Below are 144179 nucleotides of genomic sequence, written 5' to 3'. Positions count from 1 at the left end.
TATACTACATATATATACTACATATATATACATGTACTACATATATATACAAATGTTTGTTGTTTTACCATTTCCTCTCCGTATTTTAGTAAGCTTGATTGATATATCTCCGATAATTCAGACAACTGCTTGGTAAGGCAGGGATTCCTATGGTTAGGCTTCAAACGTTTAAGGAATCGTTCATAGATAGTTTTATACATGTAACATCATCAAGAAAATTCAACGCTAATTTACCTTTAACTTCAGTATTTTTTTTTTTTTTAAATTGACACAATCTCTATTATCAAGATACATGTATTGTCGGTAAATTACAAAATGTACATTACAGGAACTTTTAAGTGTAAAGCAATTCGAAATGAATTTAGATTGTCGTGTTTCTTGATAAACAGATACTTAGACGTGTCTATAGGCTTATAGTAAGTTTTATCAAAATCAAGCTAGAACGGACGACAGTATAGTAACTCCTTAACTGTTTTATGTCTTGTACATGTTGATCAGCATTAATTTTCATGAAGAAGTCTCAGTGAAATCATAGCGAGTCACTCTGCAATAAGGAACTTGAGTTCAATCTCGGCATACATTATTATAAATAATACATTAAAATACACACATGTATCATGTACTGTATTTAGAATTATTGCCGAAGTAGTTTGATAGATGATGTTCATGAAGTTGTGTACACCATAAAGTTTTTTGAACAATTAATTGTATGAAATTATAAATTGCATATAAATACTGGAAATTAATTTGCTATAGACACATCTATGTACGCATGTAATACTGCAAGTATCTATTTTTAATTACTCTTTATATGAATTGTCAAATTAATTCTCTAAATTTTAGACTAGATTTTGTAAGGGTGAGTATTGATACCTTCCGGTTTCTTAAATCATGCCATTTCAAGATGCGATCATGTAAAATTGAAAATAAAATTAGACATCTTATTTCTTTCAGAAATATGTACAATGATCATATTCACATATCATCAAAATTTCAAGAAGCCGACAGCTCTTTCTAATAACCTCTTCCAACATCTACTACAAGTTATCGTATCGCTTAATTAGGCGCGTGACTTTTCAGAACATTCAGCATCATGCACTCTCGATCTTACGAATATTTACACACTGACGCCATAGTTTCCGTGTAACTCTTCATAAATCCGTAGTATCCCAAATATAATTATTTAGCCCGCGTAAGAATCATGCAATACACATAGCCCACAAATGAATAATCAGCCCACGCAAGAATCACACAGTAGCCCACAAATGAATAAATTACGTGCAGCTAGAATTGTTACTGGTCTTCCTATTTTTGCATCTAGAGAATCCCTTTATTCAGAAACAGGCTGGCTAACTTTAAAAAGTAGACGTTATATTGCAAAAATGACTACCATGTTTAAAATTTGCAATGGTAGCGCCCCTGATTATTTAAATGAAATTATTCCACATAAACATGAAAATATATCCCTTTATAATACTAGAAACAATGATAAGTTTTACATTCCAAAATGCAGATTAGAGTTATTCAAAAAATCATTTGTATCTGACTCTGTAAAACAGTGGAATTTATTAAATGTAGAAACCAGAGAAGCCATCTCAATCAATTCATTCCGCAAAAATATAATAACAGACATTACAATACCACCATCATATTACTCTTTTGGAAAACGATATATCAACATTATTCATACAAAGCTAAGATACAACTGTATACTTAATTATGATCTTTATAAATTAAATATTACAAATTCTCCGTTTTGTACATGTGGACATACTAATGAAGATATATATCATTTCTTTTTTGCTTGTAAAAATTACTCCAGGGCTAGAAATGATCTTTTCAATCGCCTTTTCATGCTTGACTTGGTTAATATTGATACAAAATTGTTATTATGCGGTGATGTCAATTTACCTCTGCAAACTAATATAACTATTTTTTCAGTTGTTCATAAATTTATAGAAGAAACTTGTAGATTTGTTTAATCATTGTACACTATACCTGTTAATTATTACCTTGCATGACATATTGTAATATTTTAGGAGAGGGACTTGTAAGTTGTCAGAACTTGTTCCCAATCCTTTTGATTTCATCAATAAAATATGTTCAAAACAAAACAATAATCAGCCCACGCTAGAATCACACAGTAGCCCACAAATGAATAATCAGCCCACGAAGGAATCACCCTGTAGCCCATAATTGAATAATCAGCCCACGAAGGAGTCACCCTGTAGCCCACAATTGAATAATCAGCCCACGAAGGAATCACCCTGTAGCCCACAATTGAATAATCAGCCCGTCTAAAAAGCATGCAGTACACATAGCCCACACATGAATAATCAGCCCACGTAGTAACCCACAAATGATTATTTAGATAAAGATAATTGAAAAAATCCAATTCTTTTTATGTGTATTACAATTAGAATATTCCCAAAAGAATATTACCAATGTCTATTATGAAGTATATACACTTGTATATCACTCCACTCAGACTAGAAGGGGGGGGGGGTGTTGAGGAGAGATTGTTGTTTATAGCTATGTAGTAGTAGAAGACCAATAAAGAGTAAGACATGCAAATATTGTTTCTTGTAGTGTTTCATATAAATTAGTCTTACAACAGAACAAAAGAGCAATTTTACAGATATAATCTGCTAATGAGCATACAATTTACATACACGCCTTGTTCAAAAGCAGAGCTCTGCGTCTCCTAGTGCGTGTTTCAATATTTTTAAAAACAATGTTTTGAAATAAAAATAGGGAAAAGCTAGGCTAATACAGGCTTCAGCTAATTCATATAATTAGATATTGTTTGAATCAATTTAAGATATCACTTCTGTTTGTTTGTTTTCAGGAAATTTATATAAAAGATGTTAAAATTCCGGTTTCCAAGCAAAAACTTCTAGCGGATATAAATAAATGGGACAGCTTTTTAAAATCGGTTCCCAAACAGAATCACTCGATGTCGCCAGAGGAAAAGGACCAATTCCAGAGTGCAATGAATGATTTAAGTTCAGAATTAGGAGATTTCATCATTAGACGCGGAATAAACCCAAAGGCCATAATAGACTTTATAAATGTTAATGATATAGTCCATCATCCCAAAATTATCGATTTCGTCAAAAAACCGGATCACAGGTGGAGACGCCAAATATCGGGTGAGGAATTTGTTTTCTTTAATTTTGAAAAATCTTAGCATAAAATATCTTAAGATTAGATGATATTTCCAAATATTATTTGTATACATACATAGTTTTCGTGGTGTCTTTTGTATAATTTTTGTTTTTCTCTGAATTACGTGTATTAAAAAAATCAGAACAAGGTTTTTGCCAAGTGCAGCATCCCTTTGCTACATAGAATACCGCAATAACTCTTTCCTTTGACATATATTTATTTGTTTATTTGTTAACCAAAGGAGCCCTGTGGCCCATAGGTACAATACTGGCAAATGGCGGATGATTCAGAATTATTACAATATGTAAATATATATTATCAGAGAAATAAGTTTAGAAACTAGTAAATCTAAGCAACGACCAAAAAAAAAAAAAAAAAAACCTCATTAATGACAGTTAACAGATAGTGCTTCTATTTGTTTTGTAGCTTTCACTAAATACTGACAAAGCTTATCAATAGTTTTATAGCTTTCACTAAATACTGACAAAGCTTATGAATAGTTTTATAGCTTTCAATAAATACTGACAAAGCTTATGAATAGTTTTAAAGTTATATACACTGAAATGTTCTACGAGTTTGAAAAAGGAAGTTTTTTTTTATAGTAATAAGGTTTGGTATATATTTCACGTAAATCAAAAAATGCTGGGCATATCAAAACGAAATGAAATTCGTCTTCTATTTCCTGCAAGTTACAAAATGAGCATTTGCGTTCAATTCTAGGTAAATTTTTGTACCTTCCAATTTCAACATTCAAAGAATGTGCAGAAATTCGATATTTGCATTGTAATGACTTTTCCTTGTGTGATAATCGCTTCACAAGATACAGGTGTCTCTCTATGTACACGTATCAACTATTTCTTTATATAAAATACATTTCGATGAAATAAATGCATCGGCGAGACGCTGTTCCACAAGAAAAGCAATAAAGTTCTTTTCTAAAGTTCTGCATTCAACCAGTTTGTACAGTTTTCCTTGTGAGTATTGTATTCACATAACAATTGTTCATAACATGTTTTTAATATACAATTATTTGTATTAAGCAAGTTGCACCAATATTTCAAAATTCGAAGTTTCCTTTAGACATCTGCCAAATTCAAAATAAACCATTAAATTATTTGTAGATTTTTGAAGCAATATAATTTTCTTCAAAACATTTACATGTACTTGCTCAATATGTGGGCTTTATGAAATCCCCATGTTTCACATTCATAATGAAGAACAGAACTTACATATGTATAAAATAAAGTGTAGTATCATCATTTAAATTATTCTCTTTCACACTTCTCCTCAAAGAGAATGTGTACAGTCAAATTTACCGTTGTATTTAAAATCAACACCTAGATACGTAAATACGCCAACAATGTCAATCTCAACATTATTGTAAAAACACTTTTCAAAATCTCTAACTTTACCACCATTTCGAAAAACTGCCATTTTTGTTTTGCTGACGTTTACCTCTAATTTCCAGTCATCTGAGTATGACTTTAAAGTATCAAGCATTTTCTGAGAAAATAACAGTATCATCCGCAAATAAAAGTAAAAATAGATTCAAATTCTAAAGCGATAGACTTTCACAACCACTATTGAGCATTTGTCATTTGAGTTGTATTTACTTTAGTCCTAGGGCCTTTGAACATGCGGTGAAATTTTCTGGGGTTAGATCTAGTTGGTTTCCCTCGTGCCTTTGATATTTTCGTTTTAGCCGATTTTCTACGGTTTTATATTATAAACATAAAATGTATGCAAAATTTGGAATGGGGTACAAATTACACTCAGAGTTTTACATAGAAGACAATTTTGGAATTTCCCTCGCAGTGAGTTTAATTCCACATTTGACTTCGAAAACTGTATGCAATAGAAATTCAGATCTTAATGTAACGTGTATATATATAATTTCTGAAAGTTGATAAAAAAAAATAGCTGAAGAGAATTAGCATTAATCTTGTGTACATGGGATGTCTCATCGTACGACCAATGCCCTAAACGGTAACTGTTGATATTGAAAAGGAAATTAGATAGGCATGTTGTTATAATCATGGTGACTTTTTGTCACCACAGATTGCGCGTGTGTGTAGGTGACTGGTCAGTTCTATCCTCACTTTAATTTAATCTAAAAATCTGTTGCTTCGAAGACAGGGAATGTGTGAAGGGAGCCAGACTGGACGGAGGGGTTTGTCTTTTCCTTTCTCCGCTGACATTTTTGTTATTAGGTCTCAATTTGTAGTTTTTCATATTCTACTATTCGGGGTTTGGTCAGGGACCGATCGCGGTAGCTCAGTGGTAGTGCTTTCGCTTAGTAAACGGGGGGGGGGGGGGGGGGGGGGGTCGTGAGTTCGAGCCATAAACCCTGAGACGTAAACATAGGCAGTAAACATATTGCTCCTTCGCCAAACGCTTGGTATTTAGAAGTGAGAATCACGGATCTTTCGTATATGACATTAAAACGGAGGTCCTGTGACAGGCGTTGGCATGTCAAAGAACTAAGGCCTGAGCGCTAAGCATACATGTAGGTCTAAATTTGTGGTACTTCACCTACAGCTGGTGAAGTATCAGTGAAAGTGAAAAATTCTGAAAGGGACGTAAAACAAACGAAACAAACTGGATCTGGCCAGGGAGAACTGGATCTGACCAGGGGGGACGTCTTTTGCGATTACTAATAGCATCGTTGACACCAGAATGTAGAGGCGAAGTACCATTCTTGAATGTTTGAAAAATAAAAACAAACTGCCCCTTCCAGTGACATTGACAACCAGAATGGGCCATATCTTTCATACGTAAACATGATACAATTTAAAATGTAAATTACACATTGTGTTCACAGGACTTGTATATCTATCTGCAGCTCTAGAGCAAGGGAAAAAAGTGTTGAAGACTGAATTTTTGACCATATATTTCATACACAATTTTGCAGACACCCAGACGCCGACCTGTCAGTTCAGAGGAAACCAAACTGAAAGTGGTTTCATCAATTTTTGTACATCATGTGTGACTACGACAGACCTCGGGGAAGAAATATTCCCGCGTTATATCAACGAAATTGTGTGCAATGTAGAACCATGCTTAACAGTGAACCGAAATCGTAAGTAACAGAACCGTATCGTCATTCAAACAAGTGTTTCCCCGAAGTACATGTAAATTATATATTTATGACGTTCGATAGCATGGATCAAATTTTGTTTTTCAGCACACGGAGCCTGTCAGGAAAACATCTTGCATTTAACGTTCCTCCGCCGCGCCCCCAATGGATGCCTCATGGTCATCAAGGACACATCTCTTGGCCGTATCAAGGAACTAACACATTTATGGGAATCTTACACTCAGCGCATTCGGGTCGGGTGTAGCTGTAAGCTTGACAAACGATCCCGACTTAAACATACCTTCGGGTTTGGAAAATGACGACGAACCATTGTGCAATTTATTATCTCTCAATTTGGCTTGTGTTTTAAAGACTCTGATATGATTTTTTATACACCACAAGACATTTCGTACATGTACCTTTCAAAATTAAATTGTAACAGTAAGGTAAAGCTGTTTGATACCTTATGATGTTTTATTATGATGGATGTGATAAAGTATGTTAAGTTATTTCTTAGTAACTGTTAATTATTGATAGGTACGGGGTGTCTTGTGCTCCGATTCCAGCTTTAGCATTCGTCATTCTGAATATTCCCCGCTTTAGCATTCGTCATTCTGAATATTCCCCGCTTACTTTCCAGCGACTTTCTACTTTTCTAGCAACGCCAGCTCCTGTGTTGACAAAGACACTATTTTCGGCATTTTTTATTTTTTGTTACGACTGCATGAATAAAACATTGTTTACAGTCGTGGTGGGAAAATGTTGTCTTTTATCATAAATTGTCTTTTAATGACCAAGTTGATGTTTTGTTTCCTAATCTAAACGGTTTTAATGCATGGAATGCAAAAAGACTTCACTTGAATGACAGGGAGCGATCCACTCTATCTCGCGCAATATTTTCCTTAGGATTAAAGTATTTGCGTGGAGTGTTTTCACGCCCAAAGCAGGCTTAGGTGTTTAGTTTCTGATAGCACGAACATTACTTATCATTCTATAGAGATAGCGTCACAATCCTTATATATTCAACAGCTTTCAAACATTTCAAAGATGCGCAGGGTAATTGTCATTTTACAGCGGATGTCTACGTATGAAGAGCCACGGATCCTTGTATCAGATGATTAAATGACGTAACTGAGCGCTTTATTAGGGAGAAGAGATTTGTGAAATTTCTGGGGGATGGTGTAGTTATATAGGCGTGGATCCGCCGGTGGGACATCCATTTCACTTGTTACACAACATAAAGATTAAATAAATTTTCACTTACTTAGTGTTACATTGCCGAAAAGGTAACTCGATTCCATTTGATTGATTGATTGTATATTGTTTAACGTCCCTCTTGAAAATTTTTCAGTCATATGGAGACGTCACCTTTCCCGGTGAAAGGCTGCAAAATGTAGGCCAATGCTCGACGCTTACGGCCTTTGAGCAGGGAGGGGTCTTTATCATGCCACACCTGCTGTGACACAGGGCCACCGTTTTTGCGGTCTCATCCAAAGGACCGCCCCAACCCGGATCCCCGCGGGACGGACCCCATTTGAAGATTACCTATATACATATATGTAGTATAAAAACGTTGATGTGGATCGAGCTACATGTATTATTTGTAGGGCGTGCATGCGTAACATGGATAGCTTGGTTTCTGGTTCACTACTCGCTCCACACACCGAAACCCCATGGGTTGTAAAGATGAGTAACGGAAGGAAAAGCCTTAACGTGTGAAAATGCCTGTACCCGTTATACTGGAGACATTTCTTTAAAAAATAAGATCTTATAAATCATATATTTCTTATAGATTTATGAGCGTTATCACATAATGTATACAGCTTTTTTGCCATATTTGCTGGTGATAATGTAGTTTGTTTTGCTAAAACCATGAACTTTACAGTGTAAATATGAATCAACCATAGCACAGAAAATTCACACACGCATGCCCGCGCACGCACACACGTACGGTTGTACCGTTGGTTGACAGCTGTAAGTTTAAATGATGATTGTATGGTTGGCTGATGGTTTTAATTTGGATGGTGTACAGTTGGTTAACAGTTGTGCGACTGGTTGATGGGTGGTACATGTATTATAAACGTTCGCGTATGAATTTTGATTGATATAGTGCGTCTGATTTTACGACTGGCAATTCCGACAGAAATGAAAGTAGAATGTAAAGAAAAGAAATAAATTTGAGTTTTGAAAAAAACATGGGGATATAAACTTCAATGCTTCACGTGTGCATACATGTACTTTTCATAAGCGCGTAAACTTGACCATTACAGCCGTGTACAGTGGTCAAGCAGAAAATGCATGTAGTGAAGCATGTATATGCAGATATGGTTCAGATGTCAGCAATGAGTCTGCTGGAAAGAGTTTTGAAATTAAACATGGAAGTAATGAAATACTGCTTGCATCACGTGGCCATCCCTTGTGCAAATGTGTGTGTCAGTGTAGTGCATTGTGCCGCGTATCAATGATTTTAACATGACCGAAGTAGAAATGAATATTTATTTTGCATGATTTAGTAATCGTCCTAAAGTTATTAAAATGTCTGCTGCTGTGTTGAGGATATGAGAGCGATAGAACGGGAGGGGGGGGGGGTCATAACAACTAGACGTTTTTCCTATCTAGTTTCTCCTTATCGTCAATAAAAAAAAATAACAAATAATTCTAAAAGCATTTACAATTTTAATTTTACCATTTTGTCGACTCAAAATTAATGTAAGTGATCCGCAACTCGCACAATAAAAAAATGCGTACACATCATGACTGTATGTTTCTGATATAACAGAGTACACATCATGACTGTATGTTTCTGATATAACAGAGTACACATCATGACTGTATGTTTCTGATATAACAGAGTACACATCATGACTGTATGTTTCTGATATAACAGAGTACACATCATGACTGTATGTTTCTGATATAACAGAGTACACATCATGACTGTATGTTTCTGATATAACAGAGTAAACATCATGACTGTATGTTTCTGATATAACAGAGTACACATCATGACTGAATGTTTCTGATATAACAGAGTACACATCATGACTGTATGTTTCTGATATAACAGAGTACACATCATGACTGTATGTTTCTGATATAACAGAGTAAACATCATGACTGTATGTTTCTGATATAACAGAGTACACATCATGACTGTATGTTTCTGATATAACAGAGTACACATCATGACTGTATGTTTCTGATATAACAGAGTAAACATCATGACTGTATGTTTCTGATATAACAGAGTACACATCATGACTGTATGTTTCTGATATAACAGAGTACACATCATGACTGTATGTTTCTGATATAACAGAGTACACATCATGACTGTATGTTTCTGATATAACAGAGTACACATCATGACTGTATGTTTCTGATATAACAGAGTACACATCATGACTGTATGTTTCTGATATAACAGAGTACACATCATGACTGTATGTTTCTGATATAACAGAGTACACATCATGACTGTATGTTTCTGATATAACAGAGTACACATCATGACTGTATGTTTCTGATATAACAGAGTACACATCATGACTGTATGTTTCTGATATAACAGAGTAAACATCATGACTGTATGTTTCTGATATAACAGAGTACACATCATGACTGTATGTTTCTGATATAACAGAGTACACATCATGACTGTATGTTTCTGATATAACAGAGTACACATCATGACTGTATGTTTCTGATATAACAGAGTACACATCATGACTGTATGTTTCTGATATAACAGAGTAAACATCATGACTGTATGTTTCTGATATAACAGAGTACACATCATGACTGTATGTTTCTGATATAACAGAGTACACATCATGACTGTATGTTTCTGATATAACAGAGTACACATCATGACTGTATGTTTCTGATATAACAGAGTACACATCATGACTGTATGTTTCTGATATAAAAGAGTACACATCATGACTGTATGTTTCTGATATAACAGAGTACACATCATGACTGTATGTTTCTGATATAACAGAGTAAACATCATGACTGTATGTTTCTGATATAACAGAGTACACATCATGACTGTATGTTTCTGATATAACAGAGTACACATCATGACTGTATGTTTCTGATATAACAGAGTAAACATCATGACTGTATGTTTCTGATATAACAGAGTACACATCATGACTGTATGTTTCTGATATAACAGAGTACACATCATGACTGTATGTTTCTGATATAACAGAGTAAACATCATGACTGTATGTTTCTGATATAACAGAGTACACATCATGACTGTATGTTTCTGATATAACAGAGTACACATCATGACTGTATGTTTCTGATATAACAGAGTAAACATCATGACTGTATGTTTCTGATATAACAGAGTACACATCATGACTGTATGTTTCTGATATAACAGAGTACACATCATGACTGTATGTTTCTGATATAACAGAGTACACATCATGACTGTATGTTTCTGATATAACAGAGTACACATCATGACTGTATGTTTCTGATATAACAGAGTACACATCATGACTGTATGTTTCTGATATAACAGAGTAAACATCATGAAGGAATTGGTGTCGAGGTCAACAACAGCAATATTTACTCTTTTGGGTTTTATCATTCGAAAACTCTCATGGCCATTTCTACATTTTGGGGTTGAACTTCGTTAGGCCATCACGTACTGTGCGCATGAATATATTGTAAGGACTTGGCGTGGACCCCTTCGCATACTCGTTTTATTATACCCCCCGAACGAAGTTCTGGGGGGTATATAGGAATCACTCTGTCTGTCTGTCCGTCCGTCCGTCTGTCTGTCTGTGCAGATTCGTGTCCGGTCCATAACTTCTTTGTTCTTTGACTTAGGCATACCATATTTGGCACACAGGTAGATCACCATGAGACGATGTGTCAAGTACCTTCATGACCTCTATATGACCTTGACCCTTGACCTCAAGGTCAAAATTAAAGGTTTTTTTTTACAATGGATTCGTGTCCGGGCCATAACTTCTTTGTTCTTTGACATAGGCATACCATATTTGACACATGAATGTATCACCATGAGACGATGTGTCATGTACCTTCATGACCTCCATATGACCTTGACCTCAAGGTCAAAATTAAAGGTTTTATAATGGATTCGTGTCCGGGCCATAACTTCTTTGTTCTTTGACATAGGCATACCATATTTGACACATGAGTGTATCACCATGAGACGATGTGTCATGTACCTTCATGACCTCCATATGACCTTGACCTCAAGGTCAAAATTAAAGGTTTTATAATGGATTCGTGTCCGGGCCATAACTTCTTTGTTCTTTGACATAGGCATACCATATTTGACACATGAGTGTATCACCATGAGACGATGTGTCAAGTACCTTCATGACCTCTATATGACCTTGATCCTTGACCTCAAGGTCAAAATTAAAGGCTTTTTTTTTTTTACAATGGATTCGTGTCCAGGCCATAACTTCTTTGTTCTTTGACATAGGCATACCATATTTGACACATTAGTGTATCACCATGAGACGATGTGTCATGTACATTCATGACCTCCATATGACCTTGACCTTTGATCTCAAGGTCAAAATTATAGGTTTATGCCATGGATTTGTGTTCGGACTATATCTTCCATTTTCTTCTACAAATGCATACCATATTTTTACACTCAGGAAAGAGGTAATTTATACCTATTAACAACACCCTTTGGGAGATTGGGGTAAGCGGGGGGTATTCTTAGTGAGCATTGCTCACAGTACATCTTGTTAAAAATAACGTTTGTCCCAGAAAACATTCTCCAAACTTTAACCTAATCTTCAAAAGTTAAAATACAGAGATGAGCATCATATAAACCGATGTGTTCGTTTTACGAAATGATAGGAAAAGATATACAATTGTATGTGTAAACTAGCACTATACTGATAGGAAAAGATATACAATTGTATGTGTAAACTAGCACTATACTGATAGGAAAAGATATACAATTGTATGTGTAAACTAGCACTATACTGATAGGAAAAGATATACAATTGTATGTGTAAACTAGCACTATACTGATAGGAAAAGATATACAATTGTATGTGTAAACTAGCACTATACTGATAGGAAAAGATAGGCAATTGTATGTGTAAACTAGCACTATACTGATAGGAAAAGATAGACAATTGTATGTGTAAACTAGCACTATACTGGACGAGTTCATTGCTGATAAGAGGGTCTGAGGGTTAAAACATACTCCATACCATTAACATGCCCGAACGAACCAATGGGGTGAGGGGGTCTTGGTGAAAACTATGTGAATTTAGTTTTTTGTCAGACATTGAACTTTTGATCTCGCCCCTTATGCGGAATAAAATACATTATAGTATCATTTTTATAATCATAGAACATGTATATTTCAGTAAATGTACGGGGTTTTACATAAGATGAATACCGAGAGAGGCATCTTCTACGACATTGTAGGTGGGAGGGATATTCTATGACATTGTAGGTGGGAGGGATATTCTATGACATTGTAGGTGGGAGGGTATCTTCTATGACATTGTAGGTGGGAGGGATATTCTATGACATTGTAGGTGGGAGGGATATTCTGTGACATTGTAGGTGGGAGGGTATCTTCTATGACATTGTAGGTGGGAGGGTATCTTCTATGACATTGTAGGTGGGAGGGATGTTCTATGACATTGTAGGTGGGAGGGATATTCTATGACATTGTAGGTGGGAGGGATGTTCTATGACATTGTAGGTGGGAGGGATATTCTATGACATTGTAGGTGGGAGGGATATTCTATGACATTGTGGGTGGGAGGGATATTCTATGACATTGTAGGTGGGAGGGATATTCTAAGTTCCACTACATATCCTCAGTAACTGTAGATGTACACTACTTACAAAGGACACATTAAAAATGAAATGTTGAATCAAGAAACAATTTCCATTTAAAAGAGAAAAACAATCTATGATATCAGAGAAGGCGTTCAGTCAGCTGACCCTATGTTACAATTAACCAGCATATGACATCACATAAACATTTACATTATGTCTAAGAAATACTGCTAAACTGAACTCCTGAACTATCTATTCTACTACATTTAGATAGAGCAATAAACATCGACCTCCAAAGTCTGATTGTGTGTAATCTATTTAGGTAGCTGACATAGCTATATTCTTGCACCTACTTGTTTTCTTTGAGAATTAGCAAACACCAGTGCTTTTCGTACATGTATGTGTCATTAACAACGGAAGTTGCTTTCTAGACATCCCGGTGAGGAAGCCATGATTGCAAATCAAAGAACATGTCACAAGTCGGCGGTCCCTCTCATTTACACATGTCTGTTGGAATTCACATGAACACCATTTGTGTTCCCTCGTTAGCTGACCTGTTTTTATATTACTATAAAGCAGAATTTATTCAAAAACTTCTATGTGAGAAGAAAAAAATCTCTTACTTTGGCCTTCAATTCGACTTATAGATATCTCGACAACCTATTATCTATTAACAATTATAACTTTCATTCATACATGTATGTCGATTCGATATTTCCCAGTGAACTCGAAATAAAAGACATCACAGAGTCGTCCACTTCTGCTTCATACTTCGATATTTTATTGAAAGTAAACATTAACGGCAAACTAACAACTCAACTTTATGACAAACGGGATGATTTCAGCTTCTCCATCGTCAACTTCCCATAGTTTTGTAGCAATATTCCATTAGCACCTGCATATGGTGTTTATATCTTTCAACTTATTCGATACGGAAGAGCTTGTTTTGCTTATGGTCAGTTTTTAAATCGAGACAAGCTACTGACAAACAAGTTGATGGTGCAGGGATTTCAACAGTCTTGTTTATAGTCAGCATTACGCAAATTCTATGGTCGTTATAACGATCTAGTTTGCCAATACAACGCATCATTGGGTCAAATGCTGTCTGACGTGTTTCATACCGATTGTTAGGCCGGTCTTGACGTTGGTACACTGCTTTTGACTACGGATAACTCCGTTTACCTGAACAAGATATGGGGCTCACGGCAGGTATGACCGGTCGACAGGGGATGCTTACTCCTCCTAGACACCTGATCCCACCTCTGATGTGTCAGGGGTCCGTGATTGCCCAACTCTCTATTTTATATACTAATAGGAGTTATGAGGTTGATGACTGTTCGTTATCTTCACCTTTCATTTAATCATCGAGCTTGTATCTCTGCTGGTGGACATTCTGTCCCCGAGGATACTATGTTCTTTCGTGAATATAAACAATTACGATACAATACTGGCTGACACGTCGCCCAGTATAAAAAGGTGTCACTCTGTGATGTCTATAAGGGGCACAGGCTCTAACAGATTGGTTGGTGTCCCTCGGATTATCCTTCGAGATATCAAAGATTTGTTATATGTACAATCGTCAGATAGTCAGCTTTGGTACAGAAACGAAGATTCTTAAATTAAAGACTGTTATGTTCCTTTAAGAGATATTTTTTATGATTCTTTTTCAGATCCCATTTGCTTGATCTCAAAATGTTCTGTCAAAAATTGTAAAACTTGTGATATACTGATCACTAGAAATTCCTTTAGTAGAAATCTCACTGGACGTAGTTTCTGTACCAAAACTTTTGATGATTTGACCTATTATACATATGTAAGGATTCACTTATTAATAATAAAAGAATATCGGGGCACATATTTCAAATTAATAATGGTGATAACCAACTTCTTTACAATCATTTTAATTCACCAGTCCATGAAGGTCAGGATTTTGGTGAGAAAAATTACCATCACACAAATAATCCAACCCCTTTTGGTAGACAAAGAGAACATCACTGGATCAGTACTCTAGGTACTGCATTTCCACATGGATGCAATGATGATGCATAAGATGTGGGAAATTTGACTAGTCCACAAGGAAATAATGTGAATGTGATGGGACTCTTTCCTAATACTCAAAGACAGAAACGCAGTCATGGACATCGTTCATATAAAATACCAAGTATAAATGATATCACGTTTGATTCACTTTTACCTTATGTCAACAAACAATTAGGTCCACATCATATTCGCACAAAATTTACTCAGTTCCCTTGAGAGTTTTACATACGTTATTTGAAGAAGCCACAGCTAGTCTAGACTTGTTTTTTTTTAACATCTGAATATAGACTGAACTCTATGATTATGTATGTTGCCAATCACAGACTCTTTAAGCCACCACGGGTCATGGATGATACTCCTTCCGAATCATGCCGCCAGTTCCTTAAGCTCAAAGTTACAAACAAAAGAATAGATGTCGTCAACATAAGCAACATTCTTCGTAAAAAAAAAAAATGAGTTCAGTCGTGTATTCCAACTTATTTCAACTTAAAGTCTACGCCCTGTATTTCCTACAAATCGAAATTTTTAAATTATAAACAAACTTTGCAGTGCCTAGATATAAACCATCTTATACTTAATCCATCTATGTGTTCTTGTTCTTCGTCTTTTTTCAACTGGTCCAGCTGGACATGTCATTACTGGTGATGTAGATATATAGTCCAGCTGGACATGTCATTACTGGTGATGTTGATATATAGTCCAGCTGGACATGTCATTACTGGTGATGTTGATATATAGTCCAGCTGGACATGTCATTACTGGTGATGTTGACATGTCATTACTGGTGATGTTGATATAGTTGAAAATGAGAACATCAAATCATTTATTTTAAAAGGTCCTAAATACAGAGAACTTCGGTCTTTCACTTGGCGACAGAACTTCATCTCTATAATGAATTCTGTCGTAGATTATGCCAGACGATGGGCTAAATATGAAGAAAGAAAAAAAGAACTTGATACATTGTCAGAATGGATTAAAAGTATGATAGGAATATTAAAATCCCGCATTAGACACATCACAACTAAAGTACGCATAATCTATCCTTCTGTGTTTAGTAAACCAGAAGTGATAAAAGAATTAGATAGATTACATGAGCAATATGTTTTGATTCCAGGTGACAAAGCTTGTAACAACATTATCTTTGTTTGTAAGGCTCATTATTATTTTAACTGTATTTCAAACGAACTTTAATTCCACTTTTGGTAATCGTACGTATACTCTAGCTGCCCTTTCAAAAGATGAATTTTTTCAAAACCATGCTTCAGTTTTAGACACATTTAATATCCCGGTCAATGGGTCGGATGAATATGAGTTACCGTACCTATACTGGATTCCTAAACTACATAAAAACCCTTACAAAGATACATTGCTGGATCCAGTAAGTGTTCTACCAGGCCCCAATATTTGTTCCTTACGAAAATATTAAAAGCTGTGAAGGTGAAACTTGAAACTTTGAAATCGCAAAACTTTTCTGAAATCAAGAACATCGAAAGGTATGACTTTTCATCACTTTACACGACCATTCCTTACGATAAATTAAAGACTAGACTTTTTGACATCATAGAACTTGCTTCTTCAACAAAAATGGAAAACGAAAATATTCATATCTAGTGATCAGTCATTCAAAAAATTACTTTGTTAAACATCACTCTGATTCCACGCACAAGTTAAAATAAAAAATATGCTGGAGTTCCTTATTGACAAAATCTTCGTAGTCTTTGGTGATCAGCTTCCAACAGTCTATTAGAAATACCATGGACATGAATTGTGCTTTGTTAGCTGACCTGTTTTTATATTCCTATGAAGCAGAATTTATTCAAAACATTCTACGTGAGAAGAAAAAATTTCTTGCTGTGGTCTTCAATGCGTCATTTAGATGTATCGACGACGTATAATAATTTCCATTCACATGTCGATTTGATATATCCCTGTGAACCCGAAATAAAAGACACCACAGAGTCGTCTACCTAGATATTGTAACGTATTTACATTCAATTCTGGGATCGTACCTGGTCAATTCCAGGGTTTGGGGTATTCAACAATAACTAATTTAAACTAATTGGTATGATTTTAGTGGACTGCCAAAATATACAAATATGTCCTAACCTTATCTAGGTTAATTATCATCAAACAGAGAATCACTATATCAATCAGAGGCAAGCAACGATAACTGGTAGTGCTAACTTAACAAAATGTAGAGCCCAGTCGCCCTCGGATTACCCCATATACTGTAGGACGCCTTATTCAGGACGGACAGTATATGTGGTAGCCCTTCAACCACTACACTCACTGTAGGATGCCTTATTCAGGACGGACAATGAGTATAGCGGCCTGGACGACGGTCTGTTCAGCCAATGCGGACGACACCGAAGAAAACAAACTATGGCTAGCCTCTTTACTGGAGGTCAACCTCTTCGTGGCAGGCCAGACTTCTGATGGCCTTCCAAATTCACTCTCTAACTGTAAGAACAGGCGAGGAATTGTTTACCATGAATACTTTATTAGTATCCATACTCTCGTCCTCTCAACTTGGCTGGGTCTTCTATCTGAATGACACTGACGACTGCGGAGTCTCGGTATTTATACACAAATGAGATCACGTGATGTAAAGTGACTAATTGAGAACTCCGCATGGTCGTACCTCAAATATCCGGAATCATTACAATATTGTATTGAAAGTAGATATTAACGGTAATTAACAACTCATCTTTATGACAAATGGGATAATTTCAGCTTCTCCATCGTCAGTTTCGGAGACAATAGTCGTGGCTTGCGACGATGGTGATAACCGTACAATATTATTTGTTTAGACCTTCACTTCAGTGATTATAACCTCTGGTGTTTGTTTAGACCTTCACTTTCAGTGATTATAACCTCTGGTATTTGTTTAGACCTTCACTTCAGTGATTATAACCTCTGGTATTTGTTTAGACCTTCACTTCAGTGATTATAACCTCTGGTGTTTGTTTAGACCTTCACTTCAGTGATTATAACCTCTGGTGTTTGTTTAGACCTTCACTTCAGTGATTATAACCTCTGGTGTTTGTTTAGACCTTCACTTCAGTGATTATAACCTCTGGTGTTTCCAGGGAACGTCTTTGCCATACACTTACGTTTGTATTTTCCGTAGGATATATAAGATCGATGGCTGTTCGTTATCTTTGCTTTTTCAGTCAGCGTACTATGTTTATCAAAAAAAAAAGGGGGGGGGGGGCTAGAGGAGAAGTCTACCTTCCACTGGTTACATCAGTAAACAAAATCATTTGAAGCTCTGCGTTTTCAGTTCGCATGGGGCTATATTGAAGGCATGTTTTTACACACAAGTGTAGTGGGAGAATATGTTAAGATTTTGATTTTATTTGATAATAGAATTTTGAACCGTTACGCAGGAAGGGATATAAGACCTTAACATGCCGCATAAATGGAAAAAAAAATGTACACAAGCGAGCTTTTCGGTCAAATGATTTACTAGAAGAAATGTTTGTATTTTTTGCGATATTTGGAAGTCCGTGATGTCTTTGACGGTAGTGTTAGGAGATAATGGCAAGCCTGTAGGCCTACATGTATTGATAAGCGAATTCATATACAATCAGAGATTTTTAAAGATTCATTTTAGATCCGGATATCAGCCCATTTCCATCCCCAAAATTATCATTTTCCCCCCAATTTAACTTGCACTTTTCCCAATAATAAAAACTGGCGAAAACATTTTTGTTAAAAAATAAGTTTTATGTGAACATATCATATTCTAGATAATTTAGAAAGAATAGTTGAACTTAAGAGCTTAAAGAAAAGAAACTTAAAAATGTAAAATAAAGGAAGAATGATATCAATTTGTGTTTGATAACTTGTTTGATATGAAGCGGTCAGCCGGATTCCATAGCCGGTGGCTAGATAGCTCAGTTGGTAGAGCACCTGATTAAAGATTCAGGGGGCCCGGGTTCGAATCCCGGTCTGGTCCGTTGCATTTTCTCCCTTCCTGTTACATTTGGTGACGTTGACCACCCCTGGACTTGCAGGTGAAAGTCCTACCAGGGGCAAAACAAAATCTGGGTTGTCTTCGAGGGCGAAGACATTAAGGAGGGAGGAATGTAGAGGTCAGCCGGGTTCGATCACCGGTGGCCAGATAGCTCAGTTCGTAGACCACCTGACTAGAGATTCAAGGGGCCCGGGTTCGAATCCCGGTCTGGTCGGTTGCATTTTCTCCCTTCCTGTTACATTTGGTGGTGTAGACCAGCCCCTGGAACTGACCGGTGAAAATGCCTGCCAGTGGATTAAGATCTTGGGGTTGATGTTTTCAAGTGTGAAGACATTTAAGGAGGGAGGAGTTCGATCGCCGGTCGCCAGATAGCTCAGTTCGTAGACCACCTGACTAGAGATTCAGGGGGCCCGGGTTCGAATCCCGGTCTGGTCCGTTACATTTTCTCTCCAACTTTTACAGATATATATATATATATATAGCTGGGCATATATATTTAGCTTATTTACAATAATAATGGTTTTCCCCACTTTGACCAAAATGTCGACAACTTTTTCCAATTTGAAAACCACAGTACCCTTCTGAAAAATGTTGAAAAAAATCATTACCAATGTTTATGTTTGTATTTGAGCGCTCTTTACCGGAAGTTTATTAGCTGCAATAATGTAGCCCTCTCTGATTTTCTTTCTTTTTTGGGGGGGGGGGAGAGAGAGGGCTACAACTCCTTAGGATCTCCGTAATGGTGCAAATGCGGGAGTGATTCACTCCCGCAACATTTGTGCTCATTCTAAACATTTCCTGACTTTCTTTACGTAAATAAAATGATATTCTATGTTTCTTAGTCAATATATAAATTTACAACCTTCAACTTTAGATTTGTGAGGCTCTGTTCTACCGTTTTCAACAATTTCGATAAATTCCAATTTCTCGATTCATATTTGTGCGCCATGTTTGATGTACTGAAGTTTCAACTTCCGATTGTCAAGTCATTTGCATATGCCATATAAGGTAGTATTTACATCAATGGACAAGTATGGAGGCGAAAGCGATTTCGTCGGTATTGAAAAGGTTTGAATTAAATATCAAGTTAAAAACCGAACAGCAGAGTGTAAATTCTTTCTGCAACAATATGATTTTCCTTTCTTTGTCGAAGTGGCTCGAGTAACTACATTTTCGCGCTGATTGTCAATGTTTAGGCTTTCATTAGATCCACCTACGAGATCTCGCGATAACAAGCATGGCGGAGCAGACGAAGAATTTTGCATGCTGTACATTATATTTAATGAAAAACACCTTTATTAGACATGCCCGAGCACAAAGTTGGTACTCCTTTAGGTGTAAACAACATTTGGGACTAATACACAGAGTTTATTATCGGTTATTCATAAAATTATTTTGCACCATTACGGAGATCCTATGGAATTGTAGCCCTATCCCGAAACCATCAGAATTGAAAAAAAAAAATGGATAGGGCTACATTATTGCAGCTAGAAGTTTATATATACCGTCCCACACGAACGATAACTCTTACAAGCAAACATTACGAAAATGAGGCAATACCGGAGATATGACGCAACGTTGTACAATTGACGCAGTGGTGGATCTGATTGAGCGAAGGAGATTGATTTATACAAATCTAAAAAAAAAAAAAAACGCGTCTAAAAAAAATAGTAAAACCACTAGTACTCGCATCGAGTTTTCAGTTTCACCCCCTGGAAAAATTACATGGGAGGAACGGAATGCCTTGAGAACAAATTCTGGATCCTCTCGTGTAGAAGTACATCAATCTCTAACCAGAGTTATCGTTCCTTACAGTTGTATGTGTGAGTGGAAAGAACGGTAACTCTGGGTAAAGATGGGATGTACCTGAGCTCACCCTAACGGTAGCACCGTCAACATATTAGTTGATAATGGTATGTTAGAGTACACGATAGTCTTTTTTCGAGTACCAAGAAATTTGTGAGAACGAAACGGGGTGAACACAGAAATGAAGGAATTTAATGGAGATAATCACAGTGACTGATATGTACCATACAGAAAATGCTGGAGGTATTGGTGTTTACAATTAACTGTAAAATTATCAAAGGCAAATGAAATGTAAATCTAGGAGAGAGCTGTTCAACAAATTATATGTATACAATACAAATGTTAAAGTTCAAATATTGCAACGTTTGACATTCCATATCTATATATACCGTGCATGCCATTTGTGTTCATGGATATTTATGGAACTGTGCTACATCTGAGTATAATTGTGTGATAAGGGAATTCGACATGAAACCATGAAAAGAACCAGTAGTGAGTAGTAAAATATTACAAAGCACATAAATGCTACATATTTCAGCTGCACGTCCCTATCAGTTAGATTGGGACATAGAAAATTCGAGTCTGTACAAATACATGAAATAAGCCGCCCATTAATCCCAGACGTCCTTGTTTTATCTTGCAAAGTCACATCTCATTGACATGAGATTACGAACTTTGGTGGATTATCTTAATTTCATTTTTGTGATCTATTGATTGGAAATGAGTAGACTAATTTTAAAATGTTTAAGATTAACATCAAAATGATCATGATCAATCATAGGCTTTTATCTAAACGTATATATATATATATATATATATATATATTATATATATATAGATATATATATATGTGTGTGTGTGTGTGTGTGTGTGTGCGTGTGTAGTTCTCGATAGAAATGGATGGGGGTCAAACATATAAAATAAAAATAAAAACCCAGCTTGATTAATTAGAGGTTATTGAATGGATCTCATTGTGTTGTTCTCAACAACAAAACAAAAACGGGATTCTAACATATATAAAAAAAAAACTTAAATTTGAATTTATCTATAATATAATATGCTAATGCTGAAATATTCAATCAGTGTTTCAAAGATTACGATTCTGTACAATGTGATATTGTTCTAATTTACTCTGTGAAAAATATGCCAACATTACAAGGGGTTGGGTTTAATGGATACAATTTCAGGATATCACCACCATGCTTTTAAACATAAATCGTATGTGCGATATTCATTACACTAAAGAGATTTTTTCGGCTTTTCGTTTTCAATTAAACATCTTTATTCCATTGGTAGATGCTATGTCATATATGCTCGGATATGGAGGGGAACCAAGGGTCCGACTCTCTCCCTTCCTTCAAGTTTGGTAAAATATATATTATATTTGCTTTATCTTTATGTACTTCAAACTGCAAAATACTACAATCTGTAATTGGTATTCCTGAGTATATATTGGGTCCGTAGGAACAAAATAAAAAAAAAACCTAAAAGAAAAAAACCCAACAAAATGGGCTTAAATAATATTTTTTAAAAACTTCCAGCAGGGAAAACATTCTGGGTCCTTTCATGAACCGGATATATCCTAACGGTATCACAGTTAATGTATTATTCTTTAGGCACCCCCCTCCCGGTAAAATTCAGAGTATACCATCAAACTCTGGCAACTCGTTGGACACACTGTCGCCAGAATCCATGAAGAAACATATGGAAGCTTCTTTTATCGGATTTGAAATGCACAGGCTGGGAGTTTCCTTTAATGAACTGACACCATTCTATATGGTTTGTTGCTGGTAACATACGGGGACTTGTAACCATTCGTTCTCAGGGGCGGAATGAGGTTAGGTCTAAGTTTGTCCGAATGTCCCGATCGCCTGTTGTAGGCTGAAAATGTGAAAATACTCAATTATATACAACTTATCTAAAATTGTGGTATCGAAATATTAACGCATCATGCACCATGTAATGTGATATGATATATGTTTTAAGAAATGCATTAAATATTCTTTTTAATCAACGGGAACTATGCAACAGATTCAACTAATAGATAAACTAAGCGTTAATGTGTCTGAAATATCGATTTTACATCTTTTATTTCCTTGCCGCTTACCGACTACACCATTTTAATTCAAAATACATTTTAGTCAAATAAGGCGATTGAATCAATATATCCAAACCTCAGAGCTTCTTACGCGACATTTAATCTCAATTTATTTACATTTAATCTTACTTCTTTCATTTCGCCCCGTAAACATTTTAATTTTGAATGGATATTTTCATAACATTTTGATAAACAAGTTGATGAATATTTGTGGGGTCGATAAATTGTAAAACCACGACACTGGGGTAATTGCATGTAGTCTTGAAATTGGCTGCTTAATTATTGTTGTTGTCAAAAACATTGTCATTGGATAGCGTGCCAGTAATAACTGTCTTCATTTCCATTATATAGCACTCGATTTCCATGTCAAAAGGGACAACAATATACTTTTATACTTCACAATGCGTGTGTACTAGATCCTATACGTAAAAAATACCTTTGAAATTTAATAGCTTGCACAATATTGCCTTACAATACGAATATCAGCCACCCGGTAGAATTTACTCCCTTGATAACTACGTGACTTCAATTTCGGGAGTAAATCTGAATCTTAAGACAAACAATGCACGCTAAGTTTTGATTTACCTATTGCCAGAGCAGCGTTCTCCTCCTTGGCCCAGTCTCTGAGTTTATTAGGTCCAGGGATACAGTATATTTTGTAAAGTTCCTGGTAATTCTTTGGACGACTCACAAACCGAGTGTTATTGGTGGAAGTGTTTTTCTGACGAGTAGATTTGTCCTCCGTTTTTACACCGTAATATGTACTTGGGGGAAGCTGCGAGTGCTTCTGAACTCTCGGAGTTTGAGTTTTTGAAGTTTTGGTGGAGTTTGGTTTCTTTTTAGATGTGGGGTACTTGATGTCCAATAATAAATACTGAGGTAGACCATAACCGTCTCTTTCATCCTTTTCATATTCTAGAACTTTTGGCGTGACAAACTGTTGGTCAACACGTTTGTAGTTCCTCATGGCAAAATCTTTTCTCCTCTCCTTTAAATCCTTCAAAAACTTTTGTCTTTGCTCTCTGCTCTTGCGTTCTTTTTCTTTCCTGGCCTTTTCAGCGTCTCTGTCAAATTTATTGGTAATAGAAACAAATTTTTTAACAATATTATCTGCACGCATGCTTCTTTGACTGATGGTGTCATAAGCGGTCACGGACCCCTTGTGCCATTCTTGGATTCTGGAGGTACTGCTCCCTGGACGGGAAGCACGACTGGACGTCCTTGACACGGAGCTTTCCGGTCTATATGGTGTTGGAAGCCTAGGCTTAACATTGTAGATGGACCAGACGTCTTTATGGGTAGTGGTACATGGCTTAAACAATTTTGTTTTGCCGTTGGTACTTTTTGACCGTCCTGTTCTAAAGGTGTCCCCCGCAGGTTCTAAACTCCTAGGTCGCTTATGCCAACCTGGAACAGAATTTGATTTCCACATAGTTTTGTCCGTTTTCATTGTAATTGGTGGCAGACTAACAGACCTTTTCCCGTCTCTTGGAGTTTTCTCTGCCTTATTCGATAGTGGCTTTTTAACCCTCCTGGTAGTCCTTCTCATGGACTCTGACATGTCTGGCGTTAATAATTTTAAATACTTCTATCTGATCTTCTTTCAGTTGATCTTTCAGATGATCTGTAATTTTACTCACGGTATGTTTCTGTCAAATCCTTCACTACGGATTCGCCAATTACCATCCTACGCAAACAAGAAACTATGTCCGTTCCGGGCTTTAACCTCACTCAATTCATCCTACGTAGCATTTTTCCATAAATTTTTAATTGAGGACACATGCAAGTAAATGTCTCAACTGAAAGGAATATTTTCCATCAGTGATTATGCATGGTCTGTGACCATCAATACAGACCAAAATTTTAAATGCTGAAAATTTGTTCTGCTGTGAAAATTCACTTGTTATAGACATTTAAAAGTCACAATAAAGGTTTGGTGTTTTAACAAGAATTTACACTGACAAAAGGAAAGAAATGGTGCACTTCGATTTAGATCCTGATTAATAGCTTTGTGCTTATTTGATTATTTTTTTCGGTTCAATTTTCAAATTCGATTAAAAATCATAACCTTGAGTAACTTGAGTCCTTTTCGCATTAAACACGAGAGAGTTAGCCCTCCTACAGGGAATCCGATACACCCTAATTGTTTTGAATACTTCCTCACGCATCTTTTGATTTATATCAATATCATACTAGTTTCTGAAACGATTGTTATGCAAACAAATTATTTTACACGCAAAATGATATGCATATAGTAAATGTGATGTGCAATAATTGGGTAAATTATTGGAATCTTCAAGATTCACTTATGACTTTGTGAACAGCAGGAAAAATGCAGTGGTTCAGTTTAAAGACAATTTCTCATTGCCACAAAGTGAATGAGGTGTATCTACAATTTTTATATCAGGACAAAATACCGGTAAACATTTGTAAAAATAAAAAGATTATCAATGTTTGTCTGGATAAATCGTAATTCTGTAAGAAAGCGGTAATGTGGTATGAAGTCTAAATTTACCTTTTGCCAAATACGAAATGAGACGATGTTTTGAAAGACTACGGATTTAATGAAAGCGACCTCCCCTGTCTAGCAGCGTTAGGTACAAATGACTTATTAAATTTCCGGATCTTTGACGCGTGTATAAGCATAATTTTTAGCGAGGATTTGATTCTAGCATTATTAGCGAGGGTGTTGAGATCGCTAAAATTGAATATTCCATATCGTGGGTAATATTTGTTTTTCTTGGAATTATAAAATCGCTAAAATTTACTCTCGTTAAATATATATACCCATTTAATGAAAAATTCGCTAAATTTGTGTCTCCATTAAAATTCCACCTATACGGTATTTAAGAAATAAATTTCAATTTTGAAAATACATGAGGGTATGAACTGCGAAGATTAACGCGTTTCTTTTTCTTTGTTATATCAAATATTATAATTATATAAGATATCAAAGGTAAAAACATTGGAAATGTAAATATTTCGAAAAGTTTCTCGATTTCTTGGGATTATTTTTCGTAAATGATCGGGTACCTCACCTGTGTGAATTTTGAACTTTGTGATACAATGCTGATTTTTAAAAAGGTCCTTATCCTGTTTCGGAATAAACAATCTCTATACAGCAAAAGTTAGAGAAATGACTCGTTAAGCATATCATATGGAGTATGTTAAAGAAATGACTCGTTAAGTACATCATATGGAGTATGATAAAGAAATGACTCGTTAAGTACATCATATGGAGTATGATAAAGAAATGACTCGTTAAACACATCATATGGAGTATGATAAAGAAATGACTCGTTAAGCACATCATATGGAGATGATTGATTCCATCATCGAAAGAGGAACACAAGCTCTTAATTGTTTGGTGCGGTTTTTTCTGAACAAGAAAGAATGTTTGCAAAGTGTAAGATATCTTTGTGTCAACTTCTCTGTGATTTGAAGCATAATATGAATATATAATATAACATAAGACTTAAATAGAGTTTTAATATCTTACATAAAAATACTTATGAAAATCAAAAACGTTATTTGGTGATACATGTATTTTATAATTCTACAGTATGGCAATTATAAGAAAAAGATCTATTGCAAACAGACACCCCCTACACACAAAGCCACACACACCTTTACCACGAAATATAATTTTTTTAAAAACTTTATGTACCTGTTTCTGACCATTGATTTAGATAATCCCTTAACGTTTTAAAACTGATATTTCTAGATATTTTAAAAGAGATCAAATCAAAACGAATGTGTCGATCAGAGTGATGACCTGTTAAATCTAGAATTAAGTTTTACATCTCAACATATGTAATTTCCCTTTAGGATATCAGATTGCAAGTATAATGGTGTTTTCAAAACAAGAGGCCCATGGGCGCTCTTCTGATACATTGTATAACAGGCAAAAATTCTCACTAACCAAGATTCATCAATTAACAAAGTTTGATGATGTTAAGTCAAATAGTACCTGAAAATTTAAATGTAACTGTCCAAAAGTAAGTCACGGTGACCTACTTTTGGTCGACAAACTGAAGACTCAAGATGCATCAACTGACAAGTCAAATAGTATTCAAATATAGCCGTCAAATTCCAAAAGAAGGCCACAGTGACCTACTTTTTGGTCGACACACTCCAAAGACCCAAGATGCATCAACTGACAAAGTTTGATAACTGAAGTCAAATAGTATCTGAAATATTCAGATATAAACGTTAAATTCCAAAAGTAGGTCACAGTGACCTACTTTTTGGTCGACACACTCTGAAGACTCAAGACCCATCAACTGACAAAGTTTGATGATTGTAAGTCAAATAGTATCTGAAATATTCAAATATGGCCGTCAAAATTCAAAAGTAGGTCACGGTGACCTACTTTTTAGTCAACATACTCTAAAGACTCAACATGCATCAACTGACAAAGTTTGATAATTGTAAGTCAAATAGTATCTGAAATATTGAAATATAGCCGTCAAATTCCAAAAGTAGGTCACGGTGACCTACTTTTTGGTCAACAAACTATCAAGAGTCAAGATGCATCAACTGACAAAGTTTGATGATCCTAGTTTTCATAGTGTCCAAAATATGCATCTAAAATTGAAAATGTGAAATTTGAATGTCTGCAAAATTCAAAAAGTAGGCCACTGTGACCTACTTTCTTTATAAATATGTTTCAAGGCCTCTAGACGCATCAACTTACAAGGTTTGATGATTCTAAACCTCTCCGTATTTGAAATAACAACCTAAATTTAATGTATTCATAAATGATTAGTCATACAATTCAGATAGTAGGTCATGGTGACATACTTTTCAATGACGCAGTTCAAGGTCCCATGATCCATCAACTGACAACATTTGATGATCATAGTCTCAAAAGTGTCCAAGATATGCATCAAAATCCATTTAATAATAATTACCTGCGACATTCAAAAAGTAGGTCACCATGACCTACTTTTGAGACAACATGATATTAGGTCCTAAGATGCATCAACTGACAAAATTTAATGATCCTAGTCCTTATACTAAGCAAAATATCAAAGTTTTAACAAAACTAAATTTAAGGTCAACTTTGAAGTGACCTTGAGACCCACCCTATGCCCCAGGATGATGCCTTGAACAATTCTTTATCTACAACCTATCCTCATCTTTATGCATAACTTTGGTGATAATTTGCCCAGTGGTTCTTGAGAAGAAGATTTTTTTAGCAACCACTACTTTTGTTTGCATTTTCCTAATTATCTCCCCTTGTTAAAGGGTCACAACCCTAGTTTTAGTACAAATGAAAGCCCTTGGGCCAAGGATACCCTCTGACAAATTTGACAAAAATTGGCTAAGGGGTTCTTGAGATATAACCCTTTTTCCAAAAAGTTGACGCACACCGCACACCAGACTCAGAAGAGCTAATAAATAACAAGATCAAGATAATCTCATTAAGTTCACGCAGGCGTATTTGAATAATCTAGTACTTATTACAATTCATACGCACCTTGTGTACAACGCAGACTTCCGGTGTACATTATAGAAAATTTGACCTTCGTAAACAGCTCTCCAAAGTAGTGTTTTCAATGTTCATTGTAACCAGTATTACATTTTAACAAATATATTGGAACAAGAGATTAGACGTGATTTTTCTCTCTTAAATATTTTTCTCTTTGAAATATTTTCAAAAAAAATAATTTATCATCGTCATGTCAATGATCTTGAATGCCCTTTAAAGATGTATAAGTGCTATCATCAACAATTGTGAAACATTTCAAAGGGTGTGAATGACATCTTAAAACTGAAATGCTGTATCTGAATATTTTAGTGAGGGGAAAATAGAAGCACTGAGATTGAAATTTGTATTCCTTCCATCAATTTTTGCCATTTTTCTTGATGTGATTCTGGACTATCTGCCATACACAGACTTCTGAACCGCTATTAATGGACTAGGTGTATTTTCCCAATAGATAACGACGATAGTGATCAGAATTCAGATGCAAGGTGTCCATATGGAAAGATGGTGCTTCATTGTGCTATTTTACTAATTATTTATTCCTTTTATAATATTAAATTTTATTCTGGTCAAAAAACTTCTATCCAGTGGTTTGTAGGGGCGGATCCAGTGAATGCTAAAAGGTGGGAGTTTTTTTTAACCCAATTTAGTATTTGGGGGGTTGGGGGGTTGGAGACCAAAAATGGCACAAACAGTCAATTTGTGCTCAATATGTTCAAATGAGACTGTATCTCCACCCCCTCAATATCCGCCACTGGTGAGCAAGGGACAACGAACGTGAAGTTTTTTGGTATGTTATCTAACGTCCCATTCTCAAAAACTATTTAGTCAGGCATGACCAGCGTAGGTCAAATGTAGCAAATTTGAATCTCTGCACAAGAGTCTAGGGCGCAACAGTAACATGTGTAACAGTGAGGGTTCTTTGTCGTGTCAATGCATAACTCTGTTTTCTGGTCACATCCAAAAGACACTTCCTTGATTTTCACTTCTGATTTTTTATATAGAGTGCTTGACAAAGGTCACTACTACAGTCGAAGGTCAAAAGTATTCATGACGACGTGGTGGCGTTCAGATTGAAATTCGGCGTTTTATTTTCGCTGCCACTTTCAATAACAAAAGTTTTATCTCTTTGACTCCAAATCCAAGTTCACAAGATATAATATATACGTGATAGTTTGTTTATGGACATTGTCGTCTGCAAACATTTTATTTTAGTTGAGAGCTATAACGAAAAGAATGGAAAGAGAAATGACTTTCGAGGAGAAACAATTCTTCCTATCATTAACAAAAGTATGTTTATTTTTACACCAAAGTATTGGTATTATCAGAACATGTTTGTCAACAATTCACTCGTTTTTGAAAAGACATTAGACATTATGGAATATTTACAAAAATAACTTATTTCGATTTCCCTTGCCAACAACCCCGTCACCAGCTATATCAGCCGGAATTTCCACGCTACAAATTTACGCAATCATGGTGGATTATCTACGCTTAAGGAACAAAAATTCACGGCTAAACACAACCGTGGACTCGCACTACTCAATCCAAAACCATCCAACTTTGGAAACACTCCCTATCAACTAAAAACCAAACATATCTATAATAATTCTTGACATTATGCAATCGAAAGACATTGAATCCAACCCCAGGAGCAAGACAAGCGGACATTTTCCCAAGTGGTCTTTGTGGAAGGCAATCACGTGGTCAAATGAAGGTTGTTGAAGTATCTGACACCACAAATCCTGCATAGAATTGTGAACAACAGGTGATAACCTACTATAGCGATCAAATATTAAATGGATATGCTGTAAATACCACAACTTAATTTCCTCGGTTATATTTCACATGTATGAGATCGGGGACCGGCCTACTAAGAGCAAATTATAACAAACTTACTTTTCAAGGATTCATTAACATCAAACTTCAGTCCATTAAAACCCAGCATTCCAAAGTCTAGAACCACAGAAAACCAAGAATTATCAAACAAATTTCCAAAACCAAACACAGAGAAATGTATACAACATTCCAAAGAAAGGAACCGTAGAATAATGGCCGTAAACTGTAGAAGTACAAGAGAAAAAACATTAGAATTTAAAACAACAATTTCACATACCTAACCAGACATCGTCATAGAAATTGAAGCCTGATTTAAGGATATTAAATCAGGCAAATACCCAGCGAAAGATTCCATCAAATCATCAGAAATATTCCCATATAACTAAACCGCATACCGCAAAGACAGAGGCACACTAGGAGGAGTGTTCATGCTAGTAGAAAAAAGCATTGTTATCAACTGAACAACCCAAACGCATAACATCATGCGATATCGAATGGGTCAAAATTAAACTTGAAACACCAAACATCTACTCAAAGGAGCTTTCTCCATTGACGGAATGAAAATATTCTAGAAGAATTGGACAATATATTTCTGGAGGCGACTTTAATTCCCTGACCACCTCGCATTCAAACTAAACTCAGAAGTGATATAAAAATCCAGGAAACACCCATTAATATCACACTTGACCAGAACATTTCCTGATCTATGAAGAACCAAAAAGCGAAAATAACCTATTGGGCTTGGTCTTTAGAACAAACGAAACATTATTTTGGTAAACATCAACAATGTCCAAGGTATCTCAGACTACGCCATTATCATCCTGGAAATGGGTATCATAAAAGTAGATCAAGAGAAATGTACATCTGGCCCACGACCAACTCGGAGAAATTTACCAAAGACCTGGAACGCCTACCATCCGAAATCAAATACACAAAGGAGAGAAAAGGAACAATGCGACAGTATCTGGATAAAATTCAAAGGTCCAATCTTCTCTAGCTTGAAAAAAAAATGTTCAAACTAAAACAGCACGATCAAAGAACAGACTCTCATGATTCAACAGCAAAAGAAGAAAAAATGCACAGGATGCAACTGTTACATTCAGTCGACTGAACGTTCACTGAAAGGTCCGGAAAGTAGACGGAATGGCAAGTCTGTCATTCAGTCACCCTTCTGTCTACTGAATAGCATAGTTTCATCCTGTAATGATCAAAGAAACAAAACCAAAACAATGCGGGAACTACAGACCCTATCAGAAGGAATTCTAAAGACAGGTACAGTGTAATAAAGGATGAATGAAATTACATCAACTCATTTACTGTCAAAGACATGAACAACTCCAAATCCTTCTGGAAGTATGTCAAATCCGGTCAAGAAGACCACATCAGCGTAGCACAACTCAAAGAGTCAGTGATAGCACATTAAAATCAAACCAGAAATACTATTATATTGCAACAATTTTCATTAGTGCCATCAGCCAAGAGAAAATAAATTCACTCCCTGAAACACACATCAGAATGAAAAACGAAATATCGGAAATCAAAATAAGAATTGAGGGAGTAGAAAAACTACTCAAGAAACCCAATCCATCTAAAACACCTGGGCCAGAAAAAAATGACAATACAAGGAATGCGAACGTGTGTCACCATTATGTATCATATTCCATTCTTCATCAGATAAGACCAGGTTCCTTACTAAAACACTGGCGAAAACATATCCTGTATCAACACAAGAATATCATTAAAACTGATGGATGCTCCCCGAAATACATCTAACCAATAAATACTTATCATTGGGTTATCATTGGGTTAAATGCTGTCTGATATGTTTGATATGTTTCATACCGATTGTTAGGCCGTTCCTGGCACACTGATTTTGACTACGGATAACTCCGTTTACCTGATCAGGAAAAAAGGGATCACGGCGGGTGTGACCGGTCGACAGGGGATGCTTACTCCTCCTAGGCACATGATCCCACCTCTAGTGTGTCCAGGGTTCCGTGTTTGCCCAACTGTCTATTTTGTATTGCTTATAGGAATGAGATTGATCAGTTCGTTATCTTCACCTTTCATATAAGGAATGACTGTCAATAATTGTTAAAATGTTTTTTTAAATGAAGATTTTCTTTTTAATATATTACGTATATGTTGAGTAACGTTGACCTTTACACAATGACCTTGAGTGATTTTTGTCTGAAAATAGTAAAAAAAAAAAAATACATATTACGGATGAGACCAATTTTTGTGCAAAACCGTTTTCAAAAGTGTGTTATGAAATGTGAAGATAACGAACAGTGATCAATCTCATAACTCCTATAAAGGTGAAGATAACGAACAGTGATCAATCTCATAACTCCTATAAGCAATACAAAATAGAGTTGGGCAAACACGGGCCCCTGGATATACCAGAGGTAGGATCAGGTGCCTAGGAGGAGTAAGTACCCTCTGTCGACCGGTCACACCCGCCGTGAGCATTGTATCTTGATCATGTAAACATAGTTAAGTGTGATGTAATACAAGGTTTAAAGGTCATATGAAACGATTTCTAACAGTGGTATTTTACTTTAAAAACATAAAGATGGGTATGAATGAAGGTCAAATAGCGTTTAATAAAAAAAATATTGTCTTTGGATTGATAAGAAATAAAGCTGTAAACTTGCACATAGAATGAATTTGTTACCCGCTTATCGTTCTTGATTCTGTGTGTTCGTGACGTCACAACGACCCATCGAGGTGAACAACACAATGAAAATAGTGTAGGCCTACCGTTTTGTTCAACGAAATATCTCACAGCATTTAATGGATATGGACTAATTTCTGTTTTCTGACGAACTGCCCGATTTTGTGGTTCAACCATATCAGTTTAAACCAGACAGGAATGATGCACGGCAAGCAAATAACGTTCTTCAACAGAGGATGATATTGAAGAAGTTAACACTGCACAGGCACCTGAAGTATGGCCACTACTACTCCTTTTTTTCCAGGGATAATTTCTCCTCCAAAATGTTTGGATTCCTTGTCTATCCCATGCAAATTTCGATTTTTATAATCCTTTCCCACTTTTTGTAAGCTTTAGAGATTGGCCCTCTACCGGTAATAATAAAGCCGGTAGAAGGCTCATCTCTAAATCTTACATAAATGGGGAAAGGCAAACGATTGTATAAATCGAAATTGGGATGGGTTAGACAAGGAATCCACATATTTTGGAGAAATTATCGCCGCAAAAAAATATAACAAATAATAATAATCAGGGGGGGGGGGGGGGGGTTAGTACTGTCCATACATCAGATGCCTGTGGATTTCAAGACTCCATGCCATCAGATACTGATGTTTAACTATCATTTTAAAAAGATTAGTAGTCGTATGAACTTGTGTACATTTCATTTATGAAATGTAATAAAAATAGTATAAAATCTGTAATGGTAATCCCATTTTCCTTTTTATATACGATTGATTGAATGTTTTACGCCCCACCCGAGAATATTTCACTCATATGGAGACGTCCCCACTGCCGGTGAAGGGCTGCAAAAGGCCTTTGCTCGGCGCTTATGGTAATTGAGCAGGGAGGGATCTTTATCGTGCCACAACTCCTGTAACACGGGACCTCGGTTTTGCTGTCTCATCCGAAGGACCGCCTCTTTCGACAAGCAAAGGGGTACTGAGGACCTATTCTAACCCAGATCCCCACGGGATACGAATAACCACAATATTGATATAGCGCTAAAATGTTCTTGTATAGGTGTAGAGTACCCTAAATGTGGCAAATGTATCATGGATGTCATCCGTTGTACTGGCGCACGGTTCTTCATAATCGGCTAGTGTTTCCTTGTGTGTCCAAATTTAAGTATAAAATTCACAAATCGTTGTTTTTTATGGGGGAGGGTGCTTCTATATTTTTCAATTGTAAGTTATATATAAAAATTGCTTGCGCTTGGTATTTACTTTCTCACTTTACATCCCCGCTGTTCAAATATTATTTTAATGAAAAAAAATAAAATGTTTAATAAGCATGTTTAGTTATCAGTAGTGATATAGTATATGGAATATAAATTATAATTTCTGAATGATACATGTACTTCATGATTTTCTTTTTGAATTTCAGAATGAAAGGTTTATTTACAATTTTGATTCAACTGAATTTTACAATTGATAATAAAATAAAAACTACACACGTTTGAGATACGAGTAACTCGGTATATTACACGTATAGGCCTAATAAACATGAAACTATACGAATATCGTTGACTGATAGAGTTTGTAATGTAGATAAGATATGAAAAAAGAATATAATTTTATCGAGTAGATTTATTCAAAGTTCACGTTCATTGATGGAATGTGTTTTTGCGATTACAATAATAACCAACCGTTGTGTAATTTAGTAATACATACTTTCAGTATCTTCGCTTTAACTAAGCGGTTGACTTTAATTTATATTTTGATTTGTCTCAATCTTTGGAAAATAAGAAATGAATGGCACAGCGTCTGATTTTAAATTGATCTATTTGTGTCCACATTGTTTGGCTACCGACGGATGTACTGAAGTGCAATGTTCATGGCAACCAATCCATCGCGTCGGATATTTTGTATACCCATATATATTTTTTCTTCTAAATCTAGTATCCCTTGGGAAGAGCTTGGTACATATGCACCCTCTTCTACGACCTACATGTAACACATGTACAACGATTAAATACAGCACACTGTGGCATTTTCCCAATACTTAGTTATACCAGGCCTAGTTGTTTACATCACAGTGGGTCTTTTTGACGTCATCAGCAAGGGAGGTAAGCCGCGATCATCAAAAATCATTATCGTGATCGAGTACATTTGATCAGCTGTTATGACGTTATAGTGCATTAAATAAAAATAAAAATGAATTATTGTTCAATAAACCTTGATTAATGAATTTCAATGCATAACTCAATTTCTTCAGGATATCGTTTCATATGACCTTTAAATCAAATAGTCTTTTGTCTTATATCAAAAGCTATCACTCAGCCTTTACAGTTCTACATGCATTCACACATGACTTGTTACCGACCTAATACTGTACCATAGTTCAGTAAATCAATGAGATCAAAATATCTATCTAATAAGACTGGGCATTCGTTTTGTATTTTATGTCCAATTTACCGTCCACTTGATGAGCTATTTTCATTTCACAACGTCAACAATCACGATTCTCGGGACATGTTTGTGACATTACTCTAAGCTATGAATGATCTCAAAACATAGCGATTATAGCAATGGATGGATAATGAACACACTATCCGTTTAAAAATTGTACTGAGCATCTACCTATAGTCTCAAGGGGCACAGCAACAATTCTGTTCGTGGTGGAATAATGATACACGTAAAGAGCATTGAAAATCGTATTGATTGTCTTTTGTGTTCGATCAAACTTTCATGGGACTTAATAATTTAAGATGATGAAAATTGCTGTTTTAATTTTTCAGATGTTCAATAACGTCTTGGTAACATGTGTATACTGTGTTTAAATCTGAATATGCCCATGATCTTCCATGAATGATATTTACTACTATCAATATATATATATATGTTGAAGTGTTTGACTATATATACATAAATCTTTTCCTTGGTTAACATTTGGATGCTCAATCTCATCAAACTTTATCTAAAATAAAAAGTTATGTTTATTGACGAGTTCAGGCATAAAGATGAGGAAATAGTTTGCTTTTATCATCAGCGAATACTTGATTAAGGCATTCTCACGGAGTTCTACATAAATGACATATCGTTGTAACTTTTCATCCTGTGAAATCCCATTGGATCACAATATTTCGATGTATACGGAATTCTATTTCACTAACTGCTGTATTCAAATAATTATCAAAATTCCCTTAATTGATTTACTAATATAAAGAAATCGAATTATTGAGATATTTAATTAAATTTCCTATCGCCATTAAACATTTAAATCTGCCATATATTTATATCAAATGAAAAACAAATCAATGATCTGTTTTATATCAACAATTTGATATCAATATTTCAATGGAAAGAATGTTTTCTCAATAACAACAATCCGGAATATTCTTTTTGATGTCCATAATTAACCATCGATGCCATGGGTTCTATAGTGAAATGATTCTTTTTGTTGATATATAAGGGTGAAGATAATGAACAGTGATCAATCTCATTAACTCCTAAATAGAATACAATATTAAGAGTAGGGAAAACACAGACAACTGGACACACGACAGGTGATATCAGATGCCTAAAAGGAGTAAGCATCCCCTGTTGACCGGTCACACATGTTGTGAGCCTTTTATCTTAATAAGATAAATGGAGTAATCCGAAGTCAAAATAGTGTGTAAAGAACAGCCTAACAAGCTGTATGAAACACGTCGGACAGCTCTTGACAGGTTGTAATGGTAAATTAGATCGTTATAACGACCATAGAATTCGCAAAATGCTGACTTCAAAACGAGAAACCCCTGTAATATCAGCTTACTTGTCAGTACCTCGCCTCGATTTACAAAGTGATCATACGCAGAACAAACTCTTGCGTATCGAATCAGCTAAGAGACATAAACACCACATGCAGTTGATAATGGAATATTGCTACATAAATATGAGAAGTTTACGATGGAAAAGTTGAAGTCACCCCGGTTATCACAAAGTTGAGTTGTTAGTGTGCCGTTAACATCTATGTTCAATAAAAAATAAATATCTAATATGAAACATATGATATGAAGACTATGGTGTCTTTTATTTCAAGTTCATAGAGATACAGTACACGACACAAGTTTTATACACCCCACCATGGAAAGACCACGGTGGAGAATCTACGGAGATCCTCCATGTTCCACAGTGTGTGTTATTTTGCCAATACACACAGCTTCTGGGGGCTTCGCTATGGCTATCGCCGCCTTGTGTGAAAATGTGCCACAGGCTAAATAATCATCACAAAGGAGGGATTTTTAAAAAAAAGATATATATGTATGTATATATGAAAAGTGAAGATAACGAACAGTGGATCAATCTTATAACTCCTATAAGCAATACAAAATAGATAGTTGGACAAACACGGACCCCTGGACACACCAGAGTACATGTATGTATGTATATGAATGTATGTATGTGTGTGTATATGTATGTATTTATGTATGTGTGTATGTATATATGTAATTACATTTTCAAAACTATTGTTTGTTTAATTCCTTTATTTCTAAAATCAACATTTCAATTTATAATAGCTATCCAAACCAAGGATTAATACCAAGGGATTCTTGATATTTGATCAATTTATTGATGTGGGAAAAAAATCCATTTTTTATAAAGGAACCTCTCGCTATTTCATGATAGCAATTATATGATTTTTTTCATAATTTCAATAAATGATATTCAATGAAGATTTTGATAATAATGAGGGTTTATGATACATACAAAACGGCAAACCCCACATGTTTCTCTGCGACTATCAGTTATCAAAATACCGAATATGAAGTCTGCAAGTAATTATTTATTTATCAAATTACATTTTCTTTCAAAGTCATTATTTCATTTTTATGAGTTGGCGTTTTAAATCTGAGGACGACCGTCATCAGGAAATTATGATTTAGTCCGTACTAATACCACTATTTCCTATGATTTAGTCGGTACTAATATTTTCAATTCCTATGATTTAGTCAGTACTAACACAACCATGTCCTATGACTCCAACTCTTGCCATGAGGCGATTTCTTCAATGCAAGGTGAAGATAACGAACAGTGATCAATCTCATAACTCCTATAAGCAATACAAAATAGATAGTTGGGCAAACACGAACCTCCGGACACACCAGAGGTGGGATCAGGTGCATAGGAGGAGTAAGCATCCCCTGTCGACCGGTCACACCCGCCGTGAGCCCTATATCCTGATCAGGTAAACGGAGTTATCCGCAGTCAAAATCAGTGTGCCAAGAACGGCTTAATAATCGGTATGAAACACGTCGGACAACATTTGACCCAATGCAATGTTGTCCCTAAATCCTGATGTTCTATACCAACAACAAAACAGTGATATATCCAATTCCATGCATTGTGATTTTCTAACCCTCTGAATTCTTTATGTAGAGAGGCTGGGCCTACGGGTATATAACATGAGAGGGCGAGTCGATAGATATATGTTACACAAACAAAATCTTATAGATAGTGAGTAGAGGACCGGGCTTGGATGATCAGCCCAACCACACTGGACACTACTGGGTTTCTTACATGATAAACAGGCCGTGTGTCATTGATATCACGAGGGAATTCTCCAGATAAACTTAAGTCGAAACTTAAAAGTCCTTAAATTTACTGAAATTTTGACTGCTCAAATAAAAGAAAACTCAAACTTGAGCTTAATATATTTTTTGGAGAAATCCAAGAGAGAACAGATAGGGTTTGTGAGTGTTAAGAAACTGAGTAATCAATACATCAGATTTCAAATGTCTTTCTCTGAACACTATCCATTGATACTGAATTAACCTGTAGAGCCTTGAGGCACTATCATCATCATATGTTTTTGGATGATCCAGGTATCAAAAGAAGAATTGGGTAGAAAACTGCATCAATGCGCCTAGTGCTTTGATATTTTCTACGTGCAATTTCTCGGTCAATATTTCGACCAACTGAAAAAGGTATGTTAGACAAATCTAGTAACATATACTAGTAATCTCTACAGTTTATTTTTAAAACCATATATGATACTATATTTTGATGAAAACATTTTAAAAACATCATCCTGTGGTTTGGCGTTATATGTACAAATTTCAAAATGTTTCAATCAATCGCGTTAAGTCATCATACTTATTTTCATTTAAAACAGACATCAACACAGAATTTCAAACATTCAAAATCTCTGTATCATTATTAATCTCACGAATATTGGCAAATGTCTCCATACATGTAAAATGCAAACTCGACAACAATCCACTCATATGATGTAAGATTCATTTTACTTAGAGGGGATGAAAGGCAGACGCCTAAACAATTTGGATTCTCTCAATACTTTTGGGAGGGGAATGTCATAAATTGTGATGTCATCATCGTATTTTTCTCCGTCGTCTGCTTTCTCGTCAATCATATTATGCCATGCTTCTATTCCCCTTTCTTTCAAAGTACCTACGGAAAAAGTTTATTCTTAACATTAATATATGTATATTATAATGTGAAGCAAATGATAGGACGAAGATTCGCAAAACAGTAACTACCTTCAAATCAACTGATGCTGAATAAAGAATTCGTTGTATTCTATCCCATAACCTTACCTCTAACTGTGTTGTCTAGGAAACAGGCCACAACACCCCCGCATAAGTTGGGATTGACCAGCAACATTTTAATCACGCCATCACTGGTTGTCGATCCTGTAAACACGTCATTTAACATTTCATTTTAGAAAAAGAGAAAAGAGGTTCTAGTTTCTCTACATAGGTAACAATGATATTTGTGTGGTGCTTCGTTATAAAAGTGAAGGCATAATTTTGTTTATAAGGACACAGTACCACAGCATTTGAAAACCATTTTTACCTGTTTGAATCGCATCGGTATGAGTCTCCAAATAGTGTGGAATCATGAGACCAAACAAAATGGCCGTTCCCATAATGGCGAGGTTTCTTGACGAATTAAGGGAGACAAATTGTAGATTTGACAGGACGACACCGTTAAACATGCCAAACATCACAATGAGGGCCCCGCCAAGGACGGGGTAAGGGATTGTCAGAAAAACCGCCGACACTTTTCCAATGATCCCGAACACAAAGTAAATTACACCCACAGTAATGAATACATCCCGGCTACCAACCTGTTATAAATTCAGAACCAACATTCACATCAGCAAGTGGTAGTTGTATCAATGCCATTTGTTGTTAGAAATTATAATCAAGTATATTCAGAAAATTTGATAAGAAAAATCTTTAGAGTACATGTATAATCAACTGGAATATTTACACTCTTTGTTATTTTCGTCAGAATGTATTGGAAAACAAGATATGATTATAATCTGCCGGTTATAATGTCTTCCAAACAAAGTTCTAGATGTATAAAAGTGGGCTTTTTCTGAGTACTACTATCCTTCCACATTAAATACTCCCTTGCACAAAATGCATGCCAATTTTGATTATACATGTATGTTAGACAAAATCTAGATCACAAAGACCTTGATTTTGAAAATTTTCAAAAAATCCCTGTTTCCTTAGGTAAAACTGTCCCAACGTCCTCTCATCATTTCTGAAAAGTCCATGTCTCTATCAGCCGTTAAACAAGTTTATATTATCAAGGTCAAAGGTCAGGGTTATTGGAGTCACGTGTCCTTGTTACTGGTTTGTAGGTTCAATCATCGTTTCTGATGATCCCAGATCCCTATCAGACCTGTTCCTGAAGTTATATAAAACAGTGCGACATTTAACTCTGGACACGACAAAAGTCCGGAGTTTCGCCAACCCTTTTATTAAGGATACAAATAAACCCTTTACAAAAAAAGATGGGATTTTATGTTCACAAGACATGCACCAACATTTACACTTGTACCTATTGTAGTTTTTAAGATATTTCACCTGAAATCAAAAAATCCCATGGGATTTTGGAGGGAATTTTAATCCCACTTGGGGGATTTTCACTCCCACCAAAAATCCTATGGGAGAAAAAATATAATTTCTCCCATAGGATTTTAACTCCCATATTTAAACTTAATATGGGATACAATGTCCCATAGGAGGAAATGTCCCATAATGAACATGAAATGGCAGTAAATATCCTATTTGAGCATGAATGGGAATAGATATCCCAAATAAAACACAGGATGGGATTTTTATTCCATGAATATAACAATAAAACAGAAAATTGTATCTTAAAAAAGTGTTGTTTGTCATGATTCTTAAAATGTACTTAAAAGCCAAGGCATGACATTAATTTTTAAATATATATAGTAATTATAAACTCTTATGTGTAGGCCTATGTGTTTGTGAATAAATGTCTAAAAAACATGAGAAATAATATAGGATATTAGAGCTCTGCATTACTAAACTTTTCCCCATGCAATTTTAATTGTATACATATAACCCTTGCACAAAAATATCCATATAAAATTGGACGGGACTATATTATTGCAACAAGCAGACAAGAATACTATGAAATACTCATTCACACACGGGCACTGTAAGTTAATGTAAATATATAGTATGTGCATGTATAAATATATATACATGCACATACTACATGTATCTATTTACATCAACTTCCATTGCCCGTGCATTCACATGCAGTTGCTCACATTCACTATTCACAACCCTTCATATGTCGTCAGGTGTTAAAATATGTTCACAGGAACCGGTAATTTTGTCAGTGTATTAATAATAGTGTGGGTATATACCATATACCGTACCATTCCCTAATCAGCTGCTATGGGGGGGGGGGGGGGGGGGGGGACCTACAAGGGCTGATACTTCACTCAAAACTTCGTTTCAAAATAGTTCTTAAAATTATCGTCACCCACCATCCTTGTGGTTTTATAAAGGGTAGCAGTATTATTACTACATATTAAATTACCAGTTCCTGTGGTATGTTGTTGAATTACGGAATAGGCCTAGCTTACAACTTGTTTACATATTCTAAAATTAGTGTTAAGTGCTTACGGTGAAAGATGAACTCTGCTAGGTGATGCTAAGTTGTTTAGTGAACCGAATCAGACATCTCAAATAAGATTCTCGATTATTTAACAACACAAGAATCGTTTTACAAAATGCATGCTTCGGTCCATCTTTCCCTCCCTTCTACAATCGTATTCATTCTCAAGTCAAAGTACTTTCTCCGATTGCTATCATTACCTTCAGCGTCGAAAAGACTTTGACAGGCGTGTCCGAATAAACGGTTAACAGACGTCTCGACTCTAGGGAAGTTCGGCTTTAAGTGTTCTAAACATCTCGAGCGATTTTATAGTGATAAACTTCTATGATTTTCGACATTTGTGTATCAATGTTTTATGAGTATTGTAGACTTTTTTTACTCATAAAGCAAAGCAATGTTATCGCAAATTTTTAGGTCTACTTACAAATGTATTAACCCCGAGATCCGCCACTAATTAGTTACACAAGTTGTGTGGTTACAACAGTCTTCACTTATCATTTTAATTTCATTGGATGATAAAATAGATGACGTTAATATTTTGAATACCTTGTATACGCAAAAGAATTTAACTATACGATGTTTATTTTTCAAATTATAACTTCAGTGGCGAATGGGCGGATCCCCCGTCCCATTCCCATCCCTCACGCATAGTACTAATTATTTCCCCAGCCACTTAATGACCAGATATACACGACTATTGAATGTAAAGCACTGTTCAGTCATTGTGTACTCCCAATTAATTAACAATCTACTCTCGTAAATCATAATCGTTACGCTTCGTTGGACATGAAACCTTAAATCAATCCATTGACACTACTTAGTCAACGATTTTGTATTGTGATACATTTCTATGATTTCGGACATTTATATATCAGGATTATCTGATTTATTTATTAGTGTTCAAAAAGCAAAGTACATGTACCGTTACAACGATTTTATACCTACTTCTTATAATACCCCCCTGGATCCGCTACTAGCTAAATTAATTCTGGTGATGCCTATAACAGCGGTACATGTACTCACCTATCATTCTTATTGAAAGTTAAAATAAATGTAGATATAATGTAAACATTTTGAACATACATTTATATATATATATAAATATATATATATAAAGGCATGCCTTCATCATATGATGTTATGATGTTTATTAACTTTAGTGGTGGATAACCTAGAACGACACCCCATCCCTACTTCGCACAATTCAATTTCTAATATTGACAAGCGGCCCATTTTGACCAGATAGACATTACCCTTGAACGTAAAACACTGGTCAGTCATTGTGTATTTCTAATAAACAAACTTCATCATTGAATACAGACCGTTATGTTGCCACTGACACTACTTAATCGTGAGTTGAATTTGTACGGGATAAATTCCTATGATCTTTACTCGTATGTTTCATTGCTTATTTGGAGTTTTTATTTGTTTGGTTTTCCCCCCTCCTTCTTCTTTTTCAAGAGCAAAGTATTGATATTGCAGTTTAACCCCCTGGAACCGCCAGTTATTAGGTAGACGTATTGTGTTGATCTACTAATTAGGTAAATGAAGTCAATGGATATCTGCGGTAATATTTAGCGTTATTCACTTAATATTAGCTTCCTAACTATATTGAAAATTGAAATAAACAACGTTAACATTTCGAATACTTTAAATATCTAGGATACATAATCATACGAGGATTATTTTTTAATATTTTGAAATTAAAAACAACTTTAGAGGCGGAGGAGCGGAAGCACTTTCAAACGGAAAATATTGGTCAGTCATTGTGTACTTCCAATTAAAAAAACTACTCCCATTGTAACTCTACTTAGTCCCTGGTATTCTACAATGTACAATTTGAATATTTCATATCTGTATGGTATAAACAGTCACACGATGTTTAGTTCGGAAATAAAAAAAAAAAATGTAGTGGGGACACTGGTCAGTCATTGTGTATTACCAATTAACAAACTACCCTTTTAAATCCTACTCGTTACGGTTCGTCAGACATGACAACATATCCGAACTAGTCTTGTATGTATGGATGTACTTGTTTATTGTAATTAAGGTCTGCTTCGCAATGAAAACCTGTTATCATTGACAATTAATTGTTATTCCACTTAGTCATCGATTTTTTATGTGATACATTTCTATGATCACGGACATTTATATATATATCAGGGTTGTCTTGTCAGGGTTTATTTATCATTATTCCAAAAGTAAAGTACTGTTATCACGATTTTATGCCTACTTCTTACTCCTCTGGATCCGCCACTAGCTAGATAATTTTGGTGATGCCTATAACAGCGGTACTCATCTATCATTGTAACATTATTGGAAGTTAAAATACAAGTAGATATAATGTTAAAATTTTGAATACTTTACATATATACATGTTAAGGAATTCATCATATGATGTTTATTAACTTTAGTGGTGGATGACCGAGAGCGAACATCCCCCTCTCTCTCGCACAATTCAATTTCTAGAATTGACAAGTGGTCCATTTTTACCCTTGAACGTAAAGCACTGGTCAGTCATTGTGTAATTCCAATTAACGAACTTCACCATTGAGTCCTGACCGTTACGCTTCGTCAGACACTAACCCACTAATACTACCTAGATACTGATTTTGTACTGATAAATTCCTGTGATCTTTACTAGTATGTTTCATTGTTTATTTGGAGTTTCTATCTGTTTGGGTTTTCTATTTTTTTCTTCTTCAAAAGTAAAGTATTCATATTGCAATTTAACCCCCTGGATCCGCCACTTTTTTTAAGTAAACGTATAAATATAATTGTGTTGATCTATACTAATTAGGTAAATGAAGGCAATGGATATCTGCGGTAATATTCAGCGTTATTCACTTAGCTTCCTAACTATATTAAGTTTTTTTGTTTAATGTAAGAGGCCAAGAACACTGGAGTCACTTGACCTTGGTACTAACATGTAGGTCACACCATCCTTTTACAATTTCTGAAAATGTTTTTATCAGTCCCGGTTATAAAGAAATACGAATTTTCAAAGGCTTTGTAAGTAATATCAATCTCTTTTCTGAAAATCCCATGTCGCTATCAGTCCAGGTTTAAAAGTTGTATTAGTTTTTGTTCATGGTCAGAGGTCAAGGTCAATGGAATCCCTAGACCCTGATACTAGTTTGTAGGCACTGACATTCTCTTCTCATTTCCGAAGACTCCCAGGATTCTATCTATCATATTTGTTTTGAATTTTGTAATTAATTTCCCCCATCGGTAGGTCCTCAATACCCCTTGCTTGTCGTAAGAGGCGAGAAGCAAAGGGTACTGAGGACCTAATCTAACCCGGATCCCCATGGGATTATTTTGTTTTGAAAAAATTTAGCAATATCATTCTAAAATAGTCTCAGATATTATGGAACGCCTGTTCAGTATTATTTACCCTGATTTAGACAGAAAAAAACAAGTAGAAAATATAGTACCAGATCCTTTCAAATGACATGAAAACTGAGATTTCTATAAAGTACATCCATTTGGCATTTTCAAATCAAAAGCTGCAATGCCGAAGAATCAAATCTGAGGCGCATTACATTTATTCAGGTAAAATTGCCTCTCGAGCATAAACCATACCTTAGTAACACCGACATGCATAAACCATACCTTAGTAACACCGATTGCACCAATATTTCCTCCGTAAGTCGTGGTGGCGTGCCCACATCCCATGAACCCCGCTATTAGGCTACAAAACCCCTCTATGGCGATTCCGCGGTTAACACTATGTACAGGTGGGGGAGGAACGTTAACCATTTTAGCGCATGCGTAGTAGTCACCAATTGAATCAATAACTGAAGTAACAGTGCCTATTAGGAATCCCGCAAAAACGCTCGTGCTGAATGAAATGGAACCAAACTGACCTGTAATATATTTTCAAAAAGAAAGTTATTAGAGACATTACTTGTCGAAATGCGCATCTGGTGCATCAAAATTGGTACCGTATAAGTTTTACATTAAGACCCCTGGGTCGAGGCCTCTGCTGGTGGACTGTTAGTCCCCGAGGGTCTCTACAGCCCAGTAGCTAAGTACTTCGTTACTAGCTTGAAAATACGGATGTATATTTAATTGCTGTTATAAAATTTAGAAATTCATTTCAAAATTAAGGATTATCTCTCTCATGCATAGCTCTTATCCTTGGACGAATTTGGCTCCACATTTTTTGCACGCTGTTTTTGGCTATATTTAGCTCTAACACTTCATAGTTATTTCGGATTTCAAACATTTCGGTTGAGCATCACTGAAGAGACATTATTTGTCGAAATGCGCATCTGGTGCATCAAAATTGGTACCGTATAAGTTTTACATTATTTCTTGGAACTACAGGTGATTTACAAGCCATCGTCATGGAGAATATTGTTTTTTGGTGTTTTTTTTAAAGGTATTTCAAAATTACTTTATAAATACAAAGACATTTCTACGAAATAATGAAGTGATTTTAATCAGGTGATAAGACAAATAATTAATGAAATTTGGAAGCGGTCTCCTTGCTGGAAGAGCAATAAATAGTTTCTTTCTAGGAGAAATAGATTCCGAAGTAATTTTAAATATGAACTGTGGTAAAATTTATTTTGTGTTTCGTTCTTTCCATTCATTCATTCATTTATTTATCTCTTTATTTTTTAAAATTCTTTTGTTGTTTTTCTATATTGTAGTATAGCTTATACCTCTCCAATGATTATCACAAGGCCGCCCGACTCAAACACAATATTGGTCAAGGCTTTAAGAGTCTTATGAAAACTAAACATAACAAGAGGTACTGTGAGCAATGCTCACTAAGAATACCCCCCGCCTACCCCAATCTCCCAAAGGGTGTTGTTAATAGGTATAAATTACCTCTTTCCTGAGTGTAAAAACATGGTATGCCTTTGTAGAAGAAAATGGAAGATATAGTCCGAACACAAATCCATGGCATAAACCTATAATTTTTACCTTGAGATCAAAGGTCAAGGTCATAAAGAGGTCATGAATGTACATGACACATAGTCTCATGGTGATACACCCATATCTTATGGTATTACTATGTCAAAACCCTTTAATCAATTTTGACCTTGAGGTCAAAGTTGAAGGTCATATAGAGGTCATGAAGGTACTCGACACATCGTCTCATGGTGATACACGCATGTGTCAAATATGGTACATGTATGTCTATGTCAAAGAACAAAGAAGTCATGGCCCCGACACGAATCCATTGTAAAAACCTTTAATTTTGACCTTGAGGTCAAGGTCATATGGAGGTCATGAAGGTACATGACACATCGTCTCATGGTGATACACTCATGTGTCAAATATGGTATGCCTATGTCAAAGAACAAAGAAGTTATGGCCCGGACACGAATCCATTGTAAAACAAAAACTTTAATTTTGACCTTGAGGTCTAGGGTCAAGGTCATATAGAGGTCATGAAGGTATTCGACACATCGTCGCATGGTGATCCACCTGTGTGCCAAATATGGTATGGCTAAGTCAAAGAACAAAGAAGTTATGGCCCGGACACGAATCTGCACAGACAGACGGACGAACGGACAGACAGAGTGATTCCTATATACCCCCCAGAACTTTGTTCAGGGGGTATAACTACATCTTACCCAGTCGATCGGTCGCGAGGACTGGGTGGTTTGAACAGTCGCTTCATGACCTCCCGGAGGTCATTAATTTGAGATATGATCATAAAATCGTAAAATAGATATTAAATGCTCCTTCACCAAATGTTTGAGATTCAGAAGCGAGTCTTTCAAATGAAACCCTTCAAAAAGCGGATTCCCATGTTGCGACAGGTAGTGGCACGTTAATGAACCCCAAATGTTAATATGCAAGGCCGTGGGCGCCATGCACGAGTCTAAATGTATGACTCCTCGCCTACAGCTGATGACGTATCAACATAAGTGAGAATTTCTCGAAGGGACGTAAAACAACATTTGACCAGTTTGACAGATAAATATTTACAGGAAATAAAGGTTGGTTGTTTTTTTTAAAGATTTGCAGTGCAGTTAACTATATCATTAGTTTATTACCCTTACAGTCCCATCATGGCACTTTACCCAGAACTACTTATCGCCTTCAACGCGTGTTGGGAAGATACTGGTACTGTGGAGTTGGGGGGAAATTTAACATGGGCTATTTTCAGAGACTGCGTTCAATCTTCAAGACCCAAAGAAGACATAAATCATAGAATTCAGCCCTCAAAGATGCTACACACTACTTTTGATTAACACTAGATTGGCTATCATACTAAAGCGATGTTGAATATTTTTGAATATCAATGTGTGGTAACTTGACATATAACTGTGTGTCACCTGGGTGAATACATGAAATATACATGTAATATTGAATTAAAATTCAGTTTCTCACCCTATTCACTCATGCTGTTGATGTTGCATTTTTCTTAAACATTCAATGATATTTGCATCTAGATTACCTGGATAAGGTATGCGGAACCATTGTGCCTGTCTGATGACACTCAAACCCGTGTCCGTTCTAGCTAGCTTGTCGTCTGGGCTGAAAGCTCCGGTCACTGTCATGATGCCACACACAGCCCAGCCAATCAAAATTCCTATCAGGATCTGTGTGGGATTCCAGTGCGAAAGGCAAAAAAAGTTGATGTATCAAATTGAGGTATCACAAACTTCACTCATTTAGTTAATGATTATATCAGTAAGACTTAGAAATATATTTGTATACATATCAGAGGATACTAGATCTTATGAATTACTATAAAATAAATCTTGTTGGTGTTACCGAATAAACTTGATGTAGTGGAAACCATATAATGTGAAATCCTTTCTTCCTAGTCCACATCGGGATTGGAGTGTTTCGGTGGCTTAAATACAGGGACAGTATCAACGACACGGCAGTCACCCTAGAACAGAGATCAACTGAATCAGGTGGCAAAGATTGCCTTAAATCATCAAGATAATTCCAAACAATTTCTAATGCTCTTTCTGTGAAATGAAACAGTCACTTCAATTACATATAAAGTTTCCCGTTAATAAAGTATTCAGTAGCCTGGGTCATGAACCACCAAAAAATGGCCCCCTATGCATTAGGTTACAAGAGGAATTAATATGGTAATGAGGTAAGATGATGGTAATTTTGATGGTTCTTGACTCTATCTGAAACGTTCCTTTTTACTTACAACATTGATATGCCCCAATGAACGGAAGCAAATTTGACGCATGCTCTGACGATGAAGACACAGCTCAGAAAGAGAGTGGGGACAATGGTAATTGGTCCGATGAATTTCAGAAGGAGGCTCACGAAACCCGTCGCACCAAGTAAAAATTGAAATGTTCCAGCTGCGATCAGACTTCCTTGTAACTACAAGTAGGAGATGATGTTTGTCAAACAGATAAATAATTAAAGATTGATTGATGACTGAATATCGAGAAATGTTCTCCAAAGGTCTTTCCGATCCCCTTACGCACAAAGACCTGGCATATTTTCCAATACTCAGTCAATTAAAGGTTAAGATAACGAACAGTGATCAATTTCATAACTCCTATAAGCAACACAAAATAGATAGTTGGGCAGACACGGACCCCTGGACACAACAGAGGTGGATCAGGTGCCTAGGGCGTAATAACCTTTACATTGCATATTTCAAATTATCTGTTTTTGTAATTCCAAAACTATACATTCGATTGTATTGTCGATAATTGCGTCCATCGTTATTTGTATACAGATATCACGTCACAAGAGTCTGCATTGATTAAGGAATGAAGCTAGAAGCGGATTATAAGAAGCGTAAACTGTACCAAGTTACATTATATCGTATAACATAGGTCAAAATTAGCTTCATTCCTTATAATTTAATGTAAAAAGACAAATCTACACTGTACAAGTCTTCATTTATACAAAAAAGTAAACAATCACTTAGAAATAGAAATAACTTGAACCGCGCAAGGATTCACTTAGCAACAGACTGAGGAAGCGTCGAACGAGAAAATCGCCATAACCTGAGCATGTACATTATTAATCAAATTTGAAAACGCAATGTGGTGTTTTGAAATAATCCTGATATAGAAGATATGTGTAGGCTACATGTGGTATTTTACTTTAAAAACATAAAGATGGGTATGAATGAAGGTCAAATAGCATTTAATAAAAAATTATTGTCTTTGGATTGATAAGAATTAAAGCTGTAAACTTGTACATAGAATGAATTTGTTACCCGCTTTGATTTTAAATTGATCTATTTGTGTCCACATTGTTTGGCTACCGACGGATGTGTTCATGGCAACAAATCCATCGCGTCGGAGATTTTTTATAACCATATATTTTTTTCTTCTAAATCTAGTATCCCTTGGGAAGAGCTAGGTACATATGCACCCTCTTCTACGACCTACATGTAACACATGTAAAACGATGAAATACAGCACACTGTGGCATTTTTCTATACCAGGCCTAGTTGTTTACATCACAGTGGGTCTTTTTGACGTCATCAAAAATCATTATCGTGATCGAGTACATTTGATCAGCTGTTATGACGTTATAATGAATTAAATAAAAAAATTAAAAATGAATTATTGTTTAATAAACCTTGATTAACGAATTTCAATGCATAACTCAATATCTTCAGGATATCGTTTCATATGACCTTTAAGTCAAACAAATGTATTTTAAGTAACTCCAGCTGCTGGTTGTCAAAGGGGTGTGTCCCCATAGCAAGTTATTTTATACAAAATAATGTATGTTCCTCCATCAGTTTCAGTCAATCAAATTACGTGTTACAAGTAAAATTAAATTATTCATATTTAAATGCATGACATTATGGTTGAGATAACGTTGTCCCCGAATGTTTACAATACGGGTTTTATTGCTTTAGAATTAAATTCATATATTAATATATGATCATCGGAACTGGTAATGAGTCCTTGTATGTTTTATTATCATTTCGGGAATTCTTCATATATAGTTCGACATGTAACGAAATATACAGTGTATATAGTACGAAGTACCAGACCTGCTACATGTACATGGTTTTGGGGTGGGGTGGGGTGATTTGGTCGGTTGTATATTGGTTAACGTCCCGCTTGATATTTTGAGATATACACATAGATACTCAGTAATTTATATTATTATATACTTTCAATTTAATCTCTTCTTTTTTCTTTAAAAGTTTGCGGGCATATATCACACCGCAAACATTACGTCACAATCAAATTTCTACGCCGTTAATTTTCAAATTTTTCGTGTTTTTCATCTTTTACTCAGTTAAACCGATAAAGTTATTGTTAAAAATAAAATTATTGTTAGTTTCTAAATGAAATTGAAAGTATATAATAAAAAGGTTATAGACTTTGTATGGGAAATATGACGACCACGTTTTTTGTCCGCGAACGGACCTCGCAAGCTCGGTCCGTCTACGCGCCAAAAAACTCGGTCGTCATATTTTCCCATACAGAGTCTATAACTTATAAATACTTACTTCACGAATATTGTTCAAGACGAAATCTCTTCTGTCTAACATTGGCATGCTGGACGTGTTTGTTGTAGAGGAATTGGTGTCTGAAATGATCAACAATATTCATTAGTTTTTTATATGTCAAGTGATAGATTCTTAATGCAGAGCCATAACTGCACATGTCATCGTATATTTCATATCTATATTATATGTAAACGTAGCACATAAAATCTCAGAAATAATTGCCACAATTTTCATAGTAGAGTCTAGTACTAATAAATATCTTGAATACTTGACGAGGACATCGTTCAAACCGCAATATACATTCTTCAAATACAACAAGAAGTAGTGATCAAAGACAGGATTGTCATCTGGACCGCCGCGGTGGCCGAGAGGTTCGCCCTGCATGTGGAAGGTCGGGGTTCGAATCCCGGCCGCGACAGACCTAAGTCGTTAAAACAGGTAGTGACAGTTCCATCGCCAAACGCTCGGCATAAGGTGTGAATGTCACGGATGACCCGTGTCACAGTAGGTGTGGCACGCTAAAGAATCTTCACTGTTCGATGGCCGTAAGCGACGAGCATATCTAAATTTGAAACCCTTCACCGGTTTTGGTGACGTCTCCATATGAGTGAAAAATTCTCGAGATACAATCAATCAGAATTGTCATGCAAATATACCAATCGTTGATTTAAAAAAAGAAAAAAGAAGCTGTAACAGTGTTATCTTGACATTACTTTCGAACATTTAAAAGTTTCATAAATCAAATTGTATGTCCTTGTGAAAAGTCTTTTCCTCTAATAATTGGGAACTTGTGTACCAAGATTAATGATCCTAGCCTTATATATTACATGTTCTGTTTTTATCTCATCAACAAGGTGCTGATAGAAGCGCAGACGGACGGACGAACTGTGTCGTGCCATAATACAAACCTTTCTATAACAGGATAATAAAAATATCAAATACATCATAGCTATGATAACACCACACTAAATGAAAAGAGCTGCTTCACTATGGCGATCTAATCATATACGATATAAGGAAAATAATTATGCTAATCTGAATAGCACATTCTCTGACTGTTTCCTTTTGTTGACTGATTGGTTGTGTGTGTCAACGTGTTATGTAAATTTGTGTGTGTCTATGTGTTATGTAAAGTTGTGTGTGTCTACGTGTTATGTAAATTTGTGTGTGTCTATGTGTTATGTAAAGCTGTGTGTGTTTATGTGTTATGTAAAGCTGTGTGTGTCTACGTGTTATGTAAAGCTGTGTGTGTCTACGTGTTATGTAAAGCTGTGCGTGTCTACGTGTTATGTAAATTTGTGTGTGTCTATATGTTATGTAAAGTTGTGTGTGTCTACGTGTTATGTAAATTTGTGTGTGTCTATGTGTTATGTAAAGCTGTGTGTGTTTATGTGTTATGTAAAGCTGTGTGTGTCTACGTGTTATATAAAGCTGTGTGTGTCTACGTGTTATATAAAGCTGTGTGTGTCTACGTGTTATATAAAGCTGTGTGTGTCTACGTGTTATGTAAAGCTTTGTGTATACGTGTTATGTAAAGCTGTGTGTGTCTACGTGTTATGTAAAGCTGTGTGTGTCTACGTGTTATGTAAAGATGTGCATGTCTACGTGTTATGTAAAGATGTGCGTGTCTACGTGTTATGTAAAGCTCTGTGTGTCAACGTGTTATATAAAGCTGTGTGTGTTTATGTGTTATTTAAAGCTGTACGTGTCTACTTGTTATGTAAAGGTGTGTGTGTCTACGTGTTATGTAAAGCTGTGCGTGTCTACGTGTTATGTAAAGCTGTGTATGTCTACGTGTTATGTAAAGCTGTGTGTGTCTACGTGTTATGTAAAGCTGTGTATGTCTACGTGTTATATAAAGCTGTGTGTGTTTATGTGTTATTTAAAGCTGTACGTGTCTACTTGTTATGTAAAGGTGTGTGTGTCTACGTGTTATGTAAATTTGTGTGTGTCTATGTGTTATGTAAAGCTGTGTGTGTCTACGTGTTATGTAAAGATGTGTGTGTCTACGTGTTATGTAAAGCTGTGTGTGTTTATGTGTTATTTAAAGCTGTACGTGTCTACTTGTTATGTAAAGGTGTGTGTGTCTACGTGTTATGTAAATTTGTGTGTGTCTACGTGTTATATAAAGCTGTGTGTGTCTACGTGTTATGTAAAGCTTTGTGTCTACGTGTTATGTAAAGCTGTGTGTGTCTACGTGTTATGTAAAGCTGTGCGTGTCTACGTGTTATATAAAGCTGTGTGTGTTTATGTGTTATTTAAAGCTGTACGTGTCTACTTGTTATGTAAAGGTGTGTGTGTCTACGTGTTATGTAAATTTGTGTGTGTCTATGTGTTATGTAAAGCTGTGCATGTCTACGTGTTATGTAAAGCTTTGTGTGTCTACGTGTTATATAAAGCTGTGCGTGTCTATGTGTTATGTAAAGGTGTGTGTGTCTACGTGTTATATAAAGCTGTGCGTGTCTACGTGTTATGTAAAGATGTGCATGTCTACGTGTAATGTAAAGCTTTGTGTGTCTACGTGTCATATAAAGCTGTGCGTGTCTACGTGTTATGTAAATTTGTGTGTATCTACGTGTTATATAAAGCTGTGCATGTCTACGTGTTATGTAAAGATGTGCGTGTCTACGTGTTATGTAAAGCTCTGTGTGTCAACGTGTTATGTAAAGATGTGCGTGTCTACGTGTTATGTAAAGCTGTGTGTTTATGTGCTATGTAAAGTTTTGTGTGTCTACGTGTTATATAAAGCTGTTTGTGTCTACGTGTTATATAAAGCTGTGCGTGTCTACGTGTTATGTAAAGGTGTGTGTGTTTATGTGTTATGTAAAGCTTTGTGTGTCTACGTGTTATGTAAAGGTGTGTGTGTCTACGTGTTATGTAAAGCTGTGCGTGTCTACGTGTTATGTAAAGCTGTGTGTGTCTACGTGTTATGTAAAGTTTTGTGTGTCTACGTGTTATATAAAGCTGTGCGTGTCTACGTGTTATGTAAATTTGTGTGTATCTACGTGTTATATAAAGCTGTGTGTGTCTACGTGTTATATAAAGCTGTGCGTGTCTACGTGTTATATAAATTTGTGTGTATCTACGTGTTATGTAAAGCTGTGTGTGTTTATGTGTTATGTAAATTTGTGTGTGTCTACGTGTTATGTAAAGTTTTGTGTGTCTACGTGTTATATAAAGCTGTGCGTGTCTACGTGTTATGTAAATTTGTGTGTATCAACGTGTTATGTAAAGCTGTGTGTGTCTACGTGTTATATAAAGCTGTGCGTGTCTACGTGTTATGTAAATTTGTGTGTATCTACGTGTTATGTAAAGCTGTGTGTGTTTATGTGCTATGTAAAGCCGTGTGTGTCTACGTGTTATGTAAATTTGTGTGTGTCTATGTGTTATGTAAAGACATGTGTGTCTACGTGTTATATAAAGATATTTGTGTGTCTCCGTGTTATGTAAAGGTGCGTGTGTTTATGTGTTATTTAAAGCTGTACGTGTCTACTTGTTATGTAAAGGTGTGTGTGTCTACGTGTTATGTAAAGCTGTGTGTGTTTATGTGTTATGTAAAGCTGTGCGTTGCAACAGTTATCATAATTGAAACAATAGGTAAAAATGGAAACGACTGTGCACCTTTCAGACGTGCTACGGTTAGTAGGACGTCAGCGAACGCATCGGTCTGTGGATTCGTTATACCTCATAAGCCACACGCTTGTACATGTATTAAACTGTATGACGGAAGACGGTGTGATGTTTCTTTATCAACTTTATGGAACTGTTTCCCGTTGGATCCTCGTGTTGAAGGTTCATTAACTGTCTTTAACACCAAACATAAGACACATCTTTTTAAACTTGCATTTAATCTGTAATTCGGTATTTACGCATACAGTTATTTTAAAAAAAAAAAAATCTCAGTTTTAGTATTATTTTATGTCTTTTTCTATATATTTATTGTTCTTTGTTTTCAGTTTGTTTTTATTGTTTTACATTAATAATGAATGATAATAATTTCAAAGAGTATTTGTCTACATTTTTGTCCAACTCGCACTTTATGTTTTTGGTACATAAGCTGTCGCCATCGGATAAAGGGAGCTAAACACTGGAAGCTTGTTTTCCAGTGTCGCTTAATATGGATATTTGGGCGATTTGATCTGTGAAAATTAACTTCATTGCTTTCAGATCCAGACTCCATTCTGTCTAGACTCGTCTTCCGCTCAAATGTTCTTTTGCCTTGAAATGTGAGCTACACTGAGGTACACATTGTAATGCTTCTGTGTGTTCTGTTCACTGAAGAAATTTGTCGTGTGATCTGTTCACTGTAGAAATCTGTCGTGTGATCTGTTCACTGTAAGAAATCTGTCGTGTGTTCTGTTCACTGTAGAAATCTGCCGTGTGATCTGTTCACTGTAAGAAATATGTCGTGTGTTCTGTTCACTGTAGAAATCTGCCGTGTGATCTGTTCACTGCAGAAATCTGTCGTGTATTCTGTTCAATGTAGAAATATGTCGTGTCAACTTGTAGAAATCTGTCGTGTGTTTTGTTCACTGTAGAAATCTGTCGTATGTACTGTTCACTGTAGAAATATGTCGTGTCAACTTGTAGAAATCTGTTGTGTAGATTTGTAGAAATTTGTCGTGTCAACTTGTAGAAATATGTCGTGTAAATTTGTACAAATCTGTCATGTAAACTTGTAGAAATCTACCATGTAAACTTGTACAAATCTGTCGTTTAAACTTGTAGAAATCTGTCATGTAAACTTGTAGAAACCTGTCATGTAAATTTGTAGAAATATGCCATGTAAACTTGTAAAAATCTGTCGTGTAAATTTGTAGAAATATGTTATTTTGTAAATAACGTACAACTATGTTTACATTTAAAACATTATACAGCTTTTTTATGAAAAAGTTATTTGTGGGACAAATACGCCTAAAGAAATACAACTATATTCTACAATAACATTTATAGTTTGTTAATCTCCAAATGAACAGTATTGATTTTAAAGTGACATTCATCATCAGAACACCCCTTCCAGCACCGGTGGTTCTGTTGTAGCAGGTCTTATGCTGCGGATAGTTTTTGAATTAGTTCATGATATCGTGTACATGATTGATTGATTGTACATTGTTTAACGTCCCACTCGAGAATATTTCACTCATATGAAGACGTCACAGCAATTTTTGGTTTACATGAAAAATATATCAAACTTTATTACTATAAAAAAAACTTCCTTTATCGAACTTGTAGAACTTCTTAGTGTATATAACTTTAAAACTATTCATAAGCTTTGTCAGCAGTTAGTGAAAGCTATAAAACTATTCATAAGCTTTGTCAGTATTTAGTGAAAGCTTTGTCAGTATTTAGTGAAAGCTACAAAACAAAGAGAAGCACTATCTGTTAACTGTCATTCATGATGGGTTTTTTTCGTTGCTTAGATTTATTAGTTTCTAAACTTATTTGTCTGATAATATATATATACATATTGTAATAATTCTGAATCCTCTGATCGTATTGTACACAGTGTACCTAGGAGTCACAGGGCTCCTTTGGTCAATAAATAATCAATGAAGGTGTCACCATTGCCGGTGAAGAGCTGCATAATTTAGGCCTATGCTCGGCCCTAACGGCCTTTGAACAGGGAGGACAAGAGGTACTGTGAGCAATGCTCACTAAGAATACCCCCGCTTACCCCAATCTCCCAAAGGGTGTTGGTAATAGGTATAAACTGCCTCTTTTCTGAGTGTAAAAAACAAATGGCATGACAAACCGAACCATATTGCTACTTCGATGTCCAGTGCGCGTGACCTTTGACCTTTTGACTCCAAAATCGATAGGGAACATCTTCATTCCATGTGTAGTCCATATGTATGATATGGTGACGGTAGGTGGAAAGGATAACGCTTTAGAGCCCGGAAACCATATTGCTACTTCGATGTCCAGTGCGCTTGACCTTTGACCTTTTGACCCCAAAATCGATAGGGAACATCTTCATCCCATGGGTAGTCCATATGTACGATATGATGACGGTAGGTGGAAAGGATAACGTTTTAGAACCCGGAAACCATATTGTTACTTCGATGTCCAGTGCGCTTGACCTTTGACCTTTTGACCCCAAAATCGATAGGGAACATCTTCATCCCATGGGTAGTCCATATGTATGATATGATGACGGTAGGTGGAAAGGATAACGCTTTAGAACCCGGAAACCATATTGTTACTTCGATATCCAGTGCGCTTGACCTTTGACCTTTTGACCCCAAAATCGATAGGGAACATCTTCATCCCATGGGTAGTCCATATGTATGATATGATGACGGTAGGTGGAAAGGATAACGCTTTAGAACCCGGAAACCATATTGTTACTTCGATATCCAGTGCGCTTGACCTTTGACCTTTTGACCCCAAAATCGATAGGGAACATCTTCATCCCATGGGTAGTCCATATGTATGATATGGTGACGGTAGGTGGAAAGGATAACGCTTTAGAACCCGGAAACCATATTGCTACTTCGATATCCAGTGCGCTTGACCTTTGACCTTTTGACCCCAAAATTGATAGGGAACATCTTCATCCCATGGGTAGTCCATATGTATGATATGGTGACGGTAGGTGGAAAGGATAATGCTTTAGAGCCCGGAAACCATTGCGTCTACAGACGGACGGACAGACAGACGGACAACCCGATTCCAGTATACCCCCCCCCCACAACTTGTTGCGGGGGGGTATAAATATTTATCGTGCCACACCTGTTGAGACACTGGGCCTCAGTTTTTCCGGTCTCCGAAAGACCGACCCATTTAGTCGCCTCTTACGACAAGCAAGGGGCACTGAGGACCTATTCTAACCCAAATTCCCATAAAATGATATTTATATACATTATATTTTTGTCAAATTTCAACCATTAATTTTGTGTACGAAGCTGTAGCTCTCCGACATGTTGCCGAAATTGGTAACCATATCCTCAGGTGCTTGTGGACAGGACTTCCGGTACCCCCCTTTTTGTATTTTTAAATGTTTAATTCCTTGGGTATTTCGGACGTATTTTTGATAAAATATGTAACTTCAGAGTTTATATATTTCAATGGAATACACAAATCTCGCATAGAAACCGTTTTTAAAAATGTCATATCACCGATCATAATATATATTATGGTCGGTGATATGACATTTTTAAAAACGGTTTCTATGCTAGATTTGTGTATTCCATTGAAAAACATTTTCAAACGCTCGATATTCGATTTGCCTATATACCGTGATATATATTCAGCTCAACAGATGTCAAAATGAATATCGAATGCATAGATACGTGAAATTTTCAATAACGAACAGTGATCAATCTCAAAACTCCTATAAACAATACAAACTAAAGAGTTGGGAAACACGGACCTTTGGACATACCAGAGGTGGGATCAGGTACCTAGGAGGAGTAAGCATCCCGTTTCGACCACTCACACCCGCCGTGAGCCCTAAATCTTGATCAGGTAAACGGAGTCATCCGTAGTCAAAATCAGTGTGCCAAGAACGGTCTAACACGTGAGACAGCATTTGATCCAATGATATCAATGATGATACAACAAATATCAAAATACGTGAAATTTACAACAAATATCAAAATAAAATATCGAATGTGTAGATACATCAAATTAACAACAACTGTCAAAATCAATATCCAATGCCTAGATCTATATGCGAAATTTACAACAACTGTCAAAATCAATATCCAATGCCTAGATCTATATGCGAAATTTACAACAAGTGTCAAAATGAAATATCGAATACGTAGATACGTGAAATTTACAACGAAATCAATATCGACTGCGTTGATACGTGAAATTTACAACAGACGTCAAAATGAATATCGAATACGTAGATGCGTATGTACACCGTGACATTTATTCAGGTCAACAAATGTCAAAATGAATATCGAATGCGTAGATCTACATGTAATCACGAAATTTACAACAGATGTCAAAATCAATATCGAGTGTGTAGATACGTGAAATTTACAACAGATGTCAAAAGGAATATCGAATGCGTAGATACGTATGTACGCCGTGACATTTATTCAGCTCAACAAATGTCAAAATGAATATCGAATGCGTAGATCTATACGTGAAATTTACAACAAATGTCAAAATGAATATCGAATGCGTAGATCTATACGTGAAATTTACAACAGATGTCAAAATGAATATCGAATGCGTAGATCTATACGTGAAATTTACAACAGATGTCAAAATGAATATCGAATGCGTAGATCTATACGTGAAATTTACAACAGATGTCAAAATGAATATCGAATGCGTATATACGTGTACGTGAAATTTACAACATTGATTTGTTGGCTTCCATCACTCACAAAATTATAAGAGAAGTAACATTTCCTCTCATCCATACAATGTGAAGCCAGGTTCCGACATTTCTCTGAAGTATGAATGTTTAATTTCCCCTATTCATATAACCACAGCATATTAATTAATTCATATCGATACAAGTAGGACCACTCAGTATTGTCTGCGAATTATTGTAATTAAAATGGAGTTTCACTTTAATTATTCACACTACTCCTTAATGTGTTATGAATTAAGAAATCTTTAGATAGGCCTTTTACCATACATGTACATGTACATAACCATATTGTAAAGGCACTATACAATATTTTAGAACAGTTTTGTCAAAGGGATTTCCCTCTCTGTCCAACAAACACTATCACTGTTGTATGTATGTCAGTGGAATTCACAAGTTACATGTACGAGATAATATTATAAATGTTAAATTTGAGCAATGAATGTTTTCAGTGAAATATCAGCGTTTTTAGAAATTTATCCAACACGTGTTTCATGCAATTAGTCAATAAATACCTGAACTGAAATTAGTTGGTAAATCACACCTCGTCTTATCCAGGACCTGCATAGCTAATAGAGGAATCAGAAAATCGCCAGCTGCTCCTTGAAAGAGAGGGAGTCTAAAAGGGAAGAAAAAAATGTCAACGTTATATTAAGAGATTATATCAAATTGGGTTTTTTTCTTCTGTAGGTGCATATTGTTTGTTTGAAATTGCTTTCCGTACAATGTGTATCAACTATAGATACCTTGAACCAGTGAGACTGATTTCCATATGATATACATCAATTGTTGATACTCTACCTTGAACCAATGAGACTCATGAGAATTGTACAAATCCCTGACATCAACAGAGTAGAACTCAGTAGTGTCGTTTTAATGTCTTCGTATGGAGCTGCGCATGTCACATCCGCGACCAGCAGGGAAACCGCCATAACTCCGGACAGGGAAATCAGAGTGTGCTATCAAATTGAATGCTAGATTATCATATACATGTAATCTGAATCGAATCAATGGATTTGGTACACCATATTCAATCAGCAGCTGACCGCCGCGGTGGTCTAGAGGTTAGAGCGTTCGCCCCTCATGCGGAAGGTCAGGGTTTGAATGCCTGCCGCGACAGACCTAAGTCGATAAAACAGGTAGTTACAGTTCCATCGCCAAACGCTTGGCATCAGGTGTGAATGTCACGGGTCCTAGGGGATGACCTTAAAACGGATTTCCCGTGTCACAGTAGGTGTGGCACGCTAAAGAATCCTCACTGCTCAATGGCCGTAAGCGCCGAGCATCGGCTTAGATTTGAAGCCCTTCACTGGTCTTGGTGACGTCTCCTTATAAGTGAAAAAGAGGAACGTTAAACAAGATACGTATACAATCAAATCAATCAATCTATAAGACTTGTTTTATGTGCTACTCTCTATTCCCAGGTGGACAGATGATGGACGATAAACTATAATATTCAGACGTATGACTGTTTTCTGTGTGCATGAGAGAATGATTTTATGTCATGAAAAGTTACATTATAACCATACATTGCTTGTGAGACAATCACACAGGGGACACATGAAAATGTAATCAGTGACTAAAATAGTATAGGGTCTGTAAGTCTCGTCATGTGATTGCCGAGATTTAGCGAGATTTTTAACTTCCGGGTACATCAACTTCTCGTATTGCACTGTGTAGAGAGCGATATACATAGATATAGCGTTATCAATCGATTATGTGGAGGTTTTAAAGAGATAAACATGGGGATTGAAGCATTAGTGGAGTCGTCGAGGATTCTTCGCTTCGTGTTTGACGAATTACGTGTAATAACCGTCCGTGTACAAGCGTCGATGAAGGTACGTCTTGCAGATAAAGTGCAGGTTGGTAAAAGCGTAATCAATGAGCTAGAGAGATGTACGATACGTTTTTATATTCTCAAACCATTTCAATTGAAAATATATGCATACTTAAAAATAAAAACGGATTATGCATAAAACATGCTTTGTGTTTTATACGAACGTACTGGGGAGGGGGTGGGGGTGAAAAACGATACAGGTACGTACCGGCAGTTTACATTTGTATATTCAATAAACAAAGCGCATTAAATGTGCCTATATATATATCAGTTACATCACAGATGGGTTAAGCTTGTTTGATATTTAATTATTTTATAGATATGCCTTGAATCTGAGGATGAAGGTGATGTGCACTCTGAAGTCATCATCAACATGGATGTCTGATGCCAGTATGTCCATAATGGGGCAGTATAAGTGTCAATCTTCATATGACAACAAGTTTTCAAAGGCAGGTACACAATTTAAAGATAAAAACAATGTCAATACATGGATCTATATCTATCATGACTATAATATACCCACAGTAGGTAATGAATGGGTTCCAACTGTGAAGATAAAAAATTTACATGTATATTGGAAATTTTCAGATATAAGAAGGCAAATATAACTGATGTAAAATACGCCGGTAGTTGGATAAAACATACAAAGTCGGCATAGCCAAAGGTCACAACAACAATGGAGGAATTAACTGCATCCTCATTTCTCAGGACAACCCCTGAAATTCTTAATTGAGGCTAAATGCCCATTTTCAGCTGGAACAATGACAATTAAAGAGGCCTGTGCAAATGTTGGGATTTCCCTCTTAGTAAGTCAGCATTATAGATTGAACAGTTACATGTACGTGTATATGTACCTAATACATGTACATTAGCTGTACATATATGTATTCATATATTATGGATGTATCCATGTGTATTATGACTTTATAGAAACATTTTATGAATGAAATATAAGTACTACTTAGGCTTCATTGTGATATTGAACTGTTAATGTTCTTTATAAACTTTACTTGCATCAAGTTTTGAATACTGCAGTACATCTATGTTAAAATAAGTATGCATGTAGTATAATACTTTCACCCCTAATCAGAGCACTTGTAAATCATGTTGAATATTTCATCAATACATGTAATGACATTTGCCATTTTAGAATGTGATGCAAGGGATGGTTCGCTGCACCTCAAAACAAAGTATGAATATTGGCATCAGATTCAAGGACAACAATACCTTAAAGACACCTAATGCTGTGATTTGCTAGTGTGGATTCCTATTGACACTCAAATAGTTCACATTGACAAAGATGTATTATGGTCAACAAACATTTTAAGCGTGATAGAGTTTAATTATAATCAGTCATTTTTCAACATTTTTCAAAAGGGTTCTGTGACTTTTGAATTTGGAAAAATTGTCAACATTCTGATCAAATTAGGAAAACCTAGACATTATTGTAAACATGCTAAATATATCATATCAAACAAGAAATCAAAACACAAATTGATGTCATTCTTCTTTTATTTTACATATTCAACTTTCTTTTCTTTAAGCTCTTAAAATTTTCGACTATTCTTTCTAAATTATTTAGAACTGATGTGTCTTTGTCATGTCATACATAAACTATTCGCATTGAACTTATTTTTTAACACATACGTTTTTTGCCAGTTTTTATTATTGGGAAAAGTGCAAGTTGAATTGGAAAAATATTGGTAAATTTTGGAAGGGAAAAGGGCTTATATTCGGACCTAAAAATGGGTCTTTAAAAAATCACTGATAATAATAAAATATTTTGCAGTCTAAAACACACACATAAACACATGTACAGTCAACTCTCGATAAACCGCCACCTTTTGTTCTTATGAAATCATGGCATTATAACGAATTTGGCGATGAATTGAATTACTGCCATCTTGAAGAAATAGAGTTACCGTTCTTTTATATGTAAGAGTTATCTTTTGTCCTGACTTGCGTAAACCACATAAACAACGCCTTTTCTAAGTCAGTATTAAGTGCACTGCGGTGCCGTTTCCTGGCAGGCGAGCCTTCAGAGATTGGGTCAGGGTCTGCAAGAATTGCATCCTTTGCTGCTAAGATGTCGCCCACTGTCCTTCTTTTTATAGACTTTTCCCATAAAACAAAAAAAAATGATTTGCAATATCCTGATGGGTACATTTTGGATGATGTCCTTGGTACGTAATGATTTTTTCTCATCGAAATTTAACAGGACCCTCTTTCGTGGCGAAGCCATAGCTAAATTGAAATGTGTTTCTATGATGTATAAACAACTTGACTACAGTTCATCTCGAGTAATTTTCTTGTTTATTCAATATGTACAGCAATTACTGGGATCCTTCTGTCCAGGTGTACGCCGGAGATCGATAATGACCAATTTACTGCTTCACTGACCATGTGCACCTATGGCGGTTTATCGAGATAATTAACATGTTGAAATAGACTTTTGTAATGAAAACACTGTGGCAAATGGCGATAGCGAATTTGGCGTTTTAACGAGAGTTTTAAGTAACAGGAAAAATGTTCCTAGAAAAATGCGGCGTTATAACGAAAATGGCGATGAATTGAGTGGCGATAATTCGAGAGTTACCTGTACATATACTTTATTACGATATCAGTGGTGCATCAATCAAAGTTATGTAATTACATGTGTACTATTGGATAAACATTATAGACAGAGTTTTTCTTATTTTAGATGAACCAAAATATGTAAAGACAGTGTCCAGCTTTACAAAAATCATTAAATTACAAGCATTTACTAAAAACAATGGATTTTTCATTTTTTTTGTTTTAATAATGCAGATTTGAAAACCTTTAGAATGAGAACAAAAGGCTTTATTGTTAATTGATTGTATACTGTTTAACGTTCTACTCGAGAATATTTCACTCTTATGGAGATGTTCCAAAAGGCTTTATATTTATATGAAAATGTAGAAAGTTATATAGCATGTATGGTATTCATTACATTTAACTTTAAAAATTCAATGTGGCAGGTATGTGCAGATTTAAGGTATATATATACATGCAATTGATCTAATAAGTTTGTAGAATTTATCTGCAATCTTCTTCAAAAGGAGAACCTAAAATTCACATGGGCCACACAAAGCTGAAATATTTTGACAGATCAGATACTATGGCTACGGATTTTTTTTTATTATTCTTTTTTTCGTATCCAACATGGATTCTGCATCTGCAAATTTTATAGCAAAGTTGTGCATCCTCTTTTGAGAAGTGGGATTTATTTGTAAGAAAGAGTGGGATATATTAAGTGTCATGTCATTTGGAAGTTTGTCAAATATACAAAATCCTTTGTCCGCCAGGAACATATCACCAACTTGCAACTTCTCTAATATGCCACAATGGTTCACAATTGCCGAATCAGATTTGTATCCAGCATAGAGATGGAAAAGAGCTGCATTAGGTGTAATACACATTAAAAGTCTTTTCTTTGTGGCGACTCTTGTAATTACTGTAAGCGAAAGACTGGCTATTCATATCAATTTGGTCATATTAGGTCACTTCTGTTGCATCCATTGCAATCTTCAATTCTTCTGACTTTGGTATTTCAGTTGAATGGACACTCCCAACAGTGTTCATGATCCCTTCAAACAAAATTTCATGAGGATATGAAAAATATCCATAGAAAATGGTGTATACAGCAACATTTATACCCCCCCCCCCCCCCCCAAAAAAAATTACTAGGTAATTGAATATTGTGAAATCTGCGATGACCTGTGAAATTGATAACTAGTCAGTGTATAGAAAGTGCATTGTTCATTAACAACTGCTAAAACATACCTTTCCAGGGTCTTTTAATTATGATGTTCCCAATTGCCATGGATGGTTTCCTTTAATTAAGCAGGTATATTTCTCACTGCAAGTTTACAACATCCTAGTCTTCAAGGGAAGCTGTAAGATCAAAAACAATACCATTATAGAATTTGGTGTGCATATAAATTTTGATAACACTGAAATGAGAATGAATACAGAAAAACCACCTGACATTATACTTAACAAAAGCAGTTATAACTTCCTGGTTTGATGTACAAGTATCTGGTATTGACAATACTTGTATCGTACACTGTACCTTTTTAAATGTTGAGGACTTGATATTGTATACTCATGATCATTTAGATGCACTTCATTGTTGTCTGGTACAGATATATTGGTAGCAGTATCAACTTCGGTTCCTACATGTACTTTTGAAGCAGATGCTTCTGCTTCAGCAGGTTTCGTAACTTGGTGTCTATGAAAAAAAGTAATATACCATAAGTTGCTGTTTTTATTGACTGAGTGGCTCACTACCCAACAAAGTTGTAGTTTCTGAAATCAGCACAGAATATGAGTTTTACAATCATTCTTATCAAGGCCATATGGCACTTTTACATACTTATACAATAAAGATATACGAGTTCTCTTGAAACACAATACAAAATTTAATCATGCAGGAACCTATATACAGGCAAGTAGTATCAAGGGTGTCCTTGTCAACCCTTTTTCTAGCAAGGTTATTTTTCTTCTATATTGATACAATAAATTAGTGTCCCTTCCCCTTTTCTGGCAGAGGGAATTATATAGTAAAAGATGTTATTAAATATTGAAATCAATACCGGAGTATAACTGCACCCCCCCCCCCAATTTAGGAAATTGTAGTCAATTCTTTTCATTATTTTATTTTTTTATCAGTTCGTCTGTCAAAATCTTTTATAGGCCTACTCCCCCTCTGAAATAACTATACAACGCGTCCAGTATATTCTGTCAGTTTATACACACATGTGTTGATTTGACATTATGATTATTCGTTGAATTATGATGATATTACATACCTACATCTTTGTATCCACCGCTTCCTTACTGTAGCATCGACTAGGAACCTAAATAAACTACATGGCAGAGTTTTCCCAATCTCGTGTGTGCAGCCGATCGCAAAACAATACTCCAAATTACATATTAGAGCGGACTCGCTGTTATGACTGTATATGTTGCAAACGTTGTTGTACCCGGAAGTAGTAAAAACGAAAGTGAAACCAAACGAGACTTACAGACCCTATTGTTCAATTATTCTGTTTTTAAATCATTATACTTAATTATTAGGAAAAAAATCTTTAACTGGCTATTTATTACAATTAGAAATAGCAAATTTTCTATTTATTCCTTATACGAGTCCATCAGTTAAGGACCGCAATAGGCCAATCCGAAAACATGAGTTATCTTTCCTTGATCCGGAACATAGTGCGCTTGCGTAACAGTAGGTTAAGACTTCCGGGTAGTATATTCGAGAAGCGTCATTATCAACAGTGCAGAAGGCTACGAATATATTGCTGTATAATTTTACAGTAATCACGCCAAGAAATATGTTAACGTTAATAAAAAATCTCAATGCCTAGGTTTACTTCATACACGTGAAAATAACCAACTTTGCATGTAAAAATAATAGAAAATTAATGTTGTATAAGTTGAGGAGGACACCCCCCTCCCTGATAGGATGTACTGATGTAATTTCCTACGACAGGCCTGTCCCGAGACCGAGACACAGTTAGATTATTCTAACTACACCCCTCCCCCATTTTCCAGGATTTCACGTGTTTTATAACTGAAATTAGTACATGTATACAGGCGCGTAGCCAGAAAGAAAATGAAGTGTACGCGAAGTATTGCAAGGGGTCTGGGGCCGCCGTGAGGCCCCAGTGGGCGAAGCCACCGGAAGCTCCTGAATTTTTTCTTGTCAATTTCCAAACCCAAAAGAATTCACAAAATTATTTTCTAAACTGTTTTATTATGCCAACTCACCGTATGTACTTGGACTGACTTTACATTCGTTTTACGAATTTTTTTCGTTGTTTTCGACCGGTATATAATGTTACTGATTACAAAGAAAATCATAATCCGTCTACTACATGTACATATATGACGTAGATTTTTAAAAGTGATATTCGACATGGTGTTAATGATTTGAAATTCTATAAGGACTTTAAAGATTGAATGGACACAATGATGTTGATCAAATCATAAACAATATAATGCAGTTATTTTTTAGGCACAAATATTTTAACGGCAAATCTCTCTCTCTCTCTCTCTCTCTCTCTCTCTCTCTCTCTCTCTCTCTCAAATGACACGTACGCAGTTGCGTACTTGCGTATATATCATATATTCCTTATCTTTAGCCCGTGTTTTAATACAGTTAGATTTATAATTAAATATCAGAAGTTCAATATCAATGTAGTACATTCAGCGATGAAAGTTCTGCCACGATGTACGTCTAGGTATGTCGGACTGACATCTCTAGATTCTGAAAATGTCCATCTCCTTCGATTGGTGAGTAAAATTTAACCCAGGCTGTACTTGTATATGAAACAGAGGCCACTGACAGATTTCCAGCTGTCTGCCCACAAATTTTATACAGTTTCAAATACAAGTATAACCGTAAAGAAATTCGTCGTCACAACCCATCTTTAAACTGACATTTACACATGCAATGCTTTGAAAATTAAATAACGTATAATTGAACGCCCTGAATTTATAGTCGGCAAGAGTATGTAGGCCTACCTGTAAATACAGCCATTTTGAGTAAAATATTTGGACTTTTACTCAAATTATTTTGTAAATTTGTGGCGAAAGGGGGTGTTTAAATCTGTCATTGCAATTTCTGTTATGACACGATATGTGCCTATACATAATCAAGTAGATTTCAAGGGGGCTAAAACGAATAAAAGAGGGAAGATACAGAGACGTCAAAAGCATTCTATTGGGGGGGGGGGGGGGTGGTAAATTTACCTACCCCCCCCCCCCCCCCCCAGAGAGTACATTTGAGAATACACCCCCCCCCCCCTCGGGATCACACAGGTCTATGGAAAATAATCCATATCAGTCTAGCAATATTGAACAAAATTAATGAAAAATATTATTTAGTTACCTATTTTACTGCATTTTAAACATATCAGTTGATATTAACAATCCTAGCTTCATGCTGCAGTGTACAAAATGATTTGCACGTCCAGGTACTTTGGAGAAAGTTACCCAATGATTGCAGTCTGGTTTATTTTTGAAAGAGTCGATTGGTGGTGGTGGAATAATTTTAGCCCTGATAAAACAATGAGAGCGTTGATTTCCTAATTTAATTGATTTTTTTTATTTTGAAAAGAGGGGGGGGGTGTTATGCAAGATCTTTGCACCACAGGCACTCGACGTTTTAAATATCTATAATAAAAATTAAAATTACCTACAAAATAATTATGTCAGTCGTTATTGGAGACATATGTAAACAAATGAATGTCTGGGTGATTTCCAATTTAATTTTTAAAATCCCCCCTACCCCCGAAAATCACACCCGACTCGATCAAGAAATTCTTTTTTTTTCCATTAACATTTTCTTACTCTCTCGTACAAATTATTTCAACTGTTCTCGATTTTGAACAGCGCCCATACTTATATAACTATACATATAATATATGCGCAGTCTGACTGTGTTACTACCCGGAAGTTGTCATATTCACACTAAATGTAAGAATACAAAGAGAGATAACTCACGTTTTCGGAAAGGCCTATGTGCTGCGCGCCGTTTGTAATCAGGGGAAATAACTCGCACAGCATTGTGAAAAATGTAGGCCATACGATTCATTTCTTTAAAAAAAATATTCATTTGTGTTTATCTCAAAAATCTCATTGAGCTGATAAGTTAAAAAAAAATGAAAGTTGATATTTATTCCATTGATTTACTTTTGTATATCTACTGATGATTGAAAAGGAGCAAATTTACTGCATCCAACATGAAAATTTATTCTAAAATTGTAATTATCACTTCTTTCTCAATCTTTTTATTATCAAGAACAGTACCATTATATTTAAATTATTTTGTGTTTAAACAGCCCACCCCCAGGAGGAAAAAAATGAAAGCGTGCAGGTCATGCTTACCGTTTCGTGCAGACCATTCACAAAGTGGTCAGCATTTCGTGCAAAGCGTTCCATGCAAACCGTTCACCGTTCTGTGCAAGAATCATTTCGTACCATCCGTGCAAGTGTTGTAGTTCTACGATTTATGGTCTGTACATGTACAAAAAAATGTGTTCGCTTCGCAACCGAGAGGTCCTGAGTAAAAATAAATATAAAAAAAAGATTGATTGGTTGATTGATGTTTTCCGCCACATTCCGCCACATTCAACAATTTTTCAGTTATCTGGTAGCGCCCAGTTTTTATTAGTTCAGTTTCAGTTTACTTTATTCACTCACACCATATTATGGTACATGAGGTACAATATATACAATATTTACAAATAGAATATATTATATGCAAGGTACACGTGAAAAAAGCAGGGAGTTGTTTTATATACATAAAATGAGTTAAGGAGGACAGAATTGGTCATATATTTTAGATATAAAACTACACAATTTGATAAGTACATTAGGGTCTGAAGTTGACATTAACTCTGAAAATTTGAAAAAGTTAGGTTTGTGACAATATTTTCTACACAGATACTTTCTTCTATAACATTCAAAAAACTTACATTCAAGGATAAAATGATATTCGTCAGCTATCTGACCCGTATTATAGATATGGCAAAGTCTTTAGGAGTGTCACACCATCTTCCAGTCTCTACTGGGAGTTGGTGATTTGAAGTTCTAAATTTGATAAATATTGTTCGAAGTTTTTTAGGTAAAGTATTTAAGTATTTTTCAAACCCAAATTCACTTTTGAAAATGCCATACGTTTCACCCTTAGATGACTCCCGTATATCACTTTGCCATTTCTGTATATACTGATCTTTAAGACGTCGTTCAACAGTAATTTTTAACCAGTTTGTATTAAAAAATGCTTGTTCATTCCATATATTGGAGTGTCCACAAAGATCAAAAATATTTTTAATACAAGATAACCAAGAATTCTTATAACTTTCTCTAAGATCATGTACATACTTATACAAACTACACACAATCTTACTATCTGGATTTAAAAATAACCTTCTCCAGTAAGAAATCATTCTTGTATACACTGTTACATATAAAGGAAAGCGGCCAGTTTCTCCATAGACCATATAATTTGGAGTACTACTTTTTAAGTTGAAAATATATTTAAAAAATTTTAAGTGCATTCGCTCAATAATGTCAAGATTTTCGAACCCCCAAATCTCACAACCATACAAAAGTACAGGTGCAACAACTTTATCAACTGATAGATTATATTGTCTAATTTTTCGTATAATCCCATACATGGCTTTTTGGGTTTGCTCACATAAATGTTTTTTTGCCTTGTTAAACGATCCTGATCTGGAAAAAATTATACCCAAATATTTGAATTCTTTCACAATTTCAATAACTTTGTTATTAAAGTAAAATGTATTATTTGGAGGTCGACCTTTGGAAAAAACCATAATTTTTGTCTTATCGACGTTGACATGTAATCTCCACTGAATACAATATGAATGAAACTCATTAAGAGCATGTTGTAATCCCATTGCAGACTCTGATATAATCACTGTATCATCGGCATAGAATAAAATAAAAAGTTTTAAATAAAGTAGACATTAGTGGAAGAGAGAACCCAGATACAATGTACCTGGGAAGAGACCACCGACCTTCCAAAAGTAAACTGGAAAACTTTCTCACTTACCGGCGCGAGCGGGATTCGAACCCGCGCCGACAGAGGTCAGAGGCCGTGTGATTTTGAGCACGATGCTCTAACCACTGCTCCTGCCAAACCTAAGAAGTTAATATAGGTAGCCATTGCTTCTTTGCCAAACGCTTGACATTTAGAAATGAGAATCACGGGTCTTTCGGATATGACATTAAATCCGGAGGTCCCGTGTCGCGACAGGCGTTGGCACGATAAAGAACACTCACTACTACGGCTGTAAGCGCTCAAAATAGGTCAAGATTTGTGGTTCTTCACCTACACCTAGGGACGTCTTTATATGAGTGAAAAATTCTCGACGGTACATTAAACAAGCTGCCAAACAACTGGCTATGTATATAATGCATTATATTATATGTATACCACACTATTCTATATTATACTATCCTAGATGTACACTATACTGTATATCATGTATATCATATTATACTGCGCTATATTATACTGTAGTTGTACGAGTTGTCTCCCCATCCTAAATGTACACTATACTATATATCATGTATATCATATTATACTGCGCTATATTATACTGTAGTTGTACGAGTTGTCTCCCCATCCTAGATATACACTATACTATATATCATATTCTACTGCGCTATATTATACTGTAGTTGTACGAGTTATCTCCCCATCCTAGATGTACACTATACTATATATCATGTATATCATATTATACTGCGCTATATTATACTGTAGTTGTACGAGTTGTTTCCCCTCCCAGAAGGGGGAGATATTGTTTTAGTGTGAATTCCTCCTCTTCTTTCTCTTCTCATAAAAAAATTGTCCGGGCCATATTTTTTGTCTTTGTGGGTATACTATGATAAGACAGTGTGACGCGTACCCTTTTTGATTACCTTTGACCTTGAATTTTTATATAAAGGTCAAATAATAGACATTTGTAGTCTTTCCTGTCTTTTGACATAGGACTTTGATAGTTGGTATGTGGGTATACCATGATAAAACAGTGTGTTGCGTGCCATGTTTGATGACCTTTGAACTTTTATGTAAAGGTCAAATGATAGAATTGTGGGAGCTCTTTTGTCCGTACCTTAACTTTTTTGGCATAGACCTTGGATATTTAGAATGTGGTTATACCATGATCAGATGTGTCGAATGCAACAACGTTTTTGTGATCTTTGACCTTGACCTTTTATGTAAAGGTTAATGATATAATTTTTGGACTAGGCCTTTGATATTTGATATACATGTACATGTACCATGAAAAGACAGTGTGTCACGTGTCATTTTGATGACCTTTAGTCAGTTTTTGTCGGGACCATAACTCTTTTGTCTTTGATATTTGGTAAGTTTAATTTACTATCATATAAGCTGAAACCCCGCGCGAGAGCGGAAAGTCACAATTGTATAATATCGAGGGAGGACTGCATGTTTGAATTGTTGCGCACATGAATTGAATGAAAGGTTTCTTTAATTCAAATGAATTTAAGAACAATTTTTAAATAATTGCTTGTATTCGTTATGTTACCTTTATTGATATTGGATACAGTAAACACATCTTGATTATTAGGGAGTCACTTGGAGCTCCATATTCAATGTTCCTTATGTAACATAAATTATCTCTCTCCGTATTGATAATTGAATAATATTGCGAATGTGTTTATAATGGTAGTTTTTGTCCAGTGCGACAGTCTAAGGGCAAAATTATGAATACCCGTCGATCGCCAAACGCAATAATGGAAAACATAATGAAAGAAAAACTGCTACATTGTGAAGAGTGGCCTAATTTCGTGGACATTGTCAAATAGTGTAAAACCTAATTTTGGTAAAATGTTAAGTTATAAGGCGCAAACTTCCCAGAACAGCCCCGGACCACTTGATACCTGAGTCAATGTACAGTTTTCGACTTATCACTTACTTTCAAGATCTGTGTCATCACAAAACATGTTCAACCAAAATAAAAACTTTTTTGTGTTTATTCATGTGTTTGTACATACCAGTAACTGTTATTAAATTATTACAAAAAGTGTCTATAATCACAGGAAAAATCAAGAACAACGAAAATATCAGATGAATATCGCATTTAAAATTTATCGATGTGTCAGATCGTTGGTCTCGGGAGGGGGTGGGTTCCTTTGTTGAGTGAAATGTATATATGTAATGCAGTATACGACACGAGTTTTATACACCCCACCATGGAAAGTCCACGGTGGAAAATCCACGGAGATCCACCGTGTCCTCCGTGTTCCACGGTGTGTTATTTGCTTCCGGGAGTTTGCTGTGGTCATGGGCGCCTTGCAGGAGGTTTGAAAATGTGCCGGCGCGATATCAGATCTAGTCTTAGATCATGGGTATCTTGCGCCGAACCAATATACATATTCCACACTTTTTGCAAAAACACTTCAGAATCTGTTAATTTCAAATACCCGGATTAGCTGTTCTATTGAGGTGGAAAATCCTTCGAATTTGCATGGAATATACAAGTTATACACAGGTCATTCTTTTAGTCATAGATCATAGTCCCGCAAACCCGACAATTTTTTTTATTGGAAAAGCTATTGAATGACGAAATATGACCAAACTGCAGATTGAACTTTATAGAGCTCCGTGCTAACATTATTATATTTTTCAATGTATCAGAAGGGGCATGTTGCCGGTTAATTTGTTTAAAATTCTTGACAAGCAATAAGAAAAAAATTATGATTAAATTCCCCGATTATCAAAACCTTAAATTGTGTACATGTGTGTGTGTGTGGGGGGGGGGGTGTTTGTCTTCATCCTTTCAAACTGTCTCATTCCCCCTCCCCTCCCGACTTCAATTTCTTAGATCGTGCAGTGGGTAGGTCGCTATATAGATGAATTCTTCGCTTTAAAGCTTACATATTGCACCCCTCCGATTCTACGTGCCCTTAATTAACATGTATGGATGTAAAACCTCGGTGTCAAATGCACTTAGTTCTTAAAAAAAAATAAACAAATAAACAGACGAAAATAATTTTAAATTAACGATTTGCATTTTAGTTGCTTCTATTCATATACGCTATCGATTATCAGAAATTTTTAAATTAAATCATTTTAGATGCATGAAATAATGAAAGCAGTACTGAATCTATAGCATCATGAGAGAGAGAGAGAGAGAGAGAGAGAGAGAGAGAGAGAGAGAGCATCCATAACTATTGCTTATAACATATGTATACAGGTATGGGAAGTTTAAAACGTACTGTATAAATCTTGAAAGTACATTTCTTTCTGATTAATTATCCATTCCCTTTCATTCTGATATTTTTTATTCCCCTCCCCCTTTTTTTCTTTACATGTTAATTTTTTTTGGCTGGTCCGGGTTAGGACTGCCCCCTTTCTAAAACGCTGTTACGTACCTAGCTGTCTATCTCCCTCTCAGTTAAAAATAAAATTACATGTATTACAAAAGCTATACTACAACTTCTTTTGATTTACTGGATAATTCTTCTGTTTACCACCATAATATATGTTTATACAAGCGTTTTTTTTATTTTATTTTAATTTTTCCCGTCTTCGCTAGCCAAGAGTATTCGTCCACGAAGAGCACAGTGGACCTAAAACCCATGGCTAGCGAAGATGACTTTTACCCCCATATTGGGTGTTGCTAAAACGCGTGACGGAAAATAGAACGGAAGACGGAACGGAAAACAGCAGAATTTAAGAATTAGCTAAGATAACACAAAAATGGGAGGAAAATACTTTATTATGATTAAAATCAAAATTTTGGGAATTCGTTTACCGCTAACAATTTTATCTTAAAATTTTACATCTTGAATTGATTAAGCGAAGTTAAACGTTTGTATAAGAATATACAAAGCATTTTACAAGAATTTTGAAATATCGACATTGACAGATGTGTTAGCGAGCAGCAACACCTATGGGAGAATGAAAAAAAACCACGTACTTTAAATCCCCCCCCCCCGTGGCAAAACGTCATTAACGCACATTTATATGTAAATTTACACATAGTACCGTGTATTTATGTACTTACAACAGGGAGTGTAGTATGTATATAACAATGGCAATTCATTATCTTATTAAGTCAGCAAGTTAAACATCTTGTGTTTGATATATTACTTTTTAACTAACAGACTTTGTGACCTCAGCACCCCAATATTAAATAGGGAGGACTTCTAGCAGTTTATTTCTAAACTAAATACTTGTATCTTAATATTTAGATTAATAATGAGGTGACCTTTTAATTCCATTCAAGCATAAATTGTCTATTTGCCTTTTATATTTCATATCTGTTAATTCCTCACAGTATGGATCGTAAACTTCACCTTAGTTTTCATTGGTTCTGTTTCAATCTTTCGTTCCCGTTGTATCTCTTCGGGTTCAACATTTATCCGTAGGATATCGGTAAATATACTTTCACAAAAATTCATCCCAAATGAGGCAAACCTTTTATAAACACCGGACTCGTTCGCTTTGAAATTTGATGTGATACATAAATACATAGATGTGTTATACCAGGTGTAGAACTAAATTACGAATAAAAGCAAGTTCGATTTAAGATTATTCATTGGCTATAAAATTTGAAAATTCAAGTCTTTTTCAGTATGATTAATTTTATCATTATTATTATTATCTTTATTAATTAATATTTTTCATGGTAAGTTAATAATTATAAAATACATATGCATTAGTATGAAGTTTATAAAACGGTGGATCCTGTGGATGACTTCAAGCTCTTTATAATTTCTGCTTCCCTTGTTCATGATAAACCTTTTATTTTGCAAAATGCTGACCTCATGACATTATTGCGTACAATATATTTGGCCATCCACAAAGCAAAGTTCAAACATAACAGATATGGAACCCACAGGAGTCGGCAGTTTATCTGTAAAGGTCTACAATTTAAACAACAACCACTGAGCTTCGCGAGCGTAGCGAACCTGTGGTTGATTACATGGCAGACCTTTACAGATAAAACTGCCTACGCCTGTGATCAAGCTTGTTTGTTTTTAATTCAAAGTAATTTTAAGGAATGCATGTGCTATTTCTATTCCAAAACCAGGTATATGAAATTTATGATTTCCTTATATACATTTATCTATATTTCCTTTGGCATTGGAACTTACAATTCCATCTTGACAAATATCATGGCTACAAAATTGATAAAGCGGATAAAAACAAAAATCGAAATGTTTTGATGGTTCATTTGAGGAAAAATTAATTAATTTAGAAATTAAAGGTGAAAATAAAACTGTTGCCTTGTTAGTTATTTAATTATTACTAAGCAAATGCAGTATGCAACACCAGTGTTTGATTTATTGTATGAATGAAATAGCTAAACTGAATTCTCTGTATAATCTCGATCATGTTGAATATGAATGGAAAAGATACCTCTGATTCAATTCGATAATCGATTGTAAATTTCTACCGATTCTCGAACACGACTAGTAAGTTGGTTGATTGCTTTACGTTTCGTCGAGAATTTTTCACTCATATTGAGACGTCACCAGCTGTACATGTAGGTGAAGTACTAAAGATCTTGACCTATGCTTAGCGCTCAGGGCCGTAGCAGTGAGGGTTCTTTATCATGCCAACGCCTGCCTCCGGCTTTAAGGTCATATCCGAAAGACCCGTGAATCTCACTTCTAAATGCCGAGCGTGTGGCTAAGGAGCAATCACTACGTTGTTTAGCGACTTAGGTTTGACGCGGCCATGGCACAAGAGGGGTTCGAACTCGCGAAGCGAACGCTCTACACTGAGATACCGCGACCAGTCTATTGTAGTTGTAAGGTGTTAAATGTTCATGTACCGTTACGATGAAATCACTATTAAAGAGTTGTTACCTGGAAACCACAGAAGATTGTCAGGTATATGGGGGGATGGTCGGAGGCTCGGTACAGAAGTTGCTTCTGTCGTTCATCTTGAATCTTAACAGCCAGTTCTCCTTTCTCCAGCCTTGTCTCAATCATCAATCTATCAGAATCAAGAGAATTGCCATTTTCACAGTCTCCGATCCCCATTTTCCAGAGTATTTTCCTCACACCTTTGTCGTTTCGATGTAGACTTTAATTCATACACCCTCAGCTTGAATAACTGCGTATTTCTAACGATATGCAGCAACATTACTATTTGATACATTTCATGCATTGATTTAGTCAACGCATAATTCAACTGATGCCCTGTCGAACTCATTCGTCAGAAGCACGGACCACATGATTTCACATAAAAAGCCTTGCGATTACGATCTGGCTAGGATTTATCGAAGAAAAAATATAAAACTTAGTTTTCTTTTATTTGAGCAGTCAAAATTTGAACAAAATCTCAGAAGTGATCATCATCTTTCTCATCCGTAAGCACAAAAGGGCGTTCCCAGATGATAAAGTGAAACATAATTATTTATTTGAATTTTTTTTTGTCAAAGTAGGACCCATTTCATGTTTACCATTATTTACACACTGATTTTGACTACGGATAACTCCGTTTACCTGATCAAGATATAGGGCTCACGGTGGGTGTGACCGGTCGACAAGGGGTGGTTTCTCCTCCTAGGTACCCAATCCCACGTCTGGTGTGTCCAGGGCTCCGTATCTGCCCAACTCTTAATTTTGTATTCCTTATAGGAGTTAGGAGATTGATCACAGTTCGTTAGCATCATCTTTTCATTTTCTGATCTCTCAATACTGTTGCCTGTGATACTTTCGTTGACGTAAATTTTATGCAGTGTTTAAATAGAATTGCATATACTTTTTTCTTCTCCTTCAGAGATGAATCCATTGTAATAAATATTCATTGTAAAATTTATGAATAGACTCTTTGATTCTTATATCTCTGTCCCGTAGAAGAGGTTAATCTATTCATTTTATCTATTTATAAATAATTCAAGCATTGTCCTTTTGAGTTTAATGATCAATAACGGGCGTGGCGTTGTCTCCTCAGAAATTGGCTAATACGGTAGAGTTACCTCCAACATGTAGGTAGGTTGGTTTTCTTACGTCCTGTCGAATAGTTTTAACTTCGCCAGATGTATGTGAACTACCACAAACAGACCCATGCTTAGCGCTTAGGGCCGCAGCAGTGAGGGTTCTTTAACGTATCGATGCCTGCCGCGACATGGAACCTCCGTTTTTAAGGTGATATTCGAAAGACCCGTGATTCTCACTTCTAAATGCCAAGCTACAGGGGCTAAGCCCGTTTTAGGCCCGAACTCTGTGTTACCATAAATATAATTTATGATTTATGGTGTCACAGAGTTTGGGCCCAAAACGGGTTTAGCCCCTGTGTGCCAAGCGTTTGGCGACGAAGAAATCACTATGTTTACGTCTTAGGTTTTGACGAGGCCGTGACACGAACAGGACTCGAACTCACGAACTCCTGGTTACGAAGAGAATGCTTTACCCCTAGGGTAAAATCTACATGTATATAGAATACTTGATTGCCACAAAGTAAGGTCCCCCCGGGGTTTTGTTTAAATTGTGTATGGAAAAAAGTTTTAAGTAGACCTGTAACGAAACTTGCTACATGGAATGTAATCTATTCCCATGATTTCTTAATTATGTTCAAAGTAATGGACAAAAGTTGTATAGAGGCCAATAGGCAGAGAGGATTGAAAGTCATTGAAAATTTACAAGTCCCTTATAAAATTTACAAGTCCCTTATAAAATTTACAAGTACCTTATAAAATTTACAAGTCCCTTATATTTGTTTGAAGAATTTCATGTTTGTATACGTACTTCTTGCAACCAAATTATCAACCCATGCATCTACTATTATCAACCCATGCATCTACTATTATCAACCCATGCATCTACTATTATCAACCCATGCATCTACTATTATCAACCCATGCATCTACTATTATCAACCCATGCATCTACTCTTATCAACCCATGCATCTACTCTTTGTTCGTATTAAATATCCTGAAATCAAGTAACACCGTAAATTAATTTTCGATCGATCGATTAGATAGATATGGATTAATATAGCAATACCCGATACCTAAAAGCGTCGAATACATAGTGGATGCAAGGTCAAATACAAAAATATATAATGTGTAAATTATACGGTATTAACTTATACGGTACCAATTTTGATGCACCAGATGCACATTTCGACAAATAATGTCTCTTCAGTGATGCTCAAGCCGAAATATTGGAAATCCGAAATAACAAAAAACTTGTACGAACTAAAAAGCAAAACAGAGTGCCAAACCCTGGAGTCAAATTCGTTTAAGGATCAGAGCTATGCATGAGGGAGATAATCCTTAATTTTGAAATGAATTTCTAAATTTTATCACAGCAATTAAATATACATCCGTATTTCCAAGCTAGTTACGAAGTACATGTATATGTACTTTGCTACAGGGCTGTAGATACCCTCGGGGACTAACAATATGACCAACGACACCAATAATTAGATTGTCAAATTTTTATCGTAATCAGGACAAACCGAAAAGTTTTACACAAGTAAATTATGTATTAAAAAGTAGCACTCAATCTACAAACGTATACACCTGCAAACATGCCGTTTTGAAAGACATAATTTCGTGAACGAATATAAAAAGAATACCCTTAAGATAGACTTGAAAATTCAAGGTAGCAAGGAATTGTTCCAAACTATAGGCCCGTTCAACTTTCTTTTAAAATGGAGTAGAATAATTTAGGATACATGTCAAGTGTAGTCGAGTGCGTAATGAAAACAAGAGTACCGCAAACGGTACAATATACGCCCGTCGGAGTGAAATTCACCCTGGAAGCATATCGTGCACTTTGAATTGATACAACACACGTTCTGAATGGATAAGCCTTAAAGTGGGTCATTGTGCACCAATCCATCTGACCTGTGAACTGATTATGTATTTCTCTGTTAGTGAGGTTGAAACAAAATGTCGGTGCAATATCTATCTATGATGATAAAAAGTCCAGGAAACCATTTGATCTATTTTTAGCCCTAAAGTAGGTCATGGGGCACCAATAAAATTGAAATGTTTGAAATGTGAACTGATTAAGTATTTCTCTGAAAGGGAGGTTGTGACTAAATTTCAAACCTGTGACCATACCAAAAAAAATCTGGAAAACTATTTGACCTACTTCTACCCCTAAAGTACTGTATGTCATAGAGCGCCAATCCAGCTGAAATGTTAACTGCACTTGTCTTCCTCAGAGAGGAAGTCGTTGACTAAATATTAGAGCAATATCTGTATCCATAATGAAAAAAAATCCTGGAAAACTGTCTGACCTATTTTTAGTCCAAACGTAGGTCAAGGATGGACCAATCCGGCTGAAATACAAACTGAACATGTATTCCTCTGAGAGGAAGCCTATGACTAAATATCAGGGCAATACATGTATCTGTATCCGTAATTTAAAAAAACACCGGAAAACTGTTTGGCCTATTTCTTCCAAAAAGTAGGTCAAGGATGGACCAATCCAGCTGAAATGCTAACGGAGCTTGTATTCCTCCGAGAGGAACCCTATGACCAAATATCAGGTTAATATCTATCCGTAATGAAAAAAAAGCCCGGAAAACTGTTTGACCTATTTTTAGTTGAAAAGTATGTCATGGGTGGACCAGCTGAAATGCAAAGTGAACTTGTATTCCTCTGAAAGGAAGCTTATGTGTAAATTTCAGGGCAATATCTGTATCCATAATGAAAACAAAGCCCAGAAAACTGTTTGACCTATTTTTAGTCCAGCCGGACAGACGCACGGACAGCGCCATAACGTATAAAAATGATATACTACATGGAGGTGTCACCATGATTACTAGCATATATATATATATATATATATATATATATATATATATAAAGATGGGTGCAAATACCAAGGTAACACACGTGGTCTTATTTCGACGAAAAGGTACACGGTCCGGCAAAAGGTAGGTAGCTGAGGGGGGAGGTTGATAGCCCCAGATGAAATGTAGACTAGTTTTAAGAAGGGTAGACTGAGTTCTTGATTGTGCACAGGTCCTTTATTCCCTCGCACGGTACTCTAATTGTGTGGGAGTGGTGCGCATTTAATTAGGCCAATCAAAGCATGAAGGGGGCGCCTGCTAGGGACATCTTTTGTACAGCAACACCAGCATGCATGGATGACATGTAATTTGGGATTCTAATTTATCAACCACACCAATATGAAATACAAGTATTGAGAAAACAGGGCAGTGTGATTTTTCATTAGTCTGTCATAACCCGATTTTAATGTATACCCCCCCCCTACCCACATGTTACGTATCCAAAAAATGCCCTCTGACACCAAAGGCTGAAACGATGTAAGAACAGCCGTACAGTAAATTATAGTTCGTACTGAACACATCGAATTAAAGCAAGCCATTAAAAAAAATATCCGTTTGTCATGTAACAGTTCCGACCGCATTGTAATCAGTATCAAATCTTTGTTCATCCATGTACTTCCGATATATCTCTAGTACAAGATGGATGGGAACAGAAAAATTAATGACAGTTTTCACCTGGTGTTTAGCAACCCCTGTAGTTTAAAATATTTCAATTTCAAACATGATCAATGCAAATTTAGACCCAATTTCCCTCAGGTAACCCCAAATTTGTTTACGATCGTGGACGTGGTTTAATCGCTAAATTTATAATATAAGATAAACCAAATACAGTGGGTCTTAAGGCACATCCATTTAAGGTTGAAATTCTGGGTTGTTGTTTTTGTTTTTCAAATTGTCAGAACCCAGGGGCTCCCCTGGATCACCACCAGGGGCCTACATGTAATTGGCGTACACATAGCGTACTATTCTAGCAATTTCTCCCCGTCAAACTTTCTCTTAGCAGTCCCCCTTCTCGGAAACATGTCTACATTGTACATAGCAATAGCTAGCCAAAGTTTGATGTGTACGCCAATTTCCTCGTGCTCACTACAACAAGTAGACCGGAAGTCCCCTGTAAACCGATCTACGTAGACATACAAATAAATCGATCAATACAAGTAATTTCACAAAGCATTTGAATCGCCATCTTGTGACTTAGTGACATAAGCTGTATAAATCTTGATGTGGTGAGCTACCTTAAACCATGAGAGATAAATATCTACAGGCTTGGGATATATATTTGTTTAAATATGAAGGCCATGGGACACATTTCCCTGGTCCCTGATGACTTGTTATTGGTTTGTCTGTGTTTCTGTCTGTAACGTTGTCCATAACATTTGAACTATACCAGAGAAAACTTTATACTTGGTGAAATGAACGATCATCAATGCTACTTGTACATGTGAATGCCAGGTCTATATCAAGGTCAAAGGTAAATTTTGTCGCATTTGAACTTGTATGGCCAATATTACTGGTATATAAGTATCCCATCATCTATGACAGATGCTTGCATGTACTGATAGTCAGATAGTCAGTGACAACTCAAATACATGTACAATCAAATCACATCTAGCATTTTTATAGTCTATTTGGAAATTAATATTCTATGGAGGGTACATAATTTGTCCGCCCTACTCCTCCCAGTTTTCAAGTGAGGACCTTCTTATTTTGTGGAGTGTTTGTATGGGTATTGAAGATGTGCATGTGGGATGGATTTTGATTTTCTTCCATTTTTGAAAAAAATTACAGGTTGTTGAACTTAGTCTATTTTGAGGAAATCTCGATTTTTAAGCTTTGTTCATATGAAAGTTTGTCATAGCCTGATGATGGCTGATACTACCTGAAGCAAAGTTATACAAATTATAGCACAAGAAAAACACCCTATGTAAGCATTTCACGGGCGTATTGTGTACCGTTTGCGGTACCCTTGTTATATCTTGCAACGCCCATCAAGTGTAATGAATAGAAGTACATATTGCACAATACCATAGCAATCGTAGAAAAATTAAACCGCAAAAGATAGTCAAATGTGGTGCATTGTCATTTTAAACGAAGTCCTTATTTGTTATGAATCAAGGTACAAAGTATGAACTTAGTGCACATGTAGGAAAGTCGACCAGCAGTTATTTTGTAATACACCTCACAATGCACACGTACTACAGCAGACTCACTCGTACAACTCATCGTATAAAACCGCCGTTTAATTCTATCGAGAAGTGACGTTTTCTATTGCCACCAAGCTGGAGTTGTCTCCCTTCATTACATCCTTGCACCTCTAGTAATCAAGTCCATCTCTTGTCGAGGGAGATAGCGCCAGGAGTTGACTAATGTTGTCTTCTTGATTGATAAGGAATTTTTTTCTGATAAACAACACAATGATATCAGTAAATAGCAAGTCCGAGATTATCAGTAATCAACCTACCTGTAGTATGTGAGATTATCACTAATCAACATACCTGTAGTTTGTGAGATTATCACTAATCAACCTACCTGTAGTTTGTGAGATTATCACTAATCAACATAACTGTAGTTTGTGAGATTATCACTAATCAACATAACTGTAGTTTGAAATCGGGTATGTTGATATTCTTGATTGACACTTCATTACATATTGATGTTTATAATGAGCTATTAATTCGCACTATTCTTCAAATCACGCAGTCAGGAGTTTACCTGTACCCTTTTTTAATTCAGATTCTTTATTTCTACAGCTCATCGATCATAAATACAAAATATTTACAAATACAATGTATATACAAATAAGACAGTAGCGGGTGAGTAGACATACAGATACAATTTTGAGGATATAAAATCAATGCATTTCAACATACATATAACAATACACATGAATAATATGTTGTAGCAAGTACAGAATTCATAAGTTACATGAAGATCAAAACTTTGTAGCCTGTTGTAGGAACTTTCCTAAATCACTGAGTTCTTTTGTATTATTTACACTAAGAAGCTTTACTAATTTAAAGACACTGAGTTTCTTGTAATATTTTTTTTTTATTTAAACCGTTATAAAAAGGGCATTTTAAAATAAAATGAAATTCGTCTTCTAACTCATTTAGGTTACAAAATTTTAAATTTACTAGACATTTTAACCATGCAGGGTGTACATTTTCAAACTTTTAATTCATACAATAGAAATAAAGAGGAATGATTGCTATGGTTCTCTAATTACAATGATTTCAATGATGTTTCATAGTTATATTAGATATTATAACAAATATATTTATTTGAAATATTTTAAGTTAACGCATGCTTATATACAAAGCAAAAGTGATTGCAATATTGAAGTCTGCACTATGTTTGAAATATACCTGATCGAATAATTGTATCTATATTTTAAAAAAAAATAGATGAAAATGAGTAATGTGTTGCAAAATTAATAATCTGTGTACAATGTGATGTGTTACAAATCATGAAACGCACATTTGACGAGGGTACGCAAGTAAATGTTTTGTTTTACTTGTGGTAATTGAGGTCAGAGAGCACTTGGGGACCTTCTCCAACATTGTACTTGTCCTTTTTTTAAACAGCGAGTCAGTCTGCTTAAGGTCCATTGAATCGATAAGTGTAAACTTCTAAACAAGGGAATACTTATGAATGAATAAGTATTAATCACGCTCTCCGTAGGTCTTGGAAAGTTATGTGTGGCGTCAGCTGACAGCTCTTCACACCGACTTACCATTGCTCTTTCCATGACACAACCTTAGGGTTCGTCCGCAGGCTTCCAGCAGCTGTGCTAGATTCTTATGGCACACATAAACTACGTACTCAGTTAACACTGTTTGTTTAAGATGTTACTCATTTAACTCTTAATCACTTAATTACTGGTTTAGGAGCAAATTGCTAATATTTTTTTTTACTATAACAATACGTTACAGCAAAGTGCCTGCGATTTAGTTGTGGAGTTCATTGAAAAGTAAAAATCTCGACAATCAAGGAACATTTGTCTGTTGCAAAAAATAACGGAACTTAACCATTAGAAAAGACAAAATTAGAACAGCAACTCGAACGTAAACCCAATGTATAATTGTATCCTAACGAGAAGGGGTTTTAACTTCTCAAAGTGTAATTATTCCTCGGGTCGTTTAAACTATACTGAGAAAAATTCCTTATAAAACAAATGATCGTTTAATGTTTCTTAGTAATTCTGTGTACTTTTGCACGTTCCTACAAATCAAGTGACTAAGGATAGATCTCTGAAGACATTAACGACTCTTAGTGGCCTCAGTCGCCGAGTGCACGATTGCTTACGCCTGTAGCCAAATACCTATCAGACGTTATGCTGAAAACATGGCATTGAGGCTTGCGGCAGAGGGTCACCTTCTTAACTAATATAATGAAAATTATATGTGGTATGCCGTGATACATATTAATATATTAATGTGATTTGAGTGATATATATATATATATATATATATTAAAACACGACTGAAGAAGACCGGTAACACGGTCGAAATATTTCAACAAAGTGTTTAGAGTTTTTTCTATATATATATATATACTACTCAAAATTTCATAAGGATCACTAGGCTATATGTGTGTAATTTACCACTAACATAACAAAAGACATAAATTTGATTCAGAAACGTGTCTACTCGGGTTATGAATGAAAATTCATGAACGGCATGAACTTTTATCAATACGGAATGCTTGTAATCTGATAACAACACCAAAAGGCATTTCATTACAAAAAGTTAACAGCAAACCAGAGAAAGAATCACACAGTTTTTGGGGATAGTCCATCATTACACTAAGTCGATGAAGTGTCAATACCGGGTATGGCCTCCCATTGCATCAATTACGGCTTGAAAACGTTGAGCCATGCTGTCAATGTTTCCAATGGGAAGGTTGTTCCACTCTTCCACGAGGGCGTTTCCGAGCTCTGCCAAAGTCGTGGGTTGTGCTCTACGGCGTGAAAGGGCAACCTGCAGCATGCTCCATACATGCTCAATCGGGTTCAAGTCCGGCGAGCGCGCTGGCCAGCCCATACGGACAATTGCCTCCTGCTGAAGGTACTGCTCCACCACCCTGGCGCGATGAGGACGGGCGTTATCATCCATCAGGATGAACTCAGGGCCAACAGCACCAGCGTAGGGTCTGATGTAAACATCGAGGATCTCATCCCGGTACCGCACCCCCGGCATTGTTCCTCTCTCCAGGACATGAAGATCTGTTCTTCCATTCCTGCTGATTCCACCCCAGACCATGATGGAACCACCACCATAACGGTCATGTATACTGCTGTTGGCATCATGGAAACGTTCACGTTGTCGTCGCCACACTCGGTGCCTCCTGTCTGTAAAGTCCAAACAATACCTGGACTCATCGGTGAACAGAACTTGAACCCAATCGTTCTGTGTCCAAGTGACATGATCTTCAGCCCAGTCCAATCGCTCCCGCCGATGTCGAACAGTCAGAGGGACTCGAACACATGCCCTTCTCGAGTTGAGACCTGCATTGTGAAGCCGATTCCGTATCGTCTGAATGGACATATTCACCCCCGAGGCGTTCAGGAGGTCGTTACGTAGGCTGGTTGCTGTCCACAAGGGATGGCGTCGTGCCTGAAGAGCCACAAAATGGTCTTGGCGTTGGGTTGTCGACCTCTGACGACCACCCCCATGTCGGTGTGCTGGTGTACCAAAAGTTTGCTGTCGGTTCCAGGCCCTGTTTACAACGCTCTGGCTGACGTTTAGTGCATTTGCAACGTCACGTTGTGAATATCCAACGTCAAGCATTCCAATACATCTGCCCAGTTGTTCTGTCGTCAGGCGACGCCTTACACGTTGAGAGGGCATTGTGTTGATAAACGTAGTGTAAACACTCAAGTGAGTTTAAAATTTTAGAAAGAATCAGACACCGATGCCTGAGTGAAAATCGTGCAATGGTAGCAAAAGCATAAACTGTGATGAGAAACGCATTTCCCATGGCATGAAATGCACGTGCAAGTTTGTTGAAGACGTTTTTTATTTCACTTGGACACAATATTGCCAGTTATGCAGTTATTAATTTTTTAAAACAGAAAAATATCTATGATCCTTATCAAATTTTGAGTAGTATATATATATATATATATATATATATATATATATATATATATATATATATATAATATTATATATTGACAATTATATGTTTGTAATGTTTTCTCGAATACGAAGAGATTTGGTGCGGAGCGAAGTGAGGGATCAAATCGAGTAACATACCTAGTACATGTTTCACACGAGAAATGAAATCTCTTTGTATTCTCTATTTTACATGTATCTATCATAACCCTTTCGTATTTTTTATCATTTAGTCAAAATTATCAGTTTTTATCTTGATTGGTAGAATTTGGTATTGGTTGGGTTTGATAATTAGTGCCATCAAGAGGAGTTTACCTGTAATCAACAGCCAGATGAGTGAGTAGTTTTCAAGTAATAAATTAGGTTTTTTGTACACATTTAGGTTGTAAATTCATACTTCGAACAAAAGATTTTTGCCTCTTCCAAATCACTTGGTACACCCCTAGTTCAAGCTTGAAGTTCATGTTTGGGTAACCCTACCATTGTATTCATAAGTATAAGCGGTTAAAGATTGAGACTTGAAACTTTCAGGGATGATAGATGGTGACTTATAGCTATGTAATAGGGTTTATTACTCTCATTTGTCACTTCCAGCCGTCACCGGAAGTGAACAAAAGACACGTCAAATTTCAAATTTATGCTTTAGAAACAAAACTTGCATAGAATAATTAGGTCTCTTTCGGAGTTCCAGAAGTTGTTAGACTTACTGGAAGTTTAAACTGCAACTTCCAGTTTTTAGAGAAAAACTTCGAAAAATTTGTGTTTCTTTATCCTTATACATCTCGCGTATAAATCAGGTTTTTATACGATTTTCACATATATTATTGACATTATCCATCTTTAGAATATTGTCAAATACTTTTTTAAAATCTACTTCCGATCGTTAGATATGCATGTGCATTGCAATTTTGGTACAAACACTTCAAAATCAGTCTACACAAGGGATCAATATGAACACTTTTTAGGATCATTTGTAGATGAGCAGAATTATAGTCATTTTGTCTCCACGTGCATGGATGCGCATGCACGTGCATCACATTTTTGGTACACTAACTTCGTAACTACATGTACCGCCGCGGTGGTCTAGAGGTTAGAGCGTTCGCCCTGCATGCGGAAGACCGAGGTTCGAATCCCAGCCGCGACACACCCAAGTCGTTAAAACATAAAGTGACAGTTCGATCGTCAAACGCTCGGCACCAGGTGTGAATGTCATGGGTCCTCGAGGATGACCTTAAAAACGGGTGTCCTGTGTCACAGTAGGTGTGGCACGCTAAAGAACTCTCACTGCTCAATGGCCGTAAGCGCCGAGCAAAGGCCTAAATTTGAAGCCTTTCACCGATCTTTGTGACTTCTCCATATGAGTGAAATATTCTCGAGAGAGGCGTTAAGCAAGATACAATCAATTGTAATTAATCTAACTTTATTGTTGTCCATTGAAACAGTTTGATGCTTATATCATAGGTAGATAAACCCTTAAAGGAGAAGACAACCCCAAAAACTTTTACATGATAAATGATAGGATAAATTATATGATAAAAATTTATTATTCCACTCTGTTGATATACGGCCTCGATAAGCTTCAGTACTAATTTAAAAACGTTAAAAATTTAAATTACCGCCATCTATAGAGGCTGTCATGATGTGGAACCCTTATGTATTCAAGACCACAAAAATCAATAATTTTGACGTCACACTGTCTGTTCCGGTTTTGATGTGATTCTAAGATCATCAAAGATGTGCATGTGTTAGATTTTACGAATAAATAAGTTGATGCCTTCCTATCAAGCTGTTAATTGCCCTAATGCGAAGAGGAGATGTGAAAAAAGTTTTTTCTCTCGAAATTCCTGACCCAACCAAGTCATCTGAAAAGAAAAGACGTAAGTAAAATTTGCGTAATGACAAGCTGGGGTTAGAGATATTTGCATGAAGAAACGTGGTACACGTGTGGTACACGTCTGCCTGGTTTGCGACTGAACGTCTTCTTTTCTCAATTTCTCATTGCGAAAGAACGGGTTCAAATACTCCAAACTTAACTGTTCGTGACTTGTCATATTTACAGTACTGCGGATAAAATAAACCGGAACCGACGGCGTGACGTCATAAATCAAACTTCAATGGTCGCTCTCTTAGCGGCGGCTAATTTAAAATATGATAGATCAATATTGATTTAATCGTTAAGCAAAGATTGTTGTTGTTAAAGACTGTCTTTTAGGATATTAGTAAGTAATACTTTATTCATAAAAGCAACAATTAGGTCAGGGTTGTGTGGTAGAGCGTCCTTACCCGTCTGGAATAATAAAATGTTTAATTTATATTACTGCATGTGTTCAATGTTTTTAATTTTCGATAAATAATATCAGCTTAATATGTGCAATAAATACACAAACGGGTTTCCATAGTTGGTATTAAACAACTTTTAATATTTGAGTATTTCCCTTATGTGCAGCTATAGTTTAGGTTGGTTACGGATTGTTTTTCATGGTTCATCGGTTCGTTTCTTAATTATTGGTCACATGACAGTTCTTGGTCAGTGTAAGATTCAGTTAGAATTTAGAAATTGAATTAGGCAGTTGTGTTATACTTTAGTTAAAAACTTTGGACATTTGGACTACAATCTACTAATCAGGTCAGTAACTAATTATGTTAAGGATTGTATGCATAGAGTGAGTAAGAGTAGTATAATTATTTTATTTCTATTTATTTCATAATGAGTGTATTGCTTCTGAAATCTGATTAATATATTTTTGTATTAATTAATAGATACCGGTATACACCAGACCTACATGTTAATATATCCATCCGGATTCTAATACCACATATTTGGTAAGAGTGTGTTATGTATTGTTTAGGTGGTGTTTGATATGTTTGTCTTGCCATTATATGCTCTGGACAGGTTCTTAGTTTTAAATGTAGTATTTGATTAATTATGATTTTATATTAATGATGTGATCTGATGAAGAAAAGACAATTCTATTTATGTGATTAATGGAACTTAATATGGAGTTATTTCTTTATCATGTCTGTCCGTGATTTTATGTCGTGTCATATGTAATGTGTGCATGTTTAATATTTGTTATTACTTGTTGTAGAATCTTTTGGATGATATTTATCGGATAACATTTGGATGATCTGTGAATGATGTTATTCTGATCGATTGTGATAGAATAAACCTTGTGACCGATATTCTTGTTTGAGTTATCACCCGGTAACAGTTGGCAAGCCTCTCCCTTTAACTAATATGCATGGCTAAAGTTATCAATCTGCATGCGCAAGTACGCATGCTTTATTTTGATTGGATAACACTAAAACGTTCGTAACTCTCTTATGAAAAATAGAATGAGTTGATATTCACAGCAGAGGTAGAATTATGTGTTTCTATAGATTGGTGTAATAAAAAATGCCAACGCACACGCGCATGCACGTGCATCGTTCTTTAAAATTTCAAGTTTTGAAGGACGATAACGTTTTTGTTTTTCATCGAATTCTTCTGATTTGAGGTTTTTTATGTGTCTTAGTGCTCCCTAAAAATTACTGCGCTTAAAATTACTGTGCTGAATTCTGATTGGATGATTTTATTATCACTATAACTTTCTTATATTTGATGCAAACGTTATGAAATTCATACTGTAGGTATATAATACAAAGGCCTCTTCCATGACATCAACAACAATATGGATTCATACTCATGTAAGCGTGCATGCACGTGTATTATCTCATTCCATGATGTGGTACTGGAATTGTCATACCTTTGTAATTAAAGGCTATCATAAAATGATTTTTTGCTGTAGGTTTACAATATAAGTGCATGATCTGAACAAACGGTGCTAAATTAAATTTGCATGCACGAGACGGGTGTCACGACGTGGAATTAAGTGGGAGACAAATCGTTGACTTTTAACTATAGGATTGCAAACCCAAAGGTGATACATTTTGTATATTGCTTACCAAATCCCAAATTGGTAAATTGAAACACCATCGGAGGCCTCACTTATAGCATTGTATGTGCAAACAGTGTTTAGGTAAAGAACACGTATACACAGATGTATGCTTGTATTTGGTAACTTTTAGAACTTTACTTCTTTCTGGAAATCAACAACTAATCAACATTCCTTTCATAAAAAAAATATGTTGGTGGAGAAGGCTTACTAAATATGAAAGAAGAATTATGTACCTAATCTTGTTTAGAAGAGAATTAATTAGGGAATCTGGAAATTCTGAGAAAGAATAAGATGATTTCGACTAATTGGCTTTCCTCATTTTACCTTGTGCTAGAATAGTATTCTTTAAAGCATAATTAAGATACTGTAGATATTTCATAACAGGTTTACATGAAAAGATACAGCAAGCGCTGTCCTTTGATGCTGTTAAAATCAATACTATTAATCTGTAGACGAGCAGATGCAGTTGGATTCGTAAGCGAGATTTGTTGCACTGAAAAATGAAACAATAAAAAGGTGTTTTTTAAATAACTGGAAGTTGCCACTTCGAATTACGTTGGGGTTAACCCTTTTTGACGCTTCAAAAGAGACCAAATGAAGCGGTATAGGTTTTGATTTACAAGAATAAGTTTAATATTTTCGATTTCTTTTATCACATCCGGTGACGACCGAAAGTGAATGTGAATAATTAAAACCCATTGTGCTCACCTACTCCTTAAGGTCTATTTCCCATATAAGTTTGGTGTCGTAATCTTTTACCGTGTCTGAGAACTCGCGCTGACAAACTCTCCTTTAAAATCCCGGAACTCGGACATATCTTAGCCCCTTTCACACATTCACGAATGAGACGCCGGATTGTCAATCCGTGATGATCCGAGACAATCCACCATCACCGTGTACAAACCGTGTATGCATTCGACGTTGTCCGGGACAATCCGGCTTGGCCAAGCCAAACCGTGAAAAAAAATTAAAGCCCCTTTCACACATTCACAGATCAGGAGTCGGTCGACGCCGGATGCAAAATTCTAGTCATCCGGGGTGATCCGACGTCTTTGGGTTCTGTGACGTCTTAATGCCGATGTCAACACGGTCTTATCACGATGCAGACACGGAAAACGCCGGTTTTTCTGCGGATAAACACGGTAGCTACCCGTAGTCCCGGAAAAAAATCCCGATCGGTGCCGGCATGATCACGGAGCGTACGGAAGATCACGGTTTCTGCCGGTCCATCCAAGGTTGTTTCACGGATATAAACGGATTATCATAGTCTTTCTTCCCTGCGTTTATCATGTCTCTCCATGTAGTTACCGGGAACAATCCGTGTACAGACCGTAGATATCCATGTTCTTCAGTAGAAAAGTTTTATACACGGATGACCCCGGACTTCACACTGTTACTTCGATGGCTACACGGACTTCTCGGTTGATAAACGGACTTCTCGGTTGATACACGGTAGTACACAGTACCTGCACGGATCATACGGAGGATTGGCTTGGCCAAGTCGGATTGCCCCGGGTGACGTCGAATGCATACACGGTGATGGCGGATTGTCACGGACATTTGACAAATCTGGGATAATCCAGCGTCTCATCCGTGAATGCGTGAAAGGGGCTTAAACTCTTGTACTTAGAAAAATAGCAAACACACAATCAGTCTAGAAATTGATACTCTTATATACATATGAAAATCATATCAAAAACTTGAAAAAGAAGCGATATTCATGGGGACACAAAAATAACAATAAGAAGAAAAAAATATCGAAAACCGGGAGTTGCCGTTTTGATTTCCGGTAAGTAACATTTTCTGAAATTGCAAAAGAAAGTTAAATTTACCATGCAAGTTTTGTTATAAAGACATAACTTTGAAATTTGATGTTTCATTTTTGGGAGTTGAACTATGTTCAATCTCCCTGGGTCATCACGCACTTTTCTGCGCAGTAATTTGTATTGATTTGTATAGTGGTCGTCAGCGGGGGTTCTGTGTCAGCTGATTTACTCCTAGGTAAATCAACATAAACTTTTATAAACATCCGCCATTAAATAATCCATGTAACTTTTCTGAATTAATCTAATATTGATAATTGACATGTAAGTAAATGCAATGATATTGTATTCAAATCAATTTGAATACAAGATTTCGATCAAATTGATACTGATATACATAGAAAAATAAAAGATAAGGTTGAAAATTGTCGTTTGTAGCGCAGCGTCACCTATAAACATTGATAGGGAAACGAACGACAACTGCACACAAGACCTATTGACACCGTGGCGCGAAATATCGAATATGGTGCGAAACCTCAGAAAATTTACAAGAAATAACTCTACAACATTGTGTATGTGTATATATTTGGGTTTTTTTTAATGTGATATAAAAAAAAAAATGCTTGATGTTACATGTATATTGAATTAAAACACGTCATTCCCAGTCAACAACTTTCGATCGGGATCGGAATACGAAATAAAATTTCTTATATCCGGTTGCAAAGTGAAACTGCTTTATGCTTCAAGTTATTGAATTACGTAGTAATTGCACGTTACACATTAGAGAACTGTTCCTTTTAATAAAGAAAGTCACAAAATAGATACAAAATGAGTGTACCTTATTCATTACTGTTACCGAGCTTTCGTCGGCGAAAATCTCGAAATGGAGTGTTTCGCTGCGCTTGATGACGGTAAGGTCCACATTTTCTACGTGAGTATTTTGATATTTGTTTATGAATTTTTTGCGCATACATGGTATGTCTCGGCTAGGAATAATGGAAACTTTCTCACCTATGTATGTAAAGACATATTAATCTCTATTTTTAAAAATGTAGAACACTTTTATCAAATGACAATGTTTGAAAACGCTTAGAGCCCCGATGTCAGAATTTCCTTTTCCAAAACATCAATATGTCAAATTCATTATCCTTTTCGAATAGTATGTACCATATTTTGTACCAGTTATCCATTTTGAATCCCCTATTACAATGGGATTTTGCTGCACTCTGTAATGTTTGAGTGGATGTCATGAGTGTGTGTCAAACAGAAATTTTAAGAGCATGGGATAAGGTGCTGCCATGTATTACTTCACTATCAAAGTTTAACCCAGTTGCCACAATGTTAAATTTATGCTGCAAAAAGGATTGGAAATTGCTCTGGTCAAAACACATTGTTTATTTGTCTACAGTTTATTTGTCTACAAATGAAAGAGACATGAGGATTCTCCCTCAAAAACTGAAAAAAAATAGTTATGGATCTTGTACATGTATAGTTTATTAATCACTATAGATTTCCAGCATCACAAGTCTGATTCCACTATATGCTTCCCATACTGTCAGGTTCATTCACCCCCTGTTTGAGCCACAGTATAATATCCCAAATACCTTGGCAATAAATAACATTATTTGACTAGTGTTTCATTTTTAGCGGAGTTGCGATGAAGTCGAACTCGGCTTATGATCTGATGAAGTGCCTTTGGGCGGGCAGGCGGGCACGCATCAACGTTTCATTTCCGCACCATAGCTCTTGAGCAAATTATAGGATCTCATTCAAACTTAGATGGATTGTCACCCTCAGTAAGATGAGGAAGCCTATCGATTCTGGGGTCACTAGGTCAAAGGTCAAGGTCACAGTGGCTATAAATAGACTGAAATTTGGAGAAAATTTTGTTTTCCGCACCATACCTCTTGAATGAATCATACGATCTCAATCAAACTTAGATGGATTGTCACCCTCAGTAAGACCAGGAAGCCTATCGATTCTGGGGTCACTAGGTCAAAGGTCAAGGTCACTGGCTATAAATAGACTGAAATTTGGAGAAAATTTTGTTTTCTGCACTATAATTTTTTAACAAATTATAGGATCTCAATTAAACTTAGATGGATTATCGCCCTTGATGAGACAAAGAAGCCTATTGATTTTGGTCAAGGGTTAAAGGTCAAGGTCACAAAGGATTTAAGTCGGCTGAAATTTATGTACGCAAAATTTTGCTCCCTGCTTGATAATTCTTGCAAACTTTTCTGCCGGTTCCCTCTATGCCCATTCCTTGCGCAACTCGGCTTGTGCATCTCCGATGCCGGACGATTTTTAATTTTTTTGCATTTCATTTATTTTGAGTTATTATACAATTATTTACCATTCCATTGATCCTCTACAGGACTGTAGTATACTCAGGTGACAGTTTAGCATATTGGACTACCTTTTCCAGTAATGAATCCTTAGAATTAGCTACAACTAGGATTAAACTTTAATGTATATATACAGGGGAAAAAACTTCTTCATAACTGCAAGGCATTGCTAACCATATTGATTTGAATGTTTGGGCCATAATATGTGGTCACATTTTCATGAGAATATAAAGGGGTGAAATTCTAGAAAACAACAACACGACTTCAGTTACTCGAGGAGCGTTGTGGCCTATGGGCCTTCCATTATCCATGTTTGCTGTTGTAACGCTTTGAAAAACAACAACAGTTGATTTGTATCTAAAATCATGATAATATTCAGTCATTTATTCCCCTACCCTTCCAGTGCTATCTGTTCTAACTGAATTTCCACAATGTTCAACTCCCATGAGTACTTTCAGTACTTTGATTCACTTCCGATGACGAGCGGAAGTGACGGCAGACAAAATTAGCACCACAGGGCTTTCCTACGTATATGTATCAAGATATTTTAATACATTATCAATATAAGTATGGTGTCTTAATCTTTTACCGTTTCTGAGAACTCTCGCCGACAAAATACCTTTTGAAAATCGGAAATCGGACATATTTCACAAACGAAAGTGAATTTCGAAAAAATAAGTTTGACGTTCCTCTGAAGATGGATAATGTCAATTACATATGTGAACATTTTATTAAACACTTGATTGATAAGCGAGATATATTGGGGGAATAAACCAATATTACGTTACTCTAGAGATGGATAATATCAATTACATATGTGACAATCACATCAAACATACAGTAGAATAACAGTAAGGTCTTTCGCAGGATAACAATTATAATAACTAGACACGATCTCGTTGCGAGCAACGAGTAGGTCTTCCGTCCGATTTCCGAATCACAACAAACAACTTTACTTCAATGAAAGGTGATATAACAAATTCTTTTTATATGTAGGTTTTATAATATTAAGAAAATATTTTTACCCGTCTTGGCCCTTTATTTGAGGGGTTCACCCCCCAAAAAAATTGTCGAATACACATGTACAGTGTAGCTCTTGACAGTAGCTACAACTTTTGTTCTATAACATTTAACAATTTTTTCCCTAGTTTTCTAGATATAAACGATATTCAGTTTTTAAGGGACCATTCAATGAATTCCTTAAAGGGCGATGTAAGACTAAAATTGAAGATGGTATATTGTTTAGAGTCACATTCTGACAAATTTATGTTATACATGTTTTACAAAATATTTTTCATGTAAGAGATAGAAGGCATCAAAGTTTTGTATATTATTGTTCCTTTGAAATCCCATATTACGTTATCAATTTTCATTTTGCTGATATCAGCAGTTGCAAAACATAAAAACAAACAAGTTATGAAGTGTTTTTCTTTTTGAGATACTAGTATTTGAAAAACACTTTTGACCCCTTTCGGTCCTTTATTGGAAAGGCTGACCCATAGAATTTGATATTGATGAACTGGTATTGTCTTTATCTACAACATTTGTTCAAAAATGTTAAACAAATTGTTTTTAATTTTCAAGACATAGGATAATCAGTTTGAGGGGCCATCCCCTGAATTCATTAAAAGGGAACTAAAGACAAAATTTAAAGATGGCATATTGTTTAGAGTCATATTCTGGCCAATTCATATTATATAATGCTTTATAAAATATTATTCGTTTAAGAAATAAAAAGCATCAACATTTCGTACACTATTCCCCTAAAACTCCCTTATTACGTAATCAATGATCATTTTGCTGACATCAGCATTTGCAAAACTTTATAACAAACAACTTTGCTTCACTAACGTTTACCAAATTCTTTTTAGTATTTGAGATATTTAGAAAATATTTGTGGCCCCTTTTGGCCATTTATTTGAAATGCCGACTCCTAAAATATGATATCATAGAATAGGTCTCGTCTTTATCTACAAATTTTGTTCGACAACGTTTATGAAATTATTTTTAGTTCTCAAAATGTATTCAGTTTTAGGGGCCATTCAATGAATTCCTTAAAGAGCGATGTAAGACATGAAGAGTCACATTCTGACAAATTTATGATATAAAATGTTTTACAAAATATTTTTCGTTCAAAAGATCGAAAGCATCAAAGCTTCGTACTTTTTCCCTTTCAAATCCCTTATTGCATAACCAATTTTCATTTTGTTGACATCAGCAGTTGCAAAACATCAAAACAAACAACTTTTCGTTTGTAAGCTTAACAAATTCTTTTTCATCTTTGCGATATTTGAAAAACACTTTTGACCCCTCTCGGTCTTTTATTTCAAGTGCTGTCCCGTAAACTTTAATATCGTCGAATCAGTCTTGTCTTTATCGATAAATTTTGTTCTACAACGTTTAACAAAATATTTTAGTGTTCAAGATATATAGGATATTCAGTTTGATGAGGGGCCATCCCCTGAATTCCTTAAAAGGGAACGTAAAACTAAATTGAAAGATGGCATATTGTTCAGAGTCACATTCTGACCAATTTATATTACACTTGTATAATGCATTACAAAATATTTTCGTTTAAGAGAGAGAAGGCATCACAGTTTCGTACATTATTCCCCTTGAAATTCCTTATTACGTAATTAGAGATCATTTTGCTGACATCACCAATTCCATAACGTCAAAACAAACAACTTTGCTTCAATAATGCTTAACAAATTCTTTTTTTTTTTTTTTTTTTGGAATATTTAGAAAATACTTTTGACCCCTCTCGGCACTTTATGTCCCTAAAACTTGATATCGTAGAATACATGTAGGTCTCGTCATTATCTACAACTTTTGTTCTATATATCTTTTTAAAATCATTTTTTCGTTAAGAAGTGTACAAAAATGCACGTAAAAATTGAGACGCTTTTTCGAGGCCTATCGAGCTTCGGCACTTTTTAGGCTTAAGAAATTTCAATGCGACTAGGCACAACTATGAAGTCTCCTTTACAATCGCTAAAGTTTATATCTTGAATAGTTTTCGAGAACACTTCTGAACAAACTGATTCCCTAAATTTCAGAAAAACGTCAATATCTTACGTAATGATAACCATAATCAAAATCGAAAAAGATGGTTTCGATCTATCATTCCTGAAAATTTGACAAAATTCGGTAAAGGCATTTCCGAGAAATCGCATGCACAACAATTGTAAGAAAAAATAATGATAATAGAGAGAAAAAAACTAAAAATAACCACAAGGTCTTCCGTTTGAAACAGAATGTCTTAGAAAGAAACTACACAATCACTATCAGGTCTTCCTTTGAATACGTAAGACCTTAATGGTGATAAGAAACAGAGTATGAGAGAGTGTTTAGGGAGCATAAGAAACAGGAGAATCACTATAAAGTCTTTCGTTGGAAACGGAAGACTTTAATGAACAATACAATCACTATAATAATAAACAATACAATCACTATAGAAATAAACAATACAATCACTATAAACAATACAATCACTATAACAATAAACAATACAATCACTATAAAAATAAACAATACAATCACTATAATAATAAACAATACAATCACTATAAAATTAAACAATACAATCACTATAAAAATTAACAATACAATCACTATAAAAATAAACAATACAATCACTATAAAGATAAACAATACAATCACTATAAAAATAAACAATACAATCACTATAAAGATAAACAATACAATCACTATGAAAATAAACAATACAATCACTATAGAAATAAACAATACAATCACTATAAACAATACAATCACTATAGAAATAAACAATACAATCACTATAGAAATAAACAATACAATCACTATAGAAATAAACAATACAATCACTATAGAAATAAACAATACAATCACTATGAAAATAAACAATACAATCACTATAACAATAAACAGTACAATCACTATAAACAATACAATCACTATGAAAATAAACAATACAATCACTATAAACAATACAATCACTATGAAAATAAACAATACAATCACTATAGAAATAAACAATACAATCACTATAAACAATACAATCACTATAGAAATAAACAATACAATCACTATAATAATAAACAATACAATCACTATAGAAATAAACAATACAATCACTATAGAAATAAACAATACAATCACTATAGAAATAAACAATACAATCACTATAGAAATAAACAATACAATCACTATAATAATAAACAATACAATCACTATAAACAATACAATCACTATGAAAATAAACAATACAATCACTATAAACAATACAATCACAATGAAAATAAACAATACAATCACTATAAAAATAAACAATACAATCACTATAGAAATAAACAATACAATCACTATAAACAATACAATCACTATAGAAATAAACAATACAATCACTATAACAATAAACAATACAATCACTATAGAAATAAACAATACAATCACAATGAAAATAAACAATACAATCACTATAGAAATAAATAATACAATCACTATAAACAATACAATCACTATAATAATAAACAATACAATCACTATAAACAATACAATCACTATAGAAATAAACAATACAATCACTATAAAAATAAACAATACAATCACTATAAAGATAAACAATACAATCACTATAAAAAATAAACAATACAATCACTATAGAAATAAACAATACAATCACTATAAACAATACAATCACTATGAAAATAAACAATACAATCACTATAAACAATACAATCACAATGAAAATAAACAATACAATCACTATAAAAATAAACAATACAATCACTATAAACAATACAATCACTATAGAAATAAACAATACAATCACTATAGAAATAAACAATACAATCACTATAGAAATAAACAATACAATCACTATAATAATAAACAATACAATCACTATAAACAATACAATCACTATAAAGATAAACAATACAATCACTATAATAATAAACAATACAATCACTATAAACAATACAATCACTATAGAAATAAACAATACAATCACTATAAAAATAAACAATACAATCACTATAAAAATAAACAATACAATCACTATAGAAATAAACAATACAATCACTATAGAAATAAACAATGCAATCACTATGAAAATAAACAGTACAATCACTATCAAAATAAACAATACAATCACTATAAAAATAAACAATACAATCACTATAGAAAGAAACAATACAATAACTATAAAAATAAACAATACAATCACTATAAAAATAAACAATACAATCACTATAAAAATAAACAATACAATCACTATAGAAATAAACAATACAATCACTATAGAAATAAACAATACAATCACTATGAAAATAAACAGTACAATCACTATCAAAATAAACAATACAATCACTATAAAAATAAACAATACAATCACTATAGAAAGAAACAATACAATAACTATAAAAATAAACAATACAATCACTATAAAAAATAAACAATACAATCACTATAATAATAAACAATACAATCACTATAAACAATACAATCACTATAGAAATAAACAATACAATCACTATAGAAATAAACAATACGATCACTATGAAAATAAACAATACAATCACTATAACAATAAACAGTACAATCACTATAGAAATAAACAATACAATCACTATAAACAATGAAAATAAACAATACAATCACAATAAAAATAAACAGTACAATCACTATAACAATAAACAATACAATCACTATAGAAATAAACAATACAATCACTATAAAGATAAACAATACAATCACTATAGAAATAAACAATACAATCACTATAAAAATAAACAATACAATCACTATAATAATAAACAATACAATCACTATAATAATAAACAATACAATCACTATAATAATAAACAATACAATCACTATAAACAATACAATCACTATAAACAATACAATCACTATGAAAATAAACAATACAATCACTATAGAAAGAAACAATACAATCACTATAGAAAGAAACAATACAATCACTATAGAAATAAACAATACAATCACTATAAAAATAAACAATACAATCACTATAAAAATAAACAGTACAATCACTATAACAATAAACAATACAATCACTATAGAAATAAACAATACAATCACTATAAAAATAAACAATACAATCACTATAGAAATAAACAATACAATCACTATAGAAATAAACAATACAATCACTATAAAAATAAACAATACAATCAGTATAAAGATAAACAATACAATCACTATGAAAATAAACAATACAATCACTATAAAAATAAACAATACAATCACTATAAACAATACAATCACTATAAACAATACAATCACTATAGAAATAAACAATACAATCACTATAAAAATAAACAATACAATCACTATAAAAATAAACAATACAATCACTATAAACAATACAATCACTATAAACAATACAATCACTATGAAAATAAACAATACAATCACTATAGAAAGAAACAATACAATAACTATAAAAATAAACAATACAATCACTATAGAAAGAAACAATACAATAACTATAAAAATAAACAATACAATCACTATAGAAAGAAACAATACAATAACTATAAAAATAAACAATACAATCACTATAGAAATAAACAATACAATCACTATAGAAATAAACAATACAATAACTATAAACAATACAATCACTATAAAAATAAACAATACAATCACTATAAACAATACAATCACTATAAACAATACAATCACTATGAAAATAAACAATACAATCACTATAGAAAGAAACAATACAATAACTATAAAAATAAACAATACAATCACTATAGAAATAAACAATACAATCACTATAGAAATAAACAATACAATCACTATAAAAATAAACAATACAATCACTATAAACAATACAATCACTATAAACAATACAATCACTATGAAAATAAACAATACAATCACTATAGAAAGAAACAATACAATAACTATAAAAATAAACAATACAATCACTATAGAAATAAACAATACAATCACTATAGAAATAAACAATACAATCACTATAAAAATAAACAATACAATCACTATAAAAATAAACAGTACAATCACTATAACAATAAACAATACAATCACTATAGAAATAAACAATACAATCACTATAGAAAGAAACAATACAATCACTATAAAGATAAACAATACAATCACTATGAAAATAAACAATACAATCACTATAGAAATAAACAATACAATCACTATAGAAATAAACAATACAATCACTATAATAATAAACAATACAATCACTATAAAAATAAACAATACAATCACTATAATAATAAACAATACAATCACTATAATAATAAACAATACAATCACTATAAACAATACAATCACTATAGAAATAAACAATACAATCACTATAAACAATACAATCACTATAAACAATACAATCACTATAAACAATACAATCACTATAAACAATACAATCACTATAGAAATAAACAATACAATCACTATAGAAAGAAACAATACAATAACTATAAAAATAAACAATACAATCACTATAAACAATACAATCACTATAGAAATAAACAATACAATCACTATAGAAATAAACAATACAATCACTATAGAAATAAATAATACAATCACTATAGAAATAAACAATACAATCACTATAAAAATAAACAATACAATCACTATAACAATAAACAATACAATCACTATAGAAATAAACAATACAATCACAATGAAAATAAACAATACAATCACTATAAACAATACAATCACTATAAAAATAAATAATACAATCACTATAAACAATACAATCACTATAGAAATAAACAATACAATCACTATAAAAATAAACAATACAATCACTATAAACAATACAATCACTATAAAAATAAATAATACAATCACTATAAACAATACAATCACTATAAAGATAAACAATACAATCACTATAATAATAAACAATACAATCACTATAAACAATACAATCACTATAGAAATAAACAATACAATCACTATAAAAATAAACAATACAATCACTATAAAAATAAACAATACAATCACTATAGAAATAAACAATACAATCACTATAAACAATACAATCACAATGAAAATAAACAATACAATCACTATAAAAATAAACAATACAATCACTATAATAATAAACAATACAATCACTATAAACAATACAATCACTATAAACAATACAATCACTATGAAAATAAACAATACAATCACAATAAAAATAAACAGTACAATCACTATAAAATAAATAATACAATCACTATAAAATTAACAATGCAATCACTATAGAAATAAACAATACAATCACTATGAAAATAAACAACGTCTTCCGTTGATGACGGAATACCTTAATAAGAACAAGAAATCATACTGCACATACAACGTTATCATTCTGCACAAACAATGCTTTGATTGCAAATCAAAATGCACTCTATTAGTTTAAAAACAACGACAAAATAGATAGAAATTTTCTCGATGATATCATTGTTTCTATTTTACGAAAATGATATGGTTTTTCCCTATTATTACTGTGAAAATTATTACTTTAAAAATTAAAGAATGGAAATGGATATAAATGATTAAGGTATACATTATTGATACGTTTTCCTCCTCCATTAAAACACGTATGATATTTATGCAAAAAGATACCAATTGTTGAAAATTGATTAGAGAGTTAAAATGATCGCATACCTAGATATTCGTGTTATTGGAGTGTTTTATATCTGTACATTGTAAGAATTTGTACGTGAGTAGTTTATATTTATGCGTACTGTTTTAAGATCACGTTCACTCATTTTATACCAAAGGTTATTTTAGAGTCTACATGTATGTCATGAATAGAATCGAAATAAATACACCTATATGTTTATTACTGCATGCATTTGCAGCAGGGATTTTTTGTTATCATTCTAAAGATAGTAAACACATATGCTTCCGTGCACCTTCAAATCTGGTTAACGATGGGGTTACAGAAATGATTGATCCATATTTTTGCGAGCCTAGACTGAGACCATGGACAAAAATCATTACCCTAGTTTCAGCCCCCATTCCTGTGAAGTGAGTCTCAACATGTGGTCATCATTACAAATCAACGATATAAATGTATGTGCATGCTCTTGTTATTATGATACGCACAGGTTCACTACTCTTAGTCTGAACTCGGTAGGTAGTTTAAAGTGTGCAGCATTTTATCAGTTGTATCAGAGATGGTAAATTGAACTATAAAGCTCGGACCATTCCGTACACAAGTGACGACATCAGTAAACTAGTATAAAAATAAATACATACACGTTCTCCAGTGACAGAACGAGAGGGATTCTAGAATTATACAACAACAACAACATATGTTTCCAATATTCACTTTGCACAAGGGAAGATGCCGCTGCACTTGCGATCCTATGCTTGAAACAAAAAGCTTAGTTTTATCGCCACTCTTCTGGATTTTAAGCGTTGTATCATTCTTACTGAATATCTTTTCTTAAAATTCATCGTACTACAAAATATCTTGTCCTCATTATCGGAGGTTGTTATGCTGTGCATGGGAATACTTACTCGAAAGGGTATAAAAATAGAGAGCGCGGTAGCAAGTCACCAACAGCCTGGTTCAGTGAGATAAAAAACCTAATGCTCAGCTCCAATAATAGTAGAAAAACTTACTAGACGCATGCATGGTCTGGAATCAAGGTGGTTGTCGTTTGGAAATCCAGGAGTTAAAAGTTAGCTCTGCACCGGAAAAACAGGAAATTCATAAAATGTCTTCAGAGAGAGAAGAAAGCCTCCCGGAGGACGAGGGAGGAGTCCCGGACAATGAGACCTTGGAACCGGAAACCAGATTTCACACAATCATCAGCAAAGCAAAAGACTTCTTAAAGAAGATATACGCTGTTTCCAAGTCTCTTATGGGACTGTCAATTTTATTAGTGCTTTATTCTGTCATCGGTATGATTATGTTTCACTGGATAGAATACCAGAATGAATTAGATCAGCGAGAAAAAGTTGTGAACTTCCGGGAAAATACGGCCAAAGAGCTGTTTAAATTATATAATGAAAGCATGAATGAAACTGAGTGGATTGGGAAGTCCCGGGAATACCTGGAGCAATATGAAGATTTGATCAGAAACACGCAATATGATACTACACAAAAACCGCTTTGGAATATGTGGGGGGCTCTGTTTTTTTGTGCCACCATCTATACAACCATAGGTAAGATTGTCAATATTTTTCAGAATTATAGTGTCCAATTTTAATATAATGGATAAATTGTAACCATTTCGCAAATGAAATGATATCGAGAAGTTTGAGAATATTTAAAATCAATATTTAAAAAACGAATCAAAATTATTTCGTTATTGATGTTGTTATCGTTCGAAAGTTATGGATTTCATTAATACTAATTATACCATACAAATTGTAATACATTGACTTCAACTACTTAAGTCTCTCTCTCTCTCTCTCTCTCTCTCTCTCTCTCTCTCTCTCTGTATATATGTATGTCAACAATTTCTGTAAATTTATTATAGGAGCACATTTTATGAAATTTGTTTCACCAATATTACGACACTCTAGTAATGTCAATAAGAAATTGGGGTCGTCTGAAAATACAATACGAAAAATGTATTTTTTATTGGTTTACTGCACTTGACTTTCTGCAAATGCACATAAATGCACATGTCCTTGTTTATGTCGCTTGAAAAAGCATTCATTTGTCAAAAGCAATTCCGCAAAGACGCGTGTTTAACATTCCCTGAATGTCGCACTGTTAGACGTCATGAGAACTCTTAGTGTAATTGTGGGGGAGAGAACTGTGACCCTCAGCTTACATCAGCCATCATCGAAGAATTATCTATGTCTGTGAGAACCTACTCTTACTACGGATATACAGAATCCATAAACTAACATCATCCAACAGGCGCTTGAACATGTTCCACATCATCTTGCATAGCAACTACATCATTTTTTGTACCTGCCATAAATCTGCATACATTCTCAAAACAAGTCGGACAAAACGGTTACTTTTCACGTGATGCAGCGATAGAACATGCAAGAAATCCATAGTATCATGGATATGAAGAGATACTAAAATTATTCGTTGTCCGTTTTCTGTTTGCTTCATTATTGTGGGTCCCATGACATAATATACATGAACACAAAACACATTTAGGTAAATAGTATTATGCAGCCGAATTAACAACCACTCAGTATACGCCTATCCCGCACTCCACATGCGTGTTCCCTTTTTTCAGTTTACCCCCATGGAACCTATTCAATACCCACAATATCTGTTCATTATCTGCTATTTTTCATTATAATTAAAAAAGGTCGAACCACGGTATGTTTTACACCTGCTCTTGATGTTAACCGTGCGGTTTTTCAAACGTTAACGTTCCAATTCTTAAAATCATTTCCACACAATTTGAAAAGAATGATTTCCTCCGCCGGAGTGAGGAGCAATTGCTGTTAATTATAACATTCGCCCTTACAATCCCTAAGACTTTTTTCTGCAAGGTACAGTGTACATACAACTTATATATCTATGGCATAGGAATTTAGACAATTTTAGTCCACTTTACAACCAGTCAATACTTTCAGCAATGTTGTTCAATCTAGATTTTATTTACTTCATTTTATTTATTTATTTCATTATCATCATTTTTGCAAACGTCTTAATTATTTTTTTTACGATTAGAGGTCCGCGTTTAAGAAATTCTGCCAATCGTATGTTTCACCTACAAAATCCAACCACAAACCAATTACAAACGCGCATTTCCAAAGCTATTTTCGTCGTTTGAAATAGAATTACCTTCAAAAAAATGGAACAAGAATCAGACATAAAGATTATTTCCATGCAGATATTTTATGGAAGTGCCAAAGCAAATTTTACAAAATTATGCACAGAAAGTGTTACTAATTAACCCATTTCTTGATTTTGTTTAATTGTATATATTCTCAAATGTATTTGGTGAAGGTCTGCCTCGCCTCTCAGTGAATTAATAGAAATAGAAATGACGCGCCGTAATGTGATTAACTTATTTTCATTTAGATTAGAACAGGATTGATTCGGTTTTTGAATCAGAAGAAAAACACGAGCACATTATCTGTATAATCAGAATGGTTATTTCTATATTGTTAGTTCATATATGTTAACAGCATAAAAATGATGGGATATTTCCAAGCCGTTGAGGACATTTGTTTTTTAATTTCAAGAGCGTCATCGTTCGTCTTCTTTTTTTTTTTTTTTTTTTTTTGAGGGATGGGGGCCACATAGTTGCAAAATGTTTTGAACCTGGGGTTGCATATTGATAAATGAAACATTTTAAAGAAGGTGCTCGCTAGTCAACATAATGTAATAACCATTTACTAGAAAACGAAAAATGGCTAAATAAACCCCAACGATAAAGTGGGGTTTTAAAATGCATATGATATAAGAAATTTGTCTCAGGGTGCACTCTGGTTCGTAATTTTAAACGAATGAGCGAATAAAGGAGCTTAAACTTTCCAAACATATGTTTTATTTTGAAAATACGTGAGGGTGCGAACGGCGACTCTTCACGTCGGTATACTTTTATTTATTATACTTTAAAAGTGTAGTTGTACATGTAATGAGGCGCCTAGCGCTTCATGTAAGTCAGCGTTACAGTTCAGTCATGTAGTTTTAAATATGAAGTTTATTTCCTATATTCATATTCAACTTTCACTTCTGTCGGAATTTCTAACCGTTAAAATAGATGTACTGTATCTATCTATATTCATACTGCTGTTTACCACAGCAACACATTTACGAGGAAATGACTATCATTAGAATTTGTGGAGTTATCAAAAGCAAAAACATTGAAAATGTAAACATGAACATCACTCAAGAAATCAAGTATATAGTGTTACATGAATACTTGCAAAATTGTGTCAATGTCATTGGCGTTGATGTACTCTGTTCTGTAATCAATATATATTTTTTTCTTATTTTATCGCACTGAACAGCGCCTGCGTGAATCCGTTTTGGTTTGAATTTTCTACAATATTTATATTATACTAATTTAATGGAATATGTAAAACGGATATGTTCCATTTCATTCCAATATCCTTACTTCAGGTTTCCTTCATAAATAAAAACTACCAAGATTATTCTTGTATATCCACCACACAGAACTTTGTCAAAAGTTACATGTAGTACAGCCGAGTTTGAGTTTTATATCAATAATTCTCATGACGGTAATGGGAATGCATGCAAAGCAATGAAAGCACACACGGAGCTTAAAATGTCAATACTCACTAAGTAATATATAAGTCTATCGTTAGCAGTACGTGTGTGGTGTATCATATTTGTAGTTGCGGGTTCGCAACTTCGCATTACATAATACGCTATATAACGGACACCGCATCAGTTGAATAATTTGCAGGGTTTTCAGTACTACTGAGTTTTCGGACAAAGTCAATCGATTCGAGGCGATAATTGTTCGGCACCAACCTTGAGCATTATGCAAGAATGTGTGAAACAAATTAATCTACGAGAAATGAGAATTAAAGATAAGAAGTTTTGATGAGATTATCCCAGGGGAGGCTCTACGGCGTCTTTTCGAGTCGAGTTGGATCTCGTCCATAACTCTGTGTTTGATACGGAGGGTTATTCCCACCTTCAAAAAGCTGCTAGATTATTATTAAACAAAATCAAATACATTCATGTTGGTACTGTTCCTCTCACTGTTTGTTATAATTTTTCGGAACTTGAGCAAATTCCAGGTCTTCTTTATCGATAAACATATGTGAATATCTCACGTTAAATCACTAACTTTATTTAAATATGTTCACCTGTAAAAATGTGCAACTTCTTATCATGAACGAATGCTGCTACTTTAGAAATCAGATCTTTGAAAAAGTGCATGTGAAACATGTTATATCTATTTTGACGTCATGGACTCGAAACGTTTTTATAGATATGAAGGATAACAAGATCTTTCAAGAAGAAAAACGAAGAAAATTTTGCATTAACTTTCCATTTCCATTTTCTTCGTTTATGCTAACGAAATTTGAGATTTTGAAGGGGTTTTCTGAAGATTAAATCCTCGATATTGATATATATTCATCTTTGGTAAATAACAGTTTATACATGTGATATGCGACTTCCTAATTATATCCATTTCATCAGGGACCTAGAAATTTCCTGATCATCGGGCGCCTCGTTACTGCTTCTGTTTTTATCATCAGGTGAGCGGCGGGTTCTTGGGTTGCCGTATTGTTATATTCCCTTTCGCCTCTGTTATTGATAAATGAGAGCAGAGAAGGAAAAAATATGACGTTTCTAAGTGGGCGGACATCCCTGGTCAATATCATGTTATCCGTGTATTATAAGTGCTCCGTATCACTTTGTTAACATTTCAATAGAGCATTGTGCTTATTCAAAAAAGAAAATCTAATGCACTTATACTTGGCTTTTGTAAGTCGTAAATCTTGTTTAGCGCTTGTTGTGTAATCCTCATTACAATAACTTGAAGAAAACAAAGACTAATTTTCTGGAAATTCTGTTCGAACGTGCCACGATAGGCAAACGCCTTTACAGTATAAAAGAGGAATAACAATTAAGACAATGCTTTCATCCAAAAAAATCAACCCAATATTTATCCTTATTTTTCTATCTATAATATGTACATCTATTCCATGATGGAAAGATTATAATAAATAGCGATTACACAGAATCCACGTCTTTCTTTGCTGATACAAACGGCGATTCAGTACATCCAACAATGCATTCAGTACATCCAACATTGCATTCAGTACATCCAACATTGCATTCAGTACATCCAACAATGCATTCAGTACATCCAACATTGCATTCAGTACATCCAACATTGCATTCAGTACATCCAACATTGCATTCAGTACATCCAACAATGCATTCAGTACATCCAACAATGCATTCAGTACATCCAACATTGCATTCAGTACATCCAACAATGCATTCAGTACATCCAACATTGCATAAAGATGATTGCTTTGATTACTTGCATATATACCTGATTGAAAAAGAAGATATGTTCATAATGGCTAAGCATGTGAAAGTATTCATACTTTCATTCACATGGCAAGATTCTAAAATGAAACCGTGACTCTGTTTATAGTTTTGGATTCCTTGTTTTGGCTTATATCTTGCTCAAGTACCTTCAACAGGTTATCAATGAATAAATAAAAACTGTGCATGTTTCTTGTAAACCTGATATTCTACAATTAAAGCTTGAACTCTGAACGCTCTATATAATCGTCGTGGTGGATCTCTGAACGCTCTATATAATCGTCGTGGTGGATCTCTGAACGCTCTATATAATCGTTGTGGTGGATCTCTGAACGCTCTATATAATCGTCGTGGTGGATCTCTGAACGCTCTATATAATCGTCGTGGTGGATCTCTGAACGCTCTATATAATCGTCGTGGTGGATCTCTGAACGCTCTATATAATCGTCGTGGTGGATCTCTGAACGCTCTATATAATCGTCGTGGTGGATCTCTGAATGTTGTAAATTCCGTAGAGCGTTAAGATACTGCAACCTTCCACCCTGCTAATTATATAATGTGTTCAAGGATCCTCCACGACTTTTGTATAGAGCGTGCAGAGATCCACTGACGATCATATAGAGCGTTCGGAGATCCACCGTGACGATCATATAGAGTGTTCGGAGATCCACCGTGACGATTATATAGAGCGTTCGGAGATCCACCATGACGATTATATAGAGCGTGCAGAGATCCACCGTGACGATCATATAGAGCGTTCTGAGACTGCAAACCACTGCTAAAATCAATCCATTCCCGATATATCAATTTCGGATCTCCTCCGAAATGAGGATTTGTGCAAGACGCGACCAGATGCCTAACCTCTTTACAAAAAAAAAAACAAACTCAGAAAGTGAAAGAAATGATCCCATACACCGCCTCCTATGTAGCATATACATGCAGAATCTTTGTTAGAATCTTTATCGTTTACTTAATGTAATATATGTTTATGTTTCATCTATCGTATATATGGAATTCCCTACAGTATATATATTTATATATATAAACACATAATAAAATCAACGTATATATCGAATGGAACATGTCTCTCCAAACACATCAAAGTAAAACAAACACATTGCCTCTATAAAACTTAATCATTAAAAAATTTATCCTAAATCGTTTTCTCCGATGATCTTGAATCCCATCAATCAAACAGGAAACGGACTCCCTATTCAATGATCACGGTCCCTATTGATGTTGTGTCCGAGAGGATTTTTTTAGCTTATGGTCGATTAATGTTTTAAGATAAAACTGTCATCGCCTGAATACTTGAAGAATATCCTAACTTTATCCACAAGCATCTCTAACATTCATTCTATTTACTGTATATACATGGCTCATAGGACCATAGATCCTGTCAGGTCTAAATACTCGTTTCTTATTTACTGTATATGCATGGCTCCCCTGTCAGGTGCACACTCAATACTCGTTTTTCCATGTCATACTCCAGATCTAGCAGAAATTGACCCAGTGTTCGAAAAAGTTAGATACTATATATGGCGCTCCATGATCAGAATATAATAATTCTATTATTTAACAGCAATTGTACAATACATGTAGCGCAGTTTGATAGTGAAGTTCAGTATGTCCTTTCAAAGTCATGTATATATCATGAACGCCTTTGTTCGTGGTACAGTCAATATTAACGACAGTGGGTCAAAGATTCAACCAAAATCCTTTGTGATTTCATATTCATTAGCGTAAGTACGCTCTGTTACAATTAGCATTATAGTTACTGACCTTCCACAGAAATGGTAATGACAACGCTGACAGTTGATCTATCAGCTACATCTAGTCTGTCTGATACAAAACAACTAACGAAGTACTAACTTTAAATACACGTATCAATGCATGTTCCCTCAAAGTAAATGTACACGGACTTTAAAAAGAATAATTTAAAGCCGTCGACTATTGATTTTAATTTTAATAGAAATAAAAACAAGAACACCCATCCAGTTATGGAGGAAAACATACTTAAAGTAAATCTAAAATTTATGATGAAGGTACTTTTAAATCGTATGACCCGTCCAGTTTCCCGGTATCACACGCACAGCGGCTGCAGTGTGTTCTGGCTGGCACTGGGCGTTTACTTATATTATATCGATATTAATTGTTACTGTGTGGTTATTTTGATAGCATTAGTATGTTGTGGCATTGGTTGACCTTTCCCTGTCCCGTGTGCTGTATAAATAGACAAGATGGAGCCTCGTGCAATAACACCAAGATCAGAGAAGCTTTCTTCGTCCCAGTGACGTCATTTATGATATGAATGAGACTTGCAATTGTTTTAATTGCAAAATAGCCATACCTCTATTCAGTTCCTCTATATATTACTGCGAAACAATATATCATAAAATGGTATTCATCACATGGAATAAATGATTAATTGTTTTAGGTGCAAGGATATAACAACTAGCGTCTATTTCATTTATGTATGCTTATTATTTTGTAAAATAATTTGGCTTCTGATCATTACTAAAGAGTTTTTGTCTTAGGTGCTAATTAGTAACCTGGGAGCTTTGATTCGCTATGTATTTAGTAAACGAGGTGGAAGATGTTTCAAAATGATAATGGAAGAAATTACGTCAGACGAGGTTTGCTTCCGTACTTTTGAAACTAATCGTCCAGGGAAAAAATATTGATGAAAGCTAGTTATCTGTTTCCTCTGAAATTATGTTTCAAAGAAAGTGAAGCCGATTTTTACTGCCAGACTGTTATAAAAGATGTATATTTGATAGGCATCCAAATAGCAAATGCACAAACGTTATTCTATCATTGGCGCACATTACCAGGAAATCATTTGTATGATTCAATATCACAGGAATATATGCGTGGTCAGCATTTTCTAAAGTCGCATTGCGTGTATCTGTTGCACATATTTCTTGATGGTAATGGTTTTCAAAAGTTTCGGAATAGACTCAAAATTGAAATACGAAAATTTGCATATAGTTTGATTATATACTCATCTCGTTATCAAGAGTGCATTTACGACAACTTCATGCATTCCAATACGATTCTTAATCTGACCGCTCAATGTAGAGGTCTTTTCTACCGTAATAATATCTAAAACCTTAACTATTCATACGATACATATTTGCTTACTTTCAAACTCAATCTCCTTAATCCTTTAAAGAACACAAAATTGGGAGTTGGTAAACACGGACCTCCTAGAAGTACTTACTAATAACGGTATATGTTATAATACCCGGGGAAACTGTAAGAGACAAAATCCATACACATGATAAAAGACGTAGTACATATATATGTTAATACATAAATAAAATACACTTATTAGTCTGGGGGAGCATATCCTTCGTGTATTTTAGCCAAAATCCACCTCCTTAATCGGGGGAAATGGCCATAATTCACCTCCTTAATCGGGGAAAATGGCCATAATTCATATCCTAATCGGAAGAAATGGCCATAATTCACCTCCTTAATCGGGGGAAATGGCCATAATCCACCTCCTTAATCGGAATAAATGGCCCTAATTCACCTCCTTAATCGGAAGAAATGGCCATAAACCTCCTAATCGGGGGAAATGGCCATAATTCACCTCCTTAATCGGAAGAAATGGCCATAATCCACCTCCTTAATCGGGGGAAATGGCCAAAATCCTCAAGACGACACGCTGTATTTTGGTTCCATTTATCTGTCTGGTTCACTGTCTGTCAGCTCCCTAATTTCACTGTCTGTCAGGTACCTAATTTCACTGTCTGTCAGCTCCCTAATTTCACTGTCTGTCAGCTCCCTAATTTCACTGTCTGTCAGCTCCCTAATTTCACTGTCTGCAAGCTCCCTAATTTCACTGTCTGTCAGGTACCTAATTTCATTGTCTGTCAGCTCCCTAATTTAGCTCCCTAATTTCACTGTCTGTCAGCTCTCTGATTTCACTGTTTGACTTCTGCCCCTGTTTCGTCGATTTTATCATTATTTATTGAAAGCCGAACATCGATTTCGGTATAAAAATAGTTGAAAAAAGTGAAGAAAACGAACAGTGATCAAACTCATTAATCCTATAAAAAACACAAAATTGGGAGGTGGTAAACACGGACCTCCTAGAAGTAATTACTAATAACGGTATATGTTATTGGGGAAATTATGAATGTTAGACACCCCCACATCATGTATCAAAATCAAATTCAGTTGAAAGATCGAACAGCCATGTTCCAACATTTTAAGGGCATACGAGACGTTTCCGACATTTTCTCCAACATCATTTTTTCATCTCCTCGATATGAAGAGTTCTTGTATGATTTCCGAAATTGGTTTAAATTTTATATTTTAGTAGTATCACCATGCTCTGTATATCGGCCTGGGTTGTATCACTTAACTAGTAATGTATATCGGCCTGGGTTATATCACTTAACTAGTAATGTATATCGACCTGGGTTATATCACTTAACTAGTAATGTATATCGACCTGGGTTATATCACTTAACTAGTAATGTATATCGGCCTGGGTTATATCACTTAGCTAGTAATGTATATCGACCTGGGTTATATCACTTAACTAGTAATGTATATCGACCTGGGTTATATCACTTAACTAGTAATGTATATCGACCTGGGTTATATCACTTGACTAGTAATGTATATCGACCTGGGTTATATCACTTAACTAGTAATGTATATCGGCCTGGGTTATATCACTTAATTAGTAATGTATAGCGGCCTGGGTTATATCACTTAACTAGTAATGTATATCGACCTGGGTTATATCACTTAACTAGTAATGCAAGGGTCCCATACCAATTATAGATTTGAAAATTAGACAAAAGGATTGGATACAGGTTCCAAAACTTAGATAATCCTCTGCTTTAAATGATATACAACCACAAATAACATACAATGTATAAGTGATTATTCCTAAGTGTGAGAAAAGACGGAGAAAGCCTGATACTAACGACTATCACTGACAGTGTTACAATATAACGCCTATCACTGACAGTGTTACAATATAACGCCTATCACTGACAGTGTTACAATATAATGCGTGCATATTAATGTGAAGCAAACAACCAAGATCACGTTTGAACAAAAAAACCTTCGTATTTTCCTTTTCTGGAAGAGATTCATCACCCCGCAGTGATGTTGTTCACAATAATTGATGATAACTTAACTGTCATAAAAAAATCTTACAGTGATGTATCTATTACAAATAATTAATGATAACTTAACTGTCATGGAAAATCTTACATTGATGTATTAATTACACATAAAAGAGAAATGATAGGTGTGCTCTTGAAGATCACATTCATATGTTTGACTAGGAATAACAATGCATCTCTACAAGTCATAATTCAAAATAAGTTATGCCTAAATTTCATGCTTTATATTTGGAAGTCGCCCCTCGGAGCAAAATGATGTGGTGCTTTCTTTATGCTTGGGAGTATGAGAGTGTTATTTTTTTTAAAGAAAGGTGTATTGTAATCTGAAGTGGTACGGCTGTTATAATTAGAAGTAGCGTTTCTGATAGTTGGGACTCTATATTTTCCCGGTGAACTTTAACTGTTGCGAATCTCACACCTGGTTACAAGATCAGTGCCATCACCTCTTTTATCAAGTGGTTCATACTCTGTTTCTAGGTACAAAAATTTTCCTGCAGCTATTACCGGGAGACCCTTAATAATGTTGTTAATTATTGCACATCTTACTCGGTACCAGCAGACCAGAGTAAACTGCTTATTCGAGTTGTGTTTTTATGAAAGCTATATATAATTTAGAAAATGTTACAGATGAGAATTTCTATTTTCTTAGAGACTTTGTTTACAATGTCAGCAATATAGTTAGAGCAAAATAATTTCGAAGACAGAATGATTCCAAGATGTCGGTGTTTATGAACAAATTCTAGATGATTCTGGTAACAATTAATTCAGAAATATGGCTACATAGTTTTGCCCTCCACATTCACGAATTGTGCTCCTTTAATTGTTAGCTGACCTGTTTTTTTTTAAATATTCTTATGAAGCAAAATTTATTCAAAAACTTCTACGTGAGAAGAAAACAATATCTTGCTGTGACCTTCAATTCTACAATTAGATGTAAAACTTATACGGTACCAATTTTGATGCACCAGATGTGCATTTCGACAAATGTCTCTTCGGTGATGCTCAACCGAAATGTTTGAAATCCGAAATAACGATAAACTTGGTAGAGCTATTTTAGGGGAAAACAGAGTGCCAAAAAGTAGAGTCAAATTCGTCTAAGGTTAAAGAGCTATGCATGAGGGAGATAATTTTTAATTCTGAAATGAATTTCTAAATTTTATCACAGCAATTAAATATACATCCGTATTAGATATATTGACGACGTACTATTTATTAACAATAATAATTTTCATTCATATGTCGATTCGATATATCCCTGTGAACTCGAAATAAAGGACATCACAGAGTCGTCCACTTCTGCTTCTTACTTAGATATTATATTGGAAATAGATATTAACGGTAAACTCAACTTCATGACAAACGGAGTGATTTCAGCTGCTCCATTGTCAACTTCCCATATTTATATGGTAATATTCCATTATCACCTGCATATGGTGTTTATATCTCTCAACTGATTCGATACGCAATAGCTTGTTCTGCGTATAGTCAGTCAAACAAGTTGATGATAGTCAGTATTTCGCAAATTCTATGGTCGTTATAAGGATCTAGTGTATCAATACAACGTATCATTAGGTCAACTACTGTCTGACGTGTTTCATACTGATTGTTAGGCCGTTCTTGGCACACTGATTTTGACTACGGATAACTCCGTTTACCTGATGAAGATATAGGGTTCACAGTGGGTGTGACCGGTCAACAGGGGATGTTTACTCCTCCCAGGCACCTGATCCCACCTCTGGTATGTCCAGGGATCCGTGTTTGCCCAGTTCTCTATTTTGTATTGCTGATAGGAGTTACGAGATTGATCATAGTTCGTTATCTTCACCTTTCATTCGAGAACAGTATATATGTCAACATGCGAGATAATTACGTCAATTATGTTGATATGCACGTTACCGATCTTTTTAGAGAATCTGATTTTGATACAGGTACTTACTAACGCCAGTATCTGACATGCCAAATACAACATACATGTAATTATGTAGACATGCGACTTATCTATGTCAACATGCGATGTAAATTATGTTGACCTGCGACTTATTTATGTCGACAAAATATCTCCCATGTAGGGATAAATCGCTTGTCTACGTAATTATTTATGGCATGTTGACATAAATAAGTCGCATGGCAACTTCATGATGTTGCACCTTGCATGTATGATGACAGATACCATTTCGGTATTAGTAAGTAAATTTTTGTTTTCTGATTCTTTATTTTCTTTCAGAAATTTACCAATATTAAAATCTGATTCTCTAAAAAGATTGGTACCTTGCATGTCAAAATAATTATCTTGCATGTTGACATAAATAATTCCTGCATGTAAAGGGGAGGGGGGGTCAGAAACATGCCACCATACAGGAATTTGGTTATTATGTTTTAAACTAAAACACTATCCGATTGTTCCAAATAATTTTGCTACAGTAATGTCCATTTATACATCTCACTGTAGTACATAAGACCTGATTTACATTTTTACTTGTAACAACCAGGAACTATCAAAATATGCTAATTCTAAAACAGACTAATACCCCAATATTGTATGGTAGAAACGAGATAGAATGTGAAGTAAATTGTATATGAAATGTCACGAAAAATTATGTCCTTAAGGTAGATCACTACACTAAACCTTATATTCTTTATGACTCTACGTCACAAGATGGCGATTTAAATGTTTTTTGAAATTATTTGTATCGATCGATTTGTTTGTCTATCATCATAGCTCAGTGGTTAAAGCATGGGGCCGATGAACCGCAGATCTAGAGTTCAAATCCACCAGAGTCTTTTGTTCATACGAGTTGAAATAATCTATTTGAAAATCATGTTTTAATCCAAATTTGCATATTCTCTGCCTTTTTGGCATATATACATATTATATACCATCATAACTTTTTTGATTAAATCAATTCGTAGTGATCTGAGAAACTATTTCAGGGTCCACCTCAACCTGTTTACTGCACATGCATGTACATACATACATTAGTACATGTTTCATTTCTCGAACAAAAGATTTTTGCGTGGACCAAATAATGTGGCACAACTCAAGTCAAAGGCTCAAAGGTTTTTCGTGTGAAACATGTACTAAGTAACCGTGCCATTGTATTTATAATTATTAAACCAATAATTTTCAATGATTGGTATCGCTCAAGAAAGGATGTCGCACTTTCTGAATAGTGTTTCAGTTACCAGAAAAACAAAAATTTGGGTGGCTTCGGCAATCAACAGAAACAAGGATCAGACATGCTGATAGAGCGATATAAATCTATTTAAGATATATTTATTCTCTCTCTCTCTCTCTCTCTCTCTCTCTCTCTCTCTCTCTCTCTCTCTCTCTCTCTCTCTTATACCCCAAAACTAACACTTCATGAAATAGTAATGATGTGTACTCAGCATCTTGTGTTCGGGCTTCGGTCACAAACAGCAATCTATAATTTCAAACAATTTTAAAAAAACACAGGGATAGTTTTAAAAACTACTCACTGTACACCCTCACCTGGCTGTTGATAACAGGTAAATTCCCCTTGAGGGCACTGATTATCACATCGAGCCAATACAAAATTGCAACAATCAAGATAAATGTTGATGATCTTGTTAAAGGATAAAAAATACAAAAGGGTTATAATGAATCAAAAAGAATTTTCATTTCTCGTGTGAAACATGTACTAAGTATGTTGTTAAACTTTTCTCTCGCCACTTGATTTGGTCCCTCGCTTCGCTCGGCACCAAATCTCTTCATGCTCGAGAAAAGTTTACTAACATAAACTTTTTTAATGCATCTAAGAATATGAACATGGTACAGTAATGTTTAGGGCTAGGACATTACAGCTTATGAAATCATCATTGTCTTTTATATTTATCTATGCAGGTTATGGTCATATCATACCAAATACAGATTTTGGAAAAGTCATGACGATCTTTTATGCAACCATTGGCATACCCTTGGCTTTAATGGTGTTAGCAGAGGTCGGTAAAAAGTTAACTGTGGGATTAAAGTTCCTATGGAAATTTGTCAGAAGGTACTATTATACAGGATACTGTGTCAAAGTTCGGCAGACCGGAACAACATATATGAAAAGTGGTTTACAACGAGGAAAGACTGCTTTACGAAAGGCATCTGTGAGATCTGTTCGACGATTAAGAGGTCGACGACAACCACCTATTGAATGCGAGAACAGTGATTCACGGAGAGACAGTGACATTGAGGCAGGAACTGATGTCTTAAGCCCAACGGAACTTTCACTGGTATCTCCGGAAGAAACGGATCAATTTATGGCAGAGGCAATCTCACTTGAGCAAGTGAATCTTCAAGAAAACGGTTTTCAACAAATTACGTTGATGGTTCCGGAAACGGAAGAAACAGAGAGCGCATGCGGTGAATCTATTACATCAAAGGAGTCACATGATACGAACGAATTTGAAATTGATGAAAACTTTAATCTGCCACTTCCTATAGCTTCTGTTATCATGTTGATATACATCTTTTTGGGAACTTGCTTTTACATGATCTTGGAACAATGGAATTTCATCGATTCATTTTATTACGTGTTTATATCGATTAGCACTATAGGTTTTGGAGACATCGTACCTGGGCAACCAGAATATTTCTTGGTGTCATCGATCTATCTGTTTCTTGGATTAGCTCTAGTATCCATGTGCATAAATGTCGGTGTTGACTACCTAAATGTCACAATCGACAAAGCAAAAGTCCAAATGGACAAAGCAAGAGATAAAATGACGGTTGTTGGTAGAAAGCACATGAAAATTGCTGGAAAACATTGGGGTAAAGCGAAAGTGAGAGCCAAAACAAAAGTTTCAGAAGTGAAATCAAGAGCACGAGAAAAAGCAACTGAAGTTCAAAATATTGCAAGAGACAAAGCTAAGGAGGTGAAGAAAGACATAGTTTTAAATGTGCAAAACGAACTTTCAAGAATGAAATCATCAAGAAAGAAGAATTCTTTAGATTCGAATGGAAAACCTCCTTCTGAGGAAAATATTGAGAGAGAAAGGTCTGTTGACAAAACTCTATCTTTGAAGAGAGTGACACATAGACACGATAAAGACAAAATTGTTATAAATGGATCTCCAAAGCATTTTAATCCAAATGGACCGGTTACAGAGTTATGAGATGCACAGGGCAAGTGAAATTATTCAACATGCTGAGGGCACTTTCAATTGAATAATGCTACTGAATCTCCTTTCCAGACAAGAATGCCAGATTACCCATTTGAAAAATTGCTACATTTTGCGAATGAATATAGCTCAACATGTATGATGTGATGGGATTTTTTTTTCTAGATGTATTCTAGTCAACAGTGAATGCGTGTGGTAAAATAAGAAATAATTCCAGGAAAACTTGACGCTCTTGTCAATATCAGATTATAATTCATGAGACATTAACTTGCCAAAGTGTTGGAAACTCCAAGGTTGTGAAACAGCCAGACACGATGCAAGTGCTTGTTCAGGAATATAACACAGTGTCAGAAATAGATACATCAAATATGTATTTATATCACTTTATCATTCGTGCTTCCTGCATACAAACATGAAACATGGGTGCATCTGGGTACAGGGCGAGTTCATTTTGTATTTTCATGTGTATGGAAGATAAAAGTTTGTAATCATTATCTTATCTTAACTCCATGAACATTTCCATTTCTGTCTTCAACTGCCCATATCTGAGACAACACTTGTATTACACATAATTCTGACTATCTATTACCCTTGCCTTTCAAATTACTTCATCACATATTATTTACAATATCATTTATCGCCTCATCCAAACACAATTATCTGGACCATCATCTGTCATCTATTATAAATCAGCAATGGATATTATACATGTTAAATTTCTTATAATCATCATATCTAGTAGTGTGAATTCTGCAACGTCGAGAATTAATTACAAACTACACACACACACACAGAAGGCTTTACGACTCGTGTTTCGCTTGTCTAATGTTGGTTTTTGGAGATTAGATATCATTGCTATATGGAAAGATGTCGATTCTTGACTGATGGGTCAATTAAATCACATTCTATCCTCTGCTTTTGGAAAATAGAACACATGTAAGTGTAAACACTTAGTCTAAGAATCGTCAGGAATGTTGTCAGTTGCGCTGATTAGGACGATCTATAACCTGTAATGTTTGAAACTTGATTGGTTTAAACATCTATTGGCCTAGACGTAGTGCTATATATAATTATACAAAGCAAAAACAAAGATTTATCCTTCTTTTCTTTACCAGACATAATACACAATACTCCTAGTGTTCTGCAGCCACCAAAACGTTTTTCTGTTTGGTTGTCGTGGTTACTCTACTGAAGCGATGCAGGATAGAAAACAACGATGTTTTGTATCATTTGTTAAGAGATTTATTTAAATTTATTTTCATTTTATTTTATCTACTGATTCCTCACTTAACTTTTTCCATGAATACACGTGGGTGAAATTGAAATTTACGACGACTTAACGATAATTTTTATGATCTGAAAACCGATAGGTTTCCGTAGCATTAAATGAACATTCGCATTGAAACGAAAGACCAGAAATTGAAATATAGATATTAGGTAGATAGATAAAACCCTGATAGAGAAATGTAAATGAAATATTAAGTAAATAAATAAAACTCAGAAAAATATTAATACGAACACAGTCTCGTCGAGAAATCTTGGAGAATACTCCCCCTGGTAGTTAGTTTACGATACCAATAACATAAAACAAACATGTTCGCATTTTACTACCAGCACTTTACCTTTTGGACATCTACACAGGTTTTGTAATCAAACTGTGTGTCTGTCTTCATATCAACCACAGAGATGTTTTCATAAATAATCTGTCTTGTTAAATGTAGAGAAAGAGTTGTTTGTATGTGGGTGGTGTTGTTTGTATGTAGGTGTTGTTGTTTGTATGTGGGTGGTGTTGTTTGTATGTAGGTGTTGTTGTTTGTATGTGGGTGGTGTTGTTTGTATGTAGGTGTTGTTGTTTGTATGTGGGTGGTGTTGTTTGTATGTGGGTGGTGTTGTTTGTATGTAGGTGTTGTTGTTTGTATGTGGGTGTGTTGTTTGTATGTGGGTGGTGTTGTTTGTATGTGGGTGGTGTTGTTTGTATGTGGGTGGTGTGCACGTGGACTGGTAATTGCAGAGAAAAACACGTGCCATTACAAAGGGTAATCATCTCTTCAAATACGTAACAGTTGTTTTGGTGACCGAATATTTGTGCGTCGGCAATCATAGCCCCTCACTGTTATTTTCTAAAGTTTGTGTGTGTTAAGATATGCCTTTTTTACTTTCATGAATAATTGCTGTTATATGTTTATCATCTCCACCATTCCAGTTAATAAAGATTTTTAAAATTGATATTACAAAAGGTTTATTTGTGTGTTTCTTTTGTTATTTTAAGAAATTATAAACTGGTATCTACTTTATATAAGTCCATGAGTTGTGATTTATGAAGAAACGAGTGAACATAGATACCATGTTTGAGGAAGAGTACAGACAGAAGATGGGCGAACAAGGCGAGAAAAGTGTCTACGTGTGGGTGGATATGAAAGACAAAAATAAAATCACATTTTAAAAAGGGAGCATTTGTCAATTAGCTTTAACGTATGTATATTTAACATAGGTTGTACATGTAAATGAAACATACGAGGAATTAATTATCTGAAATATTGGATAGTGGAAGTGAGAACACGGTCAAAATTGTCAAAAAAAATTTTTATAGTTGAGTTTGGTAAACATTTTATAGTTGAGTTTGGTTAACTTTCAACATGTGAAGGCCGACTCTCCATTTGTTTGTAATCAAATACAGAAAAACTCGAAACGTATATCCAGTCTTCAAAAACATGGAACAATGACCCACTATAAATGAAAGATGTAAAAATCAATATCCCAAGTCCTTGAAGGTACATGCATATCATGCATGATTTAAATCCCCATTAATGTTGTCAGCAAGCAACTTTCTGAGTGGTCAGTAGCAACGAACTTTGAAAAAATTACGCATTTTGAAATGTTTTTTAAAGTGCGTTAAAGGACCTCCTAACTTTACCTGTGACAGATGACACCCGATGATTTAGTAAAACAGCAAAGTTTGAATTTTGCCATTAACAATGCAACAAAGATGTTCATTAATACGTTAACTTACAGGTTTGGCATTCCATTTTACTGAAAAAGTTCGTTAACATTAAGAGCTTTTGAAGTCGAGGTTGTCTGTTTTTGTTAAATCTCTATTGATAGTCATCGAATGACCGGTTTTTAAAGCCTTTGTTTATATCGAGCACAAGGTAGTCCAGATTTCCCCTTTCTATTACAATTCTTTTTTGAAATGAAGAAAATTGTATCCAAGATGGCAAGACCGGACAATTTTGTGCTGGTGATGAAATTCATAAAAATCTGCAAAATCTACATGTTTTCTTTCTACCTCATTTACCTGTACCTGTATTGACCTCATCTTGAGCTACTGAATATTAAACCAGCCATGTGATAATCTGTGCCACACTTCTGCTCGAAATGCTCGAAATACTCGTGAGGCCGAACGGTATTGTCGACTACATGTATACATACCAAATGAGGGGAGGGGAGGAGGGGGGAGGGGAGGGGAGGGGAGGGGGGGGGGGGAGTCCCTTCCTGTTGTACGTCCCTGTGTTATTTGGAAAGGATCGACAAGGAATACACATTTCAATATTCTCTCTCTCTCTCTCTTTCTCAATGTCAGGCTGTATGATCCGAAGTTCATGTATGAAAATAATTAATTCTCCCTTTAAAACAGCATATAAAAGAAAACATTTAAAAAGTAAATACCAGTAGAGAGTACGTCCGTGGTAGGTGTCTATAAATAGCCACATTCGCGTCAAAGAAAACCCAACATGGTAAATATGATATGATTAATTTATTCCAAATTAGGGCCCAAACGGGCTTAGCATTCAACATATATGATTCCAATCACAATACAATATACCTCAGATACAACATTACTATAAAGTATTTGATAATTTCATTTCTCTTAGCCTTAACCTTCTATTAACCTTATGGCACGGTACTGTTGTAACCAAATACACAGCTTTACATAGATGCTTAAGTACCTTTGATAGTCTGAACTGGATACGTGACTCGATTCCTGCATGGCTAAATGACGGTGGATTGTTATGTGTTAATGATATTTATTTTTTGCAGAGTTTATCATTAGCGGATTTTATATCATTAATGGTTGCTATGTACAGAGCTTCGCTTTGTTTCACATTTTTTTAACACCGAAGAGAATTGTGTTTGCTTCAAAAAATCTACAACTGTATAGGATAATTCATCCCACCTCTGGTGTGTCCAGGGGTCCGTGTTTGCCCAACTATCTATTTTGTATTGCTTATAGCAGTTATAAGACTGATCACTGTTCGTTATCTTCACCTTTCATTTACAAGGTATGCTGTAGAAATTCGTTTATTTGCTTATTTATTTATTTATTTATTTTGATAATGTTTATAAAGTCGTCAGTACAATACTAAATTGATTACGTTTTTTTTTTCCTTTGAAGTATCGTTTACATTTCTGTAAGTAATCATCATAGAAGGTTATTATATGGTAGTGCAAGGCCACATTATTGTGTTTGTTACTTTTCCTAAGATATGTCAAAATCAAAACAAAATATTTATAATTCTTTGAAAATTTAGAATTGAAATAAAAAATAACGAATTTTAGTAGAATTAACCTTTTGGAAGGGAAATATTTTACCAAAATGTCCATCGTGATTTTTTCTTGCTTCTACTTCCGATTCAATAAAGTATCAGCTTTTATCTGAACTTTCCGCGGTACATGCAAGTTTAATGTCATTTATCATTATTTAGATAAATGCCTGTAACCCATGGGCAGGCGCGACAACTCTTGTGACCTTGTTCATCTTCAAACGTTTTGGCGACCATACGTATTAATGATACTTTATAGCATGTAATAAAGCCTGCACAGACACTGGTCAGCTGCAGCATTGTCTGGCCATATTTACACTTTTTCACAGCAAACGATATTGATGTAAAACTTATACGGTACCAATTTTAATGCACCAGATGCACATTTCGACAAATAATGTCTCTTCAGTGATGCTCAAGCCAAAATTTGGGAAATTCGAAATAACAATAAACTTGTAAGAGCTAATGATATAATATGTTTTACAGTATGACAGTTGAGCGAGCGAAGACCCATGATATCTTGCAACACTTTATGCATTACGCTTATTCATTTAACGCGGGAAATACAACGCAGTCGATGTAAATAGTGCATTGTGACGTCTTATTAGCTGCAATGTTTTTCCGTTTTCTTTCAAAGTAATCAGCAAGAAAACGTACGAAGGTATAAGAGAGTTTGCCTTAAATTTTAAAAAAACGTTTTTGGTACTTTCCAAACTATTTCTTTGTTTTATCTACGGGGTTGTCCATGAGGTATATCCGCAGTGACGGCGACATTTTCCCAGAAGCATTACGGGTAATAGCCAGCAAAGCTCGCTCAAATGATTACACATATGAGTCACGTGATTTGCTCTTCATCAGCTGAAAAAAGATGAGTAATATATATACGGTGTGACCGTTGGACCGAGCGAAGCATAATATGGTCATTGGCATGTCCCAAGTGATAGTCATAATTCTGTTCAGTACCGTAAATTACATTTCATTTAAATATATATATTATTTATGAAATTCCCATTGCGCTAAACGCCCAGTATCAAAGGGGGATATCTATGAGGATAATTACAGGATCCGCCTATTCCTTTAACGCGGAGAAGACGTAAACCGTGCATAGTGACGTCAGATGTAGCCTCGAATTTTTTCTTCGTCTTTCAAACCAAACAATTATAAAGAATAATTCATTTCAAAATATATATTATTTATGAAATTTTCCTTGCACTAAACGCCCAATAACATCTAAATATTAAAGGGGAATATACGAGGATAACAGTTCTACAGGAATATAACCCCGGCCGACGTAAATCATGAATTGTGACGTCACATTTAGCCCCGAAATTTTACTCTTTCAAATCAAACACTTATAAACAACAATACACCCCGTTTGCAATTTAAAAGACAGTTAAAACAAAATTAACCAATAAATTCAAAGTGGTAAAAGGTAAGCGTAAATATATCGTATATTTTTATCTAAAGAAACTCATGAACTCGTTCATCTATTTAGTCGTATTACTGTTTTTCTATTTGATGATTGTCTAAAGACTGTAACAATAATAACCATACCATTCATTTTTAACAAACTGGGTTTTTGAATTACAAATTGCACGTTAGCCTTGTATATTTGGCATTGAAAATGAAAACACGAATAACTGTAGAAGCAACTAATGAACAAAGCATAATGGCGGCGCCCATATGGATCACAAAATTTTCAGTGAACGTATATAGAGATTATCTGTATTCATTTGCAAATTTTCTGATTTTTTATTTTACGTATACGTGTTACCTTTAGCGTCTTGCTTCGCGGACGGGCCTTTGGCCCGTCCGAGCTTCGCTCGGTATTACCCATAATGTTTCTGGGAAAATGTCGCCGTCACTGCGGTATACTTCATGAACAATCCCGTAATCAAAATAATTAGATTGTTTAGAAAGAACCATAAACGTTTTTAAATTCCAGACAAGCTTTCTCATAGCTTCAAACGTTTTCTTTTTGCTTGATTTGAGAGAAGAAAAAAACCCACATTGCAGCTGATGTGTTTTACGGCGTGACCGTGTTTGAGGGCGAAGCAAAAAAGTATTGGCATTAGTATCTACATAATTATGTATATCCAAAACAGGACAAAAAACAAAACATTCGAAGTTAGCAGGAAGACAGAGCTGTATCAAAGCATCTTTGATCCGCCTATATATTGAACGCGGGATTGATTGATTGATGTTTTCCGCCACACTCAACAATTTTTCAGTTATATGGTGGCGTCCAATTTTTATTGGTGGAAGAGAGAACCCAGATACAATGTACCTGAGAAGAGACCACCGACCTTGCGAAAGTAAACTGGGAAACTTTCTCACTTAACGGCGTGAGCGGGAAATATAACGCAATTGATGTAAAAAGTGCATTGTGACGTCATATTCAGCGTCGTTATTTAACAAATTTACAAGCATTGGAGACGTGGCACAATCGCGTTGATCGAGGAGTGATTATATATTAAGAAAATGAGATTTGCATGCTTTTACGGATTTTATGTAACATCTCAGAACAACGTGAACTAGGATAGACGAAATTCAAAATGGAAAAATACATATCAACGCGCTCATATTCGAATCGACGCCATTGGGACCAAATTTTTCAAGTTCCATAGGTATGGTTTAATTTTTCATTATTTTCCAATACATTTACTTTCCTTTTAAACATGTATATACGTGTTAGGGTTAGGAAGAGCTCTGCTCTCACGGCCCTTTGCCCTTTGGGCCGTGAAAGGGTTTCGCCCTCTAACATGACGTCACTATGTAACTGTTTACATCCACCGCGTTATATTTCCCGCGTTAAAAGAAGATGCAGATAAAACGTCTATAAGTCGTGTTGCAAGATGTTAATGGGCTTCGCTGGTCCCAAAGGTCATACTGTACAACATATTACTCATCATTGTTCAGCTGATGAAGAGCAAACCACGTGACTCAAATGTGTAATCATTGGAGCGATCTCGTCGCGTCACTTCGCTTCGCTCGCTAGCATGCTGTACAGTGTGACCGTTGAGACGAGCGTTAGCATCTTGCATCACGACTTATAGACATTTAAGCCGCCTATTCATTTAAAGCTGTATGGTCCGAATTACAATATTTTTCCCACCTCGTTAAAACGCTATTAAATCATCGAACGTATGTAGTTATGAGGCTGTACGACATATCATACACCTGTTTTAATCCAAATTATTTGATTTTAAATCGATGTTTACAAATAACCGCGTCACTCTGCCATTTCAAGTGACAGTCACGTGACCAGTTCAAACTTTCAGATCATCGGTGTTCTTATCTGTGTAAAGCTGTGTATTTTGTTATAACAGTACCGTACCATAAGTTTAATAGAAATAAAAATATCAAATACCTCTTAGTAATTCGTTGTTTTACGCTCTTTCAGCCTTAAAACTAGACAGTTGTGTATGAATTAATACATCATGCTGGGTAATCCGAGATTCCTCTGACTCTTACCCCTGCTTTTATATTTGACATGTGCGGGGGAGAGTCAGAGCGGACTCCATATTGAAAAGTGGGAATTCAGTAACACCAGCTGGTGTCGCTGCTTTACCTACCTCTTACAACTTTATTTCGCGGATCTATCTTCCAAGACGTGAGAATTCAGTTAACGGAAGATAAATCTATAACTAGATCATGATTAATATGATGCCATCGCCGTTTAAACGGTCCTAACACCGACAAATGGAGCATCACTTGAATTAGGTCGCCGCCTCGCCATTTGATTTCTTTGCGCATGACGTCAGCACATGTAAACACAAAATTCCATCGTTTAAACGGCGATAGCATCGTATTAATCATGATGTATTTGTAGAATAATCTTCCGATAACTGAATTATCACGTCTTGGAAGATAGATCCGCGAAATAAAGTTGTAAGAGGTAGGTAAAGCAGCGACACCAGCTGGTGTCGCTGAATTCCCACTTTTCAATATGGAGTCCGCTCTGACTCTCCCCCGCACATGTCAAATATAAAAGCGGGGGTAAGAGTCAGAGGAATCTCGGATTACATGCTGGGATTCCCCTGACGCGCGTGGGTGTATTTATAGACGTCTATTATGGGATGATTTATATATGTACCCACTTTCTAAATAATATTCCCACTGTTTTCTTTTACATGCAGATATTTCCAAGCATGTAATTAAGGGAAAGTTAATAACTTTATAAAATTATTAATCTGCTTTAAAGTAATTATGTACAAAAATAATACATGAACATCGGGTCATACAGCTTTAACGCGGGAAATGCAACGCAGTCGCTGTAAACATTTGCATTGTGACATCATATTAGCTGCAATGTTTTCTCTCTCTTTTAAACCAAGCAATTATCAACAACTAAACGTACGAAGATATGAGAAAGCTTGTTTAGAATTTCAAAACATTTGTGGTACTTTCTAAACAATTTATTTATTTTATTTACGAGGTTGTCAATGAAGTATATCGCAGTGAAGGCGACATTTTTCCAGAAGCATTTCGGGTAATAATCATCATTTTTCAGCTGATGAAGAGCAAACCACATGACTCAAATGTGTAATAATTGGAGCGAACTCGTCGCGTCGCGAGCTTCAAATCCATAAAGCATTGACGCCATGCCGCCCAAGAAACAACGCGGAGCTACCGTTAACAACAGAGCTAAAATCGACCGAAAAACGTCTGGCACCGGATTTAAAACTCGAGACGAAGGCGAACCGGTGAGGTTAACAGAAAAAAACTTCGAAGACTGCGATTCTAAAACAGACCCCGTAGTACTACACCGTCATTATGACCCCCCCCCCCCCACCCCCCGTGGTCACCAGCTTTCCGCTTGAGTCAATTTCTGAGGGTATCGGAGCTGCATGTGAAGTACAACAGGGTCAAGCGGGGTAGGGTCAGCAGGTAACCATGTTATAACCTTTGTTGGTCACGATTATATGTATCATTCAGGCGAAAATCATGTAACATTAACAGGCCCATTTGATGAGGTCCTATCGTTTGGTGACAGGTTCAGGTCAGTCGATCAAATGCCGAGTTATGCGTATTTGGCCCTGTAGGAGTTCATGTACCTCAGGTCATTAAGTCTAAAATTTGGGCAGGGCAGTACATTGATTTGCCCCTCCTTTTGAAGCAAGCCCGCGACTTGTGCACTGACCCCATGTTACGGGGAGCTTGCTATTAAGGATTGGGCAAATCAGGATTAAACAACAGCAGCTGAAAACTATTACAAACATGCATACATGGACAATGGCCTTTATTATGTACATATCGATTTATTTAGAAAAGTTTCCGGGCAGGGGTCAGGAACTGTTAAAATATATATATGTACAACATTCTCCTCGCAGCTAGCAGAGTGGCCCATGCCGGTTGGTCCAAGTATGATGAGCAATATCGCCTTAAAAAGCGGAACCCATCCTCATCATGGGGGTCGTAGACCCGGAATTATGGCTCATGTACACATCAGCCCCACAGTTTGACCAGTCAACTCCAGTAAATGACAGGGATACATGGTAAATATTAGTATGACTAATACTTACCATTCGGTTCGATTGATTGTATATTGAGAATATTTTACTCATATGGAGACGTCAACTTTGCCGGTGAAGGGCTGCAAATTTAGGTCTCTGCTTGGCAGGAAGGGATCTTTATTGTGCCACACCTGCTGTGACAGGGGACCTCGGTTTGTGCGGTCTCATTTAGTCGCCTCTTACGACAGGCAATGAATACTGAGGACTTTTTCTAACCCGAATCCCCACAGAACCATTTGATTCGAAACTTTCATATGCTTTGTTTAATAAATTTAGCACACTCTTGCATTGGTTACTGGTTAAGACATCTGGTAACCATAACACAATTGACGATTTTTTTTTATTTGGGGGAGATCATGTAGACCCACTTTACAGGTTTAAGGGGGAGGCCAGCAGACTTCTTGCAGACATCTCTGGCTGACTAAACTTGACAGACCTATAATACAGCGTGTGAAATCTTCAAAAAGTTCAGCTATCAGTTCCTACTACCAGTTGTTTGGCGAGCCCCACTGGGTAACATTGTGCAATTTTAAGCATACTTTACTTTCAAAGGTCGGTCACCTTGTATGAGAACTTACATGTATATATCTATTTAATCTTGCATGTTCAAAATTCAGGGTCTGGTGGACAATACCAAATCCTTTTTGATTGCTATTTTTTTTGGAGGGAGCAAACAGGCTGACGCAGACACGAGACACTATAACCTCCAATTACATTTAAAGAGGCATTAGCTGTCATTTTGTCACCAAAATTGAATTAAAAAATTGCTGTATAATATATATTTCAGTAATAACACCATCATTTAATTATCTTAAACACTTTTTAACCTCAAAGCATGTACCTGAATATGTAATTTTGGTGATTAAATAATTATTGTCTTGCAAGGTGATAATTCTTCTTAATAGATTTCTTTACACCAAATGTGGCTATCTTTCACTTCAGTCTTGCCATTTTTCTCATTCCTGTGCGTAGGCGAATTAAGGACTAGATCACTTAAGTTTCTGACCCAAGACCATAGCAACCTAGTGACATTGTAAGATCTAATCATATAATGATACTATATAACAAGTTTGACCCCGCCCTAGTGTCAGAACCCCTACCCCGGGTATCAATTGCATACATTAGATTTCCTTAATTCCAAGTTATTAGCATTTGATTATTTCATATGTACTAACAAACATCAAGTTTTATAGGTATAAGGAAAAGGATTTGGGTGTTTAGTTCATCAATTGTCTGCGAGACTGCACGCAGTGCCATCAAACGTCAAGGAGGGAAGCATCTGACCTTGCAACTGAGCAACACCAGCATACTGTGGTTTAGAACAAGGAGGATGAAATGGGAAGACTTTGACTCCTTTTTGAAATTAATTAAGTTAAAAACGTTTCCTTTACTAGATTACCTGGTTGTACACCTGGGTTTCAACGATCTAATTGTTCCTGTATTGGAACTATTCCATTGCATAAAATGTCAAGATGCAAATTGTTAGATCCCAACTTGACAATCATATGGTCTGACATGCTACAGCGTTTGTATTGGCACAGTGCCAAAGTCGCATCTAAGGTCGAGGCCGTGTGCTAGAATGTCAATCGCTAGGTCAAAAAGTTTTAAAACAAGAGGCAGGGCTGGTAATTCGATACCCATCAGTCACTTTTGGGGACAAACAGCTGTTCAGGTACGATGGAAGCCATTTTAACAAGTTGGGTAACTCTATTCCTTATCAGTCTACAAGGGGGGCTAGAAACCTTTCTGTTGTCTAAGCAGGACATCAAGGTCTATCCCGATGAAATATAGATTTGTTACCTCTCCCTCATGGCTTAAACTATATTTCTTCTCTTAAAAGTTGGGATTTCAAATTGCTTATTATCAAACTAATTATCATGGCTGATAACACTGGGTGGCAGGTGTGCTTGTATTGACAAGTCCATTTGGCGTAATTCGAGGGAAACCATAAATGAGGATTTCTCTGGCTCAAAACTTTATCCTCAGCACTGGGGAGGATTTGGGGCCACCTCTCAGTGGTACCTGAGGGAACGGCTTGATCATTTCGGTACCAAAAATAAGTTTAGGGTTTACCCCTGGGAATCTTAACCAAGGTGTTGATGAGGAGAGATAGAGTTAGGGCTCGAGTCAGAACTGAAATTCCTCATTGTATGTAGCATTCATTATTGAAAGGGGATACCAAGAGGTGTGTTCCAATCGCAGTTACCTTCCCTGAATGCATAGCGATTCCCCGGATTGGTCACAGGGGATATGAATTCTAAAGGGACTGTGTCAAACACTCGCCACTAAATGTTGCAATTTGTCAATAAATTGTTCAAAGTTATACTAGTTTCAGCTTGTCTACATGAAGGATAAATGCCTACATAACAATGGAAAACGTTGTGAAATGCATTTAAAATTCTTAACTTTCGCAAATTAACTCAAAAGCGCTGCAAGGAAAAGGGTCATCATTCAGCTGCGAAAGCAAATGCAACTGTTACATGTACGTCATAGACGGCGAGATAGGCAAAGAGTTAGATTAATCGAGAGAATCTGAGAAAACTGGTGGACAAAACATCATTTTAAAAACAGAAAATTGGCCATTAAACTTTTTTGGGGAAACATAATTAGGATATTCATTCCTTCCCCAGTCGTTATCATGATTGATGTCAAATTAACGCAAATCTCGACAAGATAATCAAGTGAAATACAAATATACGTTTACACCATTTTTAAACATATATAATCATGATTGATAAAAGTAATGTGAAATATGCACGTTTATGCTTGATCAATTCGAACAGTTGCATTGATGAAATAAATAATTCAAACAGCACAGAACACATTTTGTGATCTTGGTTGAAGCAAAATACAAAAAGGAAAAATAACGCTTCAGATTGATGGAACGACCTAATCCCTCAATATCGTCGGTTTGTCATTGTTAATACACATGATTTTAACAATCTTACATTAAGTCGTTTTCAGTCCTCGATAATGTAATTGGAAGGTTTCTAAAGCTAATAACAAACAAATCAGTAATGATTATTTCCGATTTCACTATATATAGGAACGAAAAGAATTGGCGTAATTTTAAAAAAATGATTTAAAATTCTATCATTTAATCAGAAACGCCTGAGAACTTCACTTCTTCATTATCATTCCTATCAATTTCCTCACTTTCGTCTTCCTCTTCTTCGTTGCCCGAAGGATACTTAATTTCAATTTTATTTTTTTTGTTAAAAATATCAAATTCACGAGAGTGATCTCTATTGATTTTGCCTGGAACATTTCGATCAGACTGATTTGAATATCTACGAGGCTCCTGGTTGGAATTTGAAGGTTTAATTTTCCATTTTCTGTGGTTTTCTGTGGGCCTTGACCTTAAAAGATTTTGGAATGCTTCCGCCATTTCTGTTCTATTCAATTCTGAAATAACATCTTCCACAAACACTTCATCGTCGTCATCGCCTAATTTCCAGAGAATGTCCACACTGTTCAAACGAGACTTATGCTTTTGTTGTGACGTTGAATTTTTTTCATTTTGCATTTTTTCTAGGTATTTTTTCCGAACATCAAATGGTTTCTTCTGCGCGTGAACTACTGAAAGCATTTTATCTCTAGCTACTGTGTTTCGAAAATTCCCTGCGGAATTTATATTTTCCCCGCTTGTATCCTTTTCAACCGCTTTTTTTAAATGTGGCACAGTTTGATCAACAGCTCTGAAAGCCTTGTTTGATGACGTTACACGCTTCCTTGTGTATACGGTACTCGGTGGAATTTTACGCTTCATGACTCGTAGGCTTTGATGTGATACACCAGGATTAAGAGTCTTCACTGATACAGACTCCTGCATTCTAACTCGAATCCGATATCGTGTGACTGGCCGAGATCGCACATACTTTCTTCTGATTACATTGCGAGGTAAAACATGTATGTAATAGTACATTTCCCTTTTGGCAGTGTGAATCAGACGATGAAGTTTCCTATACTGATAAAGACCGTAGATATGCAGATAGCTGTTTACTTTTTGTGATAATATAGGTTTTCGAGATTTTTTTGCTGCTTTACGAAGTCTGATAACTCGACTCAGGGAGTTTCGAATTCGTTTCATCTTATTGAAAATATACTTTAGTCTTTTAAAACTAGCAGCAATTTGTTCGTCATAATCATTTTCATTATCATCATCTTCATTTCTGTCCGATGGAATTTGAATAAAGTTACGATTGGGAAACGTTGACGAAAGAAATGGAACAACGTTAGATTCAGATGATAACACACCGGAATTAAACAGTTGACCTTTGGATTCCCTTTTTGTCGTAACTCGTCCAAAGACAAAAATGAGACATAGCACAATGCACAGTTGTGCAGTCTTCATTTTCCTGAAAGTAAAATCCAGAGTGAATATCAAATTTGATAAAAATAGAATTATAGCTATTAAATTATTTTACATATCTATGAAATACACCGTCATAATGGAATCTCTCGAAGCCTGTCCTACCTGTTAACCAGTTTTAATAAAAACAACAATAGATGCTCAATACGTCTTTGCGTATGGTGCATTGTCAGATAAAGAGGAACAAAGTGATATATTTCATGATTAGCATTTGCATATTTTCATGTGATAATTTAAAATCTGTAGTGATTTACTGCATCACATTAAGAAAGCATGTGTGACTGATACAGTTATAGTTTATCATGATTGACACGGTTAGACGTATAAGACCCATTCATCAGTGGTTTCCTCCAATCTTTAACATCGCAATTTACATGTACGGGCAAATCTTATGACGAGCGTCCGACGTATTATCTTATGCATTCAACATTATATCGTTTTTGGTGTTGGAAGGTACATGTGCTCCATTAAACAAGAGAGAATGAAACTCATTTTCACTTTTATCGCTTGCATTCAATTTAGGTGAAAATTCGTAAGGTTATTACTTATTTATTCCCCAAAAAGTCGTGAAAATCAACAACAAAAAAGAAGAAAAATCAAAAGTCATTCCGTTGTAGCACAATTTGCCACATCGCCTGCAATTCTCTATTCTTTCTGTTGTTTTTCTTTTCCATCGTTCTCCTACGCACTGTTTTCGCTACTTATATATGGTTGAACTTCTTAAAATGAAATGTTCGGTATATTTTTTTTAAATTTCAGATAAGATTATTTTAATCAAATACAATATATTTGAGCCAAAGACTTACATGGAAGGGGACTCTCTCTATAAAATGATCCATTTTTGTAAAATCCAAACATTTCAAAAAATTCAATTCATTAATTTCTATATTCTAGTATCTGAAATATTTAGCGAGTTCGTTTTGTTTTCTCTTCATTTGGAAATGTGTATTTTCAACACAATGACAGAAGATTTTCCCTATATATTCTAATGTAAAATCTTGACCCCCTACTGTGGCCCCACCCTATTTTTGCATTTTTGTGATTATCTCCCCTTGGAAGGGAATTCATCGCCTAAGGATGATTTGTTCCAAGTTTGATTGAAATTGGATTCTGGAGAAAATTTTCCTATACATTGTACATCTGCATGTAAAACTTTGATCCCCTATTATGGCTCCACCCTACCCCCAGGGGTCATGGTCTTAACAAAGAGGGTGTTGCACCAAAGCGGGACCTTTCCCTAATCGGAGCTCCGTGACAGCACTCGTGACGTAGAACTGACCTACATCCATATTTATACTCTTATTGCGTATTTGCCATTTATTCTCCAGTATTAAGGGCAAGCTTAATACATTGTATGTGTCAATACATTATAAATGTAGTTTAACCATAATTTTTGAAATCGTGAAAATCAAATTGTCCTTTTTTTCTTCTGAGTATCAGATACAATGTATACGGTTACATGTTACGAGTGTATCAAATATTTAATATTCTATACTACTACAGTCTTATACTTGTATGTATTATTTTCTACAACCAACAGTTTGCAACTATACATGCTTCTGACAACAAAACTAAATATAGGATTGGATTGTATATTCTCTAACGTCCCTCTCGAGAATATTTCACTCTTATGGAGATCTCACCATAGCCGGTGAAGGGCTGCAAAATTTAGGCCTGTGCTCAGCGCTTACGGCCTTTAAGCAGGGAGGGATCTTTATCGTGCCACACCTGCTGTGACACGGGACCTCGGTTTTTGCGGTCTCATCCGAAGGACCGCCCCATTTAGTCGCCTCTTACGACAAGCAAGGGATGCTGAGGACCTATTCTAACCTGGATCCGATAGGAAGTTTAATACGCATTAATAAAGTTCAACATAATTTGAAGTACATGCACCTGAAAACACTGATTCACCATAGCAATTTGCTACTGGAATACATATCATCTTATCCACTTAAACTGTTTAACGATTATTTACTTTGTTTGGCCTTAAAGTTTTGCTTTCAAAGTTCACTACGGGTTTTCGTAAAAGGCACCATGTCTTCACTCAGAAAAAAACATAAAAGTTCTCGTTAGCAACCTTGACGTTTAAAACACAGGTATTGTATGCTGTATTCGGCGTGTGTTATGATTCCTATTCAGACTTAATAAGTTGGAAGCTTATTTCAAACTCCGCACATTGTTATAAACAGATTTGACATGAAACTTTTATAAAAACTAGAACTGTTTCAATTAAGAAAAACTTCTAGATGGAAAACGTGATATGAAAAAAAAATGTGTTCGTGAGGGATTCGAACTCGGTCGTTTAAAAAAATCAAAAACCTCAAAATCAATAGGGGTCATTTTCTCCTGAAGATGTACCAGTGTACTAAGTTTGAAGTCTGTCAAACAAAGGGTTCTCAAGATATTGAACAGACAGTATATTCCTATGTCCAGTGTGACCCTTGACCATGTGACCTCAAAATCAATAGGGGTCATCTTCTCCTGAAGACGTATCAGTGTACCAAGTTTGATGTCTGTCAAGAAAAGGGTTCTCAAGATACTGAGCAGACAGTACATTCCCATGTCTAGTTTGACCCTTGACCTTTGAACATGTGACCTCAAAATCAACAGAAGTAATCTTCTCCTGGCCCCAGGATCATGAAACAAACTCAGACTTAAGTCAAAATTTCAATCACATGTAAAACATTCATTACTTTTGAAATGAAACTCTTAAATTGCATACACCAGAAATTCAATGAAACAATATTGAATAGCAATTTTATTTTGGAATGATCGACTTCTCAATCATTTCATCACAATATTCAGATTTTGACTTAAGCTTAAGATGTTTCATGATCCTGGGGCCTGAAGATATACCAGTGTACTAAGTTTGATGTCTGTCAAGCAAAGGGTTCTCAAGATATTGAGCGGACATTATATTCCTATGACCATTTTGACCCTTGACCACGTGACCTCAAAATCAATAGGGGTCATCTTCTCCTGAATATGTACCAGTGTACCAAGTTTGATGTCTTTCAAGCAAAGGGTTCTCTAGACATTGAATGGTCATTATATTCCTATGCCCAGTTTGACCCTTGACCTTTGACCTCAAAATCAATGTGTGCCAAGTTTGATGTCTTTCAAGCAAAGGGTTCTCAAGATATTGAGCGGACATTACATGTATATTCCTATGTCCAGATTAGATTGACCTTTTGACCTGAAAAACAATAGGGGTCCTCTTCCACTCATAACCAACCCACATATGAAATATCATTATCATCAAGTGAATGGTTCTCAAGATATTGAGCGGACAACATGTGGTCTACCGACCGACCAACAGGTGCAAACTAATATGCCCCTCTTCTTTGAAGGGGGGGGGGGGGATAATTAAGCACACAGGATCGATGGTCTTATAATGGCATTCAAATTCATGTATAGTTAGTTTTATTTATTTGGGATGGAAAAATTACTAGAACTCAAAACATCTTAGCATCACAGGGAAGGAAAACCATGTTTCATGTGATGAAAATATGTAATGATAACACACTGCATATCGAACATTTAGAATTTTGTAAGAGAAATATGCATGTTAAAAAAAGTACACCAAAATGTATTGTATTATCAGAATTGGGAAGATTACCTTTAAGTATTGTCAGAAAACAACGAATCTTGGAATACTGGGTTAAACTTTTAGACACAGACAATACTATTTTGAAATCATTGTATAATCATATGTTAGAAGATATTGACTTACATCACAATTGGTTAAATGATGTCAGGAACTTACTACAGAATTTAGGACTTGGGTATCAGCATTTCTTTCTAGTTGTAATCAATACTTCCTATTACCAGCCCATCAGAGTTATCGCGCTTTGATGACTCTTGCGCGTCAATAAAACAAGTCTCGCGAGCAAGTGCGAGATTACCGGGACATACGTCAAAACGTTGATACCCCCCCCCCCCCCCCTTTATATATATATATATATATATATATATATATATATATGGTAAAATAGCCATTAGTCAAGTTACATTTTAAAAAATCTAACACTAATATATAAGACTAATGTGTTTTTGAACGCCATCACATCTGTTTCAAAAATCGATGTTTTATATCCGATTTCCATCGACATATGTAATTTTTGAAATAGCTTAGATGAAGTTCAGAAACATAGCAGTTGTGTTAATTAGTGTTATAAACATCTCAAAATTAAAACAAAATTGCAGTTTGACAGATGGGTAATTTATTTTCTAATATTAGAAAAGGAGGGGGTGGGGGGGTTGTTACATGTAAAACTTATACTGTACCAGTTTATACTTACAAAGTTCAAGCCATATGAACCTGCACTAATTGTATGATAAAATATCTTCATAGTCTGACAGAATAACTTTAAAAGCATATGAATCCCCATTATTTGCAAGAAGATTTCGTTATGTTGGATGTGCATAGGTAAAACCTTTACAGTTCTTCTTGCAGTTGATGTTTTATATCGGTCAAATTTAGCAAATTCAGTACCTATGCTCCCTCACATAGTTTGTCTTTTTTCTTGTTAAAATAATTAATTTTTTTTTAACTTTAGAATTTTGATCAGTGTTGTGTTTTGCAGTTGATTATAATTCGTATTCAATGCCATATTTGTTTACGTTGTCCCGGTAGCACGACTTTACGCGCCTTTAATTTGAAGAGTTCCACTAATAGAAATCAAAAGTATTGTTAAATGATTTATTTATACAAGAGATTTTTTGAAAGGTCTCCAAAATGTAATCTGTACAAGCATCTACCTGATAGTTTTTATCTTCAGTACTATATGTATTTAAGAAAATGTTTACCAGAAATTGTTACTACAATATTGAGTAAATTTAGAATGTCTGCACATGAGCTGTTGATAGAAAAGGGTCGATACTCAAACATAGCAAGGTCTCAAAGAAAATCCTTACAAAGGATGACAATTCGCCCTGAATTTCCTATTGTGTCATAGAAACGCTACAAGGTTTAGTTGAGATTGCTCACTTCCTCACCAATTCTTCTCCATCGTCAACTTACCATATATCTGAAGTAATATTCCATTATCACCTGTGTTTATATCATTCAACTGATTCGATACGCAAAAGCTTGTTCTGCGTATGGTCATTCTTTTAAAATCGAGGCAGGCTACTGACAAACAAGTTGATGGTGCAGGGGTTTCAACAGTCTCGTTTAAAATCAGCATTTCGCAAATTCTATGGTCGTTATAATGATCTAGTTTACCAATACAACTTGTCATTAGGTCAAATGTTGTCCGACTTGTTTCATACCGATTGTTAGGCCGTTATTGGCACACTGATTTTGACTACGAATAACTCCGTTTACCTTATGAAGATATAGGGCTCTCGGCGGATGTGACCGGTCGACAGGGGATGCTTATTCCTAGATACCTGATTCCACCTCTGGTATATCCAGGGGTCCGTGTTTGCCCGTCTCTCTGTTTTGTATTACTTGTTGGATTTATGAGATTGATCACTGTTCGTTCTCTTCGGCTTTCATATCATGAAGTATTGGAGCGTATTTGCCGAAGTATTAACTATACTTTAGATTCGTACCTGGTCAATTCCAGGGTTTGGAGTAAACTAAAGAAATGTATTTATAAACTATATCTAATAGTATATATAATGATTTCCTATTGATTGGACTAATAATTTTAGTGGCCTGCCAAAGTTTACAGATATTGCCGCCTAACCTTACCTAGGTTGTAATAAAATGTTTTATAATCACAATATTCAATTTATTGGGAGGTCTTAATTTCTAAACGAAATGCCGAGCCTGGTGAGTGGTCGACCTCGGATTATCACATATACTGTGTGCTGCCTTGTTCAGGACGGACAGTATATGTGATAGCCCCTAAACCACTTCACTCATTGTAGATTGCCTTATTCAGGACGGACAGTGGGCACAGCAGCATGGACGACGGTCTGTTCAGCCAATGCAAACCTTAGCCTCTCTGCTGAGATCAGCCTCTCAGTGGCAGACCTTATAAACACCGAAATGGCCTTCCAAATTCTCTCTTAACCGATGAACGGGCAAGGAATTATACATTATTTATTAAATTTACACCGCGGTGGCCGAGAGGTTAGAGCGTTCGTCCCGCATGCGGAAGGCCGGGGTTCGAATCCCGGCCGCGAGATACCTAAGTCGTTAAACTAAAAAGCAGGTAGTGACAGTTCCATCGCCAAACTCTTGGCATCAGGTGTGAATGTCACGGGTCGTCGGAGATGACCTTAAAAACGGATGACCCGTGTCACAGTAGATGTGGCACGCTAAAGAACCCCCACTGTTCAATCGCCGTAAGCTTCGAGCATAGGCCTAAATTTGAAGCACGTCACCGATCTTTGTGACGTCTCCATATGAGTGAAAAATTCTCGAGCGAGACGTTAAGCAAGATACAATCAATCAATCTTCGTCTTCTTCCCTCGGCTGAACGCTAGCAACAATGACACTGGCAATTGCTGATGCTCGATATTTATACTCTTTTATCACGTGACATTAGACATTGACTAATAAAAGAATCTATTTGAGTAGACCTCAAAATTCCGGAATCATTACACTATAAAGTCTTTCGATAATACTTAAGACAATTTTTTACAGCAGGAAAATAATAATAAACAGAACAATAATAAAACGATTTTCCAGAGAAAGGTGGAAAGTCCTATAAATAGAACTTTCCACAGAAAGGTGGTACGCCCTAACAATACAATTACTGTAAGGTCTTCGATGGTAGACGGGATACCTTAAAAAACCCGTAGAACATTAGATTGATTGATTAATTGATTGTTTTACGTCCCGTTGAAAATTCTTCACCATTATTGAGACGTCGCCAGCTGTAGGTGAAGTACCAAACATTTAGACCCATGATAAACGCTCAGAGCCGTAGCAGTGAGGGTTCTTTATTTTGACAACGCCTGCTGCGATACAGGACCTCCGTTTTAAGGTCATATTCGAAAGACCCATGATTCTCACTTCCAAATGCCGAACGTTTGGCGAAGGATGAATAGCTACTTAGTTTAACGCCTTATGTTTGACGTGGCCATTGTAATATTATATCTTTTGACACTCGCTCTCTATACATGTATGTGTCGTCATACGTTTTGAAACTACATGTGTACCCCTATCACTGCATCGTCATTATTCTGCAATTCAGTCTGTAAACCCCGTCTCTGTGGCGGTCTGTGTTATGTTTGTATGTGAATACACGTGGTTGTAGAACTCAGCGTTCTAGTTTTTATTTACAATAACCGCTCCGCATTATTACAGCCATGGTACGAGTGGGGCTCAAACTCACGACCTTCCGGTTACGAAGCGAACGCTCTACCACTGATCTACCGCTACCGATGGAAATGGAAGACTTAACGAGACACCATCTTGTTGCCAGGAACGAGTAGTTCTTCCGTCCGATTTCTGATGAGATAAGATCTTGACTGGAATTATTCAGTTGGTTAAAAGAACAATTATAAATGAAAGGAATAAGCACCTAAAATCATCAGTTAGAACGAAAAACATGTCCAGATTTATCAATTTTAAACAACTTCCGGTTCTTTTTATTTACTTCCGGTATATCAAAAATCCATTAAACGACTGAAAATTACACATTCAGCGTGCAGGAATCGTCTCTGAAAGTTTGATGAAAAATGCTCATGTTTTGAACAACTCACGGGTTGGAAGAAGCAACATCCAGGTGGGAATGGTATGCCTTAAAACACTCAGTTTGACTAGATATTATGAATATTTAAAAATGGGGAAAAAAAACTGCATCTTTTCAAACTACTTCAGGTGGGCGTCACTTCGACCACAGCAAAATTGAAACACGTATGTCACATCTATTCCTCAAGTCACTATTTATCATCCCTGAAAGTTTCGAGACTCGATCTTTAACTGTTTATGAGAACACGCCCCGGCAAAATCTCTTGGAAAAAACGGAAATTGAACATACATGTCTCTCACGAACGGAAGTGAATTTTGAAAAAGTATTTGACTTCACTCTAAAGATGGGTAATGTCAATAATATATGTGATAATCATATCAAATACTTTATAAGAGTTATATGAGGACAAAGAAATATATTCACAGATCTATGGGATATGTCAGGTGTTATTTTTTTAAAAGTCGAAAATTCTGTACCACGGTTGGTGTTGCTACGATAAAGAACCCCACTGACTCTACGACCTTGAGTGTCATAATTGAATTTAAACATACTTTATTGAGAAACTCAATAGGATCAGCCAACAGGCATAGCCTATGTTGGCCCTCTCTCAAATGTATGAAAGGTGAAGATAACGAAAAGTGATCAATCTCATAACTCCTATAAGCAATACAAAATAGATAGCTGGGCAAACACGGACCCCTGGACACACCAGAGGTGGGAGCAGGTGCCTAGAGGAGTAAGCATCCCCTGTCGACCGGTTACAACTGTCGTAAGCCCTATATCTTGAGCAGGTAAACGGAGTTATCCGTAGTTAAAATTAGTGTGCCAAGAACGGTCTAAAATCGTTATGAAACACGTCAGATAGCATTTGACCCAATCATTGGTTGTATTTGGCAAACTAGGTTGCTGTAACGACCATAGAAGTTGCGAAATGCTGACTTTAAACGAAACTGTTGAAACCCCTGTACCATCAACTTGTTTGTCAGTAGCTAGCCACGATTTAAAAAAACACTGACCATACGCAGAACAAGCTATTGCGTATCGAATCAGTTGAGAGATATAAACACCATATGCAGGTGATAATGGAATATTGCTACGTAAATATAGGAAGTTGACGATGGCGAAGAAGCTGAAATCATCCCGTTTGTCATAAAGTTCAGTTGCTAGCTTGCCGTTAATATCTACTTTCATTAAGATATCTAAGTATGAAGCAGAAGTGGACGACTCTGTGGTGTCTTTTATTTCGAGTTCGCAAGGATATAAATGGTAGCCTTGAGTGTCATGCATGAAAGGCGACGATAACGAACAGTGCTCAATCTCATAACTTTATAAACAATACAAAATAGAGAGTTGGGCAAACACGTACCCCTAAATATACCAAAATTGGAATCAGGTGTCTAGGAGGAGTAATCATCCCCTATCGAATGGTCACACCCACCGTGAGTCATATCTTGATCAGGTAAAGGGAGTTATCTGTAGTCAAAATCAGTGTGCCAAGAATGGCCTAAAAATTGGTATGAAACACGTCAGACAACATTTGACCCAATGATAAGTTACACTGGCAAACTAGATCGTTACAACGACCATAGAAGTTGCGAAATGCTGATTAAAGCTGGTGACGTCTCAATATAAGTGATAACTTTTCGAAGGGACGTAAAATGATATACTAATGAACAAAACAACTCTTTGACCATCTAAAAGAATATACATGTATTTATAAAATGGTCTAAGTTACTATGGACATCATGAAAATTATAGTCAACACTTTTGTAAGAACATCATACCAACGTGCACTT

General features: G+C 35.4%; 5 protein-coding genes, 1 long non-coding RNA gene and 1 other non-coding gene across 8 annotated transcripts in view; 4 read left to right on the top strand and 3 right to left on the bottom strand.

Moving 5' to 3' along the window:
• Positions 1-6992, top strand: part of LOC125658924 (uncharacterized) — a 7741-nt gene extending 749 nt beyond the window's left edge. Inside the window, exons 3-5 of the mRNA XM_048890381.1 lie at positions 2849-3152; positions 6080-6247; positions 6353-6992. Coding sequence (XP_048746338.1) covers positions 2849-3152; positions 6080-6247; positions 6353-6564 — 684 coding nt within the window. The 3' untranslated portion in view covers positions 6565-6992. The remainder of the gene's footprint in view (positions 1-2848; positions 3153-6079; positions 6248-6352) is intronic.
• A 1581-nt stretch (positions 6993-8573) lies between these two features.
• On the bottom strand, positions 8574-22579 carry LOC130050573 (uncharacterized). The gene is made up of 3 exons (XM_056150797.1): positions 22534-22579; positions 8993-10739; positions 8574-8595 (listed from the first exon to the last, which is right to left on the bottom strand). Exons 1-3 carry the CDS (start codon positions 22577-22579, stop codon positions 8574-8576), a joined length of 1815 nt encoding a protein of 604 aa, XP_056006772.1.
• Trnaf-aaa (transfer RNA phenylalanine (anticodon AAA)) lies at positions 18989-19061 on the top strand. The gene has a single exon. It is a non-coding gene; the product is annotated as a tRNA-Phe (tRNA).
• On the bottom strand, positions 21056-24833 carry LOC125658922 (uncharacterized). Its single transcript, XM_048890378.2, has 2 exons — positions 23569-24833; positions 21056-22766 (listed from the first exon to the last, which is right to left on the bottom strand). The coding sequence occupies exons 1-2, from the start codon at positions 24542-24544 to the stop codon at positions 22639-22641; spliced, it is 1104 nt and encodes a 367-aa protein (XP_048746335.2). The 5' UTR covers positions 24545-24833; the 3' UTR covers positions 21056-22638.
• A 14133-nt stretch (positions 24834-38966) lies between these two features.
• On the bottom strand, positions 38967-77353 carry LOC125658916 (solute carrier family 23 member 2-like). The gene is made up of 11 exons (XM_048890370.2): positions 76934-77353; positions 60487-60644; positions 60201-60304; positions 51354-51433; positions 49062-49243; positions 48665-48785; positions 48345-48489; positions 45536-45789; positions 39827-40100; positions 39568-39663; positions 38967-39421 (listed from the first exon to the last, which is right to left on the bottom strand). Exons 1-11 carry the CDS (start codon positions 77108-77110, stop codon positions 39255-39257), a joined length of 1758 nt encoding a protein of 585 aa, XP_048746327.2. The 5' UTR covers positions 77111-77353; the 3' UTR covers positions 38967-39254.
• LOC125658935 (uncharacterized) lies at positions 60866-65136 on the top strand. 2 transcript variants are annotated; one of them, XR_008798672.1, is made up of 5 exons: positions 60866-61523; positions 61842-61975; positions 62111-62328; positions 62673-63335; positions 64115-65136. It is a non-coding gene; the product is annotated as an uncharacterized LOC125658935 (long non-coding RNA). The 2 variants fall into 2 exon arrangements; XR_008798673.1 differs by having other exon boundaries at positions 60866-61547.
• A 26564-nt stretch (positions 77354-103917) lies between the features above and the next one.
• On the top strand, positions 103918-122535 carry LOC125658915 (potassium channel subfamily K member 18-like). The gene is made up of 2 exons (XM_048890369.2): positions 103918-105221; positions 119035-122535. Exons 1-2 carry the CDS (start codon positions 104687-104689, stop codon positions 120291-120293), a joined length of 1794 nt encoding a protein of 597 aa, XP_048746326.1. The 5' UTR covers positions 103918-104686; the 3' UTR covers positions 120294-122535.
• Positions 122536-144179: the final 21644 nt, after the last annotated feature.

This window comes from Ostrea edulis, chromosome 9 (genome assembly GCF_947568905.1).
Source record: "Ostrea edulis chromosome 9, xbOstEdul1.1, whole genome shotgun sequence".
NCBI lineage: Eukaryota > Metazoa > Mollusca > Bivalvia > Ostreida > Ostreidae > Ostrea > Ostrea edulis.
Note: the sequence above shows the minus strand (reverse complement) of the source record. Positions and strands in the feature narration are given on the sequence as shown.

Excerpts from the sequence above, each read along its gene's own strand:
- LOC125658916 (XM_048890370.2), bottom strand. The coding sequence starts at position 77,110 with ATGGGGATCGGAGACTGTGAAAATGGCAATTCTCTTGATTCTGATAGA. Across the intron at positions 45,790-48,344 it reads GTTCCGCATACCTTATCCAG|GTCAGTTTGGTTCCATTTCA; the intron begins GTAATCTAGATG and ends AATATATTACAG. Across the intron at positions 39,664-39,826 it reads TACCGATGCGATTCAAACAG|GATCGACAACCAGTGATGGC; the intron begins GTAAAAATGGTT and ends ACGTGTTTACAG.
- LOC125658915 (XM_048890369.2), top strand. The coding sequence starts at position 104,687 with ATGGTCTGGAATCAAGGTGGTTGTCGTTTGGAAATCCAGGAGTTAAAA. Across the intron at positions 105,222-119,034 it reads CACCATCTATACAACCATAG|GTTATGGTCATATCATACCA; the intron begins GTAAGATTGTCA and ends TTATCTATGCAG.
- LOC130050573 (XM_056150797.1), bottom strand. The coding sequence starts at position 22,579 with ATGGATTCTGGCGACAGTGTGTCCAACGAGTTGCCAGAGTTTGATG. Across the intron at positions 10,740-22,533 it reads CGAGTTGCCAGAGTTTGATG|AAACATACAGTCATGATGTG; the intron begins GTATACTCTGAA and ends CTGTTATATCAG. Across the intron at positions 8,596-8,992 it reads GAAACATACAGTCATGATGT|CAGACTCATTGCTGACATCT; the intron begins GTACGCATTTTT and ends AACTCTTTCCAG.
- LOC125658922 (XM_048890378.2), bottom strand. The coding sequence starts at position 24,544 with ATGTCAGAGTCCATGAGAAGGACTACCAGGAGGGTTAAAAAGCCACTA. Across the intron at positions 22,767-23,568 it reads GAACGCTGCTCTGGCAATAG|CCTACAACAGGCGATCGGGA; the intron begins GTAAATCAAAAC and ends TCACATTTTCAG.